The 144,179-nt window shown below is 46.4% G+C and overlaps 3 protein-coding genes across 3 annotated transcripts in view; 1 reads left to right on the top strand and 2 right to left on the bottom strand.

Moving 5' to 3' along the window:
• The window catches only part of LOC119394776 (probable ATP-dependent RNA helicase DDX5), a 1,605-nt gene extending 1,030 nt beyond the window's left edge, over window positions 1–575 (top strand). Inside the window, exon 1 of the mRNA XM_037662081.1 lies at window positions 1–575. This exon is cut by the window's left edge and continues 1,030 nt beyond it. Within this exon, the coding sequence (XP_037518009.1) occupies window positions 1–575 (575 nt within the window).
• A 26,166-nt stretch (window positions 576–26,741) lies between these two features.
• On the bottom strand, window positions 26,742–127,710 carry LOC119394774 (uncharacterized). Its single transcript, XM_049415984.1, has 29 exons — window positions 127,493–127,710; window positions 103,877–103,973; window positions 103,757–103,809; window positions 103,546–103,639; window positions 89,896–90,012; window positions 85,629–85,717; window positions 85,132–85,277; window positions 80,688–80,803; window positions 79,066–79,195; window positions 78,260–78,420; window positions 75,847–75,938; window positions 74,335–74,478; window positions 72,943–73,105; window positions 71,658–71,737; window positions 66,541–66,584; window positions 65,137–65,233; window positions 55,662–55,758; window positions 55,543–55,595; window positions 55,382–55,475; window positions 51,372–51,488; window positions 44,563–44,651; window positions 44,152–44,297; window positions 43,124–43,239; window positions 35,858–35,987; window positions 34,221–34,381; window positions 32,201–32,292; window positions 31,306–31,449; window positions 30,601–30,763; window positions 26,742–27,719 (listed from the first exon to the last, which is right to left on the bottom strand). The coding sequence occupies exons 1-29, from the start codon at window positions 127,564–127,566 to the stop codon at window positions 27,543–27,545; spliced, it is 3,276 nt and encodes a 1,091-aa protein (XP_049271941.1). The 5' UTR covers window positions 127,567–127,710; the 3' UTR covers window positions 26,742–27,542.
• A 10,327-nt stretch (window positions 127,711–138,037) lies between these two features.
• Window positions 138,038–144,179, bottom strand: part of LOC119393914 (cytochrome P450 3A19-like) — a 19,524-nt gene continuing 13,382 nt past the window's right edge. Inside the window, exons 4-5 of the mRNA XM_037661107.2 lie at window positions 138,759–138,921; window positions 138,038–138,387 (exon numbers count right to left, since the gene is read on the bottom strand). Of these exons, the coding sequence (XP_037517035.1) occupies window positions 138,286–138,387; window positions 138,759–138,921 (265 nt within the window). The 3' untranslated portion in view covers window positions 138,038–138,285. The remainder of the gene's footprint in view (window positions 138,388–138,758; window positions 138,922–144,179) is intronic.

The following is a 144,179-nucleotide window of genomic DNA, read 5'->3' as shown; positions in this document are numbered from 1 at the left end:
AACGTCAGCCGTTACCAAACCGGAGTGTTGAGCATGTGGTCTACATCTCTGCCGTTTCTGAGAAAGAAGCCAGACTAGTAGGACTTTTGGAGGACATTCTGGACGGGCAAGAGGAAGTAGCAGCGAGAAAAGTCATTGTGTTTGCCGAAACGAAGAAGCGGGTTGACGACCTGGTAACCAACCTTCGGCGCCGTGACTGGCCGGTCGTCGGCCTCCACGGCGGGACTACGGAGCTCGCGCGGGATTGGGCGCTGGCAGCATTCCGCCGAGACAAGACGTCCATCCTGGTGGCGACCGACGTGGCCACGCGGCAACTGCCCTCAGACGGCGTCCGCTACGTTGTCAATTACGATTACCCGAGTAGCGCAGAGGCGTACTCGCAAAGAATCAGCCACGTCTCGCTCTCGACTAGTGAGCCTGGTGTCGCGTACACGTTTCTCGAGCCGGACAACAGCCGATGCGCCCGGGAAATGATCGGCATTCTTCGAGAGGCGAAGAGGAAAGTTCACCCGCGACTGTACGCGATCGCCAAGAAATCGAAGCGGAGGAAGCGCGAGGGCGTCACCGACGTGTGATTCCCTCTGAGCCCTCTCGACTTACGGCCATCGGGGCTTTTGACTATCGTGAAGGAATTAGCACCCGAATCCTGGTAGGCTATACGTGCCTGCAGTTAGCTGGGAAATAAAAATTACTGCGAGTTATGGAGACCTTCAGTATGACATGAGATAGGAAGACGTTTAACTGACGTCAACTGGTTAACTGAGTTTGTAGCATGGAGTTCTGGTGTGTGCCGCTTGATCCCAGCTTTGACGAAGCGGTGCAGTCTGGAATATCAAAGAAGACGATGATGATGATGATCCTCTTGGCATGATTGGCATCTACCTACTTAGGTGGATCGGCCAAGAGTCGGGCGGATCATATAGACCGTTTTTTCGTGGGCGCCGCCATACTGCCTAGCGGGCGGCGCCGTCTCTGGTCTGGCAACCCACTGGCATGTGCGAAGCTCCGCGTTTGTATGGAAGGTATGCGAGCGGCTGCAGTTGCAGTCGGGTTTTTTCGTTCTGGCGCGCTGAATTTTGTATCAAGAGAGGCGGCCTACGTAGGAAATGAGTCTGTGAGACTTCTTGAAAAGGTTTGAACCGTTGAGGGCCATTGATAATAATATACGGCGGCGCGAACGTGTCGCAAGTGGTCGATGTCATATATTTTCGGCACTGTCTGTTGCAAAACCACCTCAAATATTTGGACTCGTTCTAGCAGGGCAAGCAAGTTCCGTCACTCTTAGAACATAAAATGAATTTTTTCTTGGACTGTAATCTTTTAGTTTTTTTTTTTTCATTCACGGTGTGTTTATGCTGTCGCACCGACTACGGCTCACATGCGGTCGTGCGTGAGCACGCAGTCTCTATTTCATGGCGCGGCATCTGTTTGTTGTTCACAAACAGGTGCCTATCTTGTTTCTCAACTTTTAAGTGACCGCTTATTACTCGCTCGTTTATTGCCCACCAGTGTGGACGAAGTTAGAGCTGTTTACAGGGAAGTGCTGGTACATAAAAACGATGCTGACGTTCACATGCCGGCGCGCTTCTTCTTCTTTTTTCTTTTAAGAGTCGTGATATTTGATTGGATTTCGCGGCGATAAGATGAAGATGGTTAGCGAGTTTCTTACGGCGGTGAGGCACGCGCCCGGGCTCGAGCCTTTGATCGGCATCGGTGATGATTCGCGTTTTTTTTTTATAACTTCGTATACCAGATGTACTGTTCTTGCGAAATTCTTGATGTCGTTCGCAAAGCTAAGCAGCAAAATTGGCAGTCCAAGAAACACTAGACAAGCGTAACAACGCGGTTTTTGTATCGCGCTTAGAAGAGAGTTAACTATGTTGTATATCATTGCGCGACTTGTATGACACGGTTCTTGACCACGTAAAAATTTGTCTTCCTGAGGTAGTTGTTGTACACGCGAAGCGACAGAATTCTTTTTTTTTTTTACTATTCGGCTTTCATATCGCGCATCGTATAGGATACACCCCGCTGTCTTACGGAAGTTGCAACCTCACGACAAAGATCTCACCACGTTTTTTTGATGCAGTGTTCATTGAACGTTCGTGTTTTACAAGGCTGGTACGGAGCAATAATTAAATGTATGATGCCGGTTGCCCCGCTGGGAAGTGAGGGATTTCTAGTCCGTGCTAATACCGGTGTACATCAACTGCAGCGATCACCGTGTTGAGCCGAGGTACGAGCTACAAACACATCATACTAAAATATAATGGTGCTTAGATGTTTTGCACTTTATCGGACAGGGCCGTACTTGGCCGCTTATGGTTGTTCGCAAATCTGGCCATATCCAATTGACATTTCACTTCGTGGAACACTGCGAATTCCGGATATATTGCGGCACTTGCCGATTTAGAACCTGTAACGTAACACAAACGATGTACTACCTTGAAGAGTTTGCAACCGCACACTCTCCGCGTTTGGTGATGCACGTCGCATACTTATTCAGACAGCAGTTTCCTTTTTACCAGGGCTGGAAGCATAAGTAGACAGGCGCTCTTGCAGGGCATCTTCATCAGTCGTAAAATCTCCCAGAATTCGTGATGACAAGTTCCAAAAATTTTCGCTTACAGATTCTTATACATACCTCAAGGATGCAACTAGTCAAGAAAGCCACGCATTCTATGTCATAGTGTTCATGATTTTGTTGCCTAAAAGAAGCGCCGCTAGTACGTTTTTCATACAGAACAAATACAGACAAAATTAAACATTGACAAGAGAGCATTGGAGTACCAAGAACAACAAAAAGAATATTGAAGTCAGCTGACATGAATGCACAAGAAACAAGAAACACACACACACACACACACACACACACACACACACACACACACACACACACACACACACACACACACACACACACACACACGCACACGCACACGCACACACACACACACACACACACACAGTGAGAGAGAGAGATAGAACATTTTAATGCGAGAGAAGCACACACCTATGTAAATTCGCTACGTGCATGCGTTATGCACACACACTTCACCTACATCACAATTCGCTGGCTAATCACAATCGATTGTAGAGCGCATAGTTGAGGCCGCCCTCCGATAAGTATGTCAAGGCATATGCTGTTGTTCGCAGTGCACGTAGACCACTGTTCTTGGCCCTATAGGACCTCCCGCTTGGAAAAAGGTCTCTCATTGAAAGTAGGCAATGTGGCGTTAAGTGTCTAACGTTCTGCGCTGTAGCTAGGGCAGTCGCAGAGGATGTGTGATACCGTATCCGTGGTAACGCTGTCGCAACTGTCAGAGTCCTCGTTGAGTCCTATGCTATATGCATAACGCCGTGTAAACGTCACTTCGTGTCTCGGTCTGTGCGGTAAAGTCCCATAGAAAAAAAAAAGGATTTGGTTACAAATAATCAGTTGTTGACTTCTTAGTCATTTGTGGAGCCGACTTGACCCGAACTCTTACCAGAGATTACTTTTTTTAGACATTCTTATGAAAAAAAAAGAAGGTAGAAACAAGAAAATCGGGCAGTTCCCACGTATTGTGAGAATCGATCTCATGCTAAGAAGGCAACGAGTACCTGCGTATGCCTCTTTTTTTTTTGCTTTAAGCTAACTCTTATGAGGTGGATCTACGTCTTTGTGCCGATTTATGGGGTGTGTGCCTACCGTGAGCTTACCAGGAACGTCGACTACACTGATTTGTAAATGGCCGCCCATAAGCCGACGTGACGTCGGCAATCCCTTTGCAGCACGGACGTCACTTTCGTTGTGACGAAGTGTAAACATTGTTCATCAGGACGTCTTGAGGGGCTAGTTGGTTCATACTATGCAGGAAAATTTGCGCTAAACTAGAAAAGGACAACACAAAGAAGGAACACTTCAACAGATCGAGCGCATAGCGCAAATTTTCCTGCATAAACATTGTTCGTTGGTGCATTCCTGCGGGGACAAGCAACGCTAGACTATAGCTTGCTGAGTCGCAAGAATACATATGTAAAGTTTATGAAGTTGTTATGAAGCGGATAGCCAACACTGCAACCGCAATCGATCTTAGACAAGCATCACGACCATAGATGACGTAAGGCAATGGTTCATGTAATGAATTTATTTACACTCTCTACAGCGTTTGTCTGCTGTATTAAAATCACCCACTATAACGAAAGTTACGTCTTTCTCTTGTTTAAACACGGTAAATGGTCTAAGATTTCCAGTGTCTATTCTCGCCAAAGGCGTATCTACCGGGGGGGGGGGGGGCAAGGGGGGCGCTAGCCCCCCCACTGAGAAATGTTGGGGGGCGGAGCCCCCCCTCTTTCTACAGTGGTTATTGTCGGCTGCAGACTGGGAAACTAACAAGTCAGGTAAAGTTTTACTTGTACGCAGAATTTACGTAATTTTGTAGTAAAATTTGTCCTACGATTCTGCTTTGACGACTGCTGCGACGTCTGTGACACACTGTAGGCTACCTACAGTGCGGGCTGCCTATTCCATGCTTGTGCGTCTTGCGCTTGAGCATTGCAGAGGAGGCTATTGCTCAGCAGGTGCTCTATAACATTACAACAATCTGTCATGATTATATTTTGTTCTGCTTGGCCTGAAATTTAAGTAATCGGTGACGCAAATATTGGTGGGAACCAGTAAACGTTTTATAGCCCGATTAAACGCTCGCCTTTTTCCTGAAATTCAGTTTCTTTCTTTGAAAACGAATAGCATCGCCACTGCTCCATATTCAACTGCTATGAGTTGATGAGTGTGTAAAAGTGTCCAGTATTTTAGATGCGAAGTATCTTATGACGGAGTTCAATCCGCTGGTGGTGGTGTGCGGCGTGACCACCCTTACTGCGCATGCGCGAACCCTCTCCACACACCTCCTTTCCACCCACCTCCTCTCCACTCCCCCCTCTCGCGTGCCTCATTCTCTCACTCATACCTTTCATACCTTTCATACCTTTCTTTCATACCCACTCATACCTTTCTTTTTCTTCTTTTACCATACTCTTTTCACTCTCACTGTCCCTTTAATCCCCAATCCCCCGTGAGTGTATCGGTTGAGGTGTCCTCACTTGAGAGACAGTTATCGTGCACTCCACACCCAATTTCCATTTTCATTTCCTTCTTCCTTTTAAGAATCACCCCCCCCCCCCTGCGCAGCGCCGCGATGAGCGCCAGCGCATACGCGTACCCTCCCCCTCTCTCTCCTCTCCTACGCTCCCCCCTCTCGCGCGCCTGCCGACCGCGTTCCCCGCTCATCCTGTGAGAATTAACGGTCAGGCTAGAGGGAAGACACGATGCGCGTAGCGTTCCTCTTCGCGTTCCACGACGCGAGGTCGGTAACACGCCCGATGTCTGTAGCATGCCCAACGAACGCCAACGGAACGCGATCATGCAAGTGCTCCGGCTTCGCATCGCCTCATGGTCCCCTTTAGCGGGAAATGGTTTGTTTTTAGTTGTGCCTAGCCAGGACAGCTAAAATAGATCCTCACTTTAGTCTTCGATTAGCCTGCTTCACTTGGCTTATCATATGGTAGCCTGCAGTGATCGTGGCGGCTTGTAACAAGGCAGTGTAACAACTCGAGCACAATCAGAAGCCCAGCTTTCAAGTTTGCCCCGTTACTTGATCTATACCTCTCCAGGGAGATGATCAGCGTCCACGGCTGTCTGGACTAAGAAGGCTTCCCGCCTGCAAAGGATTGTGTCTGTTCCTGATAATGTTTATTTCTCTCTCTACCTCTGTGTTAGCAACGATGAGTTCACAGAGAGTTTTATACGCGTAAAAACAGCTCAACACCGTTATACTACAACAGAAAGTATTGCTACGAAGCGCTACCGAAGATGAAGAGGGAGACGTGATGAAAGAGGACGACGTTCCCTGATTCCACGCGGACTTGGCTCTATCTTGTATGGCTGGCTTTGTCCTCTGTATATATCTTGTAAATATAACCTTCAACGCCTTTTTCTCCCCGTAACATTTTGGTGGAGGTGCGGGTTCTCCCAGCTTCAACATTCACGACGCTTCTCCGCAGCGGACGCTCCTTGGCTGCCTCTGCGATGCCTGCTCACGACGAGAATGAGGATGAGTCGGAAACCTCAACGACCGTGCCTCGACCAACCACGCCGCAACCAACAGCGTGGCAACCAGCCGCTACTAACCACACCGTCGTCCTGACACAAGCGCGTGACCCAGGCACATTTTCTGGCACGGACAACACTGACGTCGAGGATTGGCTTCAGCTCTACGAACGGGTGAGCGCACTGTACAACTGGGACCCAACGCTCATGCTGGCCAATATTCTATTTTACCTTGAGGGCACAGAGAAAGTTTGGTTCTGCAACCACGAGCAAGAGATCACGAGTTGGGACGTGTGCAAACAAAAACTCATTGATCTGTTCGGCAAGCCCATTGGGCGCCGTCGCGCTGCACAGAAAGAACTCGCGTGCCGACTTCAGACCTGCACAGAGTCCTGCATCACGTACATTCAAGATGTACTCGCGCTCTGCCGCAAAGTTGACGACAGGATCGCCGAGGCTGAAAAGGTCGCGCATATCCTCAAAGGAATCGCGGATGATGCGTTCACTCTCCTGGTTTTCCGCAACTCGTCGACAGTGGATGACGTCATTAATGAATGCCGACGCTTTGAAGAAGCGAAAAGTCGTGGGATTACGCCACATTTTTCACGTCTTCCCAACACGGCTGCGACGTCTACTTGCGAGGACATCCGTCCACCACCTGCTCCTGCTGCAGCTGAGAATATTGTACGCCTCGTCCGTCGCGAAATTGAAGCTGCATCTCCGGTCCCTGCGCCAGCTCGTGCCCCCGATGATTCACACACGATTTCCCTCATCCAGACCGTTGTACGCCAGGAGCTCGCCAACGCAGGAATCCAGACGCTCTGCTCAGTGAACAGACCCGACTACCGTCCACCCGCCCCACCTGATCTGCCCCGAAACTCGTACGCCCGTCCTCGTTACCGGAACTCGGCGGAATGGCGAACCTCCGATGACAGGCCCATCTGCTTCTGCTGCGGACGCGTCGGCCACATTTCTCGCCACTGTCGCAGTTCCTGGAACTCACAGCCTTGGCCGACCTATTCCAACACTCGACGTTCACCTGGTAGTTCCCGCCTGCCTGCGCCCATTGAAGACGACGCCGCTACACCCTCATCGCCCGCAAGACCACACCGCTCCCCTTCGCCGTCCAGTCGCCTGTCCCGCTCTCCTCTGCGTCGTCGCTCACCTTCCCCCTTCTACTCCCGCCGCTCCTCGGAAAACTAACGGGCGCAGCTCCTGGAGGTGAGCCTGCCTTGACGACCCGACCCGAAATTCCTCTGCTTACACTACCTGGACACAACAATCTGCTCAAAGTAGATGTCGACGGCGCACCTGTTATAGCACTCATCGACACTGGCGCTCATGTATCTATTATGAACTCGAACCTCCGTGCTCGCCTAAAGAAGGTGCTCACTCCTGCTCCGATCGCTGTGGTCCGTGTAGCCGATGGTGCAACTCCAGTTGTCACTGGGATGTGTACTGCACGCGTCACTGTTGCTGGGCGCCATACTTCTGTTTTATTCTACGTATTGGAGCAATGCCCGCATGAACTTATCTTAGGACTTGATTTTCTGTCGTCCCATTCAGCTCTTATCGACTGTGCCACGGGTGTCGTCCAACTCGCCTTACCCTATGCCGTTGAGCCTTCTGATCCTGCGCCGAGCAAGCTGTGCTCTGCCGATTTAGTTCGCGTTCCCTCTCTGGCCGTTACGTACATTGACGTCTCTCCCGATCCACCCGTGGCTGACGGAGATTACGTCGTGTCACCCAACGCTACCGTCCTCTGCTCGCAAAATGTCACGTTCCCGCACACCGTCATCCGTATTCACGCCAATGCCCCATGTCTCCCTATCGTAAATTTTGGACTATGCCCTCAGGTGCTGCCCCAGGGTATCTCCCTTGCAACCCTTGCCCCGGCCTGCGACTACCACATTTCCGCTTTAACAGGGGATACACAATTGCCGACCAGTCCTGATTTGGATCCAACTTCATCAGAAAACATGACGAAAATGATCGCCTCTGACCTCTCGGCCGAACATGCGAACGCCCTTCGTGCCCTTCTCGCGTCGTACCAGGACATCTTTGACCTCAATGACCGGCCACTGGGCCAGACAACCGTTGTGAAGCCTCGAATCAACACCGGCGATGCTAACCCGATCCACCGACGACCCTATCGTGTTTCCCATACTGAGCGCCAAGTCATACAAAAAGAAGTCGACAAGATGCTTGCCCGGGGCATCATTGAACCTTCTTCAAGCCCCTGGGCTTCCCCTGTCGTGCTCGTCAGGAAGAAGGACAAGAGCTGGCGCTTCTGTGTCGATTACCGAAATCTCAACAAGGTAACAAAAAAAGACATGTACCCCTTACCGCGGATAGATGACGCCCTTGACTGTCTCAGTGGTGCGAAGTATTTATCTTCGATTGACCTTCGTTCCGGGTACTGGCGGATTGCAGTTGACGACATGGACCGTGAAAAGACAGCATTTGTTACGCCTGATGGCCTTTATCACTTTAAAGTGATGCCGTTCGGGTTATGCAATGCCCCAGCTACCTTTGAACGAATGATGGACGCTCTCCTTCACGGTTTTAAGTGGTCAATCTGCTTATGTTACCTCGATGACGTCATTGTGTTTTCGCCGACTTTTCAGACACACCTCGAGCGTCTCTCGACAGTTCTTTCTGTGTTCCGCAAGGCCGGACTTCAGCTCAACTCGTCGAAATGTCACTTCGGCCGCCGGCAACTTACTGTCCTCGGACACCTTGTCGATTCTTCTGGTGTTCGTCCCGATCCAGAAAAAGTTCGCGCAGTCATGGATTTCCCTGTGCCGACCTGTGCGAACGATGTTCGCAGCTTTGTATGCCTCTGTTCCTACTTTCGAAGATTTGTGCGCAATTTCGCTGACATTGCGCGCCCTTTCACGGACCTACTCAAGAAGGATGTGGCTTTTGCCTGGGGTCCTGAACAAGACAGTGCCTTCACAGAACTGACCATGCGCCTCACGTCGCCACTGATTCTCGGCCATTTTGATATGTCCGCTCCAACGAAGTGCGTACCGACGCCAGCGGCCATGGCATTGGTGCTGTTCTGGCTCAACAAGAGCATGGTAACGACCGTGTCATTGCATACGCTAGCCGTCTTTTGTCACCCGCGGAGCGCAATTATTCGATCACCGAACGCGAATGCCTCGCGCTCGTCTGGGCGGTGGGCAAGTTTCGCCCATATTTGTATGGACGGCCGTTCACCGTTGTCACCGACCACCACGCCTTATGCTGGCTCTCATCGTTAAAGGATCCTACTGGACGGCTGGGTCGGTGGGCCTTACGGCTGCAAGAATATTTATTCACCGTTGTCTATAAGACAGGCCGCCAACATGAGGACGCAGATTGCTTGTCGCGTCATCCAGTAGACCCACCAGATCCTGCTGAGAGCGGCGAGTCTACATTCGTGTCGGCACTTTCAGCGTTCGCCAACATCGGAGACGAGCAACGACGTGATCCTCACTTGAGAGACATCATTAACCGGCTCAGTGGCCCCACAACTCCTCCATCTCTCCGTCTGTTTGTGCTCCAAGATGTTTGTGCACCTTGTAAATATAACCTTCAACGCCTTTTTCTCCCCGTAACAGTATCTATTATACGCATATGAATCCACCTCGCCCGCTGCTATAAGCAGCCGCTGCCAATGTGATTGGCGGGTAGCCTTCTTAAATTACGTTCAGAAAGAGACACTGTCTGGCTATTCAGAAAAAATGAGTTATTCTTCAGCACAGTAATGTGCTGCTTATTGTGCACACTTGAATTTAACGCCGCGAGTTTTCACAGACTTGTGACGTCGCGTAACAAGGAGGCTATTTTATGGCGCATTAAAAATTTTTGACGAATAGCGAATAACCAATGACAAACAATACGCCGTATTGAAAATAGTTCATTATTATTTTTTTACGCAGTCATGCGTGCGCGGTAATTACGCGGTGCGCACTTATGCGTCATTCGTTGTGTCATTTTACGAGCAGGTGCTGTGAGCATGACACAGAAAATTTCGACCAATCATTAACAGCTAACGACCTATACGGAAGGAAACAATGCGGGGTAGTTTAATGCTAAAATCGCCCACATTTTTTCAAGGAAAATTTAAGGTTGCGCAGTTTACGTAGGCTATTTACTTGGAGGAACCGGAGGGGAGGAGTAAAGGGCAACTTCACCGCTTTTCCGTCCACCCCCCACCCAAGCTGGGAAAAGTAGAAGGGCAAGGAACGACCCCTAGTATATAAATTCGTAGTCATTTATATTCTTATAACTATACACAACCAGCTCAATGTGGTTTGCTTAAGTATTAATCGACTGAACTTGATCTTTTTAAGAAAGACTATATTTGAGGGCTCTAACAGTAAAGAAATTGGACTCTCGGCTTACCCTGAAGACTTCTGCGAAGTACCTTGCTTTATCAGCCACATGTTTTCTTTAATAAGTGAGAATTTAAGGTACTAGAGTCATAGCAGGTTCTTCATACTTGTCGTATCTACAACGCCAAACTAAGACTGGGAAGTTTGTTGACGCAATGCTCAGACACATGATCAGGTTAAATTTGGGTGTACTCTTTAAACTTCACGGTAATATTTCCAAAATGTCATTAAACACTGCTGCGGTGTCGCGGTATAGGGCGGCCCAGCCTGCACGATCTGTTTGTGCAGATTCTTCCTGCATTTAAAACAAGCAGTTTTGAAAAGCAAGTCATCAGCTCTATCAATAATAAAAAATTCCCTCAAATATATATATATATATATATATATATATATATATATATATATATATATATATATATATTGGGGGAAAAGGTTTCATGACGTAAATGACAGGCATGTCACGTTATTCATGTGATGACCTGTGAATCGTGTTCTTCATATACTCATGTCCTCCTATACCGTTTTTGCCCTATACCCATAGGCGTGCGCAGGGTTCTCCATCAGGGGGGGGCGAAGGTTCATCGCAGCCCCCCCCCCCTTGTAAGTCAATGGACGAGACAGATTTTGCGCCCGCCCCCCTCTTAGGTGACTATACGGGGTCAATGTATGGGGCAGATTTAGCGCCCCCCCCTCTTAGGTTATTAGGGGGGGCGGCCGCCCCCCCCGCCCCCCCCCCCCCCCTGTGCGCACGCCTATGCCTATACCAATTAAGGAGGCGATGACGAGAGGGACCAGACGTAGGCAGCTAGACCGATAGATAACAAGATACATAGTAACGCTCGAAGTGCCTTTGGTTCGTTAAGAAATCCTGCGATTTTAACAAATTGGTCATTTTCTTTCTCCAACCTCCTCCAGTGAAGCCAATGGTATGATGAACTTTATTCGGGTCCTGAAGATCAACCCTTAGGTTGACGCAGGCGGCACCCACGTAGGGACAGTAAGGTTTAACCTTACCGCCGCATGATGGGCCTCCTGGACGGTTTATTTAATATATATATTGCACCAAATATGGAGCCATGCATTCTCGGCACACCAATCTTGACCGGTTGTGGCAACTTCGCAGCTACATAGCGCGGCGCTGCGAAGAACGAGGCCTATGGTTGGATTCTCACTTGTGTTCAACCGAGCCAAAGCTTGGTTAATCTCCCTCCCTTCCCTCTTCCTGTCTCTCTCTCGCTCTCTTTCTCACTTGTGTTCGCGAATAAATGGAAAAAAAAAAGAATTGTATTTGTTACGCTGCGATCCTAAAGAACCTCAGCTGGGCAAGATTAACGAACAGACCCTTCTACGACATACCTCAGAATCGCATCTGTGGGGCACGTAAAACACCGTAATTTGATATAAACGAACTTTAACATCGCAATGAGGAAACATATGAAACTGAAAAGGAATGGTTCGTGTGATGAAATGAGCATATATGGGGTTTCATACCTAAAATATATCTGCAACTTTCGCAGGTCTGATTGCCGTGGATCAAAGGAGCATTCTGATTGAAACGTATACATTGATACCAGACGGAAACCTTCATTATAGCGTCATTACACTTTGCTGGCCTCTAAAAGAGACAAAAAATTACACCATTTCCCGCTAAAGGGGACAATGAGGCGATGCGAAGCCGGAGCACTTGCACGATCGCGTTCCGTTGGCGTTCGTTGGGCATGCTACCGACCTCGCGTCGTGGAACGCAAAGAGGAACGCTACGCGCGTCTTGTGTTGCCTCTAGCCTGGCCGTTAATTCTCACAGGGCGAGCGCGGAACGCGGTCGACAGGCGTGCGAGAGGGGGGCAGCGTAGGAGAGGAGAGAGAGTGGGAGGGGACGCGCATGCGCTGGTGCTCATCGCGGCGTTGCGCAGGAGAGAATTTCGGCATGTCTAGCCCGCGTTTCAGAGGAAGAGTGGAAAGGGGGAGGGGAGAGGTGAAGTGGAGAGGGGTATGGGAGAGGGGAAAGGGGAGAGGGGAGAGGAGGAGAGGAAGAGGACAGGAGGAATGGTGAGGGGGTGGAGAAGAGGTGTGTGGAGAGGGTATGCGCATGCCCAGTAAGGGTGGTCACGCCGCACACCACCACCACCACCACCACCACCGGACTGAACTCCGCCATAAGATACTTCGCATCTAAAACGTGTGTGGGCACACTGTGCTTGCATAGGCGGCTCCACCAGCGCGGCGGCGTTCAGCGCCAACGCGGCCGTTTCCGCGTCCCTGGGGTGATAGCGTTCCCTCCCAGACCACACGTGCGGCTGCTTGTGCATGCATGGTGTCGTCTGCATGCGTTCCTCTGCAACTGCTGGCTGGTTTTCAGACCATCGAAGGTTTGGATAAATTTTTCAGGGCAGTAAATGTTGATAAATGCAAACTTCTGTGCGAGGCAGGTCTTGTACAATCGCGCTCAATATGACTTGCAACACGGGAGAGCGTGGCCTCACGATTTTAATGATTGCGCAGGGCTTCAACTTGCTTCATTTCTGTAACTTAATATTATTTTCTTGTTTGGGAACATCACCCAGTAAGATAACAGTGTTTTGTTGTAGAAATAAGGGCTAGTGGAAGGAACGCGAGATCTTTAAACTTGTGAGGCCACACGCTCCCGTCTTGCAAGTCATATTGAGCTCGACTGTACGTAGTGGTAAAGAACTTGTCTGTAGGACGGAAGCGTGGTGACAAGTCGGGCGTGTCCCGCAAACGCGCATCAACGCTCCGTCAAAGGCTATGAAGTTGAGAGCAAGTAAGCATTTTTATTCAATGGTGTTTTTTTTTTATTGAAATAGAAAATAAATGAAGGAGTTGTTGTCACCATTGCTTGGTGACGGCTACCCCTTTCCACATAGTTGTTAAGATAACAGAATAAAAAAATATATATGTATATACATATCTGCAGTCGTACAAGTTCAAGAACTCAGTAGCCATCGCAAATATTAGTGTCTTAAAAAAAAAAACAACGCTGGAGCACTTTCATTGCTTTACGGTTTATCCTTGTCGGCCATGGGCCTAGTATTTTCGCTAAGGAAAACGTTCGCTCAGAGTCCAGCGTGTGAAGTTCTTGTTCGAGTCGCTGTCTATGCGTGTCGTACTTGGGACAGTCAAGCAACAGATGATGCACATCCTCGTCGTCGTGGCCGCATGAACATGTTGACGATGATGCACGATGAATTCAATGGTTTCGTTTTGTTTCATCCTGTTTTGTTGTTCTGAAGCTCTCTCGAAACAGATGCGTCATTGATGCAACCTGCGACTGCAGAGCAGGCTTAGCAGGATAGCGCAAGCACGCTGTGACAGTGGCCGTGTACGTGCAGAGATATAGAGAACTTATTTTAGCACGAAGATTTTATGTAAAGCTAAGAAAAATAATATACGAGCGTGACAAGCACTAAACAGGTACACCAGCCCTATAGATATAAACTGTGAATCGAATACGCCTAGAACAAAAGGAATATTCATCGCTGTCGAGCCTAAACATGCGAAACACGCATAAATGTTACCGCAGATTTCGTAACATTCGCATGAGCGAGCTGTTACAGCCTTTTAAGGGTATGGAAAAAATCGTCAGGAGGTAGGCTGGGTGCTTCTGTTCACTGGCCTTAGCATTGGCCACGAAATGCCTACTCCAAATTCTGTCTTTTTTGTGAGCTCCCAGTCTCTTCCATCAACGCTGCGCATGAAATAAGAACTAGGATTAAAAAAAAATGTCTTCGCGATACCGATTCAGCGTGACAAAAGACATATCGCCATTTGGAGACCATGATTAATGGGTGCATCACAATTAAGGCAGGTCTGAAACAATGCTTGATTCCACGGGCGCCTCTCCCATAAAATAAACGTAACACCCTGCACCGAATAAAATTACAAAAAGTCTTGTCACGGCGAACAAGTTGTATCAAACGTTGGAGTCTCTCTTCCTCCCAGTGAGCCTTCGCGAAACGGTAAAGCTTTGTTCCAAGTGAATTTCTGCGGGTATTGTGACAGCACACAACACAAAAAACCTTGTTTCTGCGATGCTGACCCATGGAACGACCAACAAAGATGAAACGCTTCGCAAAACGGCGGAAAAACACGAACGAGCTGGCACGAACGCTGTCACCGGCCGCGGCGTGCGAAAGCTTCCATCACCCCAGGGACGCGCGCGCCGCCGCTAGAGGCGTTCCCGTCAGCGGAGAGTTAGAAGCGGAGTGTGCCCATACTCCAGTACCTTTCTCATCATTCTCAGCAGGGGTCCCAAAATAAGGGCCTCGCGCTCGTGGGGAGCATTTTGTTTCTTCCAGTGATTTTTGTTCCGGGAATGTTGACTGCAAGACAAAACGGAAGCAAGAAAATGATTCTATCAGATAATTTGGCTGAAGATGGCCTCGAGAACGTTATTTGTCCTGCGCGATTATTATTTGACCTATTTGCACATTACATTTCCAGGCAGATAGAATTGGTGTCGGTGGACCAACTAGCTGCACCGTGGATAACATTTAAGAACAGAAAAGTGCACATGCAGTGTGGTACTTACCACGCCGGTCACTTAAACACCGCTTCCAATGAAACTGACCTTTAGAACCTGCTCTGTCTGTCTTGTCCTTCCTCGTTATTCACGCTCTCATTTGTGAGATTTGTATATGAGATAAACGCGGCTATTGCGGACATTATATGACGTAGCTCGCGATATCGTAGTAACACATGGCATGCGAAAATGAAAGCCCACGATCTATTCCAGTGGTAGCTTAACATCGAAGTGAAGCCCCCTCCCACCCCCCGCACCCCCTCCTTTAATTCCTTACAGTATACACTTTTTATTTGACGCCTTGTCTAAAAGAAATATCAGTGTCGGATTAGTACCGAATACCAGAGTTGTAGCTGGATTCATGGATTGTACAAAAATAAAATCATTCTCAAGACATCACGGTGTCTACGTTCAAGAACCTTTTCTTGATAACTATGTGCATGTGCTGCACGGATAGCTGCCACTTATTCCCATTTCCAAAATTTACCAGATCAGTGTATGTCATGGAATATTGCGCCTCATGAATTAGTTATTATGTGGGTTTAGTATTTAAAATTGTTGCGTCAACGTGCATCAGTAGGACAGTATTACAAGTGTACCTCCGTGCAAGCAACATTATATAGGCGTCAAATTATAACTGCTGTGTCTGTACTTTGTCCCTCGTTCGTGGTATAAATCTCCTGCCGAAATATTTGCAGCAAGCCCAACCACAAACTCGCTCGAGAAGTTATTTTGGAATATATTAATTAACACTGATATGTACTCACAAGTACAGAAGAAATGCCAGAATAAATAACAGTATGATCCAGTCCGGTATTCCTAAAAGCCCAGTCATCTCAGCCCGGGGCCGTTGTGGACTTTTTGTTTCCTCAAGTAGGTTACGTCTCTTGAAGACCCAAGTGCGGAGCGTAGGTGTGACACATGCAACGTCGCAAGTGTATGTCGCTAGTGCGTGCACCTTATATTTGGCTCACTTGCTAATCTGTCCCTCCCCTACCCCCTGTTCTGAATATCTCGTATCTCTGGCCTTCTGTACCGGGGGAACAGATACCAGCGCGACAGACATGAAGGCCCAAAGTGACTGTGAGTAGTTGAGGAACGAAAACACAAGCTTATGACCGCGAAAAGACAATCATGAGGAAGGATTCGTGTCGCGAGGCGCCTGCCAGCGTTCGGTGCTGCTCAGCGTTCAAGGCTGGCAGGTTTCCGTTGGACGTCTGGTCCAGGGAGCCACACAATGTACACACGGCGTTGGTGAGCACCGAAGGCCTTTGCTCCTGCTGGACAATCGGTCCAAGCTACAGACGAGGTGGCCCGCCCTACCAAGGGACCAAGTGAGGCGGTCTACCATACCAGAAGACCAGGCAGTCAAAGGTGATCAACCGATCTTGTGCCAGACGAGGTTGTTGGCGGCCCGCTGTTCGGGTCCAACTGACGGCAAGGAAAGTGTGAGAATGGGCTAGTTCGCAATCTCGCTTGAAGAAGTAGCGCAACAGCGGACAACGTACACAGAAGGAAACAGGGACAAGCTCTGACTTACAACGTAGTTATATTAGAAAGAGAGACATGTATAACGGTAGCCGATCACGTGTGCGCAATCTGTCGCATCGCAGGCTTGTCAGTGTAGTTAAACAAGACATGAAACGCGAGTGTAACTAAACCCGGGACACACTAACGAAAAGAATCAGGAGCCCTTCCCCGATCGGGCAAGTGGCGGCAAGCGGAGCTTGGCGTGGACTTGCTTGACCATGTACTGTTTTTACAGCGAAAGCTGTTATGAGATCACAACAAGAGCCGCTTTCGGCGCCGTAGTTGTCCGCCGCCGGTGTCCGTAACCACTATCGCGCGAAATAAGAAAAAATATTCAAGATGGAACGACGTTCGAACCTGGGCCCTCTGCGTGGGAGGCCAGTATTCTACCTCAGAGCCACGCCGGTGGTTGAAACTGCGTTCCAAAAAGACCTTATACAGGCTTCATGCCGGGAAGGAACCACATTAATATATGTAATGTAGTGTGGTAGAAGAGTAAAAAATCCACAGCATATCCACGGGGTGAATGCTGATGAGTGGGGCGAAGCTCCGGAGGGACTTATCGGTAAAACGTGAATACTCCGAGCGATAGTGAAAGCGCCTCAACAGCGAGCGGATTTTATTACAACGGTCCGCCCTAGCGTACGTCGCCGCACTAAATCGAACGATTGCCTTCCACCAATGACACGCTCCATATGTGAATCTTCCGTGAATTCTGCCCAGTACATCATCAACGACGTGAGATCGGGCGCGTTTATACTAAAGGTTCGATGAGAGTCATGGCGACTTGCAGCTCAGTTTAATTTTACATGTACGCTGTGAATTTTTATTGTTTAATCACGCACAGGAGAAATCTCACACAGGCACTACCTTCGAGGTCAAAACCCAGTGCCTATATATACGGGGTGGTCATTGAACGGATTGTGCAGCGCGAGCAGTCGGTTTTTTCAATCAAGACATTCGCTAGCAGACGCTGCCTGCGTCGGCCTCGCGAGGCGAGAGAGGGGGGGGGGGACTAGAGCACGCGTCTGCAACGCAGCGAGCGCCTCCGCGCCATCTAGGGATCTTTCTGAGAACTAGAGGGGCCTACGACAGCGCCATCTAGAGAACACTCCAAGAACTAGAGGTGGCTACCTACTACTACTACTACTACATACTAAAGAGGAGGGACAGACCCACACCCAAAGGAGCTTCGCCCCTTAAACAACCAGGGCGTCACACAATGCGAATTCCGCAACGAGTGGGTTGTTGAATGCTTCCAACCCATTACAAAGGGCTCTGCCATAATTCTTTATTGTCATCAGCCACAGCATCAACAAAGTGCACATAATGCCTTACTGGTGTCTAGCAGGTACCACGGTTCTCCGCAGAATGAAGAAAAATTGCATAGTGGCTGCTTCCATACTTTACAAAAATTATGATGATTTATAGCATAGTGGGTTCCTCGCAAGTGCACTTCTATTAGATGCCAAGGAAGCGCATAAGCCTCCCATGATCCATTTCCTCAGTGTCTCAATAAAGTTAATTGCCTGTCTCTATCTCTCTTTCTTTCTCACGTTAACATATGTTATAAAGCGTGGTGGGAGAGTTAAATAACGACCGGGCGTCACACAATGCGAATTACGTAACTTGTGGGTCGTTTAAAGCTTCCAAACCATAACAAAGGGCTCAGCCATAATTCTTTATCGTCATCAACCATCGCATCAACAAAGTGCACATAATGCCTTACAGGTGGCACCTCACTTCTCCACAGAATGACGAATAATGTCGTGGTGGGTGCTTCCCAACTTCACAAAAATTGTGATTTGTGGCGTAATGGGTACGTTGCTAGTGTACTCGTATTATTAGCCTCAAGAGAGTTTATAACAAGCTCTGCAAATGACGCTCTTCGGCTTTCGCTGTGACTGTGCTGCGCTTTCCGCGCAGGCCTGGCGTTTTAGTGGCGAAGCTCCTTATGCTGTGGATCTGTCCATCCTCCGTTTGTTTGTAGCATTGTAGTAGCCCCCTCTAGCTCTTGAGAAGCGCACGTTCTGGTATGCAGTAGAAGAAGAAGACGACGTTGACGAGTGAGACTCTCGTGCGTGTTCGCCTGTGTGGCATTCTTTCTTCTATAATGCGCGCGTTCTGGTATGCAGTAGACGAAGAAGACGACGTTGACGAGTGACACTCTCGTGCGTGTTCGCCTGTGTGGCGTTCTTTCTTCTTTGCTACGTCTCGTGTTTTCAACGACACCCGAAGACAAGATTTCAGAAGTAACGCGCCATGAGGCTCCCTCTTGGCACGCTTTCTCTTTAGCTTGGAGTCTCCAGATGGAAGACAAGGCTGCGGAACGGAGGGCACGGAAGGCGGCGGCAGCGCGCGCTCGCAGACAGAATCCTGAGGTGAGAGCCCGTGAGGCTGAAGCTGCACGTCGACGCCGCGAAGCAGATTCCGCAGTTCGAGCCCGCGAAGCCGAAGCTGCTCGACAAGCTGTACGACTGCGGCGAGAAGACCCCGCCGTTCGAGCCCGCGAGGCCGAAGCTGCTCGACAAGCTGCAGGGCTGCGGCGAGAAGATCCCGCCGTTCGAGCCCGCGAGGCCGAAGCGGCTCGACAAGCTGCACGGCTGCGGCGCGAAGACCCCGCCGTTCGAGCCCGCGAGGCCGAAGCTGCACGGCTGCGGCGCGAATCGGATCTTCAAAATGTGAAGGACCGTGAAGCGGCGAGAAAGCGCACGTACCGGCAGGCAGAGCCCGAGGCTGTGCGAGCACGTGAAGTGGCTGCAAAACGCATCAGGCGGGCTCTGCCCGAAGGCGCCGACGCGCGCTTCCAGCGGGACTTCCTTGATAACAGTTTCGGCCATAGTTACGGTGTGTGCAACAGATTGTGGTTCTCAAACAATCTAGTCACAATATATCTTCCATCAAGAAGGACCATGCTCGCGCCAATGCCATCGCCGTGCTGCAGCGCGAGTTCGCTTCGCCCCACTCATCATAATTCACCACGTGGATATGCTGTGTTTTTTAGGGGCGTAGCTCCTCTTAGTCTAACCTTGTCACGTCTCCGTTGTCCGGCGTAAACGGATCTCGCGTATGATGCAATAGATGGCGCTGTCTCATAGAAGTACATACAAACTGCAGTTCAGGGACGATATTCTAGATGGCGCTGTACACAATCTGTGTCTAAAGTCCCTGAAACTTCGTAAAGTAGCGACATACGTGCATAAAAGCGCGCCTCCTCTCTTTTCTCCCTCCTCTGCCCTCTCCGAGGCTGACGCCGCGTCGGCATTGGCCAACTGCCATCACGTGGGACAGCGCGCCGCTTTCGTTTGTTTACAGTCGCTCGCGACTGCCATCTTTGCTCTCAAAGTGCGGGCTCGCTGGTTCTCAGCGCACGTGTTCTATGGATACGCACTTTCCATACCGCGTGCGTTGTGCTCTGTGATACCTTGCACACAAGACCGACGTCGCGGTTGGTTGCCATGGGCTTCTGCTGCGCTTTCGGATGCCGAAACAAATAAAGCGAAGGCAAAAACCGCCCGGGAAGCGCAACGAGTTGCGAAGGAAGGCTTGGTTACACCGAATCGGAAGATAGAACTTTCGGCCGACGCTTTCGACGCGACTGTGCGAGGTAAGTTGCTATCCTCCCACTATAAGTACTCGTCGAGGTTCGCACAAATAGCTGCGTGCTATAACGCCGTAGACAGGTGTCAGTTAATTGTGCAGTACGTCGCTATTCCTCACACGTTTTATTGCTGCTTCTGCGGGGTCTGTACTCAGTGTTTTTTTCTTCAAGAATATATGGTTAGGTTTTCTGCTTGACGTGATGCGCCTACTGGTTTGAGTTTGCGGTATTGGTTTGTGCGCCTAGCATGGCACGCCGACTACGGAGGCACGCCGACTGACGATCGAAAATGTGATTGCGAAACTTCAGAGATTCGGCGCAGTTCTTTTGAAGAAACAAAGCTGCAGTGTGAAAACTCACATTAGGAGTGGTACTCTCTGTTTGTTTTTGTTGCGTGCTTGGTTGTTTTTTTTTCCTGGAGCAAACAGCTTTCTGTGGCTCTTGTACGTCGCCAGATCCGCCGGTGGACTTGCGATAGAAGGTAGGTAGGCAAAGCGTGCGTGCCCAACCGAGTCGCAGGGTGCGTTCATCGTTTAGGAACCTCACGTACACGTGTTATTTAGCGCGAAGGTTTAAGTGCCATTTCGTGTGGAGGTTTATATCCGCCAGTGGCTTTCCGCCGCGGTGGAGCAGAGGTTATGGTGCTCGGCTGCTGACCCGAAGGTCGCGACCGACCGCGGCGGTCACATTTCGATGGAGGCGAATAGCTTGAGGCCAGTGTGCCGTGAGATGTCAATGCTCGTTAAAGAACATCAGATGGTCAAAATTTCCCGAGCCCTCTACTACGGCGTCTCTCATAATCATATCGTGGTAATGGGACGTAAAACCCCAGATGATGTTATTATCCGCGAGTGGAGCTCTCGCGAAGGAAACGTTTACGGTGGCAGCTGGCTAGTTTATTCTTTCGCTTGCTCGTTCATTGAGCAGCGAGTATAGTTCGTATGTCAAGTACGTCTACGAGGCGCACTTGCGCACTATGGTTGGTGCGTCTAATCTCTTAACGAATCAACCAACGCTGTCTTGACTGGAAATGATGTACGCCTTCTGGCGCATTCTTCTTTCAATGAAGCTCCGAGCTGCTGCTTGCACTGACAGTCATTTTCTAAATAAATAATAGTCGCCACTCTTAATACAGCCAACACCCATTGCCCATGTGTTTCTTGCACTCTAAAAACTGTCCGCACCTTTTGTGGAGTCTTCTTGTCGCTCACCAATAACCTGGCTAGTTTGCGCTTCCTCTCTTGAAAACTCGGCGCTCGGCACTTTCCTATCAAGGTGCTGTTTAATAACACGCACGCCATTCGTGCCTGGATGTACGGTGCACCCGGCGATAATGCAAGGAAAGACACGCGAGATTGATGGCTTTGTTTCGGGACAGGAATACGCCTCTTAGCACGAAGAGATTTGGCAAAAAAGAAAAAAAAACAAGCGATCGAGCCAAATGCTGGATATTGTTTTGTGGGAAAGAGATGCCTCAAATACGCCCCCTTTTATACTGCAGTATACAGTGCTACATAATACAGGCACGTATAGCAGCGTTAACTATATTTACCCAACCGATACTTCGTAACGGCTACCTCTAGTGCGTACTGGCAGCCTCAGTGCGTCATTGGTATGCACGACGAATTCGCCTCGCGAGGATGACGTATACAATGTATAAGTTTCAGAAGGCTTCATGTAGAGCGGGACATTAACGTTCAACATTACGCATGTCCTTTACAAACGCGTCCTAACATCTCCTAAACAACATATAATTTAAAAAAAAAGGATACCAAGAGCTAGACGGCTAGTGCGAATGCTTAAAGCGCGACGCCTGGCAAGCAAGCGCTCTCTTTGCGAAGCGTCCTCTGCTACGCGGGAGCAAGGTAGGTGGCGCCATGCTCGAAAAGAGAGTGCGAAGGAGAGGAGAACGAGGAGGAACGCGAGCGGAGGAGGAAAGTGTCGCTACTTTACGAAGTTTCAAGGGCTTTATCTGTGTCGTCATCACCATTTCTCGTCTCATTTCCTAGATGGCGTTTGTCCAATAGAATAGTGTGCAATATGGCGCTTGTGTGAATCGACACTAGATGGCGCTGGAAGTGCCGCTGCTGTCCGATGGCGTTTGTCCAATAGAATAGTGTGCAATATGGCGCTTGTGTGAATCGACACTAGATGGCGCTGGAAGTGCCGCTGCTGTCCGATTGGCTGCTGCGCGGGGATGCGCGGGGAGCGAGCGCCTCTCTCATTCTCCTGGATCGTCGCCGTACGTGTCGGATCGTTGGTGGAGCATGGACGATGCGCAGCGGCGGGTGCTCGCTTGGCGGCAGCCAGGCGGATCCCGTGACGGTGCGCGCCAAGGACGCCGCTGCGAAACGGGCTCAACGAGAAGCGAATCTGTCACAAATTAGCGCGTAATAAAGCGCGCGCGAGGCCGCTTTCAAACGGCTGCGAGACAGGCGGCGCGAGCCGATCGCCCAAGAAGCGCGAACGGCGAAAAAACAAGCATCAAAAGACGCCGGCGCGCCGCATCCTCCTCACCCACTCGAGCCAGAAGCAGACAACGCGATCAAACGCCCAGCGATGCCTGGAAACATCTAGAAGGAAAGGGTGACGCATCGCCGATCATGCCGCCGCGGTTCGAACATACGAGAAAGCTCTCGCCCTTTCTCTAGCCTCAGCTGTACTGCACGCCGGAGAACGCTCCCGGCGCTTCTAGAAACCGGGGGAGAAGGGATAAAAGCGTGCAAACGGAGTCGAAAAGTCAGTGAAGTCGAGACAGGAGTGAGCCAGTCGGCCCGGATATGGTAAAGTTACGCTAAGTGTGGCTCCGTTAGCCAAAGAAGACGTGTTTATGATGGTGTGCGGTCAGTCGATCGTCAATCTGGAAGAATTGGATGACAAAACCGTGTGAGCCTTGACAAGTCACGACGACGGTTGAGCTACGACGATCAACGCTGGAGCTGGCGTGAGTGTTTCCTAGAAGAGAAGCATTCGATTACCGTCCAAGTATTGCGGACTGGATACGCCATTGTTTATTCAGGACTTTAACTGTCATTGAATAGTTGTAATGCATGCGATTGCATTTGTAGCATGTGATCTGTTTGTTTAGCTCCCGTTGTGTAAACACCATATGAGTTATATTGTGAAGCTGTAACTGGTACCAGCCGAGTGTGCACGTGTTTGTATTATTTGTGTTGCCTTAACTGAGAATATATTTCGTTTTCGTTTGTGTTATCGACTCTCGGCTCTGACTCGGTCTTTGGACCACAACCGGCGTTCGCTGGCGCACCAAAGGACGAACTCTAAATTGTCCGCGCTTTCGTGGTGCGTTTTCGGAGGGCCGTGACGCCAGCCCTTAGAATCCGCCCGGCGATTGCCGACCCGATTAACGGGACAAGTGACAGAATCCCAAGACCATGATTGCTTCAGGAGCTTCGCCCAAGCTCTTCATCATTCACCCGTGGATATGCTGTAATTTTTTTTTCTTTCTTTTTTTACTTTCTTTCTTTCTTTCTTTCTTTCTTTCTTTCTTCTTTCTTTCTTTTTTTCTTTCTTTCTTTCTTTCTTTCTTTCTTTCTTTCTTCTTTCTTTCTTTCTTTCTTTTCTTTCTTTCTTTCTTTCTTTCTTTCTTTCTTTCTTTCTTTCTTTCTTTCTTTCTTCTTTCTTTCTTCTTTCTTTCTTTCTTCTTTCTTTCTTTCTTTCTTTCTTTCTTTCTTTCTTTCTTCTTTCTTTCTTTCTTTCTTCTTTCTTTCTTTCTTTCTTTCTTTCTTTCTTTCTTTCTTTCTTTCTTTCTTTCTTTCTTTCTTTCTTTCTTTCTTTCTTTCTTTCTTTCTTTCTTTCTTTCTTTCTTTCTTCTTTCTTTCTTTCTTTCTTTCTTTCTTTCTTTCTTTCTTTCTTTCTTTCTTTCTTTCTTTCTTTCTTTCTTTCTTTCTTTCTTTCTTTCTTTCTTTCTTTCTTTCGTCCCCGGAATGCTGTTTTCGGGCTGAATCGGCATGGCGTCTTTCATGTTCTTTCCAGAGTTCGTCAGCCTGTAGAACGGCCCAACGAGAGGACCATCGCGCGATCATGAAAATGCTGGTTAGGAATTCAATTTTCTCAAAGCCGGAATTTTCTTTAAATGTGCCCTTCCTGATATTGATCTTAAGTTTTGTCCAGCAGATCGATTCTAGTCCGTCAACACGAAATATTTTAACGAAGCGCCCATGGTAAGTGTAGGTACTGTTTCCCAAATGTTTTTTTGCATCGTCGGTAGAACGCATCCGTATGCTTTAGCTTCTATCACGAGCTTTCATTTTAGCAAGGGTTTTAAGTCTAGTGCAGGGACAGCTACGGATTATCGGCACCGCTTTCGTGGACTGATGCTGCTATCTGGTCCGCCGACACGTTTCCTTGGATCTCGCGGTGCCCTGGTACCCAGCACACATGCTGTTTGAGTGTGTAGATTGTGCCCAAGGATGAGTAAAGAGAGACCAGGTCAGGGTGTTTGTTTTTTGCAGAGTTTTCAAAGCTTTTACGACGCTTAGGGAATCCGCGTATATAAGTGCACATTGTAGCTTAAATTCCTTAATGTGTTTAGCGACCACAAATATCGCCTACGCCGCTGCTATGAAAATGCTAAGCTCGCAGCATAAGTGCGATTATTAATGGTGACTCTCGCTGTGCAGACTCTTGTATTAGGGTGCAGAACGCCGGCATCCTAAAAGGATGGACCGATTGCTGCATAGGACACACCAGTGTGAGACTCGAAGCATCGGTGAAAAATTCAGGAAAAGTCTATTTGTGCTGCAGTTCGAAGAAGTACGTACGCATATGTGCAATAGGCGCGTGTTTCGTAATTTCCACGAAGGACACATCACAGTCTATCAGCTGCCACTGCCACGGCGGCAGCTGTACAGTGGGTGGCATCAGGTAGAGTTCAAAGAGTAGAACTCCGATTTTCTCTGCAAGACCTCGAACACGTGAGTAAGGCGCTCTCAATGCAGGATGGTTATGAAAGAGACGGGAACTAGCTAAATCATTCGTAGCACTGTATCTGGGTTGTACACTGTTTGCATCGACCTTTAGAAAATGTACGAAGGAAATGGAGCATCTCTGCAAATGAAGTGACCAATCGTTGAATTCCACGTAAAAGCTTTATACTAGGCTTGTACAAAAGGCACACGTAGAAAGGCGAATGCCTAGATGGTGGACGGGATCTAGTATCTTCAATGCGCTCGGTGTGGCAGACTGGTAAACTATGGCCCCGTAGTCTAGGCGTGTGCGTATGAGACTCTTGTACAGATTCACGAGGCCTTTGCTATCGCTGCCCCATGATGCGCGCGACAAAACCTTCAGAATATTCATAGTTTTCATGCACTTGCCTTTACGATTTTGATGTGGGGTACAAATGTCAATTTCATGTCTAAAATGATACCTAAAAATTTCTGTTCTGTTTTCACAGGTAGCCGCTGACCGCGCAGTTCAATGTCCGGAGCGGGATGAAGGCCTCTCTTTCTTGAGAACAAGACGCAATAGCTTTTTTGTGGTTTAAGGCTGATTGATTGCAACAGGTCGTTTGTACAAGCCACAAAGCACGCTGCAGACACACATCCGCATGCACTTGGAACTGCGAACGGTGTATTCTTGCCCCGAGTTTTACACAGACGCATCTATATCGAGCGTTGGCGTATCCTACGTAAAAATCGGGCAGCCCTTCTCCGAATCGGGCATTCTTTTCCAGTAAACAAAATGTATACAAGCAGAGCACTATGTACTGCGGGCGACGGTGAAATACCAAGCCATTGAATCTAGAGACGACCTTAGAACTATACAAAGCTGAGTTATTTGGTGGGGATTCATGATGATAGAAGGTAATGCGAGCAGAGAGGGACACAAAAGAACCAGACTACAAATAATTTCTGGAGTTTTACATTGCTGGTTGGTGACATTGCGCACTCAAATTTAGTCAGTAAAACTATAAACCACACCTTAATATTCCCTGTGCGACAAATAAGTAGCCTAGGCAGAAAAATTTTTCGGGGGGGGGGGGGGCGTGGTTCAATCATACTTTTTGTATGTTTGTGCGTGCGTTTGTATGTGTGCGCATATATATACACATGCAAAATGGGAAAATTTCAGAGGGTTTGAACCCCCTCCCCCCCCCCCCCCCCTGGCTACGCTAGTGCATCAATATACTTGGTCAACAGAACAATTTATTTAATAATGTAAACCTCACCACGTCTGCTTTTCCTATAGCTTTCTGGTTTGGTGCATTTTTCACCGGTAATGACCATTCAAATATTGTACTACTTCTACGATTGACCCACAAATGCGGCCACTTCAAATAGCACTGTGCACGCGATCTGGTAAACGACTTCACGTATGCGATCAGAAATCGCCTGATGGTGGTAAGGTAACGCCAGAACTTTCAGTCTATCTACCCACTGAGCGATTACACCGCGGACCCATGGCCTCCCACCAGCTGCAAAAATCGGCATGTTTTGCGGTTGGTTAACCACAGTTGGATTTGAGCGTCCTGGACACACACAGAAAACAAACAGACAAACAAACAAACAATGAACAAGCACGGCTTACAAGGACCAGGTAAGACCAACTAAGCACATGTGGGTGTCTGGTGCTCCAGCGTTACACCCAATTTCAAACTCGTCCTTTTATTCGTCAGTTTGCCCTGCGTTAACGCGTGTGATTCAACTGCGTTCATGAGCAAATGTTCGTGTTCGGTGAAGTCCAGTGTAGTTAATCTGTTAACAACGTGGTTATTCGAGCTTGTTGATGCATTTGGTCAAAAAGCAGGATCATAAACAGCGCGAACACAAGTTTTAGGAGCACAGGACCGGGCACCGTTTTATGTCTTTTGCTCTTCATTTTCTCTTACAAATACAAAACTTAGTAAGTCCCCATTCAGTCACCATTCAGTCATTAAAAAAAACGAGGTCGGCGCGAGTTGAGTAGTGTTTCGTTCACGTGGAAAAACTTGGCGCTTGTTTTCGGTTTATTTTTTTATTTTTTCATATATATTGTCGAAGCCTTAGGACAGGCCAGTAATCCGCATCAGATGAAATCAGAGTAATGGGCTCTTTTTCACCGCAAATGCGCAATGACGCATAAGTACACTGACTTTTGTACTATGCATTTAAGCGCAGTTTCATGTATAAGCAGCAGGTGTATAGTGGTCATTAAGAGTAACGGACTGGATTCCAAGAGAAGGCAAGCGTGCTATTAGGAGAGAGGAAGTAAGATTGGCAGATGAGAGCGAACGTTTGCGGTCATAACGTGGCCGCAGCAAGTACTGGACCGGGTTAGTTGGCGAAACATTGGAGAGGCCTTTGCCCTGCAGCGGGCGTAGTCAGGCTGATGATGATAGAGTGGCATGTGCATATATTACTAGAGGGTCACTGCAGGGCATGCACAGAAGCTTCTTTACGCTGGTTCCTCTGAGGTGACAAGAATGTGGCACTTAATGACAATTCTCTTCGCTTCTTGACCCGTCGTTACAGTGCGGTAAGCGACGCAGACTAGCTGCTCCTCTCTCTGACGCCCTACAACCAAGTCCTTTGGTTGTAATATGCCAAATCCTGGTCGGTACTCGAGGGGGACCTGCAGAGCCGTAGTAGCGCTAATTATGTCACACATAAATGTTTCAGACATAAATGTCACACATAAAATTGTCACACACCAGTTTAGGAGAAGATGAAAGGGATGAAAAATCCTTGAACAGGGGCCGTCGATGGAGCCAGAGTTTCGACAAGTCGTCTTATCTTCTTCAAGCCAGCAACTGTCTTGAGCTGCCATATTTATTTATTTATTTATTTATTTATTTATTTATTTATTATGCATACAAAAATACACAAGAACACAGAGGAAATAGGGGGAGAGCAGACTGGCAACTGAAACGCCTGCCTTCTCTTTCGGGAAAAATGAAGAGACAGAGGAACGGAAGATAGGAGAAGATAGGAAAATAAACAAAACAGTGGCGAAGACTTGGACAGAAACAAGTAAACACACGAAAAAAAAGACGTCTCTAAAAGGGGTAGCCAGATACGTTTGGTTCACAAAAGCCAGCAGAGCTCAATGGGCCTGGTCACGTTGAACAGCACACCCTCTCGGAAGGAGATAATCGTCTATGGTCGCGCACTTAAATTTCAAGAATATATATTCCTCAATCAACAATGCCCGCTGCGTAACGAATGCGGGGCACTCTAATATACGATGCTCAAGTGTTTCAGAGGAGCCACAAGATGCACACAACGGACCGTCCACACGTCCTTAAGGGTATAAGCGTTTGCGCACCAACACAGAGCCAACTCTTAGCTTATGTAAGCGTGCTCTGGCACCACAGTTGCTGCATTCAAGAAGACAAGACCAGTTGTCGAAACCTTTGTTCCAGAGACAGGGATTTTTTTTATAAATGTTTCAGAGTTGTTTACTAAAACACATTATCGATAAATCCAATGTCCTTTTATCCCGCTACGGGTCCTTTGGGTGCAGAAAAAGTACATTAGCTGCCACAGTGATCACTCTGCTACACGCTCTTGTTTTAGCGTTCACGCTCACAGGATATGTAATGAAAAAAACCTGAAAGAAATGCGAACAAAAGGTCGGCCTTCCGAAGGAAGCACCACATTCTGAAAAAAAACAACAACGAGAAAGACGCTGGGGAGCGAGTGTTAAACACACAATTCTATTGCCGCTAGTTCACAACGTACATAGCTAGGGTAAACGAACAGAAAAGCGGAGAATAAACGGCACATTGAAACAGATCTGTCATCCGTGATGGACAGGAATATCTAGGAATGTTCTACAGTCGAACCCCTCAATAACGAAATCGCTGGGCAAGCGATTTTTGTTCGTTCTCGTGAGAACTTCGTTGTCGCGACAATAAAAAAAACGCACAACCAAAATTTATTTAAAGTCACACTCTTAATGACGCCTTGGTCCAGAGGCTCTATAACAGATGTGCAGTTAGGCTCCTCTGCAATATCCGCATTGTTTCTGCCTTTCGCAACTTCAGCGATGATCCTAGGCTTCTCCTGAAGCGTCGAAAACTTACGTTTTTTTAGTAGGAAGTGACACATTTCCGAAAGGCCAAACAACACTGCACGTAAGCAAAGTGCAGGAGATCGCGGCGTGCACACGGAGAGACTTGCGGCAGCAAGCAGTTGGACAGTCTGCAGAATATCTGTCGGCACGACGTCACTTTCGTGGGTGTCGTCACTTGAAACGTCATGTGCCGACGTAGTTGCAAACAGAGGCGTTAACAAAAAACCATTCTCGGCGAAAAAAAAAAGGAGTCTTGTTGCTATCATCATCATCCGACCGAGTGTAAACAGCAATGGTCGCCCCGATGCTTGTTGGCAGAAACGTATGTGCCCGACTTGTCGAATGAGCAGTGCTGCAATTTCCAAACTTCTGGGTTCCGAACTAGCTCATGGGTTGAAAAAAACGTTACTGATCACTGCCTGAATCTCTCGTTATTGCGGGAGTGCTTTTTAAAATCTCTCCGCCGTCGAGAGGGGGCAAATGCATTGAACTCTATGAACGTTCGTCGAGGACACCAGATTTCTTCGTTGCCGCGAGAATTTCGTTCTTGAGGGCTTTCGTTATTGAGGAGTTCAATGTAATTTTTCTGTTAACGTTACGGTCGATTCGCTAATACACCGCACAAGATCACGCTCGATCTGAAAGCATTAGCATATGATATCTAGCCTAAGCTGAAAATGACAATTACTTTTAGGCCTCTGTTGTATGTACATAAATCAACGCAGCTGGGATTATTGGGTATAAGACAAAAGGTGTCGCAAGACAGTGCTTCAATTCGTGCTCCTTTTTTACGTTGAAATCAACATGCTGCACGGGGGTATAGAGCTATGCCTTTGTATGCAGGATCCGTAAAAATGTCATTTAAATTGGTGTTCTGAACCAAGCACCTATATTTATGTCCATTACCGGCTGCCCATGAGCATACTTAATTCCTTGATGTTCTCCGTCTATAACTACGCTTTTATGTCCGACCTGTAAATTGCAATATTTACTGAAAAGTTTATGCATGCTTCACGGCTGCTTTTTGAACGTCCTACATCCTTGGGGCAAGTATCTAGTGAACATGACGCTTAAGCAGCGTCTTGCGTTTGTTCTAGGTCCTTATTTTTTTCCCTAGATTCATCCGTTAGACGAAAGCGTTGACGAATAAAATTGTCATCGCCCTTCATATCTTCCTAAAGCCGTCTAGCGATTCAGCAGAAAAGGAAGTGCAACGCGGTGTCACGTTTAAAGCCCACAAGCAGCTCTTAGTTCGAGCCCTGCAATTAGCGACCAGTTACTTTCACTTCGCCAACTTGCAAATTACGATACTATTATCTCGAAGTTACAGCGTGTCAACCAAGTAATGTTGTGACTTCATACTTCCGTCGAAATGCGTATGCCCCTCTCCCAAATTTTGATTTAATGGGACACATTGTAAATTCCAGAGGCGTCTCACCTTTGTTTTGGGGCACTTCACAAACTGTACGTTGTGAACGGCGTGCAGAAGACAGGTCTTCACAAGCTGCAACGCGAACCTCGATCCAATGCAGTTACGAGGTCCAGCACCAAACGGCAAGAAGGTGTACGGACGGATGGAGTTAATATTCTCCTCGTTGAATCTGTTCGTTAATGGTGGCAGCAAAAAAAAAAAAAAAAAAAAAGAGAACAGCAAGTATATGAGTTTCGGATTTCAGCCTTCCCAACAGTGAACATCAAGAGCGTCGTATTCTCCTTTTTTTTTCCTGGTATGGCTTTCTTCAGTGGTTTTCTCTCAAGAGACAAATTCCGACCACACTCCGACATCTTACAAATAGACTATTATTTTCTTATCCCAAGGAACAGTACATGGTGAGCAAGAAACCGGGTTTCCTTTACATATCCACACCAGGGGCAATGTGTCACTCTCAGAAGAGCTTGCGTAACGGCTAGTTGGAACATAATGGAGGAAAATGGTATTTGTAATGTGGTAGTAATCAATGGCACTGTCCAGAAGAACATGAGAACGACACGTCTTTTTAGAAAACAGAGGTTTTTTTTCACAAGAGCCAAAAATATCATTCAATACACACGCACTTCATCGCAAATTCAATTGGTTATGGCTGTTGTACTGTAGCGCATGCATTACAAGAAGCAGGTGAGTGACGAAGCTATGTATACTTGCCTGTCAGGATTGAATACGTTCGGCTCCGGGAAGAACTCTGGGTCGTGATGAAGTGAGTAGATCGGTATTAATACAACGCAATCCTTGGAAATCTTGATTCCGGTTTCGCCGAGCATGTAATCCTCATGAAATACTCTGTCGACCCTGTCGGTAAGGTTGAAAGTAACGTTGATAGCATGAAAATGTTAAGTGTTGTATACGTGGTAAAATCCGTCATAAAGATCACAAAGGAATCTTTTGGTGTAACGCAGTAGACAGGAACATCTATCTATCTATCTATCTATCTATCTATCTATCTATCTATCTATCTATCTATCTATCTATCTATCTATCTATCTATCTATCTATCTATCTATCTATCTATCTATCTATCTATCTATCTATCTATCTATCTATCTATCTATCTATCTATCTATCTATCTATCTATCTATCTATCTATCTATCTATCTATCTATCTATCTATCTATCTATCTATCTATCTATCTATCTATCTATCTATCTATCTATCTATCTATCTATCTATCTATCTATCTATCTATCTATCTATCTATCTATCTATCTATCTATCTGCGTGTGTGTGCGTGTGTTTTAGTCGTATATAATACGAGATTAATTAGCGCTTTGACCATACACGGCGTTAAAACCATAATTCGTTCATCGCTCATATATGAGCAAGGCTTACTCAATTCTACTACCAGGATACCAAACAGAAGTGAATTCGGTGTTCCATTTCGCAGCAAATTGCGTAAGGTATAAGAACATTTTATTTCATCTGAATGTTTTTTTCGTTTCACGCAGTTTTCGCCGAACTCGCCGGAAAAGCGAACCTACAGTGCATCTTATATCAAACTTATGGTATGAAAGAGAAATCACTAGCTCAGGCGAAATATTTACCTTGCACCAGGCGTCATCACTCGCAATGTTTCGTTCACGACACAATCCAAGTATGGAAGTTTAGAAACGACATCGTACGATGGCGAGCTGCCCTGTGGAGTGGAAGAGAAAGATGGTCAATGTCAAAGACTAAGAATGAAAAGGCAAAGAAACCACCTTAGGTTTCTCGCAGTGCTCTACGTCATGCTGAAGCAGCGCCGCCACACTACGCCGAGAGAAGCGTCACCGTCGCACTCTTTCTCTCTCTACCCTACCCGCAGAGTCAGTACAGACTTTAGAGGAAAAGCTGGTCCGAAAGAGCGCCAACCATAGGAACATGGAGGAAAGAAAAAAATATAGGAGGGAGCGCGCCTAGCGTTCACAAGCCAACCGCCTCTGAAGCCGCGCCATTCCTCCTCTGAAGCTTTGAAGCCGCGCCAACCTCCTCCGAAGCCGCTGGCTCGAGGCTCACTTCCCATGATGCTCCTGTTTCGTTTCCTTTTTTGGTGGGCTCATGAACAAAAAACAAAAATTGACGAGCGCGCGCGTCTAGCGTCCACAAGCCAACCTCCTCGGACGCCGCTCCCCCCCTCTCACCGCTTGCCTATCACGTGAGGGTGCTCATTTCCCAGCATGCCCCTGTTTCATTTCTTTTGGCTGGGCTTCAAAAATGTCACGTGACGCTCCCTCCTGGGTTTTTTTTTCCTCCATGCATAGGAACACCGCCATTACGCTGCCATTGTCATTGTAGCCTTTGCAATCATTTACAGTTCGGCTAAAATTAGCGCTCTTCAATGTTAATAATATTGGCAATACAAATCAAACACGGGCATTTCGACGGTTCAGAAACTCGCGAACATGTTTACTTAGCAGATCTTTAGACAAATTCGAGGCTATTTGGGCAACGTACTGTGCACGAGACTTGTAGCGCAGGAAGATGCGTTGGCAGGTACTTTTGCTAGTCGGCGCCACCATATTCACTCGAGTTCGAGATCGCGTCTTGTGACTGAGTTGTGAGTTGCATTGCGTTGTCGTCTGCGCTTCCTGTTGACACGTACTTACAAGTATTTCACGCGAGCTACCTTTAATTGATTACAATGAAAGCTGAATACCACCACGATGTCTAGCATGCGTCTCAGGGGCTGATAACACCCACATAGTAGTGTAATGGCAACAATGGCGGCGCCCTTACGGTCGGAGATTGCACGGGCCCCTATGGGGAGCTTTTCCTCTAGTGTAGGTACTAACTCTATGACCCGACCCGTCTCCATACCTGTAGTCGCACCGTGACCCCGTCACGACTGACATGGACGCGAGTCACCCAGAGTACCCCATTGGGAACGCGTGGGTTTGAGGTTAACCGGTTCGTCATAATAAACGCCCACAGCGTGGAAAGGCTGAATCGGAAAGTAATTGGAGCATCTCGTACTGGAACAGGTCTCCTATGGAGTTAATTAGCATCCCTTATTTGCGTAATGAACCGATTATAGGAAGCGCCCATATCTTGTCATGAAGAAAAACTCCTTCCATAACACTGACGCTCGTTACAGCGCGATTTACGAAGGGAAAGCGTAAAGACCGTGACATAATATATTGAGAGCACGTGACGGTCCTGTTAGTACGCGATAATATTTCCTTAAGAAAGCACATCGAACGCTCGTGCAATATTTTCTATATTTATATCTGCCCACTAGCCCCACTAGCCAGTTACAAGTAATGAGACGAAAGCGCGGTTTGTACAGATCGGATACTGTTTGTTTAAAAACAAACAGCTGTTTCTACATTGTGCTCACTTCCGCAAGAACAAGTCGAACAACTCCCTAAAGGCATTCCTACATAACCAATCAATGATGGAAAAAGCTGTATGGTACAGGGCTGCATTCCCTTATATGAGCTGTTCCATTGCATAGCACATGGCAGCACACGCATGTGGTACTAGACGACAAAAGCCACCCTGTGTACAGTTGCTTTTATACGAAGTTGCTCTAAAAATGTTGAATGTGAGAATCGCAGAATGCAAGTGTTGACAGGCATGGCTCACGTGTTTCCGGAAACAATCGTCAACTTCGGCTTGTAGTTTTTCCTGTGCGTGCGTGTTGACTGCCAGCAGGTAAGAAGCGAATGACGCTGTGGTCGAGGCCGTGTCCTGGCCAGCCAGGAAAAATAGGACGCACTGCGCCAGCGCCTCATCTTCGGTCAGGTCTTGGAGAAAATGCGTCGAACTCACATTAAACTATAACTATTTCAACCAGATGTAATAACCGAGTGTGTAATCTTCGTACTCGAAGATAACGGCACAGTCTTATTTTCGATAGTGCATACTAATCAAAGATCTTAGTTTACGCGGGGATTACGCTGTGTTAGCGCTTTTATTTATGCGAAGCATTTTATAGCGAACTTCAGCCACTTTGCACGTACCTATTTTTCTACCTCGCCGCCTACGTCTTTGTGCTCTTGTGGCCCTTTTGTTAACTGGATACATACCAACATTACTATGGCATAACATGAGTTTATGTAGAACATAAATGACGGGTCGTAACATGAAAATCCTGGCATGCTTGCCATGTACGGCATGATAAACATGACACGGTCTTGGCGCGCCCGCGGCCGTTTTAATAATTGGATATACACCAAAATTGGTACGGCAAGACATGAGTAAATGATAGGTCGTAACATGCAAATCATGATATGCATGTCATGTATGCCAGGATTTATATGACACGGTCTTGGTGAGCTCGCGACCGTTTCATTACATGAAAACTGGTATGACATGACAAGAGTGTATGACGAATATTAAAGACAGGTCATGCATTGCGTATACGGTATACCAGAATATACGTTTCATGAGCACGTTATATAGCAGATTATACATGCACGCATGCAAGCATGACAAACATGCGATAGTGAACGACATGACATGAATGCCGTGATTGGTCCCAAAGCCAAACAATGCGCCGTATACAGCTCCTCGCTCAAAGCTTCGCATTACATCCACTACCACAGTGCGTGAGATCTTCTCAGGGGCGTAGGCAGAATTCTTTTTTTGGGGGAGGGGGGCGGGGGGGGCAGCACCTTCTTGATCTATAAAGTGGGGGCCGGGCAGGCGCAAATGTGCTCGAGTGTCACTTTGTGCTCTGTGTGCCATGGCACAAAAAAAAGTGGGGGGGGGGGGGGCACGGGCCCGGTGTGCCACTCCCTGGCTAGGCCACTGAATCTGCCGGATTTTTTAATTTCCTTTACGTCGTCATAAAAAGAACTGTTATGCGACCGCACATAGTTATCCCCATTGCGCGATGCCTTCCTGAAGGCTTTTAGCATATTCATGAAGTAAAATAGAATTAAAGCAATGCTCTCTGGTAAGGCTCCCAAACAATGAAAAGTTCGAGGCAACATGAATGTTTTTAGGTGCCAAAAGTGGTCGAGCAAGAAGGAATGTATGGGCCACTTTTTCCGCCATGGTATTTCTCCTCGTTAGGACTGCACCTGCATTCATTAGCATGTACAATCGGACTAGCCAACTACGGATAAATATTCAGTTGCTAACAAAAGCTGCTTCTGTACTGACGAGTCCCGTTGTCGAAACTTTCGTTCCAACCACTCCAAGCTTGGCAACAGTTGATTGCTATTCAGGCTAATAGATTACGTTGAATGTTCAAAAGGATATCAAAGTAGACTCACTTTTGACGTTCTGAGGTTTCTGTGCAGAACCTTCGAAATCTGAGCCAAACACGGCCTTCTCTTCCGATGCAGAAGTTTCTTTTGCCACTTCTTTGGCGTTCATCATCATTTGCAAGAAATCTTCATGCCGCTGTTAGTTGGTCACGATATGAAACAGAAGTTAAATAGAAGCAACTACCTATGAACTTTCTGATACTACGTCATTTCACATTTCACACAACATTTCACATAGCATTTCACATAACTATGTCACTCTATGCGCTACGTATGTGCACGTAGCTCGACGGTTCCCAATGCGCCTGGTGAGAACCACACCAAGAAGCAAGGCTTTACTTAAAAACGGTCAACGGCGATTATTCTAAATTTGAATTCAAAGCCATTCGTCGTTGGCAACTACTGCTCCTTCACTACCGGAGCTGCGCTATCGGAGATGACTTGCGTTAATCTCAATAGTTATGTTGAATTTATTCAATAATAATAAAGAAGTAAGATAAAAAAGTCAGTTTAACAGCAAGGGCGATGCAATGAATGCGATAGCAACAAATTGTAGTGTTATACGAAGTGCGGCTGGCAGCTAACTGTTTTGTATCCGATCTCACGTAACTACAAAACGCTGGTCTAAGAGGATACGGCTGCTCCAGGGAGAGATGCTCTCCGCATGTCACTTCGCGCTGAGAGCGCAGCACGTAGAAGGGTATTCGAGCCGCCCGCTATGATGGCTGTCGAGATAGCCCGCGCGCCAGTGATCGCGCCCTTAGATTCAAAGTTCAACGTTACTGCTCGCGCAGTAAAAAAAAGTAAACTTGGAGGACGCTTGTGCTTCGCCTTCAAGAGTAGAACGTGATAGTTTAATCGGGCCCCGTGCGCATCGCCTCCTCAATTGCTAGGCTAGCTTCGGTTCTCGGTGCATGCCTCAACCATGCCGTAAGGAAACGAACGACTGTGCGCGTAACATTGGCAGTTTCAAAGTATCCTAGAATGCCTACTGCAAGTACAGTTGTTAAGTGCCCACTACGCCATAATTATTCCTTTTGCGAATCAGCGGAGGGCCCACTACGTGTCCGTAAGGCAACACGCGATCCTACGCAGCTGTTCACTTTGTCGATGCTTTTACTGATGATGATGTTGATGATTAAATATGTCTGCGTGCATTGTAATGGGTGGGTCTTTAAAACATTCACTCGTTGCGCAATTCACATGTTTTGACACCTGGCGCGATTCTACGCTTCTGCCACGGAACATTACACGCGTATTACATGCATCCTTCCACTACTTGACATTCATATAGTTTTCTTTTTCGAAGCACTTTCAAGAAAGAGCGTTGCTCTGAAAATAACATATCTAGAGAGCCACGCTCTTTCTTGAAACTGCTTCGAAAACCGCTCACTATATGTCGGATTGCCTGGACACGACGTGCTTGTGCGTGTGAAGAAAATGCCCATTTCACCAATATCCAAGACATTCTTCTACAAAGTGCATACACAGACGCTGCCTGTGAAGACCTGGTTAAGCAGCAAAGACATTTTTGTATCTTCAGTTAATTGTCGCCTCTGTGAAGTTCCGGAAACTCTGGAACATTGCTTCATCAGCTGTAAAGATGCCATACTTTTTGGGACGTTCTACAAAGGGCTTTTAAAGAAAAACAACTCGATTTAAAGTCCCCGCCACGGTGGTCTAGTGGTTATGGCGCTCGACTGCTGACCCGAAGGTCGCGGCATCAAATCCCGGCCGCGGCAGCTGCATTTTCGATGGGGGCGAAAACATTTGAAGCCACTGTACTTAGATTTAGGTGCACGTTGAAGAACCGTGGGTGGTCGAAATTTCCGGAGCCCTCCACTACAGCGTCTCTCGTAATCATATCGTGGTTTTGGGACAATAAGCCACAAATATTATTATTATTATCGATTTAAATTCGTATAGCATACGTTATCTCGTGCCATCCAAAAGCCCTTCTATGCCTGTTGACATGCTCTTACTAATGGGTATGCACAGTTTATGGAAAACTCACAAGTTAGACAGGCATGCGCAACCCATGGTATCATCGCGGTTGCATTTCATTCAAATGGCTCTTCAGCTAAAAGACTTTTATCAACAATTACAGTTTCAACCGCACCAGTATCCATTCTTCATGAAATGTACTGCTTTAATACCTTTTAGGACTTCTGTGTAACGCTTGTACGCTGGTAGAGGCCGCCTTGAGTATTTTGTTCGCTATGTATGCTAATTACGCACATTTATAATAAATACCATGAAAGAGAAAAAAAAAGAGCGTGGCTCTGTGGTAGAACACTTGTTTGCCACGCAGACGGACTGGGTTCGATTCTCAATCAAAACCGACGTTTTTTATTATTTATTTTATTTCCATCTTTCTTGATTTTTCGGTCACGGACAAGATGATGACTATTCGCTCGCAACCAACGACGCCGACGCCGGAATTTATATGAAACGAGCTCTTTACCGCTATCGCGTTAAAACGAAACAGTACTTCTTACGTCGCCGATACACTGTACACATGGATTCAGCACCGAACTCGACATACAGATTAGCTTCTATCGAAAAACTCGGTACATATTACCTGGGGCCAGTGGCGTAAATCATGGGGTGATCAGGGGGCTCCTGACCCTCTTTGTGTTCAGGCCGGGGGGGGGGGGACACCACTTGCAAGGGGCTTTATCTAAAGCCCTTCACTATAGCTGTACAGTACGCGCTTTCTGTAATGCTACGGGTTACTTCTGACGTGCCGCGAATGTTTATTGTGCTGGGCTTTGAAATCCGAAGTATAACTAAAGAATCCCTCATCATCTACCGTTATTTATGTCGACGATTTGTTCGAAGCCAGTCGTAATGAAGTGCAAATACAATTGTTCGACTGATTTTGTTACATTAAGAATATGATCGGTGAACATAAAAACGCTTTACAAGAAAGATTCCAGCGGTAAATCGTAGGAGGCTGTTTCTAACAGGTTATGCTAGCATTTTTATTTCATGGTTCAACCCGAATGACATAGCTAAAAATATGCTAGAGTATAACCAGAGTCCTTCAATACTCTTACTGGTCATGAACCTTCGCCGTAACTCTGGGGGAGCTTTGTGCGCTGCAAGCGGCGGCCGCGGCGCGGCGCTGCGTCCAGTCTGTTGGTGGCAGAAAGGTAGAGTATTGGTGGCAGAAAAGTAGAGATGAAGTACAAAAATAAATAATGGGAAAAAATAAGATCATTCTGCCTTAAGAGTCAGAGAGATGGACCGTGAATTTATATTTTTTGTATAATAACATAGATTTAATCAATGTAGATAAGGTATTACCGCCCCGTTATAAAGGGGACGCTCATAGCATCCATCCATCCATCCATGCATGGTAGGGTGCCTCGATGTGCCCGCGCGCGCACATCGAGACACTCTATCTGTTGGCATCGGCAGACGACAGCGAAGGCGGCTGCCGGTGTCAGTGCAAAATATCTTGGCAAGTCAGCGCGCAGTTTTCACCTTATGTCCTGTATTCTGCCTAGTGTGTTGTGCCCAGTGTTGTATGCGTTACCGAAAAAGAGTAACTAAATACGTTACTCGTTACGCTAAAGAAAAAGGAACGCGTTACCGCCCTGCGTTACCCATCAACAAAGTTAACGCGTTACCGTTACAGTTACCGAAAAAAAGTAACGGACGTTACTCCTGACGTTACCCCTTTGTCAGAAATCTTAATCAGTATGTCCTCACCTCAAGAACCTACACTCGCAACTTTATAAAAGCCATATTTATATGTCACATTAAAGTGATCGCCCAAACAAAATTTTTACCCTAAATACTGATTAAACGAGAACAATTTGCACAAATATTCCGTATCTTCGCAGTACTATAGTGGCCTAAAGTTGATTATATAGTTACATGTGATGGCTTCTAACCCTGGGGCACATGGGGAAGCTATTTTTCAGAATGGGTCAATAAACACAAAAGGATCGATTTCATCATCAACGCTCTCAGCAATTAAAACATCACTGAACAAACTTGCAGTATTTACGGCGGCGTGCTTCTACTACCAAAATGAATGCGCAAATTTTGTAGCAATAAAGGAATGCTTAAATGGCATAAATCTGGGGAAAATTATTTGCGCATAAAAACAAGTGCTTTTTTTTATTTGACCTGTGTAATTGCCGCAGATATTGCGACTGCGTATGTGAAAATGTTCAAGGTCAGCCCTGCTTGCTTAGGAGTTCAATAATCAGAAATGTAGGCGCAGTTGCAAATAGCAAGAAGCAAAACTAATTTTTAATACGAAGTTTATAAACAGTGCTAGAGTAGTGCAGGAACAGTTTCCTAATGTAAGAACAATCTGCTGAATATAACAGCTGCGTTTCAAAGCTTTAATCGGACAGCTTGACTCGCTGATTAGCGAATACGTCCGCACCCACGCTAAACAGGAGCTCGACGGACGCACTATATATATGGTACTCCTGTATTCACTTTAAGGCTGGTGAACGCGCGGAAAGTTTTCCTTCAGCTCGCTCATGGCGATGACATACGGCATCAAAGGTACCGAGACAGCCGCTCATCTTCAGTTGGCGATTACATTCACAAGGCATTTCCGAAGAATTCACTCCTTAGCGTTTGAGCTCACACCGAGTCTTGATGTCCACAAGATGAGCAGATATCGACAGCTCGCTTTTGACGGTTACCAGGACGACATCACACTTCGCTTCATCGACAATCAACGACAACTTGAACCTCCATAGCAAGGTAGCCGAAACTATAGCAGATACATTTAATAAATTTCAGCAATTTGCTCCCCATTGCAATTTCCTCCGCAAAAAAAGGACCTCGTGCGGGGTCGCTTTGTCAACGCTTGGAGAGCCGACAGTAGTCTGCCGCAGCGACAAAATAACGTCGGGGCGAGCTCTCAGAAAAGCGCTTCTAGAAGACGAATGAATTTTGTCGAAGACTGCGAGCATAATTGGAATTAAAAGTAACGAGTAACGTGACACCTCACGTTACTGAAAAATGGTAACGAAAGTACGTTATCCGTTACAGTTCCAAAATAGTAACGAGTACGTTACTAAATTACTAGAAAAAGTAACGCGTTACCGGTAACGCCGTTACTTGTAACGCGGTACCGCCAACACTGGTTGTGCCTGAGGGTTGGCAAGAATGCCGCGTACCTGATGCGTACCCTGGATACGATAAGGATACAAGGGAAATGACGCAAACGGTGTCGGTGCTCTGGCCGCCTAGAGACAGCGGAAGGCGGGAAATGTGGAAGCGCGCCATACCACGACGAGAAACCGGTGGTTTCACATTTAACTCCCCGCATCACTGTGCGTGTCTGCGAAAAGCACTTCGATGAGAGTGACATTGTTCGCGTGTACCAATGGCAAGTCGGAGGTGGTGTTGTGACGTCGCAGCGCGATGTTCCGAAACTTTTGCCGGACGCTGTGCAGAGGATTTTCGACGGCCTCCCGGCGTACTTGTCAAGTGCAAGAACGTTCAGAGCTCGCCCGCCTACATAACAAAAACGTAAAAGATACAAGGTATGTGCTGTGCTTGTGTATCAGCGCAAACATCAGAACTAAAGACAATATTTGGTTGCGAGTGCTGGTATCATAAGGTTAAAATTTGGTGAAGCAATAAAGAATTCTTGACCGTCGTGCAAAACAAGCCTGGTTCTGAGAGGCTAACTGCAGATGTAATCAACACCTGACCGCGACCGTTACGAATGCCGGAAGCAAAGAAAAATAATTTAGTGGAAGTCGCAACTGAAGAGCGGAATAAACTCACAGGGTCTCTTAAGCGTTTGCCTTAGACTAATCGAATGGTTAAGGCCATCTTCTTTTTTCAGTCGATGTATTGATCCTCCCCCGCCCCCCTCCGAAAACTGTCGGCACCTAAAGTGATTTTGCACTGCCTCCAGTATAGGAGGCATCGCAAGGTTTCTGCACCTCACCTGTTTTTGCACGGCCTCCGTGATCGGTCCGACAATCACGGAGGCAATGCGAAGCGACGATGTCATGAGATGACGTCATCGTGTGACGCCACGTTACGTGACGTCTTGATGACATCGCAAATTTTGGCGATCTGTGACGTCATATGGTGACGTCATCACACGATGATGATTTTTTGCATTACTCGTATTGACGCCGCCGACGCGGGACGCCGCCGGCACCGACGGTCAATTTTCGCGTTTGATGAGGAATCTAACGCTTCCGCCTTAAAAACAGTAAAGAAGCACTGCGAAAACTACACAGTATTGCATGAGCGACCGAACTTTAAACGCGGCACGGCGCCGTAGTGATAAACCAACGCAAAAAAAAAAAAACCACAAAACCAGGGAAAAGCGGCATGAAGTATTCCTTGGTGCTCCGCAATTGCTAAATTCAAAGCACTGATTCATTCAAACTTACCATTGGTTCGATAAATACGAGGCTACTTTAAGATATCTTCGTATACAAACACCAGGTGTATAGACTGAAAGATTTGATATGCGCGTTCAAGAGTTGCAGCCGCTGTACTTCCGCGAGGCATTAAGATCCGCCAGAGCCCTTGAAGGACTTTGGATCATCCACATATTTCCACTAGATGCTTTAGGAAGCGGAAGAAACATGCTTTTATAGCGGTAGTATATCGCACAGCGGAGGCAGCATGCGTTTGTTGCCGACGAATTTCGTTCTCCAAGGCCTCATTCGACGCTAAATTGCACTGTATTAGAGCTTCCCCGAATGTACTTGAAGGTAATATTGCTCTGAAGATATAATCGACGTTCACGGGTACATTTTACCATGTTCTTCGTATCCGATACGTGCCGTGCGTAGAACTGCAGCGCCGGATCCGCACCGGTGCCCCCACAAAAACACCCACACGGGCGAGGGCGCCCCTAGCGGCTGCTCCTGTCCCTATATCAAGCTTTCGCGGAAGCTTCATGATCAGTAAAAGTATTGAAGGACTCTGGTATAACTACGAGTTGAACTTAGAAACCAACTTCGCCATGCAACGAACGCTTATAATATTGGCTGCACATGTTCGTTTTTCTAGTTCAGTTGTAAGTGTAGTATTAATTTTCATTTAATTAAAAATAAAGTATATTTATACAAACGAAATAGCTGCCATATCAAGATATGTATCCGCCCACTCGGTTTTTCTGGAATTACGCCACTGCCTGGGACCTCCTGCATCGATCTGCACCTATCTGCGCTGCGGTTTTGTGAAGAAAGAGTTCGTGTTAAAAAAAAAGAAAACGAAAAAGAAAGAAAGAGAAAGAAAAATGGATTGGGAGGGGGTACTTACAATATTGTTTTCTTCACGATTCTTGATGATGTCGATTGTCGCATTCTTGTAGAAATCAAACGCTTTTCCGTTGAATACACGCTTGCGGAACGTATGGCCAAGTTTCTGAACGAGTGCTGAAAGCAAACGATGATTAACGCTGAAGTAAAACAGAATTATCTGAGGTTGCTTCCGATCTTAACTCTATGGTAGCAAGGCGTTGAACTGGGCTAGTTTGTCAGAACGAATAAAAGACCACCGGAACATACGAAAGGCAAGGAGAGGATGACGACGGCACAATGAAGTAATTACACTTGAATGATTAATGCATACCCGCCGGCAACAACCTTGCGCATGCGCGAACAACCGTCCATCGCAATAGGAAAATTCTTTACCGCCTCCTTTGCGTTTAGAAAACTCGCCCCTTCATCAGAGGGGCGTTACGATGTATCGCTGACGCAATTGTTTCTCTGTTTCGTAGTGTGGAATACTATTTACCCGCTACGGTGGTCTAGTGGTAATGTAATGACGATCGACTGCTTACCCAAAGGTCGCGGGATCGAATCTCGGTCGCGGCGGCCACATTTCGGTGAGGCGAAATATTAGAGGCCTGTGTAATTCTGTATAGATTTAGGTGCACGTTAGAGAATATAAGATGGTCAGAATCTGCGGAGCCCTCCACTACGGCGTCCCTCATAATCACATCGTAGTTTTCAGACGTGAAACCCCAACAATTATTATATATTGCGTTAGTGGAACGCAAGCAAAATTTATCATTGGTTCTTCCCTTTCCCTCGACCAAATATACCCGCATTGCGAAGCGCAGGTGTGCCACCTTGTCCCTTCGTCTTCTCCGCTGGTGTTTTATCTGTTTTGGTGTTAACTAGTCACGGAAATGTGACTATCAATATAGATTAAGTCCACCAAACTGTTATGGCAAGCTTTCCCGTGTAAGAAAAAAAAAATCGATGGCTTGGCAACATCCGTATAAATGCGGTATACCATCGTAAGCAGAATAAAGCAGTATAACAAAAGTTCATGTCACTCACCGTTTAGCACAACAGATGGCGTCACTTCCGCGAAGAACGCGTTTCTCGCGCTCCTAATGAACGATCCCTGTTCTGGAGAATTCGGGGATAGCTTAACACCAAATGAACAGCTTGCGACGGCATCCAAGCTAAAGAGGCCATAAAACCTATTTCAGAGAAGTAAACAAGAAAAATGCGATGGGCAGTTGTATAATAAAAACCTACCGGTTGTGAATGGATTTGGGGCTTCACTCTTCGCTAAGCAGGCGTACACATGAAGATTAAAATTAAGTAGTAAACACACACACACACACACACACACACACACACACACACACACACACACTTAGTTGCAAACGTGGAAAAGATTGCGTACGACAAATAACTACGCGAATCGAGGACATGCTTTCAGGTTTTATAATGCCATCTCACCCTTTCATGTCGACGTCTTCTGATGCAGTGGCGGCTTTCTTCAGATGCTCCGACGTCAATCGAGCGCAACTATTTATGATGGCTTGCATCTAAAGACGCAGGAGAGAACGAAACAAACTTGTTAAATACCGGGCTCGCATCAACAAATGAAGGTTCCTATGCTGGAACAGTTCGCACGAACAGATGCCGTAACAGGGGACATTATGTCATCGACGGTGGCTAGAAAATGTCAAATGGGCCTTATAGCACCGAAAAGCTCCGTTAGCAAGGACCGTAATGAGTGAATTCAATAATGAGTCTCACGCGGCATTTTTAAAAACATTTTGCGTCTGAAAACCATCGCCAAGAAGTTGCGTAAGTAACGGAACTATCGAATCAGAAAAAAACTCGAGGCCCGCGCGGAATACGCAGCACGGTCACAGCAAAAGCTGGCAAACAAACAAACAAGCAAAAGTTGGAAGAGCGGCCTTTCTAGAGCCCATCGTAAAGTATCTTGAGGCCGCTACTACAAGTACACTTTCAGGGTACCCACTACGTCATATGGATGGAAGAACTTTATTGTTTGTCCGGCAGATTAACGGCCCGGGCTCAGGTCTCCCATGTCGGGACGTCAAGGCCTTGCCTCTCCGCCGCTACGTCATAAATCGTCACAATTTTTGTAAAATATGGAAGCACCCACTATGCCATTATTCATCATTCTGCGGAGAAGCGAGGTACCCACTGCAGTGCACTGTTGATGCTTAGGCAGCTGTGGCTGATGACGATGAAGATTATGGATGAGCACTTTGTAGTGGGTGGGAAGCTTTAATCCACGCACACGTTGTGCCATTCACGTTGTCTGACGCCTGGTTGTTATTTTACTCTTCTACCACGCTATATCACACATGTTAACGCAACTCATTGCCCGACATGACGCCTGTATAGGGTTCTTTTTTTTTTTGCGACGGAGTTTCAGCAGCGGCGTGGCTTCGTGGTAGAAAACTCTAATGCCACACAGTAGGCCCGGGTTCAAATCCCATCCGATCATGGATATATTAATTTTCCTTTCGTTTTTTTCCTCACTTCGCGCGATGGCGGTTATGGTCATCGGCGGCGGCGGATAACTACGGCACCGTTAAAAAGAACTGGTGACGTTGTCCTCCTCCCACTGGTGTGAAAACTGGCGGCAATAGATCACGAAATATACATCATGTACGCAGATGACATCACCCTTTGGTCAGTGCATCCTGAAATCGGCCGCCAAGTAGAAGCTTTACAAGAGGCCCTTGACATAACTCATAACTGGTGTCTCAGATAGGGCTTGAAATATCTAAAGAACAAAGGACATATATGTCGGTTGCGAACAAGTATGTGCGTCGTCTACTGGGATTCCGGCCTCTGCAGTTAATTTTGGATCAGCAGTCACTACATGAGGCTTCAAATCTCCGCGTACTTAGCCTGGAAATTGCTGCTACTGGATCTGCAGGACCTTGGGTCAAGGATGCAAAACAACAGGCTTCAGAAACAATACATTTGACACGCCGGATTGCGAAGAAATCTGGGGGCGCTAACACCAACATGGCTCGCCTCCTTGTCCGTTTCATATTGCAACCAAGGCTCGTTTACCGCGCCCACGAAGCCATGCGGGCCATAACTGGACTGTATCACTCCATTGACACTTCAACAGGAGTCCCAACTCAACACTATCGACGAGTTAGTACATCAGCGTCGCTGTGCTCGCAACCTTTAGCCATCGACATTCTGCATGGGTAAAGAAATTCTCAATCCAGCTTCAGACACAACCACTATCGCCCCGTGGAACAGAATGCAACTGAGTGAAAACAAACCTCTTGGTCGTCTTTACAGCCCGGTTCCACGCCAGGCGATCGCCCAAGTTTCCCGCCTTTATCGTGCCGATGACCTATAGATGATGCCACTGTCGCAGCGTATACTGATGCCAGTGCTAGTGGCACCACCATTCACACCACTCTTGTGTGCCCTTAATACCAGAGGCTGGCCAGGCATGCTCGTATTTTGCGGATCCCAAACCACCAGCACACCTTGCTGCGCTTGCCGCCATACATGACGGATTGGCAGCGCTGCTGCCTTGTCTTCAACCTGATAGATGTTCTCAGCTGATCATTCGTACGGACTCGACGCAAGTTATCCACGATATACGTAGAGTGTGTCGGTCTACATCACTCTCAGATAGCATTCCCCATCTTGCTACTTCGACAACTGTGCGGATACGTGTTCGGTGGGTGTCTCGGCCCGCTTTGCCGGACCTGGTAAAAGCTGATTTGGCAGACCACTCACAAGTTACACAGCACCCCCTGCCACATTTTCCTAAAGACGCTCGTGGACAGATGATCCGGGACGAAGAAAGCCTTCGACGTACCACACGAGCTATTATACCTCCGTGTGGGTCAGACCTCCCTGGTGGTTTAACACACCGAGTGAAGGGTACGTTGCGGAGGCTTCGTGTCGGGGTTACCCCATCTGTGACCACCCTTTGGGCGACAGATTATCGCGGCCCATATGGTACATCGTGCCAAATTTTGTGACGCCCCAATCCGCGATGTGACTGCCACACACTTGTTGTGGTCTTGCAGAGGCCTACAACTAAGCCGTATTCGCCACCTCTGTGCAGCGGGCCTCAGGCCTGGCCGACCACCCGACCTCAACCGCTGGATCCGTGAATCATACCCCCGATCATTATTAGAATTTATACACGAAGCAAATTTGCATGTGCATTTTTGACACCACTAATTACTATGCCTAAGGCCAGGCTTTCGAAAAAACATGTCTGATTCCACCGTCAAAAGAATCGGTATAACACGAAAGTGAAACGTGCCTTCACAGAGGTAGTTAAGCGTTTATTGTGCATTGACATATAAGAGCTTGTACAATGTCTATTGAGCTTTGGCAGCTATGTCACTGTCAAACACAAAGACGGACGCACGAAACGAACGCACTAGTATATATACTCAGGACGAGTGCGAACTAATAACTGCCACAGTTGTTACTTTTTAGGGGCGAAGCTCCTAAAGCCGTGGGTCTGTCCCTCCTAGCTCGTACGTGACCGCCTATGCCGCGCGTATGTGCCAGTGGTGATGGCAACGAAGCAGCGCGAGTGTTCTTGGCCCAGCGCAGGGACGAAGAAGACGTTGCAGTTCTTGTTATAAGGACGGCTGTGCATCATTAAAGTTCAAACAGACTCGCGGAGTCCCCCAAGGAGCAGTGTTGTCTCCAGTATTATTTAATGTATTAATGAGCTCAATCCCCAATTGCCAGGATGTGCAGGTATATGTTTATGCCGACGATATTGCATTCTTCGCGGCTGATAGTGATATTTATTCTCTATATCAGAAATTACAGAGATATATGAGTATGCTAGAGGTATGGCTAGAGACAATTTGCATGTCCTTAAATGTAAATAAAAGCGCATTGTTGATATTTCCAATCGCAGATCCCATTTCAATTTCAATATTCTATAAACAAGAGCCTATTCCGCAGGTTGAGTCGCTAAAATATTTGGGAATCATTTATAATGGGACACTAAACTGGACTCCACACATAGAGAGTATCGTACATAAGGCACAACGTGCCTTAGGCATACTACGTAGGCTGAGCAGCAGACGATATGGACTACGTAGGGACACACTGTTGATGGTCTATAAAATGTACATGCGCCCAATATTAGAATTTGGGTGTGTCTTGTTCTCGGGTGGCCCTGCGTACAAACTTAAGCCTCTGGTTATGCTGGAGCGAGAAGCCTTGCGATTGTGTCTGGGACTCCCTGGGTTTGTAGCAATCAACGTTCTGTATCAGGAAGCGCGCTTGCCAACATTGCCTTGTCGATTCCGAATCCTGACGGTGCAGACATTTTTAAAATTTTATAGCTTTCCGTTAAGACGATCCGAATATGCTTTTATAAATGAGCCAGACTCCTTTTTTCTTGCTCATTGGCCACGTTTTCGTACACCACAGATTATTTTTGTTCAGAAGCAGCTAGACCGAATAAACGTGAAGATTCGAGATGTGCCTGCAGCAAATGTGTCCAATCAAAATCTTAAGATAGAATTCGATGAGATTTTCCCCTCTAAGCCTAAATTTCAATCATACAGGGTGTTAAATAGTCGGCTGCAAGATTATCTTACACACGCGAAAACAAAAAATATAGTAGCCACAGATGCTTCAGTAATTGACGAAAAGGCAGGCGTAGGTATTTACTCCCCTTCGCTTGGCTGGTCATTTTCATTAAGGCTGCCGGACTTCACCCCTGTGTTTGAAGCGGAACTCTCGGCAATTATACTGGCGCTGCGAAAACTAGATTTGAACGACCATTGCGCAATAATAATAACAGATTCCCTGTCAGTATGTACATCTCTAACAATGTCATCAAAATCAATTGCCTTAAAAACGCTCCTTACGCTAGTGCCTCCACAGTTGAAAATTTTGAAATTATTATGGGTACCTAGCCATTGTGGATTAGAAATAAATGAAATGGCCGACACACTAGCGAGAGCGGCATTGAACGGTCCAATAATTTCGGTCCTCCCTGAAGTAGCCAGCATAACTGCGATTAGGTATAGGAAATTTTCCCTTCGAGCAGACGCCATAGAATCAATAACTTCATGGACAGAATTTAGACATCTAAAATTTCCATGGAAAATTCAGTGGTGTCAAACTAGACAATTAGAAGTATTATTAACTAGATTACGATGCCGAGTGCCCCCGTTGAATCTATATGCACACAGGGCTGGTCTGGTGATATCTCCCCTCTGTCACTTTTGTTCAGAAATCGAATCGATAGAGCATTATTTTTTATCGTGTCGCCGCTATATATTACAAAGAAAAAGACTTCTTGAAACTCATTGTGCTAAGCTGGGGATAATTTTAACAATAGACGCTATTCTCACCTTCGGTGCTTCGGATTTGGGCGTCAGCCACAGGAATGTTTTTGATGCCGTAATTGCTTTCCTTCAGGAAACAAAACGAATGTGTTTTTCTTAAATGCAAACCTGTTCCGATAATAGCAATGAATCAATAAGAAAAAAATCAATAAAAAAGAAGACGTTCGGTACCACAGTAATTTCATTATTCTAATTTCTAGTTAGGATGAGAAGTCTGAGCTGAATGTAGAAATAATTATTGCACTAGTTCTTTTTATGTGTGCTTGTCTTTTGTGTTAACTTGGTAGTTTTAAATCTTCATATCTACAATTCTTGGCCAATCCCCCAGAGTGGGTATGAGCCATGTGTAGAGGATCATCATCATCATCATCTTCTCTGATCTATAAAGCGTGTTTGTCGTGCTCCGTGTCCTCGTCGATCCCACGTCGTTACACTGGTGGAGGTGCGGGGTAAGCTTCATGCTTGGCACTCCATCGCGGAGCCGACAATCGAGCCCGGAATCGCCACCCCGCGTCGAAACACCGGTCCACCGATTCAGTCGCCGTCTGCTAGTCGCCGTCATGACCGTGTACCCCGCACCCAACCTGTCTATCGGGGACGTCAAGTCGCTTATAGACGCTGCGTTACGTGACTACGACAACAAGTACAAGAACCGTCCGTTTGCGCTGGTTGGGGACTTCAACGTGGACATCATTGCCAATGACTGGACCGTGCAGCACATGCTTTCCAAATACGCACTCAGATGTATCCATATGCAACCTCCACGATTCGAGGTACGTGCATAGACTTAGTGTTTGCAAACTTCCCACTGCAGCCAGTACAAGAACCTCTCTCGCTTCATTTCACGGACCATAAAGCCGTCATAATGAAGGGACCTCGCAATCTAGCCGCCATGACAACGACGAAATGAAAAGAACAAACGAAGAAACGAAACAACAAACGAACAAGAACAAAATAAAAGTTGATTTTGTATAATATACGCACAGTCTTACGTCTGTCTAATGATGTAATGGGCTAACTTTCACGGGAGAGTTACGGTTTAGCGATGATCTCCCCCTCTCGAGCTTCGCTCACTTATGATCATTCATTCCGTGGATATGGCGTGATTTTTTTGTGTTTGAGCAGCACGCTCCGTTCGCAAACGCGGCCGCTGCAACAAGCAAAGTGACCTTCGTGCGCTCTGTAACTTCAACGCAGCCTTTGCGGTGGACGCACAAGACGTACAAACTGCTCCCATCACGAGATAAGCGAGCGCACATGGGCGACTACGCCCTGTAGGGCGAAGTACTGGTGGTTAGGTAGGAGGCGCGCGCGCATCGCAACGAGCGGGGCGACGACCTTTCAAGCGCCCGTCACGCCCTTCGCGCCATCTCGCTGGTGATAACGAGAACAAGCTGAAGTGCCACCGAGATGCGAGTACCGCCAGTGGTAAATGGTATAAACATCTCGCCGTTAGTGTGCTGAAGAACGTACTGTCTGTGGCCGAGTCGTTTAGCGCCGCGCGCTGTGGAGCCAGAGGTCGTGGGTTCGATTGCCAGCCACGGAACTTTTTCTTGTGGTTTCTTTTTCTTTGTCATCTGTTCGTGTACATTTTACAATGTCATATCCGTGACGCAAATACGTCAGTGAAATCTTGGTGGGCCCCAGCATAAAACAATTTCGTATTAAAAAAAATCACTACAGCACCAAATCGGCTGTTGTTGTAATCTCATAACAGCTTTCGCTGTAAAACGGTGTGTACCCGTGTGAGGCAGCAGGAATGTGGGAAACAAGAGGGTGGGGGGTTGTTGTACGTGAGCGTTGGTGGTTCTACAGCTGTGCAAATCGATGCCATATAGCGGCATCTATGATGAGCGTCTTACGGCGCTGCAAATATAAAGCTGCTATAGCTGAGATTACGATGAGAGAACTCACTTTTCGCAGTTTCCCTGATGTAAAGGCAGGCGATGTCGCTGTGCGAAGCTTTTTCCACTGGTCAGGTGCGACGTTCAACATAACATTTCTCATAACGGGGTCATCGACCTCCACAACCTGCAGTTAAAGGTAGAGAGCAAGCAACACTTCATATGTGCGTGCCCAAAATTTTTGATGGGGGAAACGCATGAATGAAAACCGTTTCGTTGGTGCTGACTCGGAGTTTCTGTAAAGAATAACTGACGATGACGTATTAAAACACGGGCACGCTAGTGCCAGTAAAGATCTTCTGCGGAAAAAAAAAAGAGGTGCCATAATCTGTTGCATACTAGTGAGCCCGCGCAATAACTTACTTTGCGCAGGAAATCACACGGTAAAACAAATACAACTGCCAATTGACCATGTAGTCCGCGCTCCAATATCGTTGCTTCCTAGGTTCAAAGGCGCTATTTTTTAAAGGAGCCTGAAAAATGTCTTAAGAAAAGAATGTTTACCTTAACCAAGTTTCTCACAAAGCTCTCCCTTTCAATGAGTGACCATTCTCGCTAACACTTGAGGAAAAGTTCACCGACGATTATGATACTGCCTAACGCGAATTCTGAGCGCAGCTTCGTGTTGAGGCAACGCCAAATGTGTTTGTAGTTTTGGCTATCCGCAGTTGTAGCAATTTAACATTCGTTACATACTGCCACAGAAACTGCCGGCGCTCGAGTGCTACGCACACCACTCTGTGCATTGCAAGCGTTGCGAACCGAGCGAAACGCTGAAAGCCTCGTTACGACAAGCGAAGCCAGTCACAATGCGCGTCACAGCCCTGCAAGCGCACGAGCTCCGACCGAGGGGCCAGCCAGCGTGACGGAGGAAGAAAACGAGGTTACAGGACAGTGGCTCGTGATATCGACAGACTCCGCGTTCACTCTCTTTCGTCCTCGTTCGCTCTATTGGTTACGCAGCCGACGTCAACGGCGACGCCGCTCAACGCAAGAACGGGCGCCAAGGGCTGCGCTCTAAAGGTAAACATAAAATGATCACTTTAGACCCCTCGTGTATCGGACGTGCTTCCACGTATGAGAAGAGCACAACGCGCTTTGCATTTTAAATGCTATGATCAAACCACGGTTTTCAAAAACTGTTCGTATCCCTGCGCGAGCACAGTATTGCTTTCGTTACGAAGTTACTGATCTCAATACCTCCAGAAAAACAACACAGTAAACAGATAACTGCATTGATAACTTTGAACAAGCAAAAAGAATACTTCGGCTGTTTAACAGCGTTAATCTTTGCAAAAAAAGCGATGCATACGACAAAGAAGCATAGACGGACAGCGCAATACGTGTGCCTCTTAGCCGTGTGTGTCGCTTCTTGCGGTCAATCAAGCTATGTGAAGACCCGACACGGTGTTCTAGTGGTTATAGTGCTGGACTGCTGACCGGGATCGCGGGATTGAATCCCGGCCGCAGCGGCCGAATTTTCGATAGAGGCGAACATGCTTGAGACCCGTGTGCTTAATAAAATGCTCTGTTGGGCGTGTTGGTTCATTATGTAATAGATTGAGCGCAAATGGACGGGACAAAAGAAGACAAGACGACTAGACGAGCGCTCGTCTAGTCGTCTTGTCTTCTTTTGTCCCGTGTGCTTAGATTTAGGAGCACGTTAACTAACTCCAGGTGGTCGAAATTTCCGGAGCCCTCCTCTACGGCGTCTCTCATAATCATATCTTGGTTTTGGGACGTTAAACCCCAATAATAATTAATATTAACCCTTTTAGCCCTGGAATTTTTATTTTTGTCGGAGAACGTTTTTGCACGTGTTTTCCTATAAGTGACGACCTCAGAAGACCACAAACAATAAATTGAGTTGGTGGTGCAAGTATTTATGGAATTACAAACATGGCGTGAAATAAGGTCATCAGGGCTCAGTAGTCGTGAAATGAGGAAAATGGCTTCTGCATTCCTGCTACTCACTAGAGTACACAAAATCTGAACCAACGTCGTATTTGGAAGTCCTTGAAACAACTTCGGGACTTTGTCCCGAAAACGGCGCTTACCCGCCTCGACGTCACCCATGACTTCGGTCAAGCTTGTTCTGCTTCGTGGCTCCCAACTCCGCAAAAATGCCACAATGGTGGTGTTGATCGCATTGGGGATCCTTGAAGAAATACTCCTCTAAGAATTAGCCGTTTTGGTTTCGTTTCTGATGTGCTAGTGGGAATTTTGTGTGGTGTCGTCAACTGACGACGCGAGGGTCAAAACGGTTAAGTTCTGTGAAGATCGATCAAGACCAACTTGCCCGACTTTTATTTCTCTTATCTCTAAAAGAACACTGTATCATTGTTTTAATTGATCTAATTGGCTCATACTTTCCGCGAAGTCAGCAGACAGTGCTTTGTTTTTTTTTGAAAACGCTGTAAGAAGACGACACATTGCTTTCAAGTTAACTGCCAACAAAATTTTCAATGATTTTTTATAGATATAAAGACTTACGGTGAAAACGTAAAGAAATGCTGTTGGATGCGTCTACGTTTACAGTTGTCCAGTCGCGTGAGGGACATATTTCCTTTTTTATATCCAGGTGGTGGTCTCACAGCGTTGACTGCGAAAATTTAAGAGTGGGGAAGAACAGACACGAGCTGGAGCTTTCAACTGCTGATACACTGTTCGCCAACAAGGCCCCAAGTCTATTCTCTCTATGGCGATAGTCGGAACACTAACATTTTTCTCGTTTACTACGACGCTGAAAGGTTTCAGGGTAGCTCGTGTAATTTATTATAGTTATTTATGCATATGATACATGTATTGCAAAACTGGGGGAAATAAATACACGTTTAGAGTCAAACGTCGTGCTAAAACTAACTCACGTGGATCACCTGCCATTTCGTTTCAAAAGGTGTACGTATATGCTAAAAAGGATAAATTGGTTAGCTAGCTGCACATGCAATTAACGTAACACCACGAGTTAATATACAGTCCGCAGTTCGATGACACACGCGGCTTACCCAAGAACAGAGGTACAGTGGCACGAGAGGTACGATCACAGAAAACTAATAATAATAATAATAATAATAATAATAATAATAATAATAATAATAATAATAATAATAATAATAATAATAATAATAATAATAATAATAATAATAATAATAATAATAATATCTGGGGTTTAATGACCCAAAACCACGATATGATTATGAGAGACGCCGTAGTGGAGGGCTCCGGAAATTTCGACCACCTGGAGTTCTTTAACATGCGCTTAAATCATAAGTACACGGGCCGCAAACATTTTCGCCTGCATCGAAAATGCAGCCGCAGCGGCCGGGATTCGATCCCGCGACCTTCAGGTCAGCAGTCGAGATGAAAAAAAAAACTTTAAAATTTGTTTTAGTTTAACGTCCATTGCATTGATAGCAAAGGTAAACAATGTCATCGCACTAGGATTGAACGTTGAATTGTAGATACCGTTGTCAAGATTATAATCTGTACGGGCTGTCATCACGAGTTCTCGCATATATGCCCTTTAAACAATAAAGATTTGTTTGGCAGTTCAGCAACGTGCTGTCTTCCTACGCATTGACGAAATAAATGTGCGACAATTTTCGCGCAAATATAACAATACAGAAAATACGACAGGTTGCTGTCCCTAAGTGGGACTAGCCGGGTGGCGCGGTGTCTCCCCTGCGTCTTCTCTGGACCCAAATAAAGTTTGCATTGTCATCATCATCGTCATTGCTTTTCTTTTAAGAAAGAAAGTTGTAATAACACGGCACTTTTCTCCCGCGAAACTGAGATTTTTTTTTCGTGATAGAAAAAGAAAACCTAACGTGAGGAAATTATTACCGAATAGGCTCCACGACAGCCTAGTTGAACCACTTTTCACGCATGATCCCTAAACTCGGCTTAGTTTCAGAGAGAACAGCTTTTGTTTTAGCTCACTAAAGTTCGCGGCGAACGTGCATGGGATTATTTTTGGGACGAAACATTGTTCTTCTAGAAAAGAAAGACTGGTACACTTACTTTTCTCTGAGTCAATCCGGCATCCTTTACCAGAATCAACTTCAGCAAGTCCGGTTCCGCGACGTACAGCACCGGTTTTCCATCTTCAAAGGACCTGTTTGAAAAGCACGCACGAGTAGTTCAATAAGATTGTTCTCCAATAAGCACCAAGCCACGATTACCCGAATAGTCGCCCGTGCTTTCTGTAGAGTTCTTGATCTACGACGTGAAGCGGCTGCAGAAAAAAAAAGTAGGAGGTAAAATGAGGATAGTAGTTATAGAAGACGCGACATTTGCTCACCTTGTATAGCTGCTTCATCTGGGGTCCAAAAAAGAGGGAAAACTTCTCGTGCGCGACATTCTGGTTCCTCCAGTAGTTGCGGTGGCGGCTCGCTCGGCTGTTCAAGAGACACGAAGGCACCTCGGTTTGCTTACATGTACTTCCTGTCTGATGTAATTCCATTGTGACGAAAGAACATGCATGGTATGAAATCGCCGCTTTATTATTTAAGATGGTATTCCTCAACATAATTCATAGGGAGGGCTAATCCTAAATGTTCTTTGAAAGTAAACGTCCTAAGAAACAAAACTTCTTACTTTGGCCGTATCATGCGCGCAATGGGGCATACATTATCGGTAGCCAATATAATATATATAGATTGTGGGGTTTTACGTCCCAAAACCACAATATGATTATGAGGCACGCCGTAGTGGAGGGCTCCGGAAATTTCGACCACCTGGGGTAAAGAACCCCAGGTGGTCGAAACGAGCGCCTAAATCTAAGCACACGGGCCTCTGGCATTTCGCCTCCATCGAAATACAGCCACCGCAGCCGGGATTCGATCCCGCGACCATCGGGGTCAGCAGTCGAGTAACATAACCAATAGACCACCGCGGCGGGTCAATGGTAGCCAAGTGGAAGAGAAAAAGACGTCGCCCGTGGAGTGGTTAGACGCTAATCTTTAGGACACAGGGAAATATCTTGGTGAGCTTAAAGAACACACATAGTTATATGTAAAGGATCTCACTACCCATTCACAGCATCATGGGGTCACCAGGAGTCGTCAGGCAACTATACGTGCTCATGCCATCGCAGTTGGCGCCGCGTTCGTAGTGTTACGTCATTAACGGCGCATGTGCGGGTCTCGAGCACAACGTTTCCGAATGCGCGGAAAGCTTTAAATGCGACAAAGTCATATACTAGGGTCTGCTTAGACAGGGACCCGCTCACATTTCTGCTTAGACTATGTGTAGGCTGTATAGGCCCCAGGCTAAGGAGAAAAAAAACTAAACGTCAGCTAACGCTATCTATTATTTTCCCGGCAGTCTAATCGCATACACTATCGAGGTGCGAAGACTTCAACGCTACCGGCGGCAACCGTCGCAACAACATTTTGAGAGACGTGATAACTGCGAGGGCGTCGTGGTTTCCTCCTATCCAGCGGCAGTTGCATCGCAGAATGTGTCTCCTATCTCCCCTCCCTTCTGTTCCATTCCTTCCTTCCTTCCCGCGACGCTTCGGCTGCGGAAAAAGAGCGCCATTGTTTACTCAAGATAACCGTTACTCAAAGCACCCTTCCTCGTGAAGCGCCATCTGACGCCCACATGTACACCATCAGAGGTGTTCAAGCATCACGCTAAACTATGATAGCGCCGTAATTGCTTTATTTACTCCATGAGCATGATTTCAGAACTGCTTCCCTCCGATGAGCAGCGTCGTGCGCCAGAACTGTCCGAAGCAAAGATCGTAGTTCTGGCAGCGCTTGCAGATATTTCTAACCTCTCCGCGCAGTCAACATTAATCGAGACAGCGATTAATAACAGGTGAATTGAAGGCTCACTTTTTCTGGCATGCTTCAGAGCTGCTCAATACCGTTAGTGTGACCACACTCTCATCGCTCTTGCGAGCAGTACTCTAGCGTAAAAGCGCTTTCGTGAAACGAGCACAGATTAAAACGACCGCCCGTATACAAGGCGAGCATTCTCACACTCTGCAGTCAAATCGAATGTGCGCACAAGCGAATGGCGATGACTGGCTGCACGCTGTACTGTCGTGCACAATTGAAACGTGAATAGCGGAGCGCGTGCCCGATAGCACAATCAGCGGACCCTGCTAGGCAGGCGGTGGGTGCGAGAGCGCGTGTCCCGAAGCGATATGTTCGACCGCTGTTTCCTGTATACTAGTTTTGGCACACCGCCACCGGAGCGCCGCTCACGTTGGAGCCAAAACAGCTGTTTGTGCCACGTGCTATCAAGCGTGGCTTCATTTGATATTTTTTCCCACCGCAGTTTACCCGTTGTATTATCGAAGCGAAGCTTTTAAGATGCCATTCAGTGAGACTGGCATGCGCCGGCACTTGGGCTTTCGAGCAGTTCAATCGCCGGTGGTCACCAGACAATGATGGTAGCAAAGAAATAAAAGAGCCACGCTCAATAGTGACTCGCACGTGTGGACTCCCGCCTATAGACTCGCACATGTTGGATGCCTTTGAAAAATGCCGCGTGGCACGAACTGCCTTGGTGGCAATGTTTGAGACGCTTCAGCGGCGGTGTATGAAAAATAGTATACAGGAAACGGCAGACGAACATGTCCCATTAGTACACGCACTGTCGCACTGACCGCCTCAACTGAGCATCAGGTTGCGCAAATTGTGCTATCGGGCGCGCACTTCGCGGCTGGCGTTTTAATTTTACACCGAGAGCACCTTACACAAGTAATACATGGCTAAAAAAAAAAAAACAAATTAAGGAGCTCTCGCCCTATTGGGCCTCCTAACTGTTTTCTTCCTCCATGCCTGGAATTGGGCCTGGATCCACGTGCTTAGCAGCGCAACAATTCAGTTAGTACAGGCAACAACGACGGTCATGCGTTCATATCCAGGCCGCAATGAAATGAGGCAGCGTGAAATGACAGGTCAGCTCTATGAAAGATAAGACTGTCATATCAGAAACGGTTGATCGCTGACAAGCCCGGACATGGACTTCGTACGGGACATGACGGTGACGGCAACGGCAACGGCGACTGCAAAAACCCGTCCAGACTGCCATATCAGAAACGGTTGACCGCGAAGCGCACGATCGAGAGCGCATCAATTATTAGATGGCGGCGCATGCATGTACCCATGTGACCATAGGCGTGCGCACAGGGGGAGCAGGGGGGGGGGGCGGCCGCCCCCCCTAGTCACCTAAGAGGGGGGACGCAAGATCTGCCCCGTACATTGACCCCTCTAGTCACCTAAGAAGGGGGGGGGGGGGCGCAAAATCTGCCCCATACATTGACTTAGTAGGGTGGGGGGGGGGCGCTGCGATGAACCTTTGCCCCCCCTGATGGGGAACCCTGCGCACGCCTATGCATGTGACCGGCGCATCTTCGAAGTCCGCATTTCCGTGCGCTCGCCGGCGCTGGGTTTTTCGCGTAGGACACCGCCACTGAAATCTGCGAGTTATAAAAGCTTCCCTTAAAATACGAGGTTGTCAGTCTAAATTTCGGTTATTCAGGAGCAAATATACATGACCAGAAACACAAGCGCCGACGCAGCGCGCACGCGTAAAAGGAAACTACCGTCAGAAGCGCTTCCATAGCTCGCAAACACTCTAATTTCTGCAGCCTATACACACCCGTTTACGGTAACCGAATCATCCAGCCTAAGGACGAAAACACAAACTGGCAAGGGGTCGGGTCTGGATCATTCATAAATGTAGATGCCCTGCGAGCAACGAAGTTCGTTTCTATTACAAGTGCAGTCTAATGAGAAACAGTTTGGTTCCGCCAAGCAACGTAGTATTGTGCGAAAGCCCACTCGAGAGCAGCTGACAACGCCAAACGCAATTAGACACTCCGAGAACGTACAAGCGTAACAGGCGCGCTACCGCAACAGTCGAGAGAACACTCGTAAAAAAGATGGCTGATCCCTCTGTCATAGGAATCGGTATAAGACGAAAGTGAAACGTGTCGTCACAGAAGTAATTGTTTGTTTATAGTGCATTGATACATGAGAGCTTGTACAATGTCTACTGCTGTATGGCAGATTTAGCACCGCTTTATGTGGACGCACTCACGTAGACGCCTATCGTGGCACGTCTCTGCACCGACGAGTAACGCCCATGATCATGATTTACCCTTGCGGTAACTGAAGTTCTTAACATATATGTGGACACCGCATATAGTAAATGCCGAATGAAATATGGCATCAACAAGCCCATAATAAACACTGATACTCGATATGCACTCCTTCAAAGTGTCACGGAACGCTAAGAGAAACGCTACGCGCGTCGTGTCTTCCCTCTAGCCTGGCCGTTAATTTTCACAGGGCGAGCGGGGAACGCGGTGCGATAGCCCGGCGAGCGTCGGAGAGCTATTTTTCGATATGGATGGATGTTATGAGCGAGACTTGGGGTAAAGCCACCACCTCGCGGTGTGTTAAAGCATGGACGTAATTACACTTCTACAGGAAACGCGCCGAAAGGGAAGGTCGTAGCAATGGCGCGTTTTTTTTTTTTTTCGAGCCTGGTGGCACACGTGTCACCGCCCCGTTATAAAGGGGACGCTCATAGCATCCATCCATACATCCATCCATCGAAGAGCACTGTGAGAGAAAAGTGTGAAAGATTAAAGGCGCGTTCATGTAGCCTCCGTTGTGTGTTTGGCGGTAGCTCAGTGGACTAAAAGCCCGCCAGCCATCGTCGCGGACCGAGAGGTGATGGGTTCGACTTCTGCCAACGGAACTTTTTATTATAGTTTTGTTCTTTGCCATTTGATGGCCTTCATTTTGCTGACGTATTTCCGTGACGGAAATACGTCAAAAAAGACTTGGGGGACCCCGGCATAAAACACTTTCGTGTTACAAAAAAAGTTAGTAAACAGTTAGTACATGTGTATATTTACTAGTTTCGAGCGTATTTTCCTACCTTCGCAGCATCCCTTTTTTTCGCCAGCAGCTTATAAAGCTAGTAATTTTCTCAGTTACTAAAAAAAGGGGCAGTGAATTCACTGAAGCGTGCGGTACTGGACACTTATCCTTCCCTCCTCTCTCTCTCTCATCTGCCTATTTCCATTTCCCAATCCCCCATTGTAGTGTAGGCAACCGGAAGCTCCTCTGGTTAAGGTCCCTGCCTTTCTGTTTCCTTCCTTGCCGTTACTAACCAGGGAGCCTTTGCTATTGTTTCTAACACGGTAACTACTAAGCCACCTTAGGCCAACTAAGCCAACGGTACTGTTGCCAGATGCTTCATAGATGCCCGAGCATATTATGGCGTATTTGTGACAGTCTTAAGCAAAATTTAGACAAACATTAATTTTCTTGATTATGTTGGAGTGACAGGTTCGGGCTCGGTGATGGCACACACATATGCAAACAGTTCGATACAAGACATTCAGTAGAAAACATTGATTATTCCTATAAGTTCAATGGCTGCTAACCGGCACAATGTGTGCTATAGCGGGCGCATAACAGCCGTCAAGCTGTTGTTATAGTAGATGGCGCGTGCGTTGATATCCTGTGAAGCATTGATATTCTATGTATGTGTGCGTTCTCGCTTGTGGTCCGTTCATGCCTCTATGTACGTTGTTGTGATGTGTACTTAACAGGGTGTCAGAACGAAATGTTTATCGTTTCGGTTTTAGTTTCGTTCCAGCACAAAGAGTTCCGTTCCGTTTCTGCTCCGGAACGGCAAAAAAATTTCCGTAACGGTTCGTAACGGTTTTTATTTGTGTGCAAAAATTTGAAGTTAAGATAATCATAAAAATAAAAAATTGCATTTGTGGCATAGTTGCTTGTGCTCATCTTAAGAAAGTGGGACAGGAGTAAAACACGTTCTTCGGAGGAGCGGAAGTAACTGTACCGCGAATTCCTACCAACTAGCACAAACCAGTACCCTTCAAAGTCATAGTATTTATTTCCTCAAAAGTCAATTGAATTTTTTTAGCGAGCTCAATGCTTTGTGTGCTTCCATATTGCTAGCGAACACGCACAAAGGACGACATAGAAAGAGACAGGACATGTCGTCCTTTGTGCGTGTTCGCTAGCAATATGGAAGCATACAATCAATACCAACTAGCCCAGCTTAATGCATCAATGCTTTGTGTCAAGGGAGTAAGCACGATCTCAGAAGCAGCACGTCATTGAATGTACTCTGTGATGTGCGAGATCGCTGTTCTGATAAAAAAATCGTCAGGCCTGCGCGGAACACGCAGCAGAGCCACAGCGAAAGCTGGGAGAGCGGCCTTTCTAGAGGCCGTTGTAGACTCACTCTCTTGGGGCAACTACACAAGTACACATTCAAGGTACCCACTACGCCATAAATCATCATTTTTCTGAAGTAGGGAAGCCCCCACTATGCCATTTTTCGTCATTCTTCGGGGAATCGTGGTACCCGCTACACATCTGTAAGGCATTGTGCACACTCTGTGCTGTGGCTTATGACGATGAAGAAATATGGCTGAGCCCTTTGTAATAGGTTGGAAGCATTCAACGACCGACTTGTTGCGCAATTCGCATTGTGTGACGTCAGGCTGTTATTTTACTCTTCTGCCACGCTATATTACGTATGTTAACACGATTCCTTGCCCGACATGACACCTGTATAGAGTATTTTTGCGAAGGAGTGTCTAGCACCACTGTTGCTAAATGGTAGAATACTCGACTGCCACGCAGAGGGCGTGGGTTCAGATCCCATCCGACCCTAGAAGGTTGTTTCTGATTTCATATTGTTTTCTTATTTCACGCGATAGCGGTTACGGACACCGGCTGCGGCGGCGGACAACTATGGCGCCAAAATCGGCTGTTGTGAACTTATAACAGCTTTTGCTGTAACAAACTTCAGCGCCGAGAATGACCTCTCTACGCTAGCCTGCGTGACAAGCACGCAAAAGTCCACTTGCGTTACTATAAACATAAATAAATGATGCTATTTACTCAACATCACTGCGGCATTGACTCAAATTCCACGCCACTGGCTGATTTGATTGACTGATTTGAATATGCGGCCGCCGCGGGAGGCCGCCACTTGCCAGCGCGCTCGCGCAATAGCACTGAAAGAACGCCGCGCGTTCGATGGAAAAGAAATGAAGTGCTTAGGGTCACGAGGCGCGCACGACGTACCTTCTTCCACTGTGCCATCCTTCCCTGCTTAGCTTCCAGCGCTTTCGTAGGGACGAGAGAAAAGAGAAAGCAGCCTACGACAAATCTTTGTAACTCCGCTCGTACTGACACGCCCATTGCAGGACAAATGCCTCTCCCATGTTACGCCATCAACCCGCTCCTGTGTTTGCTCCTGTCACGTCATACCACGGTGTAAGAATATTCAGGTGTTGACACTGCGCGCGCCTAAGCGGCCAGAAAATGTTCGGTCGTCGGTCCGTTGAGCGGTGCGCCATCTAATGGCTTGAGGCGGAGAGCGCCCGCGAGTAGCCGAATCACGGTGGTGCTGCGTCATCGCCGCCGCTCTCGCCGTTCCCTCTCCTGTTGCTCTCTCGATTTCGCCCCTCGACGCCGCTTGGCGGATGCACATTATCCAGCAAAACGCCACAAAAAATGCACGTTATCAGCAGCATGCGCGTCGCTATGGAGACGACTGCCCCGCTTTTCGTAGCGCCCTCTGCAAGCCATCTGATAAGAACCCGAACATTATCTGGACGCGCGCGGATTGCGGTTTCCCATGCGTTGGGGGAAGAGTGTCATCACCTGAGTATATTCTTACACCGTGCGTCATACCCTCGAACTTCTTGATCTCATCTGCCCATCTAACTTTCTGTCTCCCCCTCGCGCGTTTGCCTTTTCATGCCGCTCGTACTGGACGGATTCTAAAAATTACACATTTTTCCCCCTACGGGCAACCATGGTGCGATGCGAAAGCATCGCGGGGGGTTGCGCATCGAGTTTCCGTTTCTCTTATGTGACTTATGAGACGGTGGTTGTCGAAGCGTTTGAATTACCGCTTGCCCACGCTGACGTTTACGTTCTGCTTTTCCCGAGCCTTCCTCTGCTCCGCGGCGGTGGCGCTGCTGCTGCAACTAGCGCCGACGTTGGCGTTGTTCATGGCGTTTCGCACACCGTTGCACAGAGAGAGAATGACGGAAGCACAGCGAACGCGCGCTTTCGCAGCCTCGTAGCTTCGAGATTCGCTTGCCGGCGTTGCCGTTTATCTTCAGCTTCGCGAGCGTCCCTAGCGGCGTTGCGAAGGAGAGTGCAACGGGAGCACGGTGTAAGAATATTCAGGTGTTGACACTGCGCTCGCCTAAGCGGCCAGAAAATGTTCGGTCGTCGGTCCGTTGAGCGGTGCGCCATCTAATGGCTTGAGGCGGAGAGCGCCCGCGAGTAGCCGAATCACGGTGGTGCTACGTCATCGCCGCCGCGCTCGTCGTGCCCTCTCCTGTTGCTCTCTCGATTTCGCCCCTCGACGCCGCTTGGCGGATGCACATTATCCAGCAAAATGGCACAGAAAAATGCACGTTATCAGCAGCATTCGCGTTGCTATGGAGACGACTGCCCCGCTTTTCGTAGCGCCCTCCAAGTCATCTGATAAGAAACCGAACATTACCTGGACGCGCGTGGATTGCGGTTTCCCATGCGTTGGGGGAAGAGTGTCATCACCTGAGTATATTCTTACACCGTGAACGGGAGCGAGCGCGTGCCGCATTGTATGCGAGCGCACAGATGTGGCGGAGAGAGAGAAACGGGAGAGGAGAAACGAAGCGGAGGCAGCGCTCACGCCACCTCCTCCCACCTCCTCGCGCTCACGAGAGGAAAGGGGGGAGAGTTGGCGCATGCGCAGTATGGGTGCGGACGTGGCAGAACGGACACTGCCCCGAGCATAAGATGCTTTCACATCTAAAATTTTTGCGGCGGTAGATTCGTGGGGCACTAAGCTCCTTTAGTGAAGCCATTCCATGGCTACTTGGAAAAGCGTTGCAGGGCCCCTTTACGAAGGAGCGCCAAGCGCGGCTGGTGAAGAAAATGCGTAGAAGCGCCGCAGAAACGCATGGCGAAAGCATCGACCACGACCATTTCTCCAACTGAGTTCACCTGAAGCCTCGTGTTCTTTCCTGATATCCGCGAAGCCTCATTCGGTCGGGTAGGAGCAGGGGCGTAGGCAGAAATTTTATACGGGAGGGGGGCGCACCTTCTTGATCTGAAGTGGGGGCCGGGCAGGCGAGTGTGGTCGATTGTCATTTTGGGATCAGTATGCTATTAAAAAAAAAATACCGGGGGAGGGGGGGGGCACGGGCCCGGTGTGCCGCCCCCTGGTCACGCTACTGGGTAGAAGGGCTTTCTCACTAAAAACTCGTTCGCATTCCACACTGCGAAAGTGACGGGCCAGCGGAGCTGTGGTGCTACCTGATCCGATATAGCGATGTGACGTAAAGCCATGCAGGATTGAGCAGTGTAGTTAGTGCATGAAATGATCCACAGCAACAGGCAATTGAGTGCACCGTGCCAAAACGCTGCTGTTCGATCGGCCTAACTATGCGTGGCCTTCCCGTAGCCCTATCAAACCGCAAATAAAATCGGTTAGGGTGCGGATTGTTCTTTTACGTATGAAATTGCAGTAACGTCGCTCCCTGCTTCTTGTGCTGCAGTTTCCACTTCCCGGCAAGTGAAGCTTATGCCTTACGCAACCATAATCTTTACCGAGAAAAGCAAGCTGCAAAGACTTTCTCATTCGCATTCTTCGAACGCGCGTTATCATTTATCGCGCGGTTTTGACTCGTGTTTTGTGCTTTACCATAACCTTAGAGGAATCACTAGAATGCAGTCAAGAGCAGTTGAAGTACTCACAGATAGAGCAGAACAGCGACGGTGATGGCTAAAAACAACCAGTCGTAGAAAACGAAGAAGCTTAAGTAGGACATGCTGACGGTCTTTGCGGCGGATCAAAAATATTTTGTACTCGTGAGCTTGGCGTTTCGCATCTGCTGGTCCTTAGCGGTATCAGTTGTGCTTTCGTCAGAGCTTGCTTAGCCAATCCGACGGTTGTTCAGTGATGAGAGCGACGTAGAACGGATCGGGTATTATATATCGCGAAATATTGGGGCATTGTGCCAGCCGTGCCGTAGATTTCCTGTTATCGTCGTCAGTGGCGTCAAACATGGGCCCGTATCTATGCCGTGTCCCTTCTTATCGATTCTCGCGTCCTCATCGATAATGTCCAGTTGCGCAGTTTATGTGCCATGAAGCTGGGGTTTTCGAGTGTTTACTGCCTTTCGGTAAGAGCGGATTGATCAGTGCACACGAACGATTTCGGCTATCTCACAGGCAACGGGTCCTTTGGAACAGTACCATACTTCGAAAAACTTCTCTCATGACAAGATATCATTATCCTTCCTACTCATAGGTCAGACAGTACTCGCTTACGAAAACACAGTTTGTTTACCGAGAAGCAAGGTTCTTGAGTGAAAATCTATGTTGCGGGTATCAGCTTGTGTAGGATGCGTAAGGCTATGATGACATGAATAAGAAAATGTATCACGCTTCCTAAATAAATGTGGCTCGATGTTTATATATCATGTAACACTGTGACAAGTAAACACTTCAGAACTTGCGTACACCGGGCAGCAAAATAAGTCGAGACGCGCAAGCGGCGACCGCAACCAGATAAAACTGCATCGCCGCGCAGTCTGACATCCAGCGTCCGGTGTCGAGACATCGCACTGCGCGTCCTTACTACGATCGCAGCCATGTCGTTTTACTCGCTTGCAGCGGACTAGCTGATTGCATGTAGCGCTTTGCGGTACAGGTCGCTTTCTTTGTTCAATCCGTCACGCGCTCAGTTCGACGGTGACACGATGGCGGTGAAGTGTACGCGACTCGCTTTACTCTTATCAGACAGATAACGCATAGCAGCTGGACCTTTCTTCTTTGAGCCGTCACTCAGCTTTTCTGAGTTTGTAAGTGCGGGCAGGTATTCTTGTTACTTTCTGTAACCACGCGGAATACCGTGCGATTTCCATGCTCTCTAGAGACTTACCCCCGTATTCACAAACGCTCCTCGACTCGAATTTCGTCCTTCACTTGAACAAGTCGAGCACAGCGCCGCTGTTCGACCGAAAATGACGCCGCGCTTCTCAAGAATCGCTGCAGATAATCGCTGATATGCAGTGATTTGTTCCGCCTAGAAACGGCGCTCCCATCGACTTTCTCAAGTTAAGGTGGAGCGTTGAGTGAAGGGACGTTCTTGAATACGGGGGTTAGACTCTAGGCACAAGCTCTGAAGGAACGTGATCACACTACATAGTTGCGAAAACATGCATCATTAGATTGCCTGACCGAAAAGTTGCCGATCAGTTTTTGAGTGCGCCCACGGGAAACAACGGTTTGTCTGCTCTCAATGAAAATTCATTGCGGTGTCAAGTATTGAAGCTGACGAGTTTTCTATTAGTGGGCACATGTTCGTCACTAAAAAGATGCATGCCGCGTCAATCTGCCCGACTGTTCTATGTGGCTGTATCCATTAAAGCGCTGGTAATAATAATTACAAAAATTCGGGAAGTTTGCACTAAGTTGCGCAAAGCTTGGGACAGCCAGGCTGGTTGATCCTCAGCTCGTCGTGCTGCAACACGAGAATCACAACGCCGGCGGCGATTGGATCCAGCGTGCTTGGCCGGAGGAGCGGCTGGCAACAGGCGGCGACGGGCGGATCCGGTAGACGCGCAAGGCTTGCCAAATCGCTTTCCCTTAGCCAAGGTGTAAGAAAGTGTGGCGGTTGCTATGGCGACGGCTCGGCGGCGGCTGCTTATCGGCACTGCGGCGGCTTGGCTATTTTTAGCAACTGCGCAGCAGGGGTGTTTCGTTAACGGACGTCTTACTGCCAGCTTGAAAAGGTTCGCTGTTTAAAAAATAGGCCGCGTATCTGCGTGCTTCGCTGCAAATGTCGTCGAAAGACGATAGTCGTCTACCGGCCGTACTACATGAGTCCTCCTCCTTTATGTTGAATCGCCGCATCTGGCTCATAGCGTCGCATTTGCAGCGCAGCCCAAAAAACACTACCATTTTCTACGCAGCCTAAGAAACACTAGGGTCTTTAGAATTACGTATCTATGTATATTCTAGTAAAGGAACACACCACCTAACACTTATGTAATGATGATGTATTGCGCCTCAGATATGCGTAACATTTGCTTTTTAATCGACAATGTTCACAAGTATGAACGGCGGTACCAGTTCAAGATGGCTGGGCGTTCCGCAAGTGGTTAAACATTGGTCGGGTGGCTGAATCGGGTGACAGACAAACAAACAGAAAGAGAGACAGACAGACCAAAATTTCTGTGTTTAAGTTCCCCAAGAAAGACTATCGTCTTTAAAAAATAGAAAATACCAAGAGCTATCCAGAGGGGCACCGCGCCAGCATATATTTGTCTACACAGTGAATCAGTTGATTTTCAGTGGTTCGACTAGAATATAGCCGTCACACCATCCCTTTTATCTTCACCCATGCATTCGTCATGTGTTCGGGCCTCTCGCTGGCCAGCGATAGTTATTAATCGTATAGAAATGTCGGGTGCCGAACAAAGGTCTCTGAATGGCGCAGACGCAAACCCCATCGAAAATGTGTGGGCGCGCCTGAAGTGGGGCTCGTCCAGACGCAACTTCTCACAACGACGGACGTGCCGTGGGACGCCATTCGTGAAGAGTGGGACGCCCTTCGGTCTAATGGCGAATATGTCGCCTCGCTTTACAATTCTATGCGAAGGAGGACCTCCTTCGCATAGACTTGAAGTCGCAGATGATTGGTACCTTCACTCAGTACTGAAATTGTGTAATAAAGGGGGAGGAGAACAGATGACACACATCGCCGTTGCTATTTCATTTCTGGCCCTCAGCCGAAGTTGCTTTCATTCACGACGTCGCCAATATCTGCTCGCGTTAATTTTGACTTGTCAACTTGCCTATTTAGTTGCATGTGCAAGGTGACCTGCTCGTCTGTTCTCATCTTTTGTTCGTAAACTAAAGCATTTTTTTTTCCGGCTCAACGCCTCTTAGTTTTCCGTACCCTCGCTCGTATTTCAGTATCCCACGCTACGTTTCAACTAAAAAGAACATGCAAAAGAAGGGAACTAATGTTGTATGTGGCACCCGTTTGTCAGTGAGACAAGATCTGTTATCTCTTTAACCACGGCAAAGCGAGCAGCGTACGCTACACGCGCACCGTGCCGCCGTCGAACTGAGCGCGTGACGGATTGAATAAAGAAAGCGGCCCCCACCGTCTCGTTCTTCATCTCTGTGCTCGTTTTCTCGGCCATCCGGGTTATTGCATCCCACGCCGGACAAATCGACGCAGCGGGAGAGCGCGCGCCAGGATTACGTGTTTGGGAAGCGAAGCATAACATGAAGCAGAGGACGAAGAGCGCGCGCGACGGCAGAGTTATTGCGTTGCACGTGCTAGGCGCAGCTGCGCGTGCGAAGGTAGAGGCCGCTCATATGTCAACGTGTTTCCCGGTTTATGTTACTGAGGGATCAAAGACCCCTCCTTGTACTCGATGATTCAAATCCGACTAAGCGGAGTGCTTCCAGACTTTATTGTATCCAGCGTGTGCGCAATGAGCGGTGGAATCACGGGTTACCCAAAGGAACTAGCAGATTCATATCGGTTCTTAAGGGCACGATTCTCCTTGGATTACCTCAGTGCTCTAACAAGGAAGCAGCTTTACAAAGATTTGATTGATGTCATACTTCTAGTTGAATTGTGGAGGGCCAGTACATGACGTTTTAAAGAAAAATTGCAGTGGCTTAACTCGGCTATGCCAGGATATTCGTAGCGTTAGCAAAGGTTCAGCTGAATATTCTTAGCTTTCCAGATTGTATAGGATTATTAGCCTTCTTCTGTTCATTCTTCGTACGCTGAACCGCTAACTGCCAGGTAACCACTTCGGGATCCGATGAGATAAGCTTCTCGGCTCTTCTACGCCGTCGAGCAGCATTTGCGCTCTCATTCTCCAAGGCGTTACCCACCGGCAAACGCCAGTCAGAGGCGCTATCAAGCGGCTCCAGCGCAGTGTCAGACGGCGACTGCACAGCGAAGACACAGTGGCGCCGGCGCGCGCGCCGGCGCCACTGTGTCTATGGCTACGACGTCACTCCTCTCGAATGCGGCGCAGAACAGCAGCGGCGAGCCGCGCGCGCCGGTGGTGGAGTCTGCGCGCGCGCCAGCGCCAGCGTGTCTGCCACGCCTACGACGCCACTCCTCCCGAACGCGCAGACCAGCAGCGGTGAGCCGTGCGCGGCGGTGTCGGAGAGCGCGTGAGATGCCAGCTCCGGTGACCCAGCTGTGTGACATCACTGATCCTCGCGCATGCGCAGCACGGATGACGACCCTCCACGCCAAATCGGCTCCGGCTAGGCAAGTGTAGCTAACGCTACAAAAGAGTTAAGCGAATGCCTGTAAAACGAGAGTATGAAATCATTCTTTCAAATCATTCAGTCAAATCATTCAGTCTAAACGTGGCTTGCTGAAAAAAAAACACCAGGCCTGCGCGGAAAGCCCAGCACAGTCACAGCGAAAGCTGGAAGAGCGGCAATGTTGGGATGCGATATTTTTTGGGGATGTCCTTCGAAGAACTCGCAACTTACCCATAACACCTATTGGCATTAGATACTGACTAGTACAAAATGAATACGGTATACCATATGATATGATCATGATCATGCTCCTTGGCCTCCACAGTTTACGGAAGACGCGTTTGTCATTGACACACACTGACGTTAAAACGAAATCATCAAAACAGGACTTTATAGAAAGCGTCTGCTACATACGTGATGCTCTTTTATCCCAAACAGAAAAGCCTGTCTGGATTGGCTAAACTGAAGGAATTTTATTGTTTCATGTAAACCAAACCAGGCTGACGTGTTTTACTCCTTTTCCTCTATGATGATTTATTGCGAAGACTAAAAAAAGTAGAGGCCGTTCATTAGATGATAGTTTGTTATTGATGGGGCACGGAGTTTTGCCAAGCTTAAACAACTCCGCTGTTAAAAAAGCAACATGTAATGCAGTCCATCGCCGTATTTATCAATAAAACACGCACGGGAATGTAGCCAGCATCATTCCACACACAGAGCACAAAATTGGTTTACAGAAACAGCTATTGCATCATACTGCGTTTAGAGCATATACAACACATCAACCATAAGGCAAATGCGAGAGCGCAAAATGTAGCAACATTTAGTCCCTACATGTGCAGCATAACGAGGACTCAGAAATAATCTACAACTAGACAACTTGTTCAAGGCCGCAAAAGAAGACCTCGATTACACTATGAAAACTTGGAGGATGCTTGAGCTTCGCCTTCAAGAGTAGAACGCGATAGCGTAATCGGGCCCCGTGCGCATCGCCTTCTAAATTGCTAGGCTTGCTTCGGTTCTCGGTGCATGCCTGAACGGTACCGCAAGGCAACGAACGTCTGTGCGCGTAAAATTGGCCGTCTAAAACTATCCTAGAATGCCTACTGCAAGTACAGTTGCGCAGTGCCCACTGCGCCATAATCCTTCATTTTGCGAATCAGCGAAGGGCCCACTACGCGTCCGTATGGCAACACGCGAACCAGCGTTACTGCTCACTTTGTTGATGCTTTTGCTGCTGCTGATGATTAAAAATGTCTAAGGGCTTTGCAATGGGTGGGCCTTTACAACACCCTCTCGTTGCGCAGTTCATATGTTTTGACGTATGGCGCGAGCCTACGCTTCTGCTACTAAGGAGACTCCTCCCACTGCATGACATTCATATAGCGTTTTTTTGTTTTTGTTTTTTCCGGAAGCAGTTTCAGGCAGTGGCGCGGCTCTGTGGTAGAACACCTGCCTCTAACTCAGAAGGACCAGTTTAAATTCTCTCGTGAACTTTCCGTCAGCATTTACAATTTCAGGGCGGTAAATTTTCAAAATATCGAAACTGTTGAGGGTAAAGTTAATCGGCCTTCTCTCTCGGTGCGCGATATCAAATACTAAGCCTCGCGATATTATACAGAAAGAGGCCAGAACATTGACAGTCCCTTCAGCTAATGCTGTAAGGACTGCACAGGCGAAAGTGTATGCTCTGACGAGACACTGATCAAATTACTTTGGTGTTGTCAGCCGATGGCAATGTTCCCTCCTCATGAGAGGGGCCTTTGCCCTTTAGTAGGCGTAGTCACGCTGATGATGATTATGATAGAGTGTTATTTGCATATATTATTGTAGTACCATTGCCAGCGCATGCACGTACAAGAGGTTCTTTCTGTAGGTTCTTCTGAAGTGACAGGTATGTGGCCCTTAATGACAATTCTCTTCATTTCTTGATGTGTCGTTCCAGCGTGGTAAGCGACGAAGACTAGCTTCTCCTCTCTCTGACACCTACAACCAAGTCCTTGGGTTGTAATATGCCAAATCCTGGTCGGTACTCGAGGGGGACCTGCAGAGCCATCGTAACACTTGTCAAGTCACTCATATGTCTCGAATCCAAACTACCGTAAAATCCCGAGCTGATAAATTAGATTAGCCTTTACGGCGATTGCTGCTACATGACATTTTTCTAGCATTCATACATACTGGAAATGCAATCTGAATGGGTGCTCAAAGGAAATGCGAACAAATAGTTGGCATTCTGAAGGAAGCACCGCATTCACACACACACACACAAAAGTAAAAAAATACAAGAAAGACGCTGAGGAGAGAAGGTTAAACTTGCAACAAGTCTATTTCCGCCAGTTCACAGCGCACCTATAGCCAGGGCAAACGAACAGAAAGGCGGATAATAAAACAGCACTTTGAAATAGACCAAGGAATAATCTGTAGTCATTTTTTTTCTGTTAATGTAACGGAAAGTTCACTAATACACTACACAACCGCACGCGTGATGTGAGAGCGCTAGCCAACGATATCTTGCCTTACCCGAAAAAGTGTGTTAAGGTCTGTGTTGTACACAGACCATTGGGTACATGAGAGTATCACAAGACATTGCTTGAATTTGCACGTTTTTATGTTAAAACCATCACGCTGCACGAGGGTATAGCCACGCCTATACACTGTACGCTAGTAAAAGTGTCAGTTTAATTGATCTTCTGTAGTAAACGTCTATACTTATGTCACCTTCCGGGTGTCCATAAACACACCTAATTCTTTGTTGTTCTCGGTCTACAATTACTGTTTTATCTCCTATAAGTTACAGAATTTACTGGAAATTTTATGCACGTTTTACGATTGCCTTTTGAATTTCCTGGTTCCTTGGGGCAAGTATCTAGCGAATATGCCGCTTAAGCAACGTTTTGCGCTTGTCCCAGCACTTCATTTTGTTTCTCGATTCATCCGTCAGACGAAAGAAATGACGATTAAAATCCTCATCTCCATCCATATCTTCTGAGGGTCACCTAGTGGGTCAGTAGAATGGAAAGTGAAATGCAGTGTCACGTTTAAAGCCGTCAAGCCGCTCTACGCTTGAGCCCTACAATTAGCGACGAGCTACTTTCGCTTCGTCAACTTGGAAATTACGATATTATCTCCAAGTTACAGTAAGCCAACACAGTCCTTTTGTGACTTCATACTTCCGTCGAAATGCGTATGCTCCTCACCGAAGATGTGATCTAATGGGATACATTCTAAATTTCAGAGGTTTCTCACCTTCGTTTTGGGGCCCTTCACAAACTGTACGTTGTGAACGGCGTGCAAAAGACAGGTCTTCACAAGCTGTAACGCGAACCTCGATCCAATGCAGTTACGAGGTCCAGCACCAAACGGCAAGAAGGTGTACGGACGAATGGAGTTAATATTCTCCTCGTTGAATCTATTGGTCAACGGTGGCAGCAAAACAAAAAAAAGCAAATAAAGGAACACTGAATTAGTCTCATAACACTAAACATCAAAAGCGTTGAATTCACCTATCGTTTTTTTTTTTTTTTTGAATGGCTCTCTTAAAGGACGAGTAAGCAACCCCGCGGTCCGAAATGTATGATGAAGCGATAAATGGGCACTTGTACGATGTTAACATGCTACCGCAAGAATTTTGCGAATAAGTGCCGTAATAAGGGAGTTACAGGGTATAGAACAATTAACCCGCTTCGGCTGGTTTCGATTTCTCGATCGGCCTTCCCACACTTCTCAACAGCGAAGAGCGGTGGGCGTAAGCACGTTGTCGTGACTACGCCTACTTCGGGCAACGTAACACGACGTCAGTGATTACGCCATCGGCACGCAGCCAACGACAGAGCAATGCTTCCTACACGTGTAGAGCTAGAGTCACGGTATATAGCTCCATTAGTATATGGCGCCTAAAGGAACCATATACAGTTACTGTGGTCAGAGCGGCGCTAGGGGTCACACTAGAGGCGCGGTGAAGAAGCGCGGTAAATGCGCCGCCGTAACCGCATCACCGCAGGGCCAAGGCGCCGTGTATCGTATTCCAGAGGACCAGTCGATGACGTCAGTGCAACGTAAAGTTGCCATTTGAAAACTTTACGTCACTTCGCGCACGAGGAAGATTGGACAGGTGCTGTAGAGGGGTGCGGGAATTGTTTTTCGAAATGGAGTGTCTGCGCGGCGCGCAGCGCTGTGATTTTCATAAAATGTGATCTCCACGGATTTCTGCACGAATTAGCGAGCTTGTTTGGGAGACGTCAAAAAAAAAAAAAAAAAACAACGTCGGAGCCTGTTTACTATTTTCTCTCAAGAGCAGATTTGCAAAATCAGATTACTTAAAAATACGCTTTATCATATCCTTATCCAAAAGAACAGTACATGATGTGCAAGAAACTGCTTTTACTTTTTAAATACACCCACACCAGGTGCAATGTATCAGTTTACTTTACTTGTAATGTGATCGTTATCCATGGCACTGTCAAGAAGAACGGGAGAACGACACGTCTTCTTAGACAACAGATGTTTTTTGCCCCAAGATCCAAAAATATTATTAAAGACACACGCGCTTGACCGCAAATGTCATTGGTTATAGCTCAGTGTACTGCAGCGCATGCATTACAATGAGCGAGAAAGTAGTGAAGACATGGAAAAACTTGCCTGTCAGGGTTAAAAACTTCCGGTTCTGGGAAGAACTCTGGGTCGTGATGAATTGAGTATATTGGTATTACTACAATGCAATCCTTGGATACCTTGATTCCGGTTTCACCAAGCATGTAATCCTCACGAAATACTCTGTCGACCCTGTCGGTGAGATTGAAAGAAAATTCATAAAGTGAGCATTTGAAGTGATAAATGTGCGGTGAAATTCCTCATATAAAGCTGGAACATGATTATGACTTAATGCGAAATATTGGGATAACGAAATGTACACCAATTATGCATGTGTACAGATTCTCTAACACCGATGATATCGGTTGAAGCATATTTCGTTAATGTATAGACTAAGGTGAACTGAACTCTACTACTAGGATACAAAAACACGGAGGACGCTTAAGTTTCCCCATGAAGAGTGTAACACGGCAGCGTAATGCATGGAGTCCCGATCGCATCGCCTTCTCATTCACTTTCCATGTTTCACTTCTGGGTGGACTCCTAAACCGTCAAACTTTAGCGGTACAGCGTTAAAAAACACAAAGACAGAGACACACAGAGACACATAGAGACATGACGGGTGCTGACCGTCAACCGGGCCGCTGATCTCGGCCATGCCGTGAGGGACAGAACGTCTGCGCGCGGGTCATTGACCGTTTCACTCTCCTGCGGCGCCTTCTGCAATTACAGCTGGGAAGTAAGCGTCTGTAACGCAATACGCGAACCTACGTAGTTGCACACTTTGTTGACGCTGTGACTGATGATGACGGTGATGAACTATAGGTGAGGCCTTTCTAATGGGCTGGCAGCTTCCAACCACTTATTAGTGACGCGATTCACATGGTGTGACGCCTGGTGCAATGCCACGCTACTGCCACGCAGTACTATATCTGTCTACGTGGCTCCATGACCGACGACACGACTGTACAGGGTCTTTTTCCGAGACAGTTTCAAGCACTGGTCTGGGTCTGTGGTGGAATACCTGACTACCATGCAGAATGCCTGGGTTCGATTCCGGCTTGAACCCTGATATTTATTCTTCGCATTGCATTGTAAAACTTGGCATTCATGGAGATTTTTCGCTCACTGACAACGTCAATTTTTTGCTCACAACCAACGCTGCCGACGCCGACACCGCACTTTCAGTGACACGGGTTCTTTAACTTGAATACCGTCAAGCGCGAAGGATTTGGACGAAAGAACGAAAAGACACAGACAGGTGGTCAAGTAGAGACTACCAACTAGCTCGAACTGATACGCTGTCAAGCCACATATTTAACGCTGTCGCGTTAACAAAAGCTAGTTCGATGTTCCAGAGCGCAGCAAACTGGGTAAGGTATCAGGAAATTTTCTTTTATCTTTTAATATGTTTTCGGCTTTCACGTCTTTCGGCGAATGTGCGCTAAAACTACACAATATAGTGAGCCGAATAAGTCCGCCAAATAAGACAAACTAGAATACATGTTACATCAAACTTCTTGTGTGAAAGTAGTGTGATAGCTCAGGCTTACTTATTACCTTGAACCGGGTGCCATTACTCGCAGTGTTTCGTTCACCACACCGTCCAAGTACGGAAGTTTTGAAACCACATCGTACGATGGCGAACTTCCCTGTGGAAGGGAAGAGGAACATGATTCCCAAGGAACGAGACGGCTGGAAGGCATAGCAAAGATGATGCGTTTAAGAAAGCAATTTCTGGGTCAAAACAGCGGCTGTTGCGTGAAGACACTGCTATTGACACTGCTGCAATGCTTGCGCTCTGTTACGGCAAAAGCTGCCAGAAATTAAATAGGCAAGCTAGCAGCGCACGAAAACATAGTAGAGAAAGCCCGCCATACGGTAGCACCTTCCGGCCTAAGGAGCCGGGATGGCATTGGAGTGTCACAGCGCCGTGTTAAGCGTCGCAAGTGATGCGTAAGCGGGTTCCGTAGTACTCCGAAAACAAACTAGGAAGGAAGGAAGGAAGGAAGGAAGGAAGGAAGGAAGGAAGGAACAAGCGGAAAGACAGGGAGGTTAGCCAGTTCTTAGACCGGCTGGCTACCCTGTGCTGGGGAAAGGGGTAAGGGGGATAAAAGATGTTAGAAGGTTCACTTTAGAACTTAGGGCCTGCGGGAGCCGAGAACGGCAGATTTAGTAGCAGCGTGACTTCCCGTATACAATAAAATACGTGTTGATCCTCAGACTAAATACAGTTTCTTGAAATCACTTGCAACATGAACTGTTACCATGGGATGTTTCTATGATTACTCGCGTGCTGCGGATCCCAAAATGTCGTGATTTGTATTTCTCGTTTAACATAACATACCCCATGGAGGCGGTATGAAGAACTTTTACAAGACTTAGCTGCTCAATCGAAAGCCTAAAAATAGCATTTTTCTACTTTAACAGCCATTGTTCATTAAGAATAAAGAGCCTTCCCAGTTTCCAAAAAGAAGGCATCTGAATTTTTTAAGCTTTTTTTTTTCAGGGCACGTACTCCCGACTAATATGACAAAGAGCGAGATTTGCCTTTTCGCATTTATTGTCCGCACGGCTGGATGGAAAATACGTAAGGTATAACTTGGTGACCCCGAGACAGAATAGTGGCCCGATTTCTTATATTCTTTACGTTTGCGAAGAGTTAGCAGATATAGCATTCGGTTCAAAACGCGTCCCTCGCGTCGAATGATGACCCATGAATTGGAGACCCCTCACAGTAAATGCCGAACCCGCGTGAAAAGGTTCAGACTATGGGGGTCGGCAGGGGATGGAAGAAAAAGCCTTTGCCCCCCCCCCCTTCCCCTCCGCCGCCCGAGAGCCACTCCAGCACTTGCTTCCGCCCAAGCCAGACCAGAGAGACCCCTCCCCAAAGACAAAATCCTGCCGATGCCCATGGCTCAGTCTAAAAGTAACTGAAGCATCCTATATATACGCTTGAACATACTTCCTTGGAGTTACGCTTTCGTTCGTTTCTTACTGAATTGATTGAATAAGGAAGCACGAATATTGTATCGCAAAGAAAAACTCCTACTTTATCACTGATGCTCACTGCAGCACGATGTACGAAGATGACATAAAAATTTATTAAGAGCGTGTCACAGTTCCCATGGCATCCCTATTTCGTATACTGGTGCAGTTTTCAGCCCGCGATCCGTGTACAATGCACTGTATGTGTAATTTTTATTTATTTATTTTGTTGCAACCGCCATTATGCTGACGTGTGTGCAGGATGGCCAGGGCTCTCTCAGCTGTTTAACCTGATTCTTTCCCGATTTCCCGCAACATTGTTTATATTGTTCCAAATAAATTCAGTTGAATTCTATTCTCTATTTATATCAGCCTGTTAGCCAGTAGCCAGTACAGCAACAAAAGCATGGCTTGTAAAAATCCACACGAATTTGGTAAAAAAAAGAAAAGAAAAAGCTTTGTGCAACATGCTTACTGCCGGAAGAACAAGAACTCGTCTGCTCACTTTGGGTGTGATCGGGAGGAGCCCGCTAGTATTATTCTATATTGTGTAAATTTAGCGCGCTGTAAAGCGAAGCGCCGGTACGTGGTGGCCACGGTAACTGTGAGGCACAAGAATGCTGAAATCAGCCAATGGCCCTGACCTCACATCGAGGACGCATGAGCGAATTGATGCGAGCTAGTTGGTGCAAATCCATAGTGAAAAACAGCGCGACGTATACACAGGACAGCGCTGGTCCTGTGTACTTCTTAGTCTGTTTCTACGTCGGGATGACAAAATTTGCCGAGAAAAGTGCGAACGACTTTTAGCTGTCTTTAAAACGCAATTGTAGATCCCCTGCCGAGTGCAGTGCTGTAATATTTGGCTCACATGCTCGTAGGAACCTCGACTACTCTTACGCACTGTTTTTTGACCATGTTCTTGAAGTACTGCGGGGTCGCTTTAAAAATGCCTACCGTGAGTTGACAGAGATGGTCGACTCACGTGCTTCCGGAAACACTCGTCGACTTCGGCTTGTAGTTTTTCCTGTACGTGGGGATTGATTGCCAGCAAGTAGGTAGCATAGGAGGTTGCGGTCGAGACCGTTTCCTGTCCAGCCAAGAAGAATAACACGCACTGCGCCAAGGCCTCCTCTTCGGTCAAGTCTTGAGAAAAATGCATCAAATTTAAACTGTTTGTTTGTTTCTCCAGTTGTATCGCGTAACAGCTTGTCAGAGCTGATTGCGTACCTTTCCTTCTCGAAGGCAATTGCATAATTTTATTTTCCACAGAGCATGCTAACAAAGCACTTTGTTTACTTAAGGATGTCCTTAGTGCTAACGCTGAGTTCACTGCATTTGACTTATCGCTCTCTGAAAATTACGTTAATGTGACCGGTGTTATCCCATTGCGCAATGCTTCCTGGAGGCCTGTATGGAATTTATGAATGCAAATAAATATAGCGCTCCAAAACAATGTAAATTTGGCTCTGAAATGAACGCCTGGACCTGTCGTCAGTGGTCGAGCACGAAATTCTGTTGAAGTGAATGTTTTAGCATGGCGATTTAATCATTTGCTAAATCTGAATTCATTAGCATTAGCAATCTGAACTCATTAGCAGTTTGACATAACAACTAAGAATAAATATTCAGTTACTAAGGAAAGCTGATTTTGCCCTGACGAAAACCATGACCGTTGTCGAAACTTTCCTCCCAAGCACTCCTATAGTTGGACAACAGTTGATTACTACGGATGCATATATATTAGATTACGTTCAATGTTCAGAATGGTGCCAACCAGTGTAGACTCACTTTTAACGTCCTGAAGTTTCTGCGCAGAGCCTTCGAAGTCTGAGCTCGCTAAAGCCTTTTCTCCAGGCTCAGCACTTTGTTTCGCCACTTCTTTGGCGTTCATCATCATTTGCAAGAAATCTTCGTGTCGCTGATAGTCGGCGATGACATGAAACAAAAGTTGAATAGGAGCAACTTCGTATGTGCCTCCTGAAACTACGTCGAAATCACACCCCACCTCGTTATCTCCCTATTTGGGGCTTGTATAGGTGTGTAACTCGACTGATCATTGTGTACCAGGTGAGGACCACACCACAAATGAAGGCTTTATACTGTAGTACACGGTGAATGGAGATCAGGAGATTATAATAATCAATTATTATTTGTTTTAAAGCCTATTTACACTTGACTATGACAACCACTCCTCCTTCACTATATGAGACGCACACAGCTAGACAAACAGCACATTTTAACTTGAGAATATTTTTCTTCGCGTTGTACAAGTCAAAGTCGACACTGAGCGGCTCTGTTCTTTTTTTCGGTGGGCTTCGAGAAATAAACTGTTTCAATCAGGCTTAGCCTGCCAGTCCCAACGTGGGAGGAGCCCACTGAGCGTTAATCGCGTCTCTCAGGACAGTTCAATAAAGTTTGACCAACCATCCAAGGCGCTCTCAAGACGACGTACGTGAGTGTAAAAGAATGCTTCGTGTTTCTGTATTTCTGGGACGCTAATAAACAGATCAGTCAGCATCAGTGCAGTCATCATCTTTATAGTTCACGATAGAAACCACAGAACTTCCGGCGACTAGCTTCGTTCTTCAAAAAAAAAGTCATCTGCACCTGAGTCTGATCTGCCGTGAAGGCAGTACCACGGCCGCTACATAAAAAACAGCTGCAGTACGTACCTCTAGCGCACTGCGTTGCACAGCACGTGGAGTTTATATTGATATTAAAGGAAACCAATGGAGCTTTGGCAGTGTTTTAAAGCCCGTTTGCCGAGTTCTAACCGTAACTGTATGAAAAAAACTAAGATATTTAGTTGATTTCTGACACACCACATCTGTTTGCCGTGACAATGTTCGCGCTTGCGTACGATTTCCTAAATCATGCGTCTATGGCTTGTGCCTACAACCTCAGAACCCCATGAAACGTAGAATTACGTGCAGGGATCTGTGTTAGAAGTAAGCCGATCCCACTGACACTCAAATAATTTTGGAGCGCTCGCCTCGCCGCTTGTGGCTATTTAGTCATGTGATATATTCTTATATTCACGGTTTCTTACTTTTTTTTTACGGTTAATTGGCACAAAGAATCAATCTAAAAATGGCGCACCCCAACAACTGAAAGCAATGTTCTCGAAGTAGTTCTTGCACGTGTTGGTTAAATCACAGTAAACGGAATAACACGTAGTTAATCTCAATAAGTCATTCAATAACAGATAATAAGAAAGAACACATGAATGCAGGATTTCTTTTTACGTCGCTGCTACCATTGTGAGCGTGGCTTCAATAAGGAACACGACGTGAAAAGATTGGCTTTTACCGAAAAACTGATGATATATACCTGGGATACCTTATCGCTCAACCCACTGCACCGAGCTGCTCTGCACTTTTGGTATTGTAAAAAAAAAAGTGGATACTTACGATATTGCTTTCTTCACGTTTCTTGATAATGTCGATTGTTGCATTCTTGTAGAAATCAAACGCCTTTTCATTGAAGACACGCTGACGGAATGTTTTGCCGAGTTTCTGAATTAAGGCTGAAAGCAAACGCCGAATAAGGTTGAACATAAACGGAATTCTCTGACTTAGCAACTGCTCAATCTTAAAGGGGTCATGAACCACTTTTCCAAGTAATGATCTAATGACCTCAGTATCGGAGTTTACTGCCTCCCGAATCGATTGCCGCAAAAATTTCTCGAATCCGTCAAGAATGAGCGGAGTTACGGGGGTTTGGCGCACGCTCTCAGCGCTTTCTCTCTTTTCTCGTGCCGACGAGCGCACTGGAAGCTACATAGGGAGGGATGGCATGGGGGAAAGAAGTTACGTCAGCGCGCGTCATGAAACGCGATCGCTCTCCCGCTGTGATTCGCGTGCGCGAGTGCGGCTACCGTGTACTGAGGAGTGCGGCGCCGTCAAGTGGCGGCACCCCGTGGCAAGAAGCGCATCTGATCCGAACGCCGCTCTCGATTTACGTCGGCTATTGGCCAATAAGCATGCTATGTCTCTTGCAACGTAAACTGGCAGATCCGCGGCGTCAACGTGCAGACGCCCCGCCCACCGACGAGAGTGAGAACCGGCCTCTGTTTGAAAAGAGGGTGCCTGGGGAAACAGCAACTTCGCGCTCCGCTTGTGGCCTTTACGCGGCGCGCACGACTGTAATATTTGGCAGAGCAGTTCATAGCCGTGTCAGCTTTCCACAGGATGTGTTTTTTCAACAAGCCCAAGGGGCGCTTCATGACCCCTTTAAATAGTCGACCAAGATATAGATGCACATATAGATTACACTCTAAAAAAAGAGTCATTTGACTCTTTTTTGAGAGTTCTGGTTTGCTACGTATATGACTCTCTAAAGAGGCACCTCAACTCTCTTTAGGGGTCATTATACTCTCTTCTGAGAATCGTGTGAATCACAAGAGAGTTAACGCGCCTCTTTGGAGAGATTCATATACGTGGCAAGTCAGGACTAAAGTCCCTAGATTTTTCCCTCTTAGGGACTTTAGTCAGGACTACCCTTTGGGTAGTCCTGAAGGGTAGTCCTGACTAAAAAAACACATACTCTTTTTTTTCCTAGAGTGTACGTCAACCAAACTATAATGGCGAACTTATCACGCATGAACAAGCTGATGGCTTGGCAATATCCGAAGATATGCGGTACAGAATAGTATGCAGTGTAACAATAAAATTCAACGACGATTACGATACTGCCTAATGCGAAACGTGAGCCCTGCTGTACACGTGCAATCATTTGACCATATATTGAGGCAAATGACTCGAGGGAGACATTTATGTAAGCACAGTTACGGCAACTCTTCGTGTTTATTTTTCGTTATTTATTTCTCTATTGATGAAGCACGAATAGTGCTCGCGAATTATTGCAGTCAAAGTGGCCTGTTCGGAGTGGCGTAAGAGAAGTCGACCGTCTTATGTGAAAGCGACAGTACCGAACATTTGCCGAAGACGAACACAATTCTACGCATACGATGAAACGATAGGCACTGATAGCAGTTTAATACTGACGCTGTTGGCCAAACAATCCCTTCCACACCTATCCCCCTGACCCTTTCGATACCTAATCCGAAACTCAAACTGCGGCCGAGAGCCATCCCTTTCCCTGAAACAGTGGTTTAATTTATCCATTTATTGTTTATTGTTTTAGCCCCACCCCGCTTAATACCGCCAGACATGTTTAATAAGGTTCTTACCCTCTCTATTTTCTTTCTGTTTCGGCGGCGCGAACTGCAGTCAAAAGAATAAAAAATTGACCGACGATTACGACACTGCCTAATGCGCATTCTGAGCGCAGCTGTCTAGGTGTTTTGATTTTTCGATAAGTTGAGCAAATGCGCATGCGTCAACGCGATGCGGCGCTGTGCGACGCGAGTGGGAGTATAGACGATTTTCCGCAGCAGCGCACGGGCGCTGCCATGGTTGATCACGTGATCGTAACTGGCCTTTCCACAGCCAGTTGCTCCAGCCAACCGAAACGGCTGGTGGCAATAGGGTGTAAGCAAGTCACATGCTTGCGCAGCAAAACATAGTTGTATACGTGTCATCGCCTCAAAGTTGGGACATTTGCGTTTGTTTGGTAAGTACTACTACGCCACAGCGATAAGTGATATGCTTAATCTACTTCGCATTTATGGCGTATCTGGAGGAGCTGGAGTTATAAGCAAACATGGCAGCACCCATGCAGACGCAACCGCCCGCTTCGATCGGACCTCGCGCTTGCTACTCGCCCCCTGTCCTCACAGCAACAAATAAATGGTGAAATCGGCTATCGCTTTTTGTCATCTCACGCTGGGGAATAAGCGTCAGGTATACTTTGCCTTTATTATTGAGATCAGCTGCATCTGTTTATTTAGACATGGCTGCTAAGCCTTGTCTCCGAGAATATGAGAATGAATCTTAGAAAGACTGCAAAATACCGACGAATACATTGTTCTCGAAGCTTCAGGACGCAAATATAAAGCAAATAAATGCGTAGGTTAGGAACATACGGGTCACACAGCGCAGGACGACGACGTAGTAAATTCGAGGCGGAAGGAAACTGCATCCATGTGTGCCGCCATGTTCACTTTTCCGGCGCTGCTCTAGCGTTGCCGTCTGCTCGCTTTTACTCGCGTGCGCGCAGACGCTATGGGTGCGCCACGCAGACGACGCGACACGGATGAACACATACCTAGCAGCGCTACCACATAAAATTCAACGAAATTCAACGAAATACCACAACATACCGAGACATACCGAGCAACCATAGAGTTTCCAATTAACTAGAGGGAACTCTGGCGCTGCGGTCGTTCAGCCACCATGGCTGGAATGGTGAGTAGTACACTTATGTGCCTAATCTTCGTGCTTACGGCTTCGAAAGCACTTGTGGCTTTGTTTATCGCTGTGTTTTGGCGTTCGTTTCGGATAAAAGAATGGACCGTTGTGAACGTCGTGAATAGATTTGAATTGGTGAGCCTTAAAAAGTTGAAGTGGTGAAGCGGAACTGCCGACTTTTGCTGAACTTCATCTTGCGACAAAAAGGATGCAGGCGACGCGGAGCCAAACGGAGCCGAAAGAACTAAGTTTAGACAATTGTAGAAATCTAGGTAATTGAAGAAAACTCTATGGGTACGACTGCTTGCGTCACACATGCGTCTGAGCGCGTTCCCATGGAGATGCAGTAGACACGCCGTCCCTCTACGATATCGTGCGTCTGTCAGATTTGTTCCTTGGTACTCTTTGCTTTGTGGCTCGAAGCAATGCCGCCGTCGCCTCACAGCGCTCTTGTGGCGCATCTTATGGCATCTTAAAGCCAGCGCATGCAGCAGCATCGCAGTGACGCGCCAGCATGAAACACTGGGTCTCTTACAGAGCCAGCGTGACAGTCGCTATAGTGATCATGAGGGATTCATGACGCCGCCTCACGGATTTGAACACGACTGAACAAAAAAGTACCTCATCTGACATCCGTTGTGAGGCACCACATAAAGGGTACTCTCCCCCATCAGCTCAAAGCAGACGCGAAGCCTAGCCCACGGGGGAGAGTAGGAATGGACCAGAGGTGGTGAACGGCTGGATCGGGCGCATCTGACTGGCGTAGAAAAAAAAAAAAATAGAGGAGGCGCTGGTTCCACACACAAAGTGTCCCTTCGACCAACGCACGTGTTCGTCTTTGTGCTATCGCAAAGTGGGAGTTTAAATAGCCCTCAAGCTAGCTGAGTATATACCGGCTACGTAGAAGTCTTGATATTCTGTGTGTGCGTTTGCATGTGTGTTCTCGTTCATGCCTCTATGTATGTTGCGGTGATGTGATCTTACCATGGTAATTACATGAAACAATTAGCGGCCATTAGTTACTGTACAAGGACAAAATACCACTTCGTTTTTTTATATCCTTTAGATACTTTTCTAACAGAATCATCCTGATATGGCAATGCGCACTTATATATAAACAAAATAGGCGTAAACCTTAAATGGCTGATTGTATACCACTAGCGTTAATATGGCTTCTGAGTTGCTAGCGCGGTTAGTAACAACTTTGTAATGGACTAACCATTCGAGTCAGTACAATAAAGAAAGTACTATTCACTTACTAACTAGGTAGCAAATTTCACTAACCTACATTTTACTGCCTTCACTTACTAAGGGGCTAGTGCTTTTTGTGGCAAGTAAACGGTTAGTATTTAGTTAGTGAATATGCCGATATTTTTTCTAAGAGTGTAATAGCTGCGCTCTAAAAAAGACGCGTGTCTCGAGGCGCGCGAGCCGGCAGGTGTCTTGCTGTGCTCGTTCGCTCGGTCACAACGAGGGACAAGGAACGACGCTCAACCAAGGAACGGACGCCTAAGATCTGCACTCTAAACATAGTTTCACTCACCGCTTAGCACAACAGATGGCGTTACTTCAGCGAAAAACACGTTTCTTGCGCTCCTGATGAAAGATCCTTCTTCTGGAGAATTTGGAGTTAGCTTGACGCCGAACGAGCAGCTTGCGACGGCATCCAGGGTAAAGTGGCCATAGAACCTTTTAAGAAGTAAATGCGAAAAATGGAATGCTCATGTTGAATTGTATGAAAAGAAAGCTGCGAGTTCCGAATGAAGTTGGGGCGGCAGTAAGCAGGACAGCAAGGACGCGCACGCCCATGCGCGCACACAAACACAAAAACAACCGCAAACGCACAGAGGCTCGATGAATTCTTACTTAACCCTTCCGCCACCATGCGGGATTCCGCACAACTGATTTGCAAAGATACGCACGTTTCCACAAACCCAAACAGACGAACAAACACACACTTGGAAACGCGGAAGAGGCGCTCACGAGCGAAAGGTTACGTAAATAAACGTGACGTCTCCATGTTTTACAAGATCACCTTACCCTTTCATGTCGACGTCTTCTGACGCAGTCGCTGCCTTCTTCAGATGCTCCGCCGTTATTTGAGCGCAGCTATCTATAATGGCTTGCATCTGAGGACGGCAGAAAGCACGGAGCAAATGCCATTGAGACTAAATGTTGCTGTAAAGTGCTCTGCCCCAATCCACAAAAGAAAATAGTTAAAAATACTTCTTCAGAACATGGGCCAGAAAATCGTGATGGGGGGACAATTGACGGTGTCCGCGCAGCATTGAACAGCCCTTAGCGTCGTCTTAATTAACTTGGACCGTAATGAGTAAATTGAGAAATGTTTCTAAAAGGAATATTTAAGAGCAAAGCCCTTGTTAGTGAACCAACAGCACTTCGACCACGTCCGTCTAGCTGCCCACGTCTGGGTGCTCTCGTGGTCACCTCCTTAACTTGGGGCATACCAAAATTGGCGTAGACGGTTATGACTGTATGACAAGCACGACTGACACGTAATGACACCAACGAAAACTTGGACGACGCTTAAGCTTCGCCTTTAAGAGTAGGACGCGTAATCGGGCCCCGTGCGCATCGCCTTCTCAAACGCTAGCCTATATTCGCATTTCTCGATGCATGCCTCAACCGTGCCGCAAGGAAACGAAAGCCTGGAGCGCAACACAGGTTTAAAGCTATCCTAGAATGTCTACTGCAAATATGGTTGCGAAGTGCCTACTCCGCCATAATTTTTCCTTTTGCGAATAGGCGAAGTACCCACCACGCGTTCATATGGTGCATCAACAAAGTGTGCAGCACCTGCACACTTTGTTGATGCTGTTGTTGCTGCTGCTGTTAATTAATTATGCCTGAGCGCTATGTAATGGGTGGGCCTTTAAAACACCCACTCGTTGCGCAATTCACATGTTTTGATGGCTGGCGCGATTCTACGCTACTGCCACGCAATATCGCATGCGTTCAGGCGACTCCTCCCACTACATGACACTTGTTCATATAGTGTTTTTTCCCGAAGCAATTTCAAGCAATGGCGTGGCTCTGTGGTAGAGCACCTTCTTGCCACGCAGAAGCCCTGGGCTCGATTCGCACTCAAACCAAAAATTCGCACTATTTATTAAGGAGAAAGCCTTAAATGACTCACCGAACGCGAAATTTGACTATCGATGTCGGGGACGAGTGATGTCAAAAGTCATCACGTGATGACGTCACCATATGACGTCATATATTGCCAGATTTCGTGACGTCATCATGATGCCACGTGGTCTAGCTAATGTTACATGCTGACGTCATCAAATGTCATCGTAGCTTGGTCAAAGGTGGTCAGATCACGGAGGCAATGCAAAACCAGGTGAGGTGCCTCCGATCTCGGAGGCAGTGCAAAAACACGTTAGGTGCAGAAAGCTTTCGAAGGGTGGCGCGGCAGGATCACTACATCGACTGAAGAGAAAAAGATGGCGTTCGAGTCGCCTTAAGTGAATGCATACGAGACCCCGTGAGTTTTCATTTTCATCTTTCTCAATTTTTCGGTCACGGAGAACACTCATTTTTAATCACAACCAACGACGCCGAAGCCGACACCGGAATATCTGCGAAGCGAGCTCCTTAACGCCGTCGCGTTAGCATGTCATGCCTGCCGCGTATGTCCTTAAATTATTTCCCAAAGCCGCATGGGGATTCTAAGGGCACGGTCGCGATCCCTGGCGCGCGCGTTATCTGGGCCGGCATACGTGCTGCGCTCTCAACGCGAAAAGACTGTGCGCGATCCTTATCTCTCCCTGGAGCGGCCGTATTCTTTTTCACCAGCGTTATGTGGAGTTACGCGAGACTGGATCCAAAAGAGTTAGCTGCCAGCCTGACATCGTATAACACTGCAATTTGTTGCTATCGCCTTGAGTGCTTCACCCTTGCGGTGACAGTGATATTTTTTTTTTGCTTGACCGCGCTCTTCATGAATCATATTACACCATTTGTCGGGGGCCCCGGGCTTATCTTTTTACTGTTTGTGGAGCTACCCCAAGTCTCAGGCGGTAGACCCCATTCCCAATCCCTCTATCTCTTCGAGAGTGGCCGCTCTTCGGGCCATTGAATCGGATGACCAGCTGGCGCTGCTGGACCACGCCTGGCTATATATGTCGACCAGGGACTCCCGGCTAGAGCTCCAGCCAGATTTCAATAGACTATATTAAGTAACGATATATCCGTCCATCCCAGTGATTAACACTATACACACATACGCCCAGGACAGCAAAAATAGAGATTAAAAAAAGTGTTCACCGACGATTACGATACTGCCTAGTGCGAATTTTGAACGCAGCTTCGTGTTGGGGCAAGGTCAACTGCGTTTAAAGTTGTGGCTCCCCGCAAGGTATCGATTACGCCAAAAATCAATTTTTTGTGAAGTAGGACAGCACCCACTACGCCATTATTCGTCTTTCTGCGGATATGCGAGGTACCCGCTACATATCTGTAAGGTGTATGTGTACTTCGTTGATGCTGCATGTGGCTGATTACGATGAAGAATTATGGCTGAGCACTCTGCAGTGGGGGTAGCATTAAACCACGCACTCATTGCGCAATTAGCATCGTGTGATGACTGGTTGTTATTTTACTCTTCTGCTATGCTACATTACATAGGTTAACGCGATTCCTTGCCCGACATGACGCCTTTATAGAGTCTTTTTGCGAATGAGTTTCAAGCACGTGCGTGGCTCTGTGTAGGCAATAAAGAAAGAAAAAAGAAGAGCGTGACTCCGTGGTAGAATACTCGACTGCCACGTATAGGGTCCGGATTCAAACCCCATTCAATTCTGGGTATTTTTTTTCTAATTTTATATTTTCATGTCTATCGGTAACTTTTTCATGTCTTTTGTTTACGACATTGACGGCGACGGCGACGCCGCTCAACGCAGGAACGGGCGCCTAGGAGCTGCGCTCTAAAATTCTGTGAGACACTTTGGGTGGATTAGCGAAGAGAGAGGCATACCGTTTGTTGCAGTTGGCGCTTTTAATATAGCACACAAACTATGACATATATTCACCTGTGACTCAGCAAGCTATAGTCTAGCGTTGCTTGCCTCCACAGGAATATACCAACGATCGTAGTTTATACGTCGTTCATTTCGATAAAAAGGACACCTGTGCTGTGACGCGAGTACCAGCGGTATGTCATTGAGCTACACTTTAGGTGTCAGTGTAGTCAACTTGCCTGGTAAGCCAACGATATGCACACAGCTACTCAAATTACACAAAGATGTCAATCCTCCACGCAAGATTTGGCTCAAACTGCGGAATAAGCAGCTGCTCGCCAACTCCTTCGCATGAAATTGACTCCCACAATGCATGGGATCTGCCGGATTTATGTTTTTGAACAATTCACCACGAAAGAGTCCCACAATGATAGCAGCCCACTGCCATTCTCCATCATTTGACTTTATTGATACTACCAAATTTTAGAGTTTGTTTCTGTGTCATCCTACAATGCATTCGTTTTCTCAGTGTTTCATTCTGTAACACTGACAAAACAACAGTTATCTCATCAGTGCCTCAAACGATTTCCGCGGCTCCTCTTAAATTAAGATGAGAATATGGCTTACACTCGTTTTATCTGTAATCTCAACGCTTGTCTCGTGGCTTCACAGGAGTATAGTCTTGCTTTACAACTTTCCTTAATGGGTACTGGGCTTTTTTCGCGCTTGTTAGCTTTTCTACAGGCCATTGGCCAGCGACCGTTAATTACAGGGGAGTGTCTACCGCTTCTTCTACACGGTATCATTTTCTTTTTGCTTCGTATATTGCACTGCCATTTTTAGAACCTAGTTTTTTTACTTGTTAAAATATGCTTTAATTGCGCAAGATTAACGGAAGGACTTACAGACTTACGTTCTTATGTTCAGGCTGCTTCACTTGTGTAAGTGTTCTGGTGAGCTTCAGATTTGGTTCATCTCACAATCGCGCACAAATGCGGAAACTAAATTTCAAGCTCTGCTTGGCAACGTAACAGAGAAAAGTTCGTTTGCATCCCGTAATTCCCGTTAACAATAACTGGAAGCATCCCTTGGGGTAGGTGAAAAGCCTCGTTCTTCCCGAAAGTCGATGCAATTAAGTGTGATGACGTGTGTACTGATGTTATATTAGGAAATGAGAAGGCGCTTGCGTGTTCATGGACGGGGGTAGAGGTTGCACGTACGCACCCGTGCTTTTACTGCACCATTTGGTGCCATCTTTTATGAGGACATGCGGATCTGCTAAGATTAACTTATCTCAGTTGAGATTTCGATGAGAGATAACTCACCTTTCGAAGTTTGCCTGATGTAAAGGCAGGCGATGTTGCTGTGCGAAGCTTTTTCCACTGCTCAGGTGCAACGTTCACCATGATATTGCTCAATATTGGGTCATCGACGTCGGGAATCTGCGGTACAACATTAACATCAAACGAAGCTCTCTCTATGCGCTCCAATACTTGATGTAGGAAACATGCGAATAAAAGCTATTTTGTTGGTGCTGGCGCAGGGCTTGTGCAAAAAAAGAAAAAAAAAAGCTGATCATCAGACATAAAAACACGAGCAAGCTGGTGCCAGCACAGATGTCCTGAAAAAAGGTATGCCAAACTCTTTCAAATAATATAGTGACCGTGTGATACACAACTTTACGTAGGAAACCACGCAATAAAACAGGAGCACCTATACCAATGAACCACACAGTCCGTGTTCCGATATCTCTGCTATGTAGGTTCTCATTTTTTATTTCCTATGGAAGCCTGAACAATGCCTTAAGGAAAGAATGATCAGTTTATCGGTGTTTCTCACATGACTCGCAATAACGACTATGGATGATTCTTGCTAATAATTAAAAAAAGCAAACTTAAAATGATGACTTTCTATTTATTTATTTATTTATTTATTTATTTATTTATTTATTTATTTATTTATTCAGAAATACCGTGCTTTGCCCAAAGGCGTGTAAGCGGGAGGTGGGGGGGGGGGGGGGTGACTGCTTGGAAAAAAAAACAAGTCTTCGTTATTACAGCACACTTGGTCACAAGACAATTGATTCCACTCTTGCACAGTACGATACAGCAATGTATTGAATGAGGCTCCACATGTGAGAAGAACACAACGCACATTGTCTTTTAAAGGGCGCCTAAACCCCCCCCCCCCCCCCCCGATATTTTCCCAAACATTTCAAGTAAACAAGCGCATCGCGTGCAGAATGCCGTCGCGATCAACGATGCCACACGCCGCAGCGCTACAGGTCGCGGGCGCGCCACAATTTCGAAAAAACAATAGCTTCTCCTTTCCGGTCCCCGCCATTCCCACCACTGACATGTGTGACATCACCAGTGAAACTCGATGACGTTATCACTTTCGATGCTTGCGATTGGCCGAACGACAACCGACGACTTCCGGTTACTCTGCAAACAGCTGTTCGCGCGCACCTTGCTGTTCTTGGTCGTGTTGCCGCTTGCGAATCGACATCTGCGGCCCGTAACGCAACCGCCAAGTCGCTAGCGTAATTACACATCCACGCCTTGCGGTTTGATGAGCGTGAACTCATCAACTCGAGCTCGGCTCCTCATCTCGAGCCGAGGTGGTCCGGCACGGCGTGTCCCCGTACGGGTCCATCACGTTGGCGATCCTTTGAAGGTGTGCGCGCAACACAGGGTCCATACCGGCACGGTAGGGGCACGGGCCGGCGCGGCAGCAACAGCGGTTAGTCAACGAACAGTGCACCCAGATACCACACAGAGTTGACGGCGAGCTGGAGCGTCGGAGTCGCGGCAACCGGAAGTAGACGCTGTCTCGAACAGCTCGTCAGCGGTGACGTACGCCACGCGAGATGAGGAGGGGCACTCAGCTGACTCAGCGAGGAGGGCAAAGCGGTTTTGGAAGAGGGTAGCGTAGGAAAGAGGGAAAGAAGCAATCGTCGCGTTTCGATCATCAAACGCGTGTAACTCCGCTATTACGGCACCGTTTCGAAAAATTCCCACGGCTACGTGTTCGTCGTAGACTCGAGCACAACTTCCTCACCTCAACTAAATTTCGACCGCTGGGTGGTTTAGGGGCCCTTTAAAGCCTTTGATCTCGACCCGGTTTTCAAAAAAACTGTCGTAACCCTGTACGAGCGTAGTTTTGCTTCCCTTACCATGTCACTATTCTGAGAAGGCACAGAAAACAATACAAAGAACAAGAAACTATATTCATAAATGGGAATAAGCCAGAAAAAAATACTTCATCTTTTATTAGCTTAACCCTCGCAATAAAACGGCACAAACGGCAAACAAGCACGTGCGGACAGTCATGGACGTAGCTAGAGGAAGGGGGGAGGTTCGAACACCCCGTAATGTTTCAGTTTTGCATGTGTATATGTACAAACAAACATGAAAACACACGCACGGAAACATAAAGAATGATTGACCTCTGACACATTTCCCTCGTTTTCGTTGATGTTGATTTCAGAGTGGCTTGCTCAAGTTATTATGATTATTATACAAATGATGCGTGTAGTACAAAACTGGACGCAGAAAACACGTTTAGGTTGAGTTCAGTGCCGATATTTAGTCACGTGGGCCATCTGGAAGTGAATTTCAAATTATGTATATGCTCAAAAGAGCGAACCGGTCGGCTTACTGCGCGTACACATAACATGCGTCATACCTCAAGCATTTATAAAGACCACAGCTCAATGACACACACGTGTCACTGAACTAATATCATGAATCAAAGAACTGAGGTGAAGTGGCACGAGAGGTATCACCAAAGTAAACTTTGAAAAAGGTTTTAGCGAGACGTCCGTTCCATTGACAGCAAAGGAAAAAAAAATCTTCACACATAAATTGAACTGCGCATGTAGATATACATGTGTCAGCATCATACTGCGTACGGGCTCTCTCCATGAGCTCTTAAGCATACGCTTTAAACATGATTAAATATTTACGCGTAGTTATCAGTTCAGTAATGCGTCTTCTCAACGTGTTGCCGAAATCAGTGTCCCGGAAAGATAAAAATGAAATATATATATATATATATATATATATATATATATATATATATATATATATATATATATATATATATATATATATATATCATCATTGCACTTTGAAGAAAGAAAATTGCAATTATCATATTGCGACACGAGCTCCTTTTCTATGTTTACGTTACCGACCCATTACACGTGTCACTACTGCCTTGCGCAAACCACACCTGAATGATTAGGAACCATCCAAATGATTTTAGAAGCTTCCTATGAGTACGCGCACAACGCTGACGTTAGCGTTTATTCTGGAACCTACGCGGCCGCTAGTGATAACGCTGGAATCTTCGATGGCACATGTATCTATAAATGCCGACGCGCTTTACCGCTGGGCAGATCGTTCGACGGCCGACGCTGTGCTCGCCGCTATCAGCGTGAATTGTTTGTACTTTGCCCCTTTCATCTTCCGGGCACAAGTTCACTCAAATAAAGAGGTTTCGTCTTGAATACAAGGTCAATCTAAATAGGTCGCGAAAGTCGGAACGAAAAGTGGTCGGAAACCTATTGCGACAAACATCAACACCCGCGTGACGATTAAAGCGCTACTAGATGAGGGGGGGACAAATAATGAAAACAAAAAATTAATTAAGCGTTTATTTTCATTAGTTTTAAATTTATTTGTCACGAATTAAATTAGTAGATTACTTTAATCAAACTTTAGTCTTCGGTATGTGGTTGAGTGGCGATTTTTTTTTCGTTTATTTTCAGAAACAGCGGGCACATGCAGGCAGTCTGGTAACATGGGCCAACGGTTTTGCGCATCTTGAGATGCAAACGTCGTCGCTCGTTTTTGCGCAGTAGGTTTGTGCCTGTCGTCCGTAGATATTTCCTCGCATAACCGTTGTTTTCTAGTCGTAGTACTTGGCAGAAGGTAATATAGCCCATCGCAGCCATCGAGAACAGTTTCAGTGACTGTGTTTTGCCAGCGCACGGCCGGCGTGCTGTCGCCCTTCGGGACGATGAGTCCGCCACGCTACGCGAAGAAACGCTGCGCTGTCTACGGATGCTGTTGTTGTTGTTGTTGTTGTTGTCCTCTGTGCATGGCTCATACCCAATGCAGGGGATTGGCCGAGTAGAGGGTGAATTTTGCTAATATTATTTGAAGAGTGTCGTTCGTGGAAGCTATCATTAACTAATATAATGAATTTATGTTTCAATTATCTGTAATGAAATATTTACTCAGGCAGAATTTAGATAGATATTCTTTTAGACTGTCGAATGAATTCCTCAATGGCGAAGAAAACATCCCTGTTGCTGTATCCCAGAGTGGTGGCCCCAAAAGAAAGTATAACCGGCTCAGATAATTCTAGGCCCAGCTTTCGAAGAGGTGGTTCTATGATTTTTTTCCTCAGTGTCGTGAACCGTCGACAGGATAAAAAGAAGTGATCGATTGTTTCCTCCTGATTGCAGAAGAGGCACAGTGGGGAAATCGCTAAACCTGCTCTGTGTAAGTAAAAATTGAGGGAGCTAACGCGGCAACGAAATTTTGTGATGACTACTTCCATTATTCTTGACGTGGATAAATCGCTGCGCCAGGAAAATGAGAGGTGCTTATACTCTCGAGAAGCAGTCAATGCTGAGTCTGAGAAACTTTTTCTAAACGTTAGTGAGCGAAATCTTGCCATCGTGATGTAAGATGTTATCGGGAAAATAGGAATAATTGGCGCCAAAAGCGACGCCTTTGCTAAAGAATCGGCCATTTCATTTAACAACAAACCTTTGTGTCCTGGAACCCATATTAAATGAACAAATTGAAGATGAGCGGGAACTAGTACCTTAAAAAGCTTTAGTATGGGCGTTTCACCAGATGCGGAAAGAGAAGAGCATACAGATAAAGAGTCGGTTACAATTGCAACTACTCTAACTGAAATACTTAACTTGCGTAAAGCTAATATTATTGCCATAAATTCGGCCAGAAAAACAGGAAGAAAATCAGGCAACCGTAATGAAAAAGACCAGTCAAGTTGAGGACAAAATATTCCTATGCCAGCTCTTTCCTGTGATTGCGATGCGTCCGTTGCAATAACAACATTCGTTGGTAGAGTACTTAGGTGCTCTTGTAACAGCCCGTTTAAAATACCATAAGGTAATAATTTTGCGTGGTTCGGAAAAATATCATGGTAGACAATTACTGGAGAGTTATGTTGCATAATCATAGGAAGCACATCACGAATTTGCACATTTAGTGAATCAAGTAGCGTTTGAACAAATATAATTTGCGGTTTGCGGAATCTTGGCCAATGCTCGGAGAAAAATAAGTCGGGATCGGAGATGAAAACTATTTGAGAATGGTTAGAAGGGGAATCGTACAACCTTAAGAAAGTTTGTACCGTCAGAAGGTTAAAACGGCATAAAAGGGGAGGCGTTCGCGCTTCCAGGTATAAAACAGCATTTGCAACGTATTTTGGAAGGCCTAAGCACAGCCGCAAAGCCTCTCGCTCTAATAGAACTAGTGGCCGAAGCTTGTATGCTGGCGCACCGGAAAAAAGAACACAGCCGAATTCTAAAACCGGCCGGATGTACATTTTGTATACCAACAAGAGTGCGTTCCTTCTCATGCCAGATCTACGGCTGCTCAACCTGCGCAAAAGCCCCATTGCACGTGCTCCTTTTGTCGCGACATAATCAATATGAGGGCGCCAATTTAGATGTTCGTTATATATAACTCCAAGGTATTTTAATGAATCCACTTGTGGAATATCCTGTAGCTTGTAATTAAGAGATATGTTCACATGGTCATTAACAGGGAAAACAAGAATAGCACACTTTTTAGAATTCAGACTCAAGTGTAAACCATCCAGCCAATTTTCAAGTTGACTCAAGTATGCCTGCAAGATATTGTAAAGACAATGTATGTCATTGGCCATAGCAAAAAACGCAATGTCGTCAGCATAAACATAGGTTTGCACCCCTGGTCGAATGGGGATAGTACACATCAAGATGTTAAATAATACTGGTGAAAGAACTGACCCCTGAGGCACACCTCGCGTTTGCTTGTGTTTGCCGGACGAAAAGCCATCTTGGAAACAATAAAACTCTCTTCCGCTTAAGAATTCCGTCACCCATGCTACAATATAAGTAGGGAAACCGTGACACCGCAACTGATTAATTAAAACGGAATGCTCAACACTATCGTATGCTTTACATATGTCCAAAGTAACTAGAGCCGCGTGCTGCTTTTTGTGCCGGGCAATGTGAAGTCGACTTTCAAGGTCTATATGTGCGTGCCATATTGAATATCCAGATCTAAAGCCAATTTGACACGGGCTCAACAATTGTTTTTCATTAATAAATTTTGTTATATGACCATGGAGGACCCTTTCGATAAGTTTCACTACATTAGATGTTAATGCAATCGGTCTTATGTTGTCGAGATTATATCCTGCCCCTTGTTTTTTAAGCAACGGTATAATTTTGGCAATCTTCCAATCATAAGGTATCCATGCCTTCCTAATGGAGTAGTTTATAAGACCTAAAAGGTCATTCGGGTACTCCTGGTATATTATCTTTAACATTGTGTTTGTAATTCCGTCAGGGCCTGGTGCTGCATTTGGCAATTTTAACATGGCCTGATCTAATTCGGAAGTCGATACTTCTAAGTAATCCGAAACCGCTGGTGTATAAACATAATTAGGAAGGCGTGTTGTGAACCTCTTTTCGAGTCCCTGAGCCAATAGATTTAATGAATCTTGTAATTCTTGCGAGGTATAAACTATTGAATCAAAATTCCCTGGTATTGGAATTCTCTTCCTACAACGAAGGAAATTAAACAATGCCCGTTTGTTTTTCGATTTAGACAAATACTCGAAGTGATTTTTATCATATTCCTCTTTCGCGCGTGAGACAGTACGTTTAAATGTGGCCGCAATGAATTGATAATCTTTCCAATTTCGTGGACTCTGATTGTGTATAAGACTTTTCCATGCAGCTTTTCTTCTTCTGTAGTCCCGTGTGCACTCCGTATTCCACCATCGGCTAGTTGAAGTATTCTTGGTTGAGGCCGAAGCTATAACAAATTCCGATGTGTTTTTCGAGATTTCTAACACTGAGCAAACGTTCTTACCGAGTTCCTCATTTCTACCATTGGAGACTGCCTTAATGTTAGAACGCAAGCAGTCTTTAAACTTTTTATAATTAACCAACGTTTTCTCTTTTCTTTCAATTGACTTCACTGGACATGCAATTTCAAAGTACACAGGAAGATGGTCACTATTTGAAGCGAAATCAATTGTTCTCCAAGACTTCAGCGGAACACTTGAGCTACAGAATGTCAGATCTAACACTGACCGTGATCGGCCACGAAGAAATGTAGGCTGCCTCATATTTACGCAGGCAAGATTTTTATGTATGATCCAGTCCCACAGAAGAGTACCAGCAGAGTCTGTTCGAAATCCCCATGAAACATGATGGGAGTTGAAGTCACCAGTAAGGATTAATTCAGTCTTGCAGTTGGCTAGAACACTATCTAATTGTTGTGTATTATGCACGCCCGTGGGAAAATAAGCGTTTATAATGGAAAAAGGTCGGTATCCTGGCATGCTGAGGTCTATTGCCAAAATTTCACACTCCGAGGACATTAATTGAAAAGCTATGCTCGCTGTGTGGCAAAATTTCTTCGATATCAGTATCATTACACCACCACCTAGTGAAGGGCGATCTAAACGAAATGTTCGAAAATTTTTAATATTATAATTTTTATTGGGAGTAAGCCAGGTTTCTTGCAATGTTATTATGTCGGGATTTAATTGGTTAACTAAGCAAAGTAAATCCGCTGAAGCAGAAAACAAAGAACGACAATTCCACTGTAGAACTTTCAAGGTATCTATGTTGATGAACGAATTACTTCAGCAACAACCGTTTCCAAGATACTTTCTTTAATAACTGGATTGGAATTAGCATTTCCTTTCTTGGGCTTTGAACTTGGGCAAGGAGAATTTACTGGAGATCCAGTTCGCTTATGACGCCTGCTGTCATGGCTAATGTCCATCTCATCCTGTGACTCTACTTCAATTGAGGTGGAGGGCTCGGATTGAATAGCCGTTTTATCTGCTCGGGGTTTCCGCTGTGGGGCTGAATTAGACGTCTCTGCTGCTACTGCTGCTGCTGCACAAGATGTCGGTTTGGTCATCGGTACTGCAGCTGTTGAAAGTAGCTGTGTCACTTGAGAGCAGAACACTTGCGAGACACACTCAGTTACAGTCGTGATTATGTGATCCATCGCCTTCGACATTGCTTTTTCTACTGCTGCCTCAATGATGTTCAAAAGTTTTGTCTCATTTAAAGGGTCTTGCCTCGCAGTAACTCCAGCATATCCAAAGGCCCTATCCTTAACAACTGCTATAGCTTCTCGCCGCGAACAACGGCGTCTGTCCATTATTTCGAGCAGCTGAACTTCATTTGCTCTTGCCGTACAGTTTGAATAATCCGCGGGATGGTTTCCTCCACAAAGACAGCACTTTTCTATCTCGGCAGTGCATTCATTAGACGGATGATTGTCACCACAGACACGGCAGCGTGAATTTGATTTGCAACCACCAACACTGTGGCCAAACCGCCAACAGTTGCGACACTGAAGAGGACGAGAAGCAAGACGTTCTACTCTGAAAATAAGTGGCCATATTTTCAACTCTGATGGGCAAGAGGTGCCGGCAAAGGTAGCAATAACCGATTCAGTGGGAACTTTCTCACCATTCACTGTGCGGTTACACCGGTATACCGCTATGACCCCAGCATCAGACAGCTTCTCCAGAGTCTCAGTTGGTGTTAGTCGAGAGTCTACTCCGCGAACGATACCCTTGGTGCATGCTAAATGAGGCGGGATAAACGCACTCACCGGAACCGATGCGAATGTCTGGCACTTTAGCAGATCTGCAACGCATGAACGATCTGACGACCTACAGACCACGCCACCTCTTCCAAACTGACGTACGTCGCTTATCGATTGGAAGTGTGGTGTCATGACTTGAAGCTCCGCCTGGACAGCTTTCGGGTTGTTGAGCCTGATAAAGCCGCCACTCGAAGGCACCAGCGCGACAGGGATGCTGCTAACACCACTGCGGAAGAAATACTCCAACGGCAAATCATCATTAGGCAAAGAGGCTGACCAAGGGCTGTGCCCTTGGCCAGGAGACGAATTAGACATTAGCACGGATTCCGTTGCCTAAACAAATAATATGTGTCGTGACTGAACTATCACCGGCAAAATTCACCCAAGACTCAGCCAATCCACCGGCACTGAAGCAGATAGGTTGCCGCGTCAGACCAGTCGGCAGGCGTTCTGCTACCAAGAGGCCTATAAGAGCAACACGTGTGCAAGGTTTGTGTGTGTGATGATGTGGATTGTGTGGCCCGTGACGGGGCGAAGAGGGAACGACAGTTCTGCTCTGCGAAACGCCTTGGAGGGGAAGACGACGAAAAGGAAGCGCGAGCGGGGCGTGCGGCTCGAGGAGTTGGAGCGCGACACGGTTGGAACGGTTCGGGTCGCGACATCGCTTAACCAGGCGTCCGGCAGCCATGTGGACCTGGTGAGCCTGATTCCCGCTCTGTGCCCGGTGCTGACACAGAGACCTGGCCTGAGGTCCTGGGACCCGAGTGGTGTCACGAGGTGGCCGCGGCTCATGTTGGCGACGGGCAGCTAACCTGCGCTGCAGTGGCCTGGTGATCTACCGGCGTGCAGTGCCATCATCACCACCACTACCACCTCGCCACGGTCAAGGCAGCGTGACTGTTGACTGCCCAAGGAGTACCGGTGACGACCAACCTCGCCGCAGCGGCAACAGTTCATAACGGCGAGTAGGACAGTTTGTGTGCGAGGCGCGTAGGACGTTTAGGATGTAAATAAGGAATGCTGTAGTGTGTTGTGTGTGAATCGTCAGAGTTATCGGTTGTGTTAAAGTCTGTGTTGTGTGTACAGAATCACCTGACTGCCGGTTGAATTATTTCGGATCCTGGGCCCACATTGCACCATCACAGTGTGCACGTTGAATTGTTATGCTACTTCTGATTTCTGTGTTATATATATTGGGGTAATATCCTGTTCAACTGCAATATTTCGCCAATAAAATACGCCTTATTTATCAAATCTGTCTTTTTCGTCTTCCCGTTATCTTGCAGGCTTCCATTATGGAGCCGTCATAGTGATAAGAAAAAGAACATGCAGCTATAAAAAAAAGTAAGAAGCGGCGCTCTGTCAAAAAATTTCATAATTTCGCGCCCATCGCGTTGAAACGTGACGTCATTTCCGCTTCCGGTTGTGACGTCATCTTTTTCTTTTTTTTAATTTTGTTTGTCCCCTCCTCACATAGATGGCGACTGTTGCAACAACTAGCCACCGGCTTGACACGTGGGCTTCTACGGAAGTTACGCTACCAGTTTACATGTACCTTGTTGAATACACCGACTGCTGCCTTCGTCAACGTCACGACCAGGTGACAATATAGAAGTTAAGGTGTGCAAACACAGACGTAAGAGAAGCGTTGTTCTCTTCCCTCGTGTCCGCGTTCGCAAACCTTGCTTTTTTGCTCCTTCTTTGCAGGTTATGGTTGGGTGTCGCATTTACGCATGCGTACGCGCTCCGCATAGGAATTGCCGACACCGCAGCATGTGACCACTGCGGCAGTGATGAAACTGTTCAACATATTCTGTGCGACTGTCCACAGTACTGTTCACAGAGACAGTTGCTTTGAAACGCACTCGACAAATTTGACGACCGAACTCTTTCGGAAGAAAGAATCCTGCGCCATCGACCGCACCCTAACGTCACAGTAGAAGGCTGTGCAAGCGCTACTGCGCTTCCTGCGTTCAACCGGTCTCTCAGAACGGCTCTGATTGGAACGTCCTGCGTGTGTCTGTGCATGTGTCTTTTTTTTTAATTTTATCTCTCTCTCTCTCTCTCTCTGTCCTCTTTCCTACCCTTATATCCCCACCCTAGTGCAGGGTAGAAAACCGGTCACTCGCACCAGGTTAACCTCTCTGCGTTTCTTTTTCATCTATTTCTCTCTCCTTACCAACTAGTTCACTTTCTGTCGCTCTAAAAATAGCAGTAATTACGGCACTTCTCTCTCCTGAAAACAATGTTTTTGGTTATAAAAAAAAAAACGCCAGGCCTGCGCTGAAAGCGCAGCACAGTCACAGCGAAAGCTGGAAGAGCGGCGTTTCCAGAGGCCGTTGTAAGCTCTCTTGGGGCTACAATACAAGTACACTAGAAAGGTACCCACTACGCCATAAATCACAATTTTTGTGAAGTTTGGAAGCACCTACTAAGCCATTATTTGTCATTCTGCGGAGAAGCGAGGCACCAGCTACACGTCTGTAAGGCATTATGTGCACTTTGTTGACGCAACGACTGATGACGATGAAGAATTATGGCTCAGCCTTTGTAATGGGTTGGAATCTTTAAACGGTCCACCAGTTATGTAATTTGCATTGGGCGACGCCCGGTCGCTATTTCCCTCTCCCGTCATGCTGTATAACATACGTTGACGTGGGAAAGAGACGGGGGGGGGGGGGGGGGGTTGCGAAGAACTTTACTGAGACCCCGAGGAAATGGATCATGCGCTTATGGGCTTCCTTGGCAACCAATACAAGTGCCCTTGCGAGGAACCCACTGCGCTATAAATCATTGTAATTTTTGAGAAGCAGGGCAGCAGGCACTCTGCCATTTTTCGTCATTCTACGGAGAGCGTTGGTACCTGCTAAACCCATGTAAGGCATTATGCGCACTTTGTTGATGCTGTGCCTGATGACGATGAAGAATTATGGCAGGGTCCTTTGTAATGGGTTGGAAGCATTCAACAACCTACTCGTTGCGCAATTCGCATTATGTGACGCCTGGTTACAGAATTCGCGTTGTGCGACGCTTGGTGCTTATTTTACTCTTCTACTGCGCTATATTGCATATGCTAATGTGGTTCCTTCCCGACATGAAGCTTGTATAGGACCTTTTAGCAAAGCAGTTTCAAGCACCGGCATGGCTCAGAGGTTGAATACTGGGCTCCCACGCAGAGGGCCCAGGTTCGAACCTCGTTCCATCCTGGAATTTTTTTCTTATTTAGTTTTTTTTCTTATTTCGAGCGATACTGGTTACGGACACCGGCGGCGGCGGCGGCGGCGGCGGCGGCAGCGGCGGCGGCGGCGGCGGCGGACAACTACGGCGCCAAAAACGGCCGGTGAAATGATCTCATAACAGCTTTCGCTGTAAAAGTGAAGAAATTGACTCACAAAAATTTACGCCAACCTAATTCACTTACCTCCAGCGCTGCTCTGCGTAGCGCACTTAGAGTAATTCATGAACAACCACCCAAGAAATGGAGCGTGTTCATGGACTGCAAAGCAGCTCTACAGCGCCTGATATTCGCGTTACGCCGGCGACCTCACGAGAAACTAGTGTTGGAAATTAGAGAGCTGCTCCATCACCTCTTCGTGCAAGGACATGACATCACCTTTCGTTGGCTTCCAAGTCACTGCGGCATATTGGGCAATGAACACGCCGACGCAGCTGCTCAAACTGCACACGAAGAAGGCGTACAAGAATCCATCCCGTTATCAAGAAAGGATGCTGCAATGAAAATTTGAGAGATTGCTAATGAAGACATAAAGTCCTTGTAGAACACACCAAGACTATGCAGTCTTGTATGCACACAAGACTGCATAGACTGGACGTCGACTTCGGCCTCCGCCCGGACTCTCGCGACTCGAGGCAACGGTGCTTTGCCGACTGTGGCTTGGTGTCGCTTTCACTAAATCTTTTGCCTTCCGAATCGGCATGGCAAACAATGCTCCTTGCAGCCAGTGTGGCAGCGAAGAAACGACAGACCACGTCCTTTGTCGCTGCCCTCGCTACAGCTCGCACAGACTGCCGCTAGCTGCTGTGTTGGCCCGCCTTGACGACAGACCCCTGTCGGAAGTCAGTGCTAGAATGCCGACCCGAACGGTCTTCACACCGAAAATCAATCAAGGCCTTACTGAACTTTTCGCGTGCCAGTGGCATAGGCTTTAGTACTCCCGCTCTACACCTTCCTTTTGTTTATATTTTTTTATCGTGCGCTTGCTCTTCTTTCCGCCTTCCTGTCCATCTTTCTTTCCCTTTCCCCTTCCCTTAGTGTAGGGTAGCAAACCGGATGTTGCAAACCCGATAGCAAACCGGATGTGGGGTAGCAAACCAGATTGCAAAGGAGAGTATATTTCGCCGGAGAGACTGCCACGCACGGATGGCCAAAGCTCCACAGACAGTGAGGATGAAGAAGTTGAACTTAGAGACTCAGATGAAGAAAAAAAAAATATGACACTGAGTGAAGAAGGATCTCAAGATCAACTGTGGAGAAGAGCACATCTTAACGATGCGTTGATACAGAAAAAAATCAACTGCTTTCAAATTTTTCATGTCTCTTGAAAGTCCTTGAGAGTTCACTGCACGGTCTCCTATTTTGAACTCATTCCCGACTCCAACAAACGTGGCAGTAATAAAGTTCTTATAAAATGTATATGTATTGTTGTAAGTTTTTTTCCATGTATTACTTTGAACGAAAATTGTCTGGAAATATCATTTTCGGTTGTGGGCACTGCGCAGACTGTATGCGGGAAACAAGGGGTTAAAACACCGGCGTAACTCCATGGTGGAATAGCCGACTGCCACGCAAAGGGCCTGGGTTCAAATCCCGTTCGATCCTGGACATTTGTTTTTTCAGTTGCGCGCGATGGCGGTTACGGAGATCGACAGCGGCGGCGACGGGTCTACGCGACCAAAATCGGCTGGTGCGTAGATGTAACAGCTTTCGCTGTAATAGTAGGTCAGGCGCGCACACCGCCAAGCTTTGCTTGTCCCCATTTTCCCACCAGAAAAAGGCTCCTAATTATGATTTTTTTTGCTCAAGACATTGTTCTACTAGAAAAGAAGGGCTGGTATACTTACCTTCCTCTGAGTCAGCCCGGCATCCTTGACTAGAATCAGCTTGAGGAGGTCAGGTTCCGCAACGTAAAGTATCGGTTTTCCATCTTCAAAGGACCTGTTTATGAAACACGCGCAAGCCTATCGAGTTAATGGAAGTGTACGTCCTGTGGGATCAATCACACTGTCCTCGCGTGTCACAAGGAAACGGAAAAAAGTATGGGGTCATGGTTACCCAAAGAGTCGTCCATGCTTTCTGTAGAGTTCTTGATCTACAACATGAATCGGCTGCAGAAAAACAAAAGATGGTGGTAAGGTTATAAGAGTACTTATAGAAGACGCGATATTTTCTCACCTTGAATAGCTGCTTCATCTGAGATCCAAAGAAGAGGGAAAACTTCTCGTGCGCGACGTTCTGGTTTCTCCAGTAGTTGCGGTGGCGACTCGCTCGGCTGCGCGAAAGACACGACGACATAGTTTTGCTCAAATGTACATTCTCGGTGGTGATATTTTATTGTGATAATGAATGCTAAAAAACAAGAAAAAGAACTTGGAGGACGCTTAAGGCTTCGCATTTAAGTGGAACGTGATGTTCTAATCCTACACCGTTTCCGTCGCCTTCTCATAAACCAGCCACGGTGGTCTAGTGGTTACGGTGCTCGACTGCCGACTCGAAGGTCGCGGTATCGAATCCTGGCCGTGACGACTGCGTTTTCGATGGAGGCGAAAATGCTTGAGGCCCGTGTACTTAGATTTAGGTGTACGTTAAGAACTCCAGATGGTCCAAATTTCCGGCGCCCTCCTCTACGGCGTCCCTCATAATCAGGGTGTCGGAACGAAATGTTTTTCGTTTCGGTTTTAGTTTCGTTCCACCGCAAAAAGTTCCGTTCCGTTTCTGTTCCGGAACGAAACAAAAATGTTCCGTAACGGTTTGTAACGGTTTTTTTAATGAAAAAAATTGAAGTTAAGGTAATCATAATGAACATTGGATTTGTGATGTAGTTACTTGCCCTCCTCTTAGGAATGTGGGACAAGGGTAAAATACGTTCTTCAGAGGAGCGGAAGTAACTGTACCACGAGTTTCTACCAACTAGCACAAACCAGTATTAATTTCAAAGTAATAGTATTTATTTTCTCAAAAGACAAATACGAATTTTTTTAATGGGCTCAATGCTTTGTGTCAAGGGAGTGAGCACGATCTCAGAAGCAGCACGTCATTGAGTGTACTCTCTGATGTGCGAGACCGCTGTTCTGATAAAGAGATCGCCAGGCCTGCGCGACACACGCAGCACAGTCACAACGAAAGCTGGAAGAGCGGACTTTGTAGAGCCCGCTGGAGAGTCCCTTGGGGCAATAATACAAGTACACATACAAGGTACCCACTACGCCATAAACCATCCCAATTCTTCTGAAGTAGAGAAGTTCCCACTATGCCATTTTTCGTCATTCTTCGGAGACAAGTGGTACACACTACACATCTGTAAGGCATTATGTGCAGTTTGCGCTGTGACTGATGATGATAAAGAAATATAGCTGAGCACTTTGCAGTGGCTGGGAAGCAGTGTGGCGGAATGGGCGCCTCCATTCTATTTCAATTCCATTGCGGGGAATTAGAACTTGCCGCAATTCCATTCCTTTCAATTCCTCGGAATGAAAAAACTTAGCCCATTCGCACTCCGGGAATGGCCGGGCAGTTCAATTCCATCAATGTGATTCCTACGCGTAAGAAAGGCATCTTGATAGTTTTGTTGAGTTAAGAATGAACTCCCCATAAAGCTGATGTCATTAGATGCATTAAGAAGTGCAATAGTACGCAAAACAGGTTACCAAGGTCGAGGGATAGTAGCTTGGTTACATATCTCATGCAGTACAACCACCCTACTAATTCCCATAGGGGCAGTTCTCCCGCTACCTATAGTATTTGCATGGTCAGCATGTTTGAACGAATGGTGGTGTTTTAATATTGTTTATGCTTAAATGTGTTAAGGCTAAAATGACGACGTAGCGTATTTTTATGCTGACAAAAGTAGTATTCAAGAAGACTAAGCAGTTTTGCCACGCGTCTGGAGCGGTTGTGAATATGGAGAAAAACAAGATTTGGTTAATGGGGAATAAGACCCTCTAGATCTGCTGGTATTAGTTGGAACAGTGCACCGCTCGGGCACCTTGTGCCTTTGTATCGAATACGGAACACTACGCCGCACTGCTCATCAGCACTCACACTTGTCAAGCGCTCCTCGCAAGCATAGAAGCACTAGCGTGGCACTGTGGTGGAAGACGGGAGCGACTAAAAAGCCACCAAAACATGCCCGCGTTGCCAGACCACTTTTTGGTGCTGTCCCTAGGAAATTCCAAGCGAGATGTACCTAGCCTAGTCCCGTGGCTATACGAGCGTGTACGTGCGTGCGAGACGTTGATCATGCGATTTAACCATGGAAATGCAGGTGGCTTGATTTAATGGACGCACGAATTAAGGTGCATACTTGCTGCTTTCTTTGGGAAGGACTACTTTTTGACTAAGGGGCACGCAGTTCGCAAGAAGGGGGAATCTGTTTTGTTTCAGCTCAATGGGATGACTGCGCAGGCATAGCCGCACAGTGCATTAGGTTTCATTTTTGTGTTAACCTTGCTGGCGTATCAAACGCATTAGTTTACGAAGCTAATTCTTTTTGGACGACGAAGTTTGAGACATGATCGGAACAGCTAGCGTGCTATATATTCATATGAGCTGCTGTTTGGGCCTTGTTTTGTGGTTCCAGAAAAGCCAGCTTTTCCCAAAAGGTGCCTTAGAAAAACGTTTAGCTCCAATATTCCGTGATAGTAACCGAATAATCAATATTATTGCTTGTTTTAAACGAATGCTTGTGGCGATCGAGCCACCACGCGATGCGAACGAGCGTCACGCCGAAGCCAGCCTCCCTACTTGGAGCACAGTATGTGTGCACTAGGCGCAGCCAGGGGCGTAGCCAGAAATTTTTTTCGGGGGGGGGGCTTCAACCATACTTTATGTATGTTCGTGCGTGCGTTTGTATGTGTGCGTGTATATATACGCAAGCAAAACTGAAAAATTTCGGGGGGGGGGGGTTGAACCCCCCAAACCCCCCAACCCCCCCCCCCTGGCTACGCCCCTGGGCGCAGCGATGCAGATTGCTTATTTTCTCAACAGATCAGTTCCCGGTGCCTACCGAACACATCGTGGTGATGGATCTAGGCCATCCTCAACCGATATATGTCGCATATGCATGCATGGCTCCCATCGCATGCGTGCGGTATCAAGCCGATATATGAAACACCATTGTGAATAACTTTTTTTGCCTAGCTGTTGTTTATGAAATATTTTTTTTTCATTGCTGTGCTTTTCAAATATCCTATCATCAGTGAAAAGGAGTAGCCGGTGCTATACAGAAGCACCAACATCTCCTAAATATCATATAATGATAAAAGTATTTGTTTATGCCAGGAAAATCAATGCTCCTCACCACATAATGCTTCGCTGAACCGACCAATGTGTTACGAGTGCACACTGTCGGCTAAGTGTATATACAGTAAAACTCGCATACATCGGAATCAAAGGGCATCGCTAAATAGTTCGATATACCCGTAATTAAAAATGCATTAAAAATGCCTGTCTGAAGCTTAAATATAGTTGATACATGTCTTGATATATACCGAGTATGTGCAGCTCAATGAAACGAAGATTGTGGTGCACATACTCAGTATATATCAATAAATATTCATGCGTCTCAGACTGTCCCTCGAGACAATTGTTCGTTGTAAAGCTACTAGCCGTTAAAGTTTTCCCATTACTTATTTTTCATCAACCTGCTCGTGTGAAACGTGTACGTATCGGACCAGACAACACTTTGCGCCACTGAAGCAACCTGGCGATACATCTTTCCGGCAACTACTTGCAGCCACAGGTAGCAAGCTTCACAGCGTGGCATTTAGTTTTCGTCGCATTACACCTCTGTGTAGCGGTAAAACTTACAAAGCAATTCCTTCAGTGTGGAGCGGAAAGAAATCTGTGCTGCCCACGCCGCCCATGTTTTGACTCGTACCCTGCTTGTTTACACCATGCTTGCACTGCCCCTTGGATTCAATGCACTATATATTATAATTTACATTATATATACGTGCTACAAGATGACAGATTTACTATAGTCAGCTTTATGGCATTACAGCTGTGTTATGCCACAAAGCATGTACTGTGCCTCGACGATTCGTTGTGCAGCGAATTCCACCAGCAGGGAAATCGTAACTGCCACATACGTTACCTGATCCTTTGTCTTCTTTAATTACAAAAAAAAGGCGCCCACGCAGTCTTCAGTCACCGTACGAGCACCCAAACGTCTAATAAATGCGCAAGTGCATAGCAAAGGTTTCTTCAATTCTTCTACCTGCCACGCAAACGAATTAGCAGCAAACCTCTACATTAGAGAACAGACCAAGCCACTTCTTGGAATAGCTTGGAATAGTGTCATGGAGAAACTTAATTATGCCAACAGAGATTATTGCAAGATACCAATCAATCAGGTGGCCTGAAGCGTAATGGCATAGGGTCGATTCCACGAAAGATCAAAAAAGGGTGTATATTTGATGTTTCCGATTTTCCTGATAATTTTGTATGTTGTGCACATATGACTGCACAGCACGAAATCGCAGTTCGTTTTCAAATAAAAAATTTTTTCAACACAGCAAAATTTGACAAGTGTCGTCGGTTGACGACGACCATTTTAAGAAGAGTGCGTTTTCGTAACTTCGGAACCATGCTGGCAGCTACTCAAGCTATATATTACAAATATATTTCTTTTTAGCGGAAGTAGAAGTAAAGAGGAAATAGCTCTTATTATTTCATTGAATTCTGAGCAAATTAAGTATTTTTAAAAATTCACGAAAAACGCTGCGTTTTTGAAAATCAGTCAAATTTGGGACGCTGTGGCTACTTCTGTGAACATCTTAGCTTGTTCATATTTGCACTATAAATAGGCCTTTATGTGAATAATGAACCTCTGCATTTGTATTTCTCTAATAATTTTCAAAGTAGTAAATTTTCACGCTCGAAACACCAAGAGAAAAGTGCTCCTCGATTCAAAAATCTATAATAAAAAAAACCCCAATCTCAATTTTGTTCAAAGTCCCTCAAAATGTTCTCAAAGGCCTGCAGAATGATATTATAAAAAACATGTTGCATCATTTTTATCAGAACAAAAGCAGAAAATGTCAAACATTGTGTTTCCAGAGCGTGGTGGCTACTGCGTAAAGGGCATCTCTAGTAACAAGAAAATACAGTTACACGTCTTTTTTCTTCACTGAGCTTCGCTAAACAACAGTAATGATCTATTGTCGGAAAGTGGGAACTGTTTTGTAAAGAAAAAAAGATTGTTCCAATTAAATGCATTTGCTACACCACTTATATTCCTTGTCGACGGGCAGCACGGACATTTTCATTCCTCTGGAAAATTTTTTTTTTTTTTGAGTAAATGCGCTTATATGTATAAAAGCAACGAAGCTAAACGCGAGATTTGTATAGCTGAGTCGATCATGCATTGTAAGAATGTGAGAAATCGCAAATGGCGGCAGTGGTGAACGGCGAGTACCGCAGTGCAACCTAAGCACAGCAGCCACACATTGTTTGCCAGGCTTTGTCGCTCTGCACGAGAAAATGCTGGGATGTCGATTGCGTTGGTTATACGATACATTTTTCGCCGCTCGTCGCTCTCCCGCCCGGTCTCTGGATCCGCACCGTGTGGATCGTGTGGCGGATCGAGTGGCCCGCGCTACACGCCTTCGTGTAAACGGAGTAGCATGCGCTAGGCGGACAGGTGCAAAGGGCGGCGCGATAGACGCCCGCCTGAGCAGACGACAGCAACGAGCACGGCTGTGCCAGTCAGCCAAACACCACCTGAGATAGAAGTTAAGCATCCAAATTGTGCTTCACTTTGATGCGATCACTGTCCTGCGCTCTGAAGGTGGCTATGGGTAGGCGTTATAGCCATGACCGAGATTTTGTACGGACTGCCTCATGGTGCACAAAAAGAAAATTCCGCTGCAGCGGAATTTTCGTTATGTCGAAGATATCGGATCGAGTCTCTTTTGCGGAGGGTCATGAAATAGGATGCGCGCTCAATTCAAGAGGGAGATCAGATCTGCCAGCACTGCTTCAAGAGATACAAAGAGATGCAAAACAAAGCAGATGCAATGCAAACAAAACGTGTTTTGTCCGTGGCCAGAACTGCTGCCACCAATCTTCACGTAATCGATTCTTTTTAAACTCTACATTGATCACATAAGGTTTGACAACGTACACATTTGGGCCAACAAAAACCACACCTCTTGGCGACCGCTCTCCAGAAATTCATCTCCATCCATGAAGAGACCTTGGCTTTTATACGAATCTCTCAATTCTGGCACTGCACATCATCATAAGAGACGCATGGAGGGAATGCGTTCTTTAGCACTCAAGATATGAATTACACTCAACTGAAATAGATGAAAGAAAAAGAGGCTACAACTGAAAGTGCCTACTGTGGACTGAGGGATGTCTAACACTGGCGTGAAGTCCCAAACCACGCGAATGCATTTAATTGGAACGGTCTTTTTCTTTACAAAACAGTTCCCAATTTCCGACCATAGATCATTACTGTTGTTTAGCGAAGCTCAGAGAAGAAAAAAGACGTGTAACTGTATTTTCTTGTTACTAGAGTTTCTTGTTACGCAGTAGCCACCACGGTCTGGAAACACAATGTTTGACATTTTCTGCTTTTGTTCTAATAAAAATGATGCAACATGTTTTTTCATAATACCATTCTGCAGGCCTTTGAGAACATTTTGTGGGACTTTGAACAAAATTGAGATTGGGTTTTTTTTTATTATAGATTTTTGAATCGAGGAGCACTTTTCTCTTTCTGGTGTTTCGAGCATGAAAATTTACTACTTTGAAAATTATTAGAGAAATACAAATGCAGAGGTTCATTATTCACATAAAGGCCTATTCATACTGCAAATATGACCAAGCTGAGATGTTCACAGAAGTAGCCACAGCGTCCCAAATTTGACTGATTTTCAAAAACGCAGCGTTTTTCGTGAATTTTTAAAAATACATAATTTGCTCAGAATTCTATGAAATTGTAAGAGCTATTTCCTCTTTACTTCTACTTCCGCCAAAAAGAAAGATATTTGTAATATATAGCTTCAGTAGCTGCCAGCATGATTGCGAATTTACGAAAACGCACTCTTCGTAAAATGGTCGTCGTCAACCGGAGACACTTGTCGAATTTTCCTGTGTTGAAAAAAATTTTTATTTGAAAACGAACTGCGAATTCGTGCTGTGCTGCCATATGTGCACAGCATACAAAATTATCAGGAAAATCGGAAACATCAAATATACACCGTTTTTTGATCTTTCGTGGAATCGACCATAGTGAACTTGCTGCACAATTGCGACGAGGCGCCGCTACGGATGTCTACTTCAAACGCCAGCTGCTACATTTCAGGTCAAATAATAAATGCGCAGATGATGGATTTCTTAGCGCTGCTGATAGTCTTAACAATCTGTATAAATTCAAGTGAACACTCGCGAGGTAACATAAAGCAGGGCATACACAGACATTTAATTTAACGCAACGCACGCTCTGAGTGCCTCAAGTTTCACCTCACTTGAAAACCGTCGGACACATCGGATTCGAAGGGGATCGCGAAATAATTCGATATATCCATTATTACAAATCGAAAATACACCTGTAAGCTTTAATATTCACACGTCTCGGACAGTCCCATGAGATGACTGATTCCTTTAAATTGCTTCGAAGCCATAAATGTTTTATCAACCACTTTGCGGCAGCGAACCCTTCTCGGCCACGAAGGGCTAGAGCTTCACAGCGTGACGTTTAGTTTTCTTCGCATAACGCCACTGTGCAGCGGTGAAGCTTAGCAAGGCAAATCCCTCATTCTGGAGCGCACTGAGTTATACCATGCGCTTACATCGGAACACCAATGATACCTCGAAGAGTGAACTTGTTGGCTAGATGGTTCAACATAACTTAAGGGAGCAGCGCGAAAGACAGGGACAGAAAATGCACACATACACCCACACGTAGCGCAGTATGTGTGGTTGTATGTGTGCCTTTTCTTTCGCGCTTCATCCAAACTGACAGCAGAGTCGATGGCGTCGTAATTGAGGCTGCTAGTAGTCTTAGCAATCTCAGTCACTTCTAAGCGAACACTCGCGAGGTAACACAACAAAGCCTGACACAGATACACAAAATCTTTGGAGAAGACACGCCATCAAGTAACTTCAAGTTTCAACTCGGCCTCTCGTTGCTCTCGTCAACTTGACTAGGGAATTTCTGGGTACACCAGGGCACTAGTTTTGCTCGGCAGCACAAGGTAGCCAACATGAAACATGCTTACACCGCTAACATTGGGCGATGTTTAGGTGGCTTTTTAGTCTCGTGCGTGGAAGACCCGACTGCCACGCAGAGGGCGCGGGTTGAAATGCCATCCGATCTTAGAAATTTGTTTCTCATTTATTTTTTTTTAAGTGCGAAGCATTTCTTAGCGAACTTCTGCGACTTTGAGCGTATCTATCTATCTATCTATCTATCTATCTATCTATCTATCTATCTATCTATCTATCTATCTATCTATCTATCTATCTATCTATCTATCTATCTATCTATCTATCTATCTATCTATCTATCTATCTATCTATCTATCTATCTATCTATCTATCTATCTATCTATCTATCTAGCCGCCTACGACTTTGTGCTCTCCTGGCCGTTTCGTTAATCGGATGTATACCAAAATTGGTGTGGGATAACATGATCGTATTACGAGCATAAATGACAGGTCATAACATGAAAATCATGACATGCATGTCATGAACAGTATGATTTACATTCCACGGCCTTGGGGCTCTTGCGGTCGTTCCGTTAATTTAATAAATACCAAAATTGGTATGGTGTGACAGGAGTTCATGACGAACATAATGACAGGTCCTAACGTGCAAATCATGACACGCATGTCATGTGCAGCATGATTTACATGACATGATGTCGGGCCACTCGCGGCCGTTTAAATGAATGGATATATACAAAAACTGGTATGACGAGACATTTCTGTATAACGAAAATAACTGACACGTGGTAACATGAAAATTATGACATGCATGTCATGTACGAGATGATTTACATACCACGCTCATGGCGCACTCGAGGCCGTTTCGCTAGATTGATATACACCAAAATTGCTATTGCGCGTTGTGACTGTATGAAGAACATGAATAACTGTTCGTAACATGAAAACCATGACACGCAAGTCATGTATGTCATGCTTTACATGCCACGCTCATGGTGCGTTCGCGGCCGTATCGCTAGCTTCATATACACTAAAATTGATATTGCGCGACGCGACTGTATGACGAACGTAAATGAGAGGTATAACATGAAAATCATGACATGCAAGTCATGTACGACATGAACTGCTCATCGTGCGCTCGCGGCCGTTTCTCTAGATTGATGTGTACCAAAATTGGTATTGCGCGATGTTACTGTATGAAGAACATGAATAACAACTGGTAACATGAAAACCATGACATGCATGTCGTGTATGTCATGATTTACATGCCACGCTCATGGTGCATTCGCGGCCGTTTTGCTAGCTTGATATATATACACCAAAATTGGCATTGCGCCACGCCACTGCATGACGAACGTAAACGAGAGGTGGTAACATGAAAATAATAACGTGCAAGTCATCTACGACTTGATTTTGCTCATGGTGCATTCGCGGCCGTTTCGCTAGCTTGATATACACCAAAATTGGTATTGCGCGACGCGACTGTATGACAGCCATAAATGCCAGGTGGGATCTTGAAAATCATGATATGCATATCATTTACGGCATAATTTACATGCCACACTCATTATCCGATGGCGGCCGTTTAGCTAGATTGATATACACCAAAATTTGTATTGCGTGACGCGACTGTATGACGAATATAAGGGACAGGTGTTAACATGAAAAGCATGATATGCATGTCATGTATGGCATGATTTACATGCCATACTCATGGTGCACTCGCGGCCATTTCGCTCGTTTGATAGACACCAAAATTGGTATTGCGTAATGTGACAGTATGACGAACATAAATGACAGGTCCTAACATGGGAATCATGTTATGCATGTCATGTACAGGGTCGACCACATCTAAGCTGAACACCTCATTAGTATTCAAGACCTCATTGAAGCTGTTGTTTAATACATAATTCGGAAAATCCTTACTGTGTTTGTCGACACCATGATTAGACGTTCTATAACGGGCATTGCAGTCTTGAAGTATAAGAAACGTTCTAGTTTTACCGGTTTGAATACTAATGAGGTGTTCAGCTTAGATGTGGTCGACCCTGTACGGTATGATTTACATGACACTGTCATGGTGCGCTTCCGGCCGTTTTGTTAACTGGATATATACCGAAACTGGTATGGTATGACACGAGCGCGTGATGAACATAAACGACAGGTCATGCATTGTACACACCAGAATATACGTCTCATTAGCATAGCATATACCAGATTGTGGATGCATGCGTGCATGACAAACATGCGATATATGGTGAACTAGATGGCATGGCATGAATGATTTCATTTGGCTCAAAGTGAAACAAGGCGATGTATGCAGCACTTTGCTGGCTGCTTCTTATATCACGCGATAGCGGTCACGGACACCGGCGGCGGTGGACAACTATGACGCCAAAATCGGCTGTTGTGATCTCATAACAGCTTTCGCTGTAACAAACTTCAGCGCCGACAATGCCCTCTCTACACTGGCCTGCGAGACAGGCGCGCAAAAATGCACTTGCGTTAATATAAACATCTCTGGTTTTCAATTTCAAGATATCGTTGCTTTAGAATTCCTGCCTGAGGTACGCGCTAATACCATACCCTGAGATATGCTCACATTGCACGAGCTCAGTTGCTCCGGATTGAGAAGTTTTCTCGTGAACCGAAAAACGATTGAAAAAATTTCGTTTTCACTCCGGAACGAAATAATAGATAAAGTTTCGGTTACATTTTCGTTCCGGTCCAAAATATCGTTTTCTTCGTTTTTCGTTTTCGTTCCGTTCCGACACCCTGCTCATAATCATATCCTGGTTTTGGGACGTTAAACCCCAACTATTGTCATTATCGTGTTCTCATTCGATTGCCGTGCTTTCGCTTCACGGTGGACACCTCAACCGTTCCGTGAGGACAAGTGCGTCTATGCGTATGACATTGGCCGTTGTAAACTTTCCAAGGGTGCCTACTGCAAGTACATTTTGTCGTTTTGTGAAGTAGCGAAGTACCCACCACGCGTCCGTGAGGCAACACGCGCACCTACGCAGGTACAAATTTTTAAATGCGAAGCATTTCTTAGCGAACTTCTGTGACTTTTAGCGTATCTATCTATCTATCTATCTATCTATCTATCTATCTATCTATCTATCTATCTATCTATCTATCTATCTATCTATCTATCTATCTATCTATCTATCTATCTATCTATCTATCTATCTATCTATCTATCTATCTGTCTATCTATCTGTCTGTCTGTCTGTCTGTCTGTCTGTCTGTCTGTCTGTCTGTCTGTCTGTCTGTCTGTCTGTCTGTCTGTCTGTCTGTCTGTCTGTCTGTCTGTCTGTCTGTCTGTCTGTCTGTCTGTCTATCTATCTATCTATCTATCTATCTATCTATCTATCTATCTATCTATCTATCTATCTATCTATCTATCTATCTATCTATCTATCTATCTATCTATCTATCTATCTATCTATCTATCTATCTATCTAGCCGCCTACCACTTTGTGCTCTCCTGGCCGTTTCGTTAATGGGATGTATACCAAAATTGCCATGACATATGACCGTATGACGAACATAATTGAGAGGTCATAACATGAAGATCATGATATGCATGTCACGAACAGCATGATTTACATGCCACGATCTTGGGGCTCTTGCGGCCGTTTGGTTAATTTGATATATACCAAAATTGGTATGGCGTGACATAGTGTTTGATGAACATAAGTGACAGGTCCTAAAATGCATGTCATACACGCATGTCATGTACAGCATGATTTACATAACATGATCTCGGGGCGCTCGTGGCCGTTTAAATGAATGGATACATACCAAAACTCGTATGATGAGACAGGTCTCTATAACGAACATAACTGACACATGGAAACATGAAAATCATGATATGCATGTCATGTACGACGTGATTTACATGAAGCGCTCATGGTGCTCTCGCGGCCGTATCGCTGCCTTTATGTGCACCAAGATTGGTATTGCGTGACGAGAGTATTATGAACGTAGATCAAAGGTGATAACGTGAAAATCATGACATGCAAGTCATGTACGCATGATTTTCGTGCCACGCTGATGGTGCCTTCGCGGCCATTTCGCTTGCTCTATGTACACCAAAATTGGTATTGCGCGAAGAGACTGTATGATGAATGTAAATCCTCGGTGGTAATGGGAAAATCATGATATGCAAGTCATGTACATGATTTACATGTCACGCTCATGGTGCCCCCGCGGCCATTTCGATCGCTTGATCGCTTGATATACACCAAAATTGGTATTGCGCGACGAGACTGTATGATGAACGTAAATAAGATGTGGTAACGAGAAAATCATGACACGCAACTCATGTACGACATGATTTACATGCTACGCTCATGGTGTGCTCGCGGCCGTTTCCCTCGCTTGATGTACACCAATAATAGTATTGCGTGATGTGACTGTATGGTAAACATAAATGACAGGTGGTAACTTGAAAATCATGATATGAATGTCATGTGGGCATGATTTACATGCCATGCTCATGGCGCGTTCATGGTGCAAAAATACACACAAACTTGCAAACAGCTCCAAAAATAGACAACTATATCCATCTAGCGGAAACCATATCAAGCAACCGCCTCCTTTCTAGAGGAGGCGTCGATCAAGCAAACCGCAAACATTAGATAATGTGCTGCCATCTGTCAGGCATTGTGAGAAATATGTCTAGACTCTAGCAGAGGGAAGTGCTTTAGATCGAAGACCTGTACCATTACTATAGATACATCGCACGCGCGCGTGTGTGTGTCTGTGTGCGTGTAACAATACACATTAAGAAGTATGCACTTAGTGGTTGAAGTGCGCACTAGGGGCCAGATTTCGCTATCGCGTTCAACTCTTAAAGGCGAAGCTTAAGGGTCACCCAATTTTTATTATTTTATTTACATCTTTCTCGATTTTTCCGCCACGATCAACGTTGATTGTTCGCTCACAACCAGTGCTGGGCAGTATCGAAGATAGGTGTATCTTAGATACTATCTTAAATACTCTTTGGGTATTTGGTATCTGTATCGCGATACGTCTCGCAAAATGAGTATCTGTATCTGTATTTCTGATACATTCAATATTGTATCGTGTATCTTAAGATACAAGACGCAACACCACCATACGAAACAATAATCGCTGGCTCAACTCCGCTTCTCAAGCTAGTACTGGTGCCACTAAACCGCAAGAATAAAGCTAAGGGCAGTGATATATTTTTATCTTTCTGGAAGAGTCCACCTGTGAGGGCAGGAGATGAGGTGTGCGCGTCCGTTTTTGTCGAGCAGAAGAACATGACAGCGCTCGCGCAGTCTCCACAGAACAAGCGCACGAACGTCTATAGGGAACCCAAGCTCAAGTTTGCGGTGCACGTTAAAGAACCCCAGGTGGTCGAAATTTCCGGAGCCCTCCACTACAGCGTCTCTCATAATCATATATTGGTTTTGGGACGTTAAACCCCAGCTATTATTATTATTATTATTCCCCTCCATCGTGGGCGAAGCGCCTAGACTACCGGACACCGTATTGTCTGAAGATGGGGACAATATGCCCAGGCCTGGCAACGCGGTGCTATAAAAAGGTCAAAGACGTTTTGTATGTGTGTCACTTGCCTCTTGATCATTTCTTCTCAACTTACCATGTAATATAATCTCTGTCGTTCGTACGAGCGCCTCTTCTCTCAGAATTGTGGGACGATGGATCCTACGACGGGGGCCAGCTACCAGTAATGGGACCTGCAGTACCCGGAGTCCCAACAACTAGACGGCAGCGGTGGGATGACACGAGCTCATCGACCTCGAGAGGCAACCGAACGGCACTTCTGAGATGCCCGACGCTGAAGGCATGACTGCGAGCTGGGTGAGTGCCGGCTTTCGCTATTAAATTTTACCAGGCATTTACTCTATGTGTTAAGTAAAAGCTGGTAAAGAGTGGCTGTCTTGGTCATTGGGTTAACAGGTAACTTGCGTCAGGCAGAAAATTGTGTGATAGCTTGGTTAAGCTCTTTCTGTCGGTGGCGTCAAGGTTAACAGTGACGGGAGAGGATTCCGTGTAAGTGCTTTCTGAAGTCTTAATTGTGGACTAAGTTAACGGATAACGGAAGAAAAGCGGCAGATATCGAGGCAGATAAGATACGAAAGCACGAGCTTGAAGTGAAGCGCCTAGAGCTAGAGATTAGCCATAATAGAGAGCCGGAGGCAGCGAGGCATCCGGTACAGCAGAGCGTGTCAGGTTCAAAATGGCGAACCTAATGAGGTCGTATAAGCTAGGGGAGGACATTGGTTTGTTCCTCGTCAACTTTGAAAGAACTTGCGAAAGGCAAGGTTTTGACCAGGAGACATGGCCGCAACGCTTGTTGTCCCTACTTCCGGGGAAGGCATCAGAAGTAATCGCGTGCCTGACGAAAGAAGAGGCTGACGAGTACAGTAAAGTAAAATCGAGCCTTCTTAAGAAATATAGGTCGGCTGAAGGTTTCCGGCAAAATTTCCGAGATTCCGTAAAAGAGAAAAATGAGTAGTACCTGGAGTTTGCGTACAAGCTAATGGCCAACATGGGGGAATGGCTTAAGGAGGCAAAGGTGTATGGGGATCATGACAGGGTGCTTGAGCGTGTTGGTGTGGAACACTTCTACCAAAGATTACCAGAAAAGGTGAGGTTCTGGGTACAGGACAGACCGGACGTGAACACACTGGCGAAAGCCGCCGAACTCGCGGAAGAGTTCGTTACGCGCCGCGCCCTCGGGGCAAGCGTAGAACGTAAGGCGGAATTGAAGGGAAGGTTTCAACGGCCGAAGGCGGCGTAATTCAGAAAGGAAGCAGGGCACTTCGCGATATATTGCACGAAGCTAAAATTAGTTTTCTTGTCCTTGAATGAAGCCGACGATAACACGAAGCTGTTGGAGCCCTATATGTACGACCATATCGTGAACGGCAAGCAGTGTCGGGTTCTTAGAGACTCCGCAGCCACAATGGACGTGATTATTCATCCGTCATTTGTTCAACCCGTATAGTTTTCCGAACACTGTACCTGGATTAGGCAAGCTGTGGAGGCAAACAGTCAGTGCCTTCCCGTAGCTAAAGCTGTCCTTACAGGTGCATTTGGCACATTGGAGACGGAAGCCGCCGTGTAACCCAATCTCCCACCTCAGTATCCTTACTTGTTCTCAAATAAGTCAGATTAAATGCTTAAAGAGAAAGGCCTCACGTTGGGAAAGAGCATAGTGCAGGCACCAACCAGGTCAAAGGCGCGAGAACTGGCTGCGAAAGCCACATTAGCGGAGGCAAGCAAGCCTGCAACCGACAATGAACCCAATCCAGAGTTGGACGTGGTGGTTCTGACACCCCGATGACAGAGCAACTAGAGATCGCCGTTGCACCAGAGCCACTTCCTAGTAACACAGAAGATAGCACAGAGGGTGACTCCTTCCAGGTGGAAGAAACTACACAGGAGTTGTGTGTCACGCCAATATCAGATAACTTAAATCGGCCGCTGGGCGTGAGCACTTCCTCCTTAATAGCTGAACAAAAGGGTGACCAAACTCTAAAGAATTTCCAAGACAGTTCGAAAGAAGGGGTCGCTAAACGGAACGTGAAATTCCAAGAAAGGAGTGGCATACTCTGTCGTAAATATCTAGATAGGAGAAGAGTGGAGTTTGACCAGCTGGTTGTACCTCAGGCATAACGCCAGGACCTGCTTTGTTTGGTGCATGGAGGATCGTGGTCAGGCCACTTAGGAGTAAAGAAGACGGAAAGTCGTCTCTCGCAGGAGTGCTACTGGCCCGGATGTTTTAAGGATGTAGAAAGATTTTTAAAATCTTGTCAGCGAGTGGGTAAGCCAGGGGATAAGGCGCAGTTTCCAATCAAGCTTGTGCCCGTTATCACGGAACCCTTTCGTCCGCTGATTATTGACACCGTAGGTCCCTTGCCTAAGACAACCTCGGGCTACCGTCATATCCTGACAGTAATCTGCCCAGCTGCTAAATTTCCGGAGGCGGTCGCGCTAAAAGAGGTAAATTCCCGGGAAATAGTAAACGCACTTCTGACCGTGTTTGCCCGTGAAGGTTTTCCTGCCGAGATACAGTCGGACAAGGACACCGTTTTCACTAGTGCCTTAACTACAACCTTCCTAGAGAAGTGTGGTATAACGTTAATACACAGTTCAGTATACCATCCACAATCAAACTCGGTAGAGAAGCTTCACTCCGTAATGAAGCGAGTGTTGAGGGCCTTATGTTTCGAACGAAAAACTGACTGGGAAATGTTCTTACCTGCAACGATGTTTGCACTGAGAACTACACCACATGAGACAACAAGGTTTACGCCAGCGGAGCTTGTCTACGGCCGCAGACTGCGATCTCCTCTTCGCATACTTAGAGAAACGTGGAAAGGTCAGGGTGATGATCCCGTTTTAGTGGAATGTCCTCACCTTGTTGGATCGTCTAACAAAAGCCCAAGAACTGAACGAGAGTGCGATGACAAAGCACAGCAGAAGGCTAAGCTTTACTATGATCGAACAGCTAAAGCACGACACTTTGCTGTAGGAGACACGGTCATGCTATTGAGGCCCTCCCAAAAGAACAAGCTTGAAGTGAAATGGGTCGGCCCGGCCGAAATTACTCAAACGTTGTCTGACACCAACTATGTGGTAAAATTACCAGGAAGTCGTAAGGTGCACCAGGCGTATCATAGCAACTTGCTCAAGCCGTATAAAGAACGGGAGGCAATCCTGAACATGATGTTGAATGTTCCAGAAGAAGTTCCAGTAGAATTTCCTTAATTGGCTCCAGAACCTGGTGAAGTCACGGTCGAGCAAAAGATCGATGACTTAGTACTAAAGGCGCAGCTGACGACGGAGTAAAAACAGCAATTGCATGCTCTTTTGACCGACTACGATGTGGGTGCGCTTTGAAGACGCGGACAGGGAAGAGACAGGACACACACTGCGCAACTTTCAACTTATTTATTAGAAAGAGGGAAGCGTCACATATATATACACTGAAGCACGTGACCCAGAGCATGCGCATACAAATCACTCAGCCTTCAAAAACTGCAATTCTTTATCTGATAATGACAATGAAGCTATGCTTATACATGAATCTGCGCGTTCCAAAATTGATTTGGCTTCTACTATGAGTCTCGCGGATTGATTATGGTTGCGGTATATGACGATGCACTGATCAAATTTCGTGGTGCATAAGCACCTTTGGCAGTGAGTAGCTAGATGACCGTAGGAACCATTCCTGACATTATTGTTGTGTTCTCTTAGGCGTTCGTTGAGGCAACGCCCCGTTTGCCCTACGTATACCTTTCCACAAGAAAGTGGAATGTTGTACACTGCGTCCTTTTGGCACTGAACAAATCTAATTTTGTGGTTCACGTCACAGACGGCTGGCTTAGTGGAGCAAGGCTCTGTTAATTTGCACAGTCTGGATAATTTTTGCGGGGCGGAAAATACGACGTTCACACCGGCCTTTCGAGCAGCTTTCTTAAGATTGAGTGAAATGCGATGAATGTACGGAATTACAGCAACCCTTCACGTTCCGGCTACTCTTATCGTTGTTCTGTTGACAACAAGATTGCTTCCCTATTGTTTTGACTAACCCTTCAGATACCGATACTAACACGTGGTCGGGGTAGCCTGACGCCTGCAGACGACCTACTTGTTCTAAAAACATTGCTGTAGAAGATGAGGACACGATTTCTTAAGAGCAGTATTTAGGCACATGTTAGCGATGCTTCTTTTTACAAGCTTAGAATGAGCCGAGCCATAAGGTAAAATCGGTTTATTACTTCTTGGATGATACCACATGCAAGTCTGGTTATCACGAAAGGTGATGCATAGATCCAAAAACTTAATGGAACCGTTTGACAGAAGTTCGTTGGTCACTTGTAACGCTGCCAGTGTCTGCCTAAAGGCGGTCAATGTGCTATCCACATCAAAGTGAGTGCCATTAGAACTTTTGTCAAAAATGACTAAGAAATCATCGACAAACCTGAATATTTTAAGAACATTGGAAAGCGCGAGCTTATCTTTGAGACGCTCGTCTACTTGACCGAGATATAGTTCACTCAAAACAGGTCTCAAGCTATAGAACCAATGCATATGCCACTTCGCTGCAGGTAAAGACACCCGTCCCAGCGTACATATGTAGAGCACAGGTAAAAGGATACCAGTTCGAGAAAGCTCGCTGCAGGAATACCTACTTCATTTTGAAAGCCAATTGCCCCAAACCTGTCAATACTTGCCTCAATGCACTTGAGCAGGGCAGCTTGAGGAATCGAATAATACAGATATTTGACATCTATTGACAGAGCATCAAGGATCATGCCTTCCTGTTTACCAAAGAATTGTGCTACATCCATTGAATCTTTAACTCTGAAGGGATCTTCGCCCACAAGAAGGTTGAGTTTGTCTTGAAGGAAAATGGCTATTCCTTTCTGCCACGTGTTCTTCCCAGAAACAATAAGCCGAGGCAATATGGACCTCAACCTCTCCACAGCAAAACAGTTAGAACAGAACAGAACAGAACCCTGAGGGGGCAACCTGGCTTGTGGGTTCTTGCGCTATAGAATACTTCTAAGGCGTCATTCTTACAAGCACTTATTCTCTTGACTAGTCCGGGAAGGTGAAAGCTGTCACATAGCTTTTTCGCTTTCTTTTTTAATTCCCTCAAGGAAACAGCGTCATAGCTGTCGAACACGGACTTAAGAGCTTCACGGGCTTTTTCTTTGTACAAGCTAACAGGCATAACTGCAAAGCCTCCTTCTTTGTCAGAGTTCAGCACGCACAACGAGTTCGCTCTCAAATAAGACGCTATCCAAGGTATGGGCTGCGGCACAGAATCAATTTTGCATTTGGTTACAGCACAAACACCACTGCTGATGAACTGTCCAGTTTCACTTGAAGCGGTGAGGTTAGAAATGTCTCTCACCAGAGAAAGGAGGTCCGGTCTGCTCTGCGTTGGCTGGACGGTATACTTCGGTCCTAGGCTTAGAACCCTGGCTACTTCTTCGGAGACTCGAGCATTGTCAAGAACAATTAGTCTGCTTCCGGTAGGCTTCTTTTTCTGCGGTAGTTGCGCGCGTAGTTGTGGGGGAGTCACCTGCCACAACCATTCCGTTGTCCGGTCTGCTAAGCGGTGGTATTCATACGTGCTCGTTCCAGCACGCGAAACACAAAGTCCTTTTCGTAATTGAAGCGATAGGAGAGCCCTGTAGTGCCTGTCACCGTCATATACCGTAGTGCACCGTCATATACCGCGACCATGATCAATCCGCGAGACTCATAGTAGAAGCCAAATCAATTTTGGAACGCGCAGATTCATGTGTAAGCATAGCTTCATTGTCATTATCAGATAAAGAATTGCAGCTTTTGAAGGCTGAGTGATTTGTATGCGCATGCTCTGGGTCACGTGCTTCAGTGTATATATATGTGACGCTTCCCTCTTTCTAATAAATAAGTTGAAAGTTGCGCAGTGTGTGTCCTGTCTCTTCCCTGTCCGTGTCTTCAAAGCGCACCCACATCGTAGACATGCAGAACCAACTAGCCCAATTAAGTGCTCTTGACCAAGTTTCAGGATAGATCTGTAAGCGAGCCAGGCCGGACACCCGTTCTCACTCATCACATAGAGCTTACAAGATGCTGCAATTGGGCATGATTGAGCCATATGATAGCGATTGCACTTCCCCGTTAAATCTCGTGGAGGTACCCGGCAAAGATCCGCGTCCTTGCATAGACTATTGCAAGTTAAACCTCATCACCAAGGATCAGACGTACCCAACACCCCACATTGAGGAACGCGTCGAGAGGGTAAGCAGCGCGAAATTCATTTCAACGCTAGACCTAGTGAAACGTTACTGGCAGGTGCCGCTCACCGAAAGGGCGAGCCGGTATGCTGCATTTATTTCACCGTTGGGGACATTCCGCCCTAAAGTGTTGAGTTTTGGCCTAAAGAATGCGCCTTACTGTTCTTCAAACTTAATGGATAATGTGTTGCGTGGTCAAGAGGACTTCGCGTTACTTTACTTGGACGACGTCGTGGTATTTTCCTCGCCCTGGCCGGAACACTTAGCGCATTTGAGAGCAGTACTGACACGCCTACGCGAAGCAGGCTTAACGGTAAAGGCCCCAAGTACCAGCTAGCATAAGCGGAGGTACTCTACCTCGGGCATGTAATCGGTCGAGGACGTCGCCGTTCCTCTGAAATGAAAGTAGCAGCTATCCGAGACTTTCCCCAGCTCCGAACGAAAACGGATATTCGGGCATTCCTTGGAGTAGCTGGTTACTATCGTAGGTACATCCCTAAGTATTCTGACACTGCCAGCGCTCTTACAGACGCGTTGCGCATAACCGAGCCCCAGATGGTCGACTGGGATGAGGAGAAAGAAAAGGCTTTCCGTGTTTTAAAAGCGGCCCTTTCGAGCCAACCCTTGCTTCGTTCACCGGACTACTCGAAGCCTTTCATAGTGCAATGTGACGCTAGCGATAGAGGCATGGGGGCAGTTTTGAGCCAAAGGGACGAGGGAGATGAAGAGCATCGCGTCCTCCATGTTAGCCGGAAACTCGCCCTGCGCGAGCAGGTTTACAGCGCTAGCGAAAAGGAGTGCGCGTGCTTGGTTTGGGCAGTCCAGAAACTGGCGTGTTATATTGCCGGAAGCAAGTTCGTGGTAGGGGTAGACCATTGTCCTCTCACATGAATACAGACCATGTCCTCTAAGAAAGGCCACCTGCTGCGGTGGAGCCACGTTTTCCAGCGATATACGTTTGACATACGCTACAAAAAGGGGATACTTCATGGCAACGGTGATGCCTTGAGTCGATGCCCCTGACGCGGGAGGCTGTCTCGAGAGTTCTGTCATATTTTTTGCCTGACCTAGAGAAGGGCTCTTGATTATGTTTTTTTTAAACTCTTTTGGGGTTCGATTGAACTTCTTTGAAAACATTGAAGACACTGCTATCCAGGGTTTCATGTCTGGTGTGCTACTAGTGTTGCTGTTTTTTTTTTACCTTAACGTTGGAGTAACCTTTTGAGTAAATTGTGTACTTCCTTTAAATGTCAGTTAAAGGGGAAAATTGCCTGGTGGAGTTTGGCGGAATTGTGCGGTGCTCACCGGCTGAGTAGTGTTTTCATGTGCGTGTGTGATGTCTGTTGAGCCCACAATGAAGCAGGTGGTGTACTCTACTTTATCAAAGAGAGTCTTCAACAAACCGGATGGCGGCGCTGATCTCTCCGGACTGCGGCTGCAAACCTCAGCACATCGAGATCTTTACCCCCTTCCCCCCAGCGCGAAATGCTGTTACGACCGTCCCCAGCATTTTAACTCTTTCGGCGTTTGCGAACCCGTCAACTAGGTCGTTGACGCATTCCAAGGAAGAGCATGCACTAGAGTCGGCCTCGCAGCCAAGCGCACACAGAGGTCAACGGACCGGTTCTGCGTGAAGACAACCAACGTGTAGGAGGAGTTGCAGGTGTTGAGAACTGGATGCCAAACAACAAGTAAAAAGAGTAGGAGGTGTTGAGAACTGATTCCTGCTCCATCTCCCCGTTCAGGCTCTTCCCCCTCGCCGGAGAATTCTGGAACCTACCGTGCGCAAAATCTTGGTGCTGTAAGTTCATGACCATATTTGGGCATAGTTTTAGACTGTGCCCTCTCCATGTGTATTGTGTGTTGTCATTCCCCTCCATCGTGGGTGGAGCGCCTAGACCAACGGACACCGTATTGGCTGAAGATGCGGACAATACGCCCAGGGTTGGCAACGCGGCGTTATAAATAGGCCGAAGACGTTTTGTATGTGTATCACTTGTCTCTTGAGCGTTTCTTCTCAACTTACCATGTAAATAAATCTCTGTCGTTCGTACGAGCGCCTCTTCTCTCAGAATTGTTGGACTGTGGACCCTACGACGGGGGCCAGCTACCAGTAATGAGACCTGCAGGACCCGGAGTCCCAACAACCACTGAGCGCGCAGTCTAATGAAAGACGGTTTGGCTCCGCCAAGCAACGTAGTATTGTGCGAAAGAACACCTGCGAGCTGCGGACAACGCCAAACGCGGTTGGAATCTCAAAGAACGTACAGTCAACCACAATAGCCTCTTCGCCACATGTCCGCTACGTCAGCGGGGATCGACAGCAGTGCTCCTCCCAAGACGCATCCATCTCTTAATCGATGGCCTCTACATTTCTAATTTTCTCACTGGCACGAATATTTCTATTATTTTTTTTTTTCCTTTTTGACGTGGCGTGGATGCTGTGGCTACGCGCCCCTCTCGAAAGCAGTCTATCAGCATTTCTGTTATCAGTCGTTATCTTTCGCGCAATGTAATGTCTACATAACGGCACACCGTTCGAAGCACGCCGTGATAGCTGTGATTCTACTGAGAAAGTAGAAGCCGTAGAAGTTTGTATTTTTGATAATTGCGAATTACTGTGCCTAAGGGCAGGATTCCCAAATAAAAAGAAGTGTAACGGTCATACCACAGATGAGCGCTTTGCGTGAAAACCACGAAGCAACAAAGCGCCGCGCGACAATAGGCAGTTGATATGCCAGTGAATAACAATGAACATTTTCTTCCTAGCGCTGCGGTCGACGGTAGATAGCGCACCGCTATGTAGCGCGGACGGGCAGTTCAGCACGCGCTCGCTTGGTCTGTAAAGTTTTGCGACTGACTCTACGTATAAGCACGGCCGCTGTTTTTCATCCAGCGGCCTTGATATAGGTGTGACAGGTGCGCTGCCGAAACACACGAGGAAAGACAAGCCCGACTGGCCGAAGTAAACGCGTGCAAGAGCCGCAGGGCCAAGGAACGTCTGGCCAGAGCATCGGCAACGACCAGTTCCCCGAGTCGAGCTCAAGCTTGGTGGTCTTTCCTGATTTCCGCGAACTCTCAATTGGTAGGGTAGAAGGGCTTTCGCAATAAAATCTTGTTTGCATTCCACGCTGCAAAAGTGGTTGGTTAGCGATTTAGCTCTGTGACGTTGCCTTTAACGATTCGGCTGTACGCTACATGCAATGACTGATAGCAAGACGGTTAAGTGCACTGCACCAAAACGCATCTGTTCGATTGCCCTGACTATGCGGGGCCTTCCTGTAGCCCTATCAAAGCGCAAATAAAATCAGTTAGTGTCCGGGTTCTTCGTTTACATATTAAAGCGTAGTAATGCGTCGCTTCCGGCTTCTTGTGCCGCTTCCCGGAAAGTGCAGCTTATGCAACCGTAATATTTATCGCGAAAAGCAAGCTGCGAGCGCTTTGTGATTCGCATTGCTGTAACGCGCGTTATCGTCTATGGCGTGGTTCTGATGCCTGTTTTGTGCTTTCCCGCAACCTTAGAGGCATTACTAGAATGTTGTCAGTGCGGCCGCGGTGATGTTGCGCTTATGGTGCTCTACTGCTGGCTCGAAGGTCGCGGAATCGAATCCCGGCCACGGCAGCAGCATTTTGATGGAGGCGAAATGCCAGAGACTCGTGTACATAGATTGAGGTGCAAGTTAAACACCAAATGGTCAAAATCCTTGAAGCTCTCCACTCCGGCGTCCGTCATAATTATATCTGTTTTGGAACGTAAAACCCAAACATTTATTATTAGAATGTAGTCAAGAGCAGTTGAAGTACTCACAGGTAGAGCAGAACAGCAATGGTGATGGCTAAAATCAGCCAGTCGTAGGAAACGAAGAAGCTTAGGCAGGACATAATGACGGTCTAGGCCACGGGTCGAAATATTTTATACTAGCGAGCTTGGCGCTTCCTATCTGTTGGTTCTTGGTGGTGCCAGTGGTGCTTTCGTCAGAGCCGGCTAAGCCAACTGGACAGTTCTTTCATGATGAGAGCCAGGGTATTATATATCTCACGAAATGTTGGGAAGCTGTGGCGGCCACGCCCCCAGTTTCCTCTTATCGTCCTCAGTGGCGTCAAACATGGGCCTGTATCTCTGCCGTGCTACTCCTTCCTTATCGCTTCCTTATCGATACAGACCGGTTGTGCAGTTTGTGCATCATGAAGCTAGGGCTTCAAGTGTTTACTGCCTTTCGGTAAGAGCAGATTGATCGGTTTAGAGAAACAGAAGAGCTGGGCTATCTGACCGGCGACAAGTCTTTTAGAAGACTAAGATACTTTGCAAAGGCTGCTCTCATGACAAAGTATCATTATCCACCCTAGCCATAAGGTCAGGCGTACTCGCTCACGCAAATGTGGTTTTTTTACCGAGAGGGAGAGAAAGAAAGAGAGAAATGTAGAGGAGAGACAGGCAAGTTAATCAGGGTAAATCTCCTCCCTTACTGGGTAAGGAGAAAGGGGGCGTGAAAGAATGAAAGAGAAGGAGGAAGCCTGTAGCTGCACTACAAAAGTAATGACAATAGCACTATCTAAAAGCAACACATCAGCGTAGTCACTGAACTCTCACAATGAGTCGTTCAGTCCTGCTTATCTAAGAAACCGCAGCATTGCCCACATAGCGGCTCGCGTTGACGTCCGGGTATTCCAGTGCCCTAAGTGGAAATCGATGTTGCAAGTATCAGCTTGTGTATATGATGTGTAAGGCTATGTTGAGATAAAGAATAAAATTTATAGCCCTTGTTAAATAATGAGGTCCAATGAGGGGCCCGGCCTGTCGTATGCTGTCATGGTATGCTGTCGTAGCTTGGCGTAACGCAGGCAAAACCACGAATAGCATAGCCATCTGTAGCATATTGAGCGCACGCTCGCGCCAAGAAGTCTTCTTCCTCTTGTTCTTCGAGCGCCTTGATGATGATATTAAGTGCGGAGCACTTTACGAGCCCGGGCTCTAGTATGCCATTGTCGCTTGGCGTAACGCAGGCAAAACCAGCTATAACAATATAAAAAAATGAGGGAGCAAGCGAGAAATAGAAAGAGATAGGAATAAACAGAAAAAAATAGGAAGAAATATAGAAAGAGCAAGGAAGAGAAAGAAATAGATAGACAGAGGCAGAAATAAATAGAAAGACAGAAAAGAAAGGAAGAAAAAAAGAAAGAAAGAGAGGGGGAAAGAAAGAGAAAACCTAAGAGAAGCAAAGAAGGCTGCCCAGCTGCGCACTTCCTTCAGTCTTGGCACCCTAGTGCGAAGTGGCACCCTATAGTGCGAATCTGCCTGAATTTTTTTTATATTTCATGTTACACAGCGGCAAGAAAACACTTCAGAAGTTACGTACGTGACGCAGTGTGGCCGTATATTGCGTGTGCCCCGTTTAAAAAGAATCTACGATATTCTCATATATGGGCACACTTTTTGTGTGCATACTTATCAAATATTGTGTGCGAGATGAAACACTGGGTAAACATTGCGCAGCTCTGTAGTATGCAGGTTCGTCGTGCAGATTCTTTGCATTATATCGGTATTTTTGTGGTATACTGCTTGAAAGTGGGCGTAGGAGCTTATGTAATATTTGACACGCCCACTTTATTTTCTTCTTCATTGTAACCAGGTTTCACCGGCTGGAACTGTTGCTGCACCTGTTATCAGCCGGCGGCTGAACGTACCGCAACTTGCTAGAGTATTTCCTAATGTTATCAGGTTGCGTGCACACTGCGTGCATGACGCGCATGTTTGAGTAAACCCCCGAGCACACGCCAGCACTATCGATAAGGCTGAAATGTACGATTGTGCACGAAGTGTGGGCATTTATTATGCACATCTGCTTCATCTGTACATTATCGTCATCATAATGCATTTGGTTATGCATTCTTATCTTCGTCGCGCATCATCATCATCATTGTAAGGTTCACTGTGCCTGTTCGCTACCGGGCACAGTGAATACATTCCGGGAATACATTCCGAGGAATGCATTGCACTGGAATACTGTTCAATGTATTCATCTTCCGAGGAATACATTGCACGACTCGCCCAGTGTCGCCAGCATGCTCGCATGAATACAGAAGCCAGAAAGGAAGATTGTTTATGATGAAGCGCATCGTGCTGTCTCCTTCCGACCCGGTGACGAGGTGCTGCTCTTGACGCCTGTTCGCACACCTGGTTTGTGTGACAAGTTTCAGCCACGGTTCATCCGGCCGTACACAGTTATGGAGCACACTTGACCCGTGAATTATCGCGTGACGCCACTTGTAACCCCAGCAGACTGCCGTTACCGTACTACCGAGGTTGTCCACATCTCCGGCATCAAGCCCTTCATGCGACGTTCCTCGTCTCCTTGACCTGAAGCGGCCAGGCTGGCCTCTTTCAGTATTGACGCCTTTCAACGAGCGAGCATACGTTCGACAAGTGGAGACTGTGCCAGCCACTATCATTGTACTGCGAGTGCTCTCGTTGTACAGTCGCGCGCGATTTGAAGGTGACCGCGCAAGCGTCGACCAAGAACTACAACAGCGCAACGTCCCAGAATGCCCTTTCAAGGAGAGGGAGGTATCAGGCATGCTTCACTCACTCTTATTGCTGTTCCTTAAGCTGCGATTACTCCCGTCTGAGGAGGACGTCATTTTTTTTTTCATGAAAACGGGATATATTTTGTTCAACTTAACAAGCCGTTCAAACGAAGCAGTGCCATGCACCAGCTTTACCAGACCTTTCCCAGCAAGTTTGCTATCGCCCGCGGAGACAAGAGCCAGTGAAGAATACACTTGATCGCAACGAATGGAAAGCTTAAAATAGAGTGAAGGGGTGTTGCAGCATGGAACAGCCAACTTGTTCGAGAAGAATGCGTAATCTTGATTTTCCCTGTTCCGAAACTTGCCGCTAGGCCCCTGGGGCGCTAGGCGGGTCGACGCTCGCGCGATAACCTTCATATCGCGCTCGACCGTACTTCGTCCTCGTACGTTGAGCTGACCGGCTTCTTCATCCCCTGCTCTTGCACTTGAGTCGTAACATCTTATCTTGTTTTTGTTTTAGTTTCTATGAGATGCGCTACCTGGGAGGAAGACACTAAAATCAGATGAACCCTGTCTTAAAGGGACACTAAAGAGCAAAACGATTTTTCACGTATTACTAAACTACTGTTTCACGATACCAAAAACACCACGCTTGCCGCGAGAAGACGCTTAGTAAGCGAGAAAACGCGCAAAAAGAAAATGTGGGTGGCGACGCCACCTTGGAGTTTCCGCACCATTCGCCAGAGTGTCACATATTTTGACGGCGCCGAGTTCCCAATCGGTAAAAATGAAGTACATTGTCCTCTGAGGGGGCCATAGACTTAACATACCAAGTCTGAGGAAACTTTGTCGAGCTAATGGCACCAAAATCCGATAAATATACTTTGAAATCCGTGACTTCAAGCGCGGAGATTACGGCGCGAAATTCAGAAATAAAACTTTGAACTTGATTTTCTCCTCTATTATTGAACCTATGATGGTGAAATTAACGACGTTAGAGTTCTCAGAGTACAATTTATCAATCTAAACCGATTCATTGTTTCCCTTTAGTTTAACAGGTACGTCAACAGCACGGGAGAGACTGAACGACAAGGGACCGACGAGGACTAGCGCTCAACTTAGTCCAGCGCTAGTCTTAACAGCGTCCAGCAGTGAGTAATCATAGGCTTCTTTTTTTCGCGCTTAAACATGGATACCACAAATCTTTCAAAAGAACAAGCGGCACGTCAGGCACCTAAAGTAACGTAAAATTTGAAGAAAAAAAATCACCGCATCTCCACTAATCTGAATCATGACCAGTAGCGGTATGTCACCGTACGTCCTCCACGCGCCACTGTGAATGTAAACTGAGTGACTTAAAGTGTATATACGAATGTATTTATTCGGCTCCTCTTTAATGCTCTTCTATTTTAATCCTCTCGCTATAATTCGTATATCGTCCTGAGTTGTGGTCTGTGAAATGGAGAGCCAATGGTTCGTCGAGTGGATCCAAGCTAAAGTTGGCAAAGACAAGGTCTATGCATGCTCCTCGCGTGGTTGTTGGTTGTTTCCAGTCATATCAAATGCATCGTATAGCGTATCGAGATGTCATATACTGCATAATTCAGTCGCTGTCCATTAATGTCTACGTTGAAGTCGCCGACTAGTATAAAGTGTTTGTGCTTGTACTTTGTTTTGTAATCGTAATCGCAGCATACACACATATGTTTCGCCTATGAGGAGGAAATTCCGCGGACTTCTAAAGTTGTCTCCGACTCAAGCTCTTACGAAATTCTTCAGGGTTTCTCGTTGAAGAAAAACTGACACGCACGACACGTTCCCCGTCCCACTGTACACATCCCTCAGTTTTGCGACAGCCAGATTTGTTGATTTCGTGAATATAGTGCATTTACTTATTATTAGATGCGAAGCAGCTCTTTGACTATCCTGTGTAACGCTGTCCCTCCGTTCGCACAAACGCGAGGCAACGCGCTTCCCTCGGCGCAGGTGTTGGAGCGGTGCCAAGTAGGTCACGCCGCAGCTGGGCGTTGACGTCACGCTCCCCTCGCACGCATCCCTCGCAGGTGCGCGCGTACGTCACTCTCTCCCTCACCCGCCGGAGCGCCCGCAACCGCCGCAACTGCCTGCTCCAACGCCCGCTCGCCTCCCGTGTCTGCGTTTCAAACAAACGTTTACACAGTAAACGCTACACCGAGTTTCGCTTCAAACGAATCTTCCAGCACTCACCGCAGCACCCGCGTTAGCGCCGTTCAAACAGTGACGCCACCCGTGCGCAACGCTGCTGCTTCGCATCCCATCAGGGCTCCCTTCGGGGAGATGGTCCAATATTTTTTCGGTTTCGTTTTCATTAAGATATTTCGGGAGTCTTTTGAGTGCTGCATGTCACTTTTATCTGAGATTTTATAATCGTAATCGTAATGGCAACATACACACATGCTTCGATTATAGCAACGGTTTTCTGTATACCATGACAGCGGACAGTGAGAGTCGACGACAAAGCTAGGTCCTAAGGTACTTCGTCCCTAAAAACCAACATATAATGCAGCCCAGCACCATTACTCCTGAATAACTCACGTACGGGAATGCAGCCAGCATCATTCTGCACAAACAGAAAACGAAACAAACATCGTTTACGAAACGGATATTTGCATCATATCAAGCATATGCAACACATCAGCTATAAGGGACATGCGAGAGTGCAAAATGCAGGAACATTTAGTCCCTATACTTGCAGTAGAACGACCAGTGACAAGTAGCCAGTAAAAAACTAAAGAACTTGTTCGAGGGCGCAAAAGCAGGCCGTAAATACACAAGAATTTCGTACACATATATTTAATTACTGCGCTTGCAGTTATATCGAAACTACTGGTGCATTTTCGTTGTCGGTGGCAGCCTCGCCGTGAGGTTCCGTATAAAATCCAAGTTGCCATAATATCGTCCTCGCGTAGTATGTTGCATGCGCGAGTCAAAGCGCGCGCGGGCATCCAATGACCGCGGCTCATGCGAAGAGGAAAAGCGGCGGCTGTCTTTGAACGCGTGAGCTGCTAGCCTTACTTCTTATAACATTCCAATTTGTTGCTCTTGCATTCATTGCTTCGCCCTTGAGGCGAAACTGTGACTTTTGGGCAGAATGCATAGATATTCGGTATGATAGTGTTTGATTCTCGTATCTGTTCCTGAATGATGATACAAATCGGTACTCTCAATCAGGGGCGTAGCCAGGATTTTATTGCTGGTGCGGTCGTGGCTTTCATTAGCCCTTATTTCTATAAATAAAAGCAGCTTTCTCTATCGGGGATGAGCAAAAGTAAGAAAATGTTATTTAGACGTCATGTAGGATGTCAGACGTCGCGACAGAGCCTCAGCACGTCATGATGGTAATATTGGTTTTTTCATGTGTAAGTATTCGTATTTCTTCAAATAAACTCAGTTGAAAGTTTGCGCTCGTATGTTGTTCTAAGCGTTCTTTGTGGTCCTCGTGTTTTTTGCGCATCGTTTTTTAAGTGCGAAGCATTTCTTAGCGAAATTCTACGACTTTGAGCGTATCTATCTATCTATCTATCTATCTATCTATCTATCTATCTATCTATCTATCTATCTATCTATCTATCTATCTATCTATCTATCTATCTATCTATCTATCTATCTATCTATCTATCTATCTATCTATCTATCTACCTATCTATCTATCTATCTATCTATCTATCTAGCCGCCTACGACTTTCTGCCCTCCTGGTCGTTTCGTTCATAGGATGTACACCAAAATTGGCGTGGAATAACATGACTGTATGACGAACATAAATGACAGGTCATAACACGAAAATCATGAGGTGCATGTCATGAACAACATGATTTACATGCCACAGTCTTGGTGCTCTTGCGGCCGTTTCGTTAATTTGATATACACCAAAATTGGTGTGGCTTCACAAGAGTGTATGGCGAACATAAATAACAGGAGTTAATATGAAAATCATGAGACGCATGTCATGTACAGCATGACTTACGTGCCACGCTCATGGTGCGCTGGCGGCCGTTTCGCTAGCTCGATATACACCAAAATTAGTATTCCGCGACGTGACTGTGTGAAGAACGTAAATAAGGGGAGTCAATATGAAAATCATGACAAGCATGTCATGTACACCATGACTTACGTGCCACACTCATGGTGCGCTGCCGGCCGTTTCGCTAGCTTGATATCCACCAAAATTAGTATTCCGCGACGTGACTGCGTGACGAACATAAATAACGGGAGTTAATATGAAAATCATGAGACGCATGTCATGTACAGCATGACTTACGTGCCACGCTCATGGTGCGCTGGCGGCCGTTTCGCTAGCTCGATATACACCAAAATTAGTATTCCGCGACGTGACTGTGTGAAGAACGTAAATAAGGGGAGTCAATATGAAAATCATGACAAGCATGTCATGTACACCATGACTTACGTGCCACACTCATGGTGCGCTGCCGGCCGTTTCGCTAGCTTGATATCCACCAAAATTAGTATTCCGCGACGTGACTGCGTGACGAACATAAATAACGGGAGTTAATATGAAAATCATGACACGCATGTCATGTACAGCATGACTTACGTGCCACGCTCATGGTGCGCTGCCGGCCGTTTCGCTAGCTTGATATACACCAAAAATCGTATTGCGCCGCGTGACTGTGTGACGAACATAAATAAGGGGAGTTAATATGAAAATCATGACAAGCATGTCATGTACACCATGACTTACGTGCCACACTCATGGTGCGCTGCCGGCCGTTTCGCTAGCTTGATATCCACCAAAATTAGTATTCCGCGACGTGACTGCGTGACGAACATAAATAACGGGAGTTAATATGAAAATCATGACACGCATGTCATGTACAGCATGACTTACGTGCCACGCTCATGGTGCGCTGCCGGCCGTTTCGCTAGCTTGATATACACCAAAAATCGTATTGCGCCGCGTGACTGTGTGACGAACATAAATAAGGGGAGTTAATATGAAAATCATGACAAGCATGTCATGTACAGCATGAGTTACGTGCCACGCTCACGGTGCGCTGGCGGCCATTTCGCTAACTTGATATACACTAAATTTGGTATGGCGTGACGTGACTGTGTCAAGAACATAAATAACAGATGGTAACATGCAAATCGTGATATGCATGTCATGTAGGGCACGATTTAGACGTCACGCTCATTGTGCGCTCGCGAACGTTTTGGTAACTAGATATATACCAAAATTGGTATGGCGCGACAGGAGTGCGTGACGAACATAAATAGCAGATCATGTATCGTATATATATATATATATATATATATATATATATATATATATATATATATACAGGGTGTCCCAGCTATCTTTAGCCAAGGGTTAAAAAATACAATATTAGAGGCAGGCGAGTGAAATCAGTTGCAAATTGCTCACAGCCACCTTGCACACTACAGACAATTTTTTGTTTTGTAATTAACAAATTTGTTAATTAGGACGATTTAACTAAAATGCTAAATATTGACTTTAGGCAAGAAATGCTGCTTGCAAAGTGCGAGAGCGTCTTCGGAAACCCCAACTGCATTATTTGCGACAAAAAAAGTGTCACGCATACCATTTTTTTCCAAGCTGCAAGGAAAGTCCGCGAAATACAAAAATAACCACGTGACTAGCGCACTCACGCGCCGCGAGAATGCTGCCCTCAGCCGTGGTTTGAGCGAACGAAATCAGCTGCGGCCGCGACTCGCCGTCTCCGTTGAAGCGGTAGGCCGATAAGTTAAAGGTGGTTTCTTGGCCCGCGCTCGCTACAGCTTGCACCGTCACGCGCGCCAACTGGCTGGCAACGGGCCAAGAAACAACGGCCCACTTATCGGCCTACCGCTGCAACGGAGCCGGCGAGTCCCGGTCGCAATTGATTTCGTTCTCTCTAACCACGGCTGAGGGCAGCATTCTCGCGGCGGGCGAATGCGCTAGTCACGTGCTTCTTTTTGTATTTCGCGGGCTTTCTTTGCAGCTTGGAAAAAATGGTATGCGTCAGACTTTCTTTATCGCAAATAATGCAGCTGGGGTTTCTGAAGACGCCCTCGAACTTTGCAAGCCGCATTTCTTGCCTACAGTCAATATTCAGCAATTTAATGAAATAATCCTAATTAACAAATTAGCTAATTACCAAACAAAAAATTGTCTGTAGTGCGCAAGGTGGCTGTCAGCAATTTGCAACTGATTTCACTCGCCTCCCTCTAACATGGTATTTTTTAACCCTTGGCTAAAGAGAGCTGGGACACCCGGTATATATATATATATATATATATATATATATATATATATATATATATATATATATATATATATATATATATATATATATCTGTGTATATATACATATATATATATGTGTGTGTGTGTGTGTGTGTGTGTGTGTGTGTGTGTGTGTGTCAGAATATACGTTTCATTTGCATAGCATGTACCAGATTATACATGCATGCATTCATGACAAGCTTGCGATATATAGTTCATTGGATGTCACGACATGAATGACTTCGTTTGCCTCAATGACAAACAAGTAGTGATGCAGAACTATCGGTAAATCGACTATCGACAGTATCGATAGTTTTTTTTAAACTATCGATAGTGTAAACAAACTATCGATAGTGCAATCGGTAGTACCATCGTTAATATTACTAGTGATTACTAGCAATAGTACTGCCAAGCGTGTTTATTGCTTTGTTTTGATGTATTCGGGTTTCACCCACAAAGACTGTTAGCAACATTTGACGCAGAACGCGCCGTAATGTTTGAGAAGCTTCACAATTGTTTGAGATCATTTTGTTAACATTAAGCGCTGGACGCAAATAGTCAAGTTTATTCGAGAGCTTACGCGAGCAGCAGCGATAACGCTGGAAGGTTTGATGACTGATGTATAAAGGACGACGCGTTCCACCAATTATCAGATTGCTCAACGGCTGACGACTGCTCCAGCCGCTATCAGTGCGCAGCATGTATCGCTTGTATTTTGAGTTTTGATTTTCTGGGCGCAAGTACGCCTAAATAAAGAGCTCCGTATTTCCCAGTCTTGCCGCAGCACTCTTCAACGTCACAACCACGTCACAATGATATCGATAGTGGTGTGAATAATGACGCTATTGCTGGCCGGCCATATTGCCGAAATATTTGCGATAGCCTACTACCAGCTTCGCTTAATTTATGAGCAATTTTTGGCAGAGAAATTAATTATTTCCGCAGTGAAAATGGTGGAATATATCCATCAATAAATATGCATCCAAAACAACCAGTTACACCTTATAATTACCTTCTTGATATTTTTTTATTTTATTTTGAAGTCATAAAATGCAATATGAATTTGAAGCCGCGCAGTCCCATCACATGTAAAGGCTTCCTTTCCGCTACAGCTGAACAGTTTGACTTTATGATCATGTGTCAGCAAAGCACTCTGGTGAAGAACACAATCATGTCAGCTTCCTTGCCCTTCAACCTGCTCCTCCGGCTCCACTATGTACCACGCGCGCGGGGAACCACGTTTATTCTGCAGTGAGTCGGCGCTGTTGAATTTATATTATCGATAGTACCATCGGATTTTTTACTATCGATAGCGCTATCGATAGTATTTTTCACCATCGATAGTTCGATAGTGACTCAGCTATCGATAGTATCGATAGTACCATCGATAGTTCTGCATCACTACAAACAAGACGATGTATGCAGCTCTTTGCTGGCTGCTTCGCATTATATCGATTCCCACATTGCGTGGGATCTGCCAATTTTTTTCATTAAGTAGCCTATATATAAAGAGTCCGCATTAAAAAAAAGGTGGTGCATATTTCATTTTTTTTCTCCCCACAATATGTCTAATAAATATCTCTAGCTAACAACACACATGCCTCGGTGGCGTTGTTGGAAGCCGCATGCACACACACAAAGAAACACAGCAGTGACGGTATACAAGCAGCTTTTCTTTATATTGTTCACGCTGTCTTGGCTAGGAAGATTGAATGTATTTGTTCTAGATTATTGACCTAGGCAAATTATCAATTAAAGAGGTGGCGGCATTCGCGTCTAAATAAAGCCGTCAATATGCAGATGCTATCTTTGTAGGGGAACGTTTTCTAACACCAACGGTTATGTCAGCGCAGGACACGACACCGAATCCTTTGAAGAACTGCAAAGGCATCTGAAAGAAAAGCAACACAACGTCAATTTACTACAAAAATCACGAATGCAATTATACAAGAACTTACGATCACAGCCTAGGAGAAACCTTAATACGTCTCAGCTACATGGTATCCTGATGTTCGTACAAGCAAGGATAAGCGATGCCGATAACATTGCTGACAACTACGGCGGCAAAACACATTAACATGTTGTTTTAGGCCCATCGCGAGCTTTCTTTTAGAGAAAGAAAACATTCACGAAAATTGCTTAGAAAACATTCTAACTGTAGGACATCTCAGCTCCGTAGACGCTATATTTCTCGCAGAGTCGTGTATCGCTTGCTGTGTAATAAGAACGCTTCAAGAGAGAGTGGCATTGCAGGAATCGCACCTTTGTGTTATCTGTGCGCACAAACTGTGCGGTACGGACAGAATGCATGACCGCCATCTTGGCTGCGTGGAGAGGAAGCCTCATGCCCGAACAATTTCGGGGACCGGCTCCAAACGGCAGGTACGCATAACGATGTATCTGGCTGGCATTTTCTCCAATGAACCTGAGTATGAGAGTAAAAAAAAATGTTTATTTGGTAATACATTTTTCCCGGGATATTCTACGTATTCGATTCAAAAATCCAAATTAACCCGTGCCCTAGTGCACGTCGTGTCAAATCAATGATCTTAAAAACAACTTTACTTTTCATTGAAAACTTTTTTTCGATATGTTAATAGAGGCAAACGTTATTGTAGTGAATTTTTGGAGGACTGAGAAAAATGGCAGATCAAGTCTGAATTGCTGAGAGTCAATTCGGCCTCTTTAGCATCTCCAAATGATAGCGATCCTCTTAAAAGGACATCGTTTAGTATTCGTTTCAATAAAGAATACCACAAAATAAGCATCAAAACCACATGCTTAATGATAAGGCACCTGTGAACAATGGGAACACCTTCCCACGCGTTCCCGGTATAGATTTGGTTCCAGCTGCTTTGCACTTCACACGAGGGCTTCCAATGACGTCAGACGGCCCTGCCTTTTCCCCGAGTGTGTTTCCGGCTTTCATAAAAACGCCAGGCCTGCGCTGAAACCGCAGCACAGTCACAGCGAAAGCTGAAAGAGCGGCGTTGTAAGCTCTCTTGGGGCTACAATACAAGTACACTAGAAAGGTACCCACTACGCCATAAATCACAATTTTTGTGAAGTTAGGAAGCACCTACTAAGCCATTATTCGTCATTCTGCGGAGAAGCGAAGCACCAGCTACACGTCTGTAAGGCATTATGTGCACTTTGTTGACGCGACGACTGATGACGATGAAGAATTATGGCTCAACCCTTTGTAATGGGTTGGAAGCTTTAAACGGCCCCCAGTTATGTAATTTGCACTGGGTGACGCCCGCTCGCTATTTCTCTCTCCCATCATGCTGTACAACATACGTTGACGTGGGAGAGAGACGGGAGGGGGGGGCGAAGAACTTTACTGAGACCCCGAGGAAATGGATCATGCGCTTATGGGCTTCCTTGGCAACCAATACAAGTGCACTTGCGAGGAACCCACTACGCTATAAATCATTGTAATTTTACTGAGACACCGAGGAAATGGATCATGCGCTTATGGGCTTCCTTGGCAACCAATACAAGTGCACTTGCGAGGAACCCACTACGCTCTGAATAATTATAATTTTTGAGAAGTAGGGCAGCAGGCACGGTGCCATTTTTCGTCATTTTACGGAGAGCCGTGGTACCTGCTAAACGCATGTAAGGCATTATGCGCACTTTGTTGATGCTGTGCCTGATGACGACGAAGAATTATGGCAGAGCTCTTTGTAATGGGTTGGAAGCATTTCACAACCTACTCGTTGCGCAATTCGCATTGTGTGACGCCTGGTTACAGAATTCGCGTTGTGCTACGCTTGGTGCTTATTTTACTCTTCTACCACGCTATATTACATATGCTAATGTGGTTCCTTCCCGACATGAAGCCTGTATAGGACCTGTTTGCAAAGCAGTTTCAAGCACCGGCATGGCTCAGAGGTTGAATACCGGGCTCCCACGCTGAGGGCCCGGGTTCGAACCCCGTTCCATCCTGGAATTTTTTTTAGTTTTTTTTCTTATTTCGAGCGATACTGGTTACGGACACCGGCGGCGGCGGCGGCGGCGGACAACTACGGCGCCAAAAACGGCCGGTGAAATGATCTCATAACAGCTTTCGCTGTAATATAAAAGGAAGACCGACCTAGCAACTCATTCAGTTGATTCTAAGCAGGGGCGTAGCCAGAAATTTTTTTCGGGGGGGGGGTTCAACCATACGTTATGTATGTTCGTGCGTGCGTTTGTATGTGTGCGTGCCTATATACGCAAGCAAAACTGAGAAATTTCGGGGGGGTTTGAACCCCCCCAACCCCCCCCTTGGCTACGCCCCTGATTCTAAGACTGCCATAGATAGATCACGGAAATTAAGGACACCAGAACAAGGTGAATACAATGCTCCACGAAAGGAACAAATTCGTCTTGCTGAAAATGGTCGCGGAACCAATCACGGTCTACCACTCCGAACACAAAGTGATTCTCACTACCATTACTGTAATGTAATCATAAAAAAGTCAGTTTCGCCGCAAAGGGCGAAGCAATGAATGCGATAGCAAGAAACTAATGCTATACGAAGTGAGGCTCGCCAATGGATACTCTCAGTTTGAACAGCGCTCCTGTTGCAAAGGCGGCCGAAGCAGCGAAGGAAACTAGTGTGCTTCAAGTGTCGAGCTGTGACACTTGATAGTTCGCGATCATCTTCTGTTTGTTCGTTTAGCGGCGTCCCTTGAGCTCGAGTGACTTTCGTACGCTCCGTAACATGAGTGCGGACATCACGGTGAAAGCGTGAAAAATCCCTCTTCCCCTCAGCACGAGAAAACCGCGCGAGCAGACAGCGGAAGGGCAAGGCTCTCCCTGCGCAAACATAAGAAGAAGCGAGCGAGCTCGCCGACGCGCTCCTCGCGCCATCTCGCTGGTAATGAAGAAACGCTTATAAGCGCCTGCCGTCTCTGAGTCCGTCCAGGGCTAAAGGGTGTGTATATAACGCTAGAGGTGTGCGCCGACACTTATCGCTGCGCCGCCGCTGCCGACGTATCCTCTCGGCGCGATCGGCGCGCCATTTAAGTACGATTAAATTTTTTTCAGCAAGTCTAACTTTGTTTGGCGCCTTCTGCCACCAATAAAGGCTCGGTTCTTTAATTCTGCCCACTAGGTGTACGAAACACACCTCAAATGATTCGCCTGCCGCTTCAAGTTAAATCACTGGACCACAAAAAGTTGTTAAGTATTCCCAATAATGCGGAAAGGTAGTGTTGCATTCAAGATCAACGGGAATGTCAAGTAAATTTAGTGACAGCGCCAACGGTGGTTTTTGGCGAGGACTGTCGACATATTCTGGCTGACGATCTGCTCCCACAAACAAAATGTGTTACATGAGGCGGGATTTGAAGGGTAATATAAGGCGGCGGAGAGTAAAAATAAATATGTGAAAGCGAGTCGAGGAACAGCGGCAGTTCAAGGGGGAAGGGCGGGGTGTAGGAATGGAGGCGGGCGGGGTTAACCTATTGTAGAAGCTTGACTTTGATTCGATGCGGATGGAAGGAATTAATCGCTTATATTGCTCAGCAGTCTAAATAAGCCATAGCTGTTTACGGTATATATTTAGAAAAAGATCAGTTAAGAAACTGGAATATATGGAGGATAAGCCTTTAATGAAGAAAGAAAGAGAAAAGGACAATAGACTAAATGCACAACATATTGTAACAGAACAGAAAGGATCCCCAAGGGTGGCAGGTTCAGCAAGGTCGACAGTTGGACGATATGGTGATCACCATATAGTTCGTGTGAAGTAACGCACAGAACAGGACAATGCGGACAAAACACTAAAGTGTGGGTGCGGGTGTATAATGTCTTGTGTTTCCTCCGATTTGCCCTGCATTCCGGGCGATGCTCCACGCCAGGATATCAAACTGAGTTATCTTCTGCCTTTCCTTCGTCCGTTTCCTATCTCGGACTAAATTCAACTATCTAGATCTAGGTGCCGTTTTGTCACAACTGTGTTTGAAACAGGACATCACTAACGTAGCTTGCTGGGCGAGTTGGTTCATAATATTCTTAAGAGGAAACAACAACAACAACAAAAAAAAAAGCACGAAGACAGCGAAGGAGAGCAACACAAGCGCGCGCTGGACTTACAACTGAATGTTTATTGAAGAAAGTCCTCACACACATGAACCAGCAGCGCATGCGTAAATAGGCTATCTGACTGATCACGTTGCGCAAAATTTTACACAGCTAAGGCAGTTGAGAAGGGACGAACACGAGCGCTCGTACGTCTTCGTCCCTTCTCTTGTCATGTACGTGTCAAATTCTGCGCTACGTGATCAGTTATTCAATACCAACATGTCCAACTTCATACATCTTGTAGGCTACCTGAGACGTGTCACAGTTTCACAACTAATTACAAAGCCAAGAAACGTGTCAAAGTGGTACAAACAGCCCATTTCCACGAAATACCAAAATATCAACGTCCCGTGCACCCGCTATCTAGAAATGCGAATTGTTTATCTGCAAGGAAAACTGAGCGATCACTCGATCACAAAACACGTTGCCATGTTTTTTTTTTTATTTCGAAGGCTTCACAAATGTCACGTTCAATCTCATTATTCCTTTTCCAATGACACTCTGATTTGAAATCAGGGGCGCAGCCACAGCCTTTGCAGTGTAGAGGTAATTAGTTTCCACCAGTGCATGTGGGGAGTAGATTTCGGCGTCCACGCGATCTGTCATTCAGGCATCTCCTTCGGCCCGTCTGACCGATGTAGAGTTACTGTATATGCTACCTTTAGGTAGCAGAGTTGCGCATCTGTCTTCCAAACGCCGCTAGCAACCATGCATTGCGGAGAAGCTGATGCTCAGGCCAATTTTTGTATTTCTCGACGCCGCCGCTGTAGCGAACTGAACTAACACTTGCCATCGATAGTCAATGTTTATCGCCGTTTTTCGACACGCCAGTCGTGTTAATCAGCGACACGGTAGGGATGTCGCCTGCAGAAACGGAGTGCGACTTCACCGCATAGCTCTGGTTGCCAGCCAGACCTATGCGCAACTCTGCTACCTAAAGGTAGCATATACAGTAACTCTAGACCGATGTAGACGCGGCCGCATGACAAGGGAATTCGGTACTCCACTGAAATTTAACCTCTGCAGTCTGCACTGCAAAGGCTGTGGCTGCGCCCCTGATTTCAAATCAGTGATTGTCATTGGCAAAGGAAGAAATAAGATTGAACGTGAAATTTGTGAAGCCAAATATAAACATTTAGTTGTAAGTCCATGCACTTATTGTCCTGTCTGGTTGTTATCCTTTTGTTGTCTTGTGCTGGTTCCCTCTTAAGGACATCACTAAATATCATCAAGATTATCGTCAATCGGCCGCATTACAACCCCCGCCCCCCCTCCTCTCCCGCTATTTTGCCATCATGCACAGGCACGTGCGGAAGGTCTTCACCATCGCGCGAACTGAACGAAAGAAGTGTTACACCTTTCGCGCCCACAAATTCTACAGACAGAGCCTTCTTTCACCCCGTAGAATTCAGATTTCAGGTAGATAATTTCGAATAGGTTAAGAGCCACACTTAACTACGTGTAGCCATCGCGGCACGTACCCTGCTCTGATGCTGACCCAACAGACGCGTGTTCGATCCTACCCGCGGTGCTCGCACTTTGACGGACGCTAAATGCAAGAGGCCCGTGTATGCATGCGATGCCAACAGTGCACGTCAAAGAACCCCA

This window comes from Rhipicephalus sanguineus, chromosome 5 (genome assembly GCF_013339695.2).
Source record: "Rhipicephalus sanguineus isolate Rsan-2018 chromosome 5, BIME_Rsan_1.4, whole genome shotgun sequence".
Lineage (NCBI taxonomy): Eukaryota > Metazoa > Arthropoda > Arachnida > Ixodida > Ixodidae > Rhipicephalus > Rhipicephalus sanguineus.
This window is presented reverse-complemented; position numbering and strand designations above follow the sequence as displayed.

Coding starts and splice junctions, on each gene's coding strand:
- LOC119394774 (XM_049415984.1), bottom strand. CDS start 127,566: ATGTCCTGCCTAAGCTTCTTCGTTTCCTACGACTGGCTGATTTTAGCC. Junction 90,013..103,545: donor CCGGGCTGACTCAGAGGAAG/GTAAGTATACCA, acceptor GTTGTACCGCAG/ATTCCCGACGTCGATGACCC. Junction 75,939..78,259: donor ACGAGTGTTTCCGGAAGCAC/GTGAGTCGACCA, acceptor TCCCTTCCACAG/GGAAGTTCGCCATCGTACGA.